Source organism: Musa acuminata, chromosome BXJ1-8 (genome assembly GCF_036884655.1).
Source record: "Musa acuminata AAA Group cultivar baxijiao chromosome BXJ1-8, Cavendish_Baxijiao_AAA, whole genome shotgun sequence".
Lineage (NCBI taxonomy): Eukaryota > Viridiplantae > Streptophyta > Magnoliopsida > Zingiberales > Musaceae > Musa > Musa acuminata.
Window position 1 is genome coordinate 45,808,630 of NC_088334.1, and position 132,369 is coordinate 45,940,998.

The window sequence follows — 132,369 nt, forward strand, 5'->3', positions numbered from 1 at the left end:
TCACTAAAATGGATTATAATCTGCTTATAAATCAAAGGATTTAGACACTACAAATCTAAGTTTCTATGAGGGTGTAGATAATACCCTTTAACAAGAAAGAAGAAAACAAAGAGACTAACATGAGATGAATCACTCTGCAACAAGCAAAGCAAAGGATAGATTCCCAACAAAACTAGACTAATTATAGTCAGATTAGATCAAGCTTTTCAAGATATTCATCATGAATGTTTCTTATTGAAATGAGCTTCTATTACAAAGACATTGTTTGCATAGAGAAGGTTTTGACAAGTTTTCCTTATCCAAGTGTGGCTTTTGTATAGAGAATGTAATAGAGAGGCACATTCTCTGTCTTGTTTTCCTAGAATTGAGGGTCTGTCCAGGTTTTGGAGTGGTGACTTGCCCAGTTATCATGATCTTACAAGCATTTTGTACTCTCCTATTTAGTTTTTAATACAGTGTCTCTTTCTTTCTTCCTCCAAAAAAAAAAAAAACTTTGTTTGCACAAATTGACATTTCAAAATAACCATTCTTAAGAATAGGCAAAGAAGACCACATAAGCAAGATGAGACTACAACCAAGCCATTATGACATCCACAAAACCAGTTAAACCTTGCATAAGCACAACTCTAGGAATTCCTAAACTCTAATATATGGCTATGGCATGAAACCAAAGGGCTGATATTTTTGAAAGCCACTATCATGATCTCCTTGTGAACATGTAAATTGGAAGTCATATACATGATCAAGCATCTGTTGTTTTAACTAAACCCTCAACAAAGATTTCAAATACCAAACAAATCAGTAGATATCACACAGTATTTGCAGGTCTAATCAAGGACTTGTATCCTTCATCTTTTTCATTATATAAGAGAGTCTTAATCGATATACTATCGGATATACAGTATGATCCTCTCTCTTGTTGTGGAAACCTTACCTACAACTAATATTCTTGATATGATATATATTCTTCATCCTTCAAAACCCATGACATTCATCCTAGTCAATTGAGTTTTTGTACCATTAGCACTTACCGGGTCAATACTAAATAAGAATATATTTTAAATCAAATATAATATATAGAATATTCTGATGGGGATATAAACAGGAATAACCTTTGTATATGAACAAATACTAGAAGACCATAATACGCAGCGGAATTAAATGGAATCACAATCAAATAGAACACCAAGATATACGTGGAAAACCCCTTCAATGTGAAGGGTAAAAACCATGGGGCAAATTAGAGATAATCCACTATGAGAATAATGAATATACAAATCTCAATCTCTTGCCCTAAACCCTAGCAACAATCACAAGAGAATAACTGGGATACAAGGATCACGTCACTGCCTACAATATCTAAAACTTCCTCAAGTAATCACAGCAAGAGTCTACTATAGATTTGATCTAACCTGAGATGAGAACACTGCTAGATGATTGAGAACAGCCTCTCTGCGTTGTCATTGTCTTCTTTCCTTTCTTTCTCTTCCTTTTCTGCCTTGTTTTCCTCCTTTTCTTTGGAATCCGATGGCTATTTTCTTCTCCCACGTTGCTGCCCTATTTATGCTTTTTTTTGCCTCCAAAACGCAGCCACCACACCCCCTAATGTTAATTAGGGTTAGGTTAAGAGGGGGTGAGTTGTGGGCTGCCCAAACCCACTATGGGCTGAATTTGTGGGCTACCAACCCAACAACCTCCCCCTTCAACCCATAAGAGAGACTGTCGCATGACTCCTCAATGTGAAGCCATGCCGACCAGCTGTCGGCATATCTCTTATCTTTCTTTTGGTAAAGTTTTTGTCAACATGTCTGCTCCGTTGTCATCTGTGTGAATTTTCTGAAGCTGCAACTGCTTTTCTTCAAATACATTTCGAATTTAGTGGTATCTGACATATATATGCTTTGACTTGGAATGAAACATTAGGTTCTTACACAAATGGATGACACTCTGGCTGTCACAATGCACCACATAATTTTCTTGTTTCAACCCCAATTCTTATAAGAATTCTTTCATCTATAACATTTCTTTGTATACCTATGTAGCAGCAATATATTCTGCTTCTGAGGTGGAGAGAGCAATATATCTTTGCAACCTCGATTACCATGACACGGCTCCCCCTGCAAAAGTAAGTACATAACCTGAAGTAGACTTTCTCGTATCTGTATCTCGTGTCATATCTGTGTAATCTGTCAACACATGTTGTCCACCTTCAAAGCTTAAACAAACCTTAGAGCTCCCTTTGAGATATCTAAAAATTCACTTCACTGCTGCCCAGTGCTCTTTGCCTGGATTTGCAAGAAATCTGCTAGTAACACCAACTGCATATGCGATGTCTGACCTTGTACACACCATTGCATACATTAAACTTCCAACTACTGAAGCATAAGGAACCTTTTGCATTTTCTCCTTCTCCACCCAAACTCCCTTCTTCACCCTGACTTCCTTCTTTGCTGCATCTGATGCAGCAATGTACTCCGCCTCTGTGGTCGAGTCAGCAGTAGTATCTTGCTTGGAACTCTTCCAGCACACTGCTCCTCCATTCAAGGTGTACACATACCCTGAATTCGCCTTGCTATCATCGACATCAGACTGAAAACTTGAGTCTATGTAGCCTTCAACCTTAAGGCTACTACCTCCATATACTAGTAAAAGATCCTTAGTCCTTCTCAAGTATTTAAGGATACACTTTATTGCTTTCCAGTACTCCAAGCCTGGATCCGCCTGATACCTGCTCGTGACACTCAGAGCATGCGCTATATCAGGCCTAGTACATAACATGACATACATGATAGGCCTTATTACTGAGGTAAAAGGTATCATATCCATGTTCACCATTTCTTCTGGAGTCTTTGGGGACATACTCGTAGAAAGCGATATCCCATGTCTCATCGGTATGAGACCTCTCTTGGAATTTTTCATGCCAAACCATTTGACAATAGTTTCTATGTACCTAGACTGAGACAAGCCAAACATCCTCTTGGATTTATCTCTATAGATTCTAATCCCCAAAATATAGGATGCTTCCCCTAAGTCCTTCATGGAGAAGTGTCTAGATAACCAAGCCTTTACTGTGGACAACATTCCTACGTCATTCACAATGATCAGGATGTCATCCACATATAACACCAAAAAGGTGATAGCGCTCCCACTTACCTTCCTGTTCACACAAGGCTCATCTTCGTTCTTAACGAAGTCATAAGATCTGATTGCCTCATCAAATCTTATGTTCCAACTTCCGGAAGCTTGCTTTAGTCCATAAATGGATCTAAGCAACCTACACACCTTATCTGGGCAGTTCTTGGACACGAATCCCTCAAGTTGCATCATATACATCTCCTCCTCGAGGTTCCCATTGAGGAATGCGGTTTTCACATCTATCTGCTAGATCTCATAATCATAGTGTGCTGCAATAGCCAATAGAATTCTGATAGAATTTAGCATTGCTACGGGTGAGAAGGTTTCGTCGTAGTCAACACCTTACCTTTGGTGATACCCTTTAGCCACTAGCCTTGTTTTATAGGTCTCTACCTTTCCATCTACTTGGATCTTTTTCTTAAAGATCCACTTGCAACCGATGGGTACAATAACTTCAGGCGTATCAACTAGGTTCCAAACCTTGTTGAAGTACATAGAATCCATCTCAGAATTCATGGCTTCTTGCCACTTCCCGGAGTTTATACTCATAATAGTCTCCTCGTAGGTCTGATGAACAATATCATCAACATCCTCTCCTCTAATATGTCCCATATATCTCTCAAGAGGATGGGATACTCTATCAGACCTACGTAAAGTTGAAACTTGTGTATTAGGTACCTGAACAGACTCCGGTTGTAAAGTGATGCTTGAGCTTGGTTCTCCAACCTCGCTCAACTCTATCATGCTCCCACTATCTCCTCCAAGAATGTGTTCCTTCTCAACGAACACTGCTCTCTTAGCTACAAAGACCTTTTGGTCCTTAAGATGATAGAAATAATACCCACAAGTTTCCTTGGGGTATCCCATAAATTTGCATTGCTCTGTCCTTGATTCTAACTTATCAGGGTTGTGTCTTTTAACGTGGTCAGGACAGCCTCAAATCTTAACAACCTTAAGATTAGGCTTCTTCCCTTTCCATATCTCATATGGTGTAGACACTATCGACTTAGTTGGTACTCTATTCAGAAGGTAAGCTACGGTTTCTAGGGCATATCCCTAGAATGAAATGGGTAGGTCAGCGAAACTCATCATGGACCGTACTATATCTAATAGCGTACGATTCCTCCTTCCAGAGACACCATTGAGCTGAGGTGTATAAGGAGGTGTCCATTGGGATAATATCTCATGGTCCTTGAGGAACTGAATAAACTCTGTACTTAAGTACTCACCTCCTCGATCTTATCGAAGAGTTTTGATACTCTTTCCAGTCTGGTCCTCCACATCATTCTTATACTCTTTGAATTTCTCAAAAGCCTTGGACTTGTACTTTATTAAGTACACATATCCATACCTTGAGAAATCATTAGTAAAGGTAATGAAGTAGGAGTAACCACCAATGACATGAGTTGACATAGGTCCATATACCTCACTATGTATGAGTTCCATAGCTCAGTGGCTCTCTCTCCAGTTCCACTAAATGGAGAGTTGGTCGGTTTTCCACAAAGGCAAGGCTCGTAAGTTGCATATGACACATAGTCGAATGGATCTAGATATCCATCATTTAGCAACTTTTGAATCCTTCTTTCATGGATGTGACCTAGCAACGTTGAGCAAGATGTGTCATAACCTCTTGCTCAACGTTGACAACCATACTTGATGGTGCTCAAGGCAAGCGAGGCACTTGGTAAAGGATGAGACCATGCAAGGTGGAATGAGTTGCTCAGCGATCGAAAGAGTTACGCAAAGCTCATAGAGCTGAGGGGAATTGCTAACTCAGAGAATTCGGTACTCATGCATGGGCTTGTATGCGGACGATGGAATGTTCGCAGCCATCCCAAGGTGACCGAAACTCGACGCTATGGAGCATTGAAACTTTCTCTTCGGCATGTGAAGGATACGTCCGTAGGAGGTTGAAGTGTGCAACGAGTTCAGCATGTTGCTAGGCCTTGAGTGGTGCAACAGGGGCTGTATTGACGTGGAGTCAGCAATCTAGCAAGTGCATTTGCAGGAGGCAGAACAATGCATAGTTTGTTCAGTATATCGGAGTAGTCTAAGGGGATGGTGGTCTCTGAAACGAAGAGAGATGTTGCTCCAATGGGACAGTTATCCAGGAGGCATAAGTCCCGGCTCTCCAAAGGGTGGAATATATGGGATGGACCTCACAAGTTGAGGAGGAGTACCTTAACAAACAACAATTCCACGAAGCTTAATGGACTGAGCAAGCGGCGAGGAGTTGTTGCATGATCTTGCTCGAGAGAATGCATTGGTGGATGCATTATGAGATCAAGTGGGGGAGCGACCCAAAGCAACACAAATGAAGGCACACTTGGAGTCGATATGGAGATCGGACTCAAGGGAGGGCTGACCCGTGGAATGTGCTAGTCATAGGTGCCCAGCAAGCCAATCACGTGAGTGATGGTACATGTGACTTGATACAGAATCTTTTTGCTTATTATATTTTGGCGTATATCACTTTATAACTATTGCATAAATGCATATATATATTGTGATATCCTTGGATTTGTGCAATGGGAATCGGATCGTGATGAGATCACGATAATGAGATCGATTCACCTTTAAACACATATCCTAAATAATCCCGGTCATAGGTTACTCGAGAGGGACATCGTGATAACCGGATAGACTGGTGTGCTGTATACCCGTCCATATGATGGATGCAGTTGGTCTCATAGCTGCTCGTGTAGGGACACTAGGGATATAGTACAGGTGCTCATTGGAGAATGAGTTCACTGATTGATCCGCTTACGGAATGCTGCATGGTTGATGATGCCTTATTGTCAGACAGCGATTCCGTAGTCCTAGTGGTGTATCTGGTCCTTAGACTTGAGACACCAAGGATGTCCTGTATGAGTGCTCCACTCTTTGATACCAGACTTATAGGTTTGGCTGTCCCTGATCTAGTACAGCTTGTCATTGGGAGTGGTAGTCGACCTTACGAGGGCTATTGAGTGTCGACAGAGGATCATCCACTCTCGGCGTCATGAGAGGAATATCCCATGTGTTCTTGCTCAGACAAATCCCTAGCCAGGGTCATTCGGGTTGAGAGAGAAAGAGTTCTCCGGGAGAATCCGATTAGAGTGAGACTTGAGTAGAAACCGTATGGGTCTGACAGCACCATGCTCGATATACGGTCTTTGGGATATTAGATGGATGAGGGACTATAGGTACATGGTAACTGAGGACAGACAGGTCCAATGGATTGGATTCCCCTGTATCGTTTGGGGACTACGGCGTAGTGGCCTAGTATGTCCGTAGTCGATGAGTCGAGTGAATTATTACAGAGATAATAATTCATTGAGTTAGAAGGAGTTCTGACAGGTATGACTCACGGCCAGCTCGATATTGGCCCTAGAGGGTCACACACATATGGTAGGCATTGCGATGAGTAGAGGTTCGGATATGAGATATCCGATGGAGCCCTTGTCTTATTGGATGCAGATTCAATACCCACTATGGAAGGACCCATTAGGGTTTGACACGGGATCTCTATAAATAGGAGGGATTCACAGCCTCATAGGCTAGAGTCTTTGCTTGCCTTTCTTATTCTCCTCTTCCTCTCCACCTCAGAGCAGGCCTGGAGTCTTGAGGAGCGTCGTCGCAACCCTGCTGTGTGGATCACCGCTAGAGAGGAGGACGCTTGACCTCCTTCACCCTCTCCTAAGGATCTGCAAGGAAACAAGGATATACGATCTCCCTAGGTAACACAATCTATACGCAGTTTCATGTTTCACGGATTTTTACGTACCAATCTTTGCACGACGACGAACATCTCTTTGGGAATCGAGGATTTTGTTTTCTTGTTCTTCCACTGCGCATGTGATGTCGCCCCCAATGATTTCCCAATAGTGGTATCAGAGCCAGGTTATTCGTGCGAATGATTGGTTTTGAACTGCGTGTGTTGTGTTTAGGAAGAATATTGACGTCAAAATCATTGACGCAAAAGCGAGGAAGGGCAGCAACAGTTGCTGCCCTCGATCTGCATGCCTGCAGCCACCTGCAGCGGTAGCCGCAGCCAGGCAGCACAGCGCCGGCGCATGCGCAAGCGCTGTGCCTGCAGCAGCCGGCCGGCGGTCTGTTTGTAGCAGGGTTGCTGCTGGCGGGGCTGGCAGCCCACGGGCAGAGGCGCCGCAGGGCAGCGGCGCCTGCCGCCGTTGCTCCCGCGGGCGAAACCCCCCCCATAAGGGCGGCCGCCCGGCGGTACAGCACCGTCTGCGGAGGCAGCGGCGCCCGAAGGGGGCACCCACCCGCAGCGGCATCGTCGCCAGCGGGCGTGCTGCCTGTAGGCGAGGGCAGTGCCCTCGCCCCGCCGCACAGGCCGCCGCCGGCAGGGTGGCGGCGGCGGCAGCAGCGAAAAGGGGAAAGGGTATTAGGGTTTTCTGGGCAAAAGACAGTTTTGCCCCTCGGAATTTGAGAAATTCCAGTTTCTGTCTTTTATCCAAATTACGAAAATACCCTTAGGAATTGAGAAATTCCCTATATGTCCCTGATTTCAGAAAAATATTAATTAATTAAAAGATTTAGTTGATTATTATTTTTTATTATTATCTAGTAGTCCTACATGATGATGATTATTTATACATGTGATGTATGATGTGTGGACGGATGATCATGGACCGTATGATGTGTGTACTTGTGATTATTATTATTGAGATCTGCGAACCTCCATTATATTTCTCGTTTATTGTCGGGCCTGCGTGCCTATGATTAAGTTGTAATCACATGAGGAGGCGTAGCGGGAGCGTGGATGCGATAGCGGGACCCACGAGACGGACGATCGTGATGCATGGAGATGCATCAAGATGTCGACGGAACCGACGAGGACGAGATGGACGATCACAGGGCATGGAGATGCACCGTTGCACACATAGATCTTGATGTGAGTGATTAGGCCTACTGGCTCGGGCCTAATCATATTAGGTTGTGGTCTATGATCATCTGATGTGATTGCTTATACACATACTAGATATGTATATATATTTGCATGCGATTTAGATATATATTAAATATGTATATGTGTGACATGTCATATTAGGAGACCAAATTATAGAAACATCTCTCGATAATATTAAGTCGGTAAACGTGAGGCAATTAGATTGACCCACGTGGCCTTCCATCGTTATGAGTAGGAACCGATTCCCGGTGTAGGTTGAGTTGGTCGAGTCCCTCGAGACTCACCTATATCGCGATTCGCTATCTTGCTTACGACATAGAGATGTCACCGGTGACCTGAGGGCATGGTATGCTTGGTCGAGTCCCTCGAGGGTATATCATCAAATCAGACTCATCTTGTAACGAAGGTGTTGACTTAACCGAGCATCATGGTTGGTCAAGTCCCTCGAGGCCATGGTGATTCGGAGGCCGAACAGGACGGGAATCACAAGGAGTTGTGATCGGCAAGAGTTGCCTACCTTTTAGGCTTAGTGTGATTGGTCGAGTCCCTCGAGGTTACACTAAGACGCTGATTGGATCCTGATCCCCACTAGAAGTCTGCCGAAGACTTTCGTTTCACGTGCTGAGGGTGTCGCGTGACTCGTTAGTAAAATAGTGGGAGCATATTAAGATAGAAGTCCATATCTTGATAGTTTATTTCTTGCAAAATCTGTATGTTATTCATTTCTGCTACATCTTTATTTTCAGAAAATGTCGCTTTCAAATCCCTTACGTGGCATACTTGATGTCAACCGCCTCACTGGTCCAAATTATACGGATTGGCTCCGTAACTTGAGAATTGTTCTCACAGCGGAGAAAATCGTGTACGTCCTTGATACAGTGATGCCTACGCCCGAAGAAGGGGCAAGCGAGGATGAGATCGCTCGCTACGTGAAGTACATTGATGACTCCACTCTTGCTCAGTGCTATATGTTGGGCTCTATGACTCCAGAGTTACAGAGACAACATGAAAAGATGGATGCCATATCCATTCTCCTACATGTCCGCAAATTGTTTGAGGAATAGGGAAGGACTCAACGATATGAGATATCCAAGAGCCTTTTCCGCGCTAGGATGACTGAGGGGACACCGGTTCAGAACCATGTCCTAAAGATGATTGAGTGGATAGAGAAACTCACAGGTCTAGGAATGGTCCTAGAGGATAACTTGTGTGTGGACATTATGCTTCAGTCCCTACCAGATTCCTTTTCACAGTTCATAATGAATTTTAATATGAACAAGCTTGAGGTGACTCTCCCAGAGCTCCTCAATATGTTGAGGGAGGCAGAGAGTACTATTAAGAAAGAGAAGCCAGTTCTCTACACTGGTGAGACCAGAAAGAAAAGGAAAGCAGAAAGGTCCCTTAAGAAGGGAAAGGGCAAGGGCAAACAAGGTAAAGCAAAGGTTGCTAAGAAAGACCCAGCAAAGGACAAAGGCCAGTGCTTCCACTGTGGTAAAGATGGGCATTGGAAGAGAAACTACAAAGAGTACCTTGCAGAAAGGGCGAAACAAAAGCTTGATGAAGCTTCAGGTACATTCATGATCAGTCTCCATTTGTCAGACTCTTATGATAACACATGGGTATTGGATACCGGTAGTACTTATCATATATGCAATTCGTTGCAGGTTCTGGCAAGGCCTAGGAGACTAGAGAGAGGCAAGATGGACCTCAAGATGAGTAATGGAGCAAAAGTTGCTGTATTAGCTGTTGGCGAGGTCGCCCTACATCTGCCTAGTGGAGCTTTTATTGCATTAGATGCATGTTATTTTGTTCATTCTATTATCAAAAACATTATCTCCATTTCATGTTTAACAGTTAGTGGATATAAATTTGTTTTTGAGAATAATGGTTGTTCGATATAATTAGATGATAAGATCATCACGAAAGGAACATTGCATAATGGTTTATTTATGTTAGACATCACTCCACATATCATGAATGTAAATGTGTCCAAAAGGAAACGAGATGAGTTGAACAGTGCATACCTGTGGCATTGTAGGCTAGGTCACATCCATGAAAGAAGGATTCAAAAGTTGTTAAATGATGGATATCTAGATCTATTCGACTATGTGTCATATGCAACTTGTGAGCCTTGCATTCGTGAAAAACTGACCAAATCTCCATTTAGTAGAACTGGAGAGAGAGCCAATGAGTTGTTGGAACTCATACATAGTGAAGTATGTGGACCCATGTCAACTCATGCCATTGGAGGTTACTCCTACTTCATTACATTTACTGATGAGTTCTCAAGATATGGATATGTGCACTTAATGAAGTACAAGTCTGAGGCCTTTGAGAAATTCAGAGAGTATAAGAATGAGGTGGAGAACCAGACTGGAAAGAGTATCAAAACTCTTCGATCAGATCGAGGAGGTGAATACTTAAGTACAGAGTTTACTCAGTTCCTCAAGGACCATGGGATATTATCCCAATGGACACCTCCTTATACACCTCAGCTCAATGGTGTCTCTGAAAGGAGAAATCGTACATTATTAGATATGGTACGGTCCATGATGAGTTTCACTGACCTACCCATCTCATTCTGGGGATATGCCCTAGAAACCGCAGCTTACCTTCTGAACAGTGTTCCAACTAAGTCGGTAGTGTCTACACCATATGAGATATGGAAAGGGAAGAAGCCTGATCTTAAGGTTGTTAAGATTTGGGGCTGCCCTGCCCATGTTAGAAGACAACCCCGATAAGTTAGAATCAAGGACAGAGCGATGCAAATTTGTGGGATACCCCAAGGAAACTTGTGGGTATTATTTCTATCATCTCGAGGACCAAAAGGTCTTTGTAGCTAAGAGAGTAGTGTTCCTTGAGAAGAAACACATTCTTAACAGAGACAGTGGGAGAATGATAGAATTGAGCGAGGTTGGAGAACCAAGCTCAAGCACCACTCTATAGCCCGAGTCTGTTCAGGTACCTAATACACAAGTATCAACTTTACGCAAGTCTGATAGAGTATCCCATCCTCCTGAGAGATATGTGGGACATATTAGAGCTGAGGATGTAGAGGATATTGATCCTCAGACCTACGAGGAGGCTATTATGAGTATAGACTCCGAGAAGTGGAAAGAAGCCATGAATTCTGAGATGGATTATATGTACTCCAATAAGGTTTGGAACCTAGTTGATGCGCCCGAAGGTATTGTACCCATCGGTTGCAAGTGGATCTTTAAGAAAAAGATCGGAGTAGATGGAAAGGTAGAGACCTATAAAGTAAGGCTAGTGGCTAAGGGGTATCGTCAAAGGCAAGGTGTTGACTACGATGAAACTTTCTCACCCGTAGCAATGCTAAAATCCATCAGAAATCTATTGGCTATTGCAGCACACTATGATTATGAGATCTGGCAGATGGATGTGAAAACCACATTCCTCAATGGGAACCTCGAGGAGGAGGTGTATATGATGCAACCTGAGGGATTCGTGTCCAAGAACTGCCCAGATAAGGTGTGTAGGTTGCTTAGATCCATTTATGGACTAAAGCAAGCTTCCCGAAGTTGGAACATAAGATTTGATGAGGCAATCAGATCTTATGACTTCGTTAAGAACGAAGATGAGCCTTGTGTATACAGAAAGGTAAGTGGGAGTGCTATCACCTTTTTGGTGTTATATGTGGATGACATCCTCATCATTGGGAATGATGTGGGAATGCTATCCATAGTAAAGGCTTGGTTATCTAGACACTTCTCCATGAAGGACTTAGGGGAAGCATCTTATATCTTGGGGATTAGAATCTATAGAGATAGATCCAAGAGGATGCTTGGCTTGTCCCAGTCCAGGTACATAGAAACTATTGTCAAAAGGTTTGGCATGGAAAATTCCAAGAGAGGTCTCATACCGATGAGACATGGGATATCGCTTTCTACGAGTATGTCCCCAAAGACTCCAGAAGAAAGGGCGAACATGGATATGATACCTTATGCCTCAGCAATAGGGTCTATCATGTATGCCATGCTATGTACTAGGCCTGATATAGCGCATGCTCTGAGTGTCACGAGCAGGTATCAGGTGGATCCAGGCTTGGAGCACTGGAAAGCAGTAAAGTGTATCCTTAAGTACTTGAGAAGGACTAAGGATCTTTTACTATTATATGGAGGTAATAGCCTTAAGGTTGAAGGCTACACTGACTCAAGTTTTCAGTCTGATGTCGATAATGGCAAGTCGAATTCAGGGTATGTGTACACCTTGAATGGAGGAGCAGTGTGCTGGAAGAGTTCCAAGTAAGATACCACTGCTGACTCGACCACAGAGGCGGAGTACATTGCTGCATCAGATGCAGCAAAAGAGGGAGTCTGGGTGAAGATGTTCATCACAGATTTGGGAGTTGTTCCGAATAGCGAGAAGTCGACTTCCTTATATTGCGACAACTATGAGGCGATTACTCAAATAAGGGAACCCGAGTCTCATCAGAAGTGTTCTGAGGAGGTTCCAGCTTATCAGAGAGATCGTAACCCGAGGAGATGTAGCAGTGGAAAGAGTTCCATCCGAAGATAACATTGCAGATCCACTGACAAAGCCGTTGTCTCATTTTGTCTTTGAGTGTCACAGGGGTCTGATGGGGATCAGACACATAGGTGATTGGCTTTAGGTCAAGTGGGAGATTGCTAGTCATAGGTGCCCAGCAAGCCAATCACGTGAGTGATGGTACATGTGACTTGATACAGAATCTTTTTGCTTATTATATTTTGGCGTATATCACTTTATAACTATTGCATAAATGCATATATATATTGTGATGTCTTTGGATTTGTGCAATGGGAATCGGATCGTGATGAGATCACGATAATGAGATCGATTCACCTTTAAACACATATCCTAAATAATCCCAGTCATAGGTTACTCGAGAGGGACATCGTGATTGCTAGTCATAAGTGCCCAGCAAGCCAATCACGTGAGTGATGGCACGTGTGACTTGATACAGAATCTTTTTGCTTATTATATTTTGGCGTATATCACTTTATAACTATTGCATAAATGCATATATATTGTGATGTCCTTGGATTTGTGCAATGGGAATCGGATCGTGATGAGATCACGATAATGAGATCGATTCACCTTTAAACACATATCCTAAATAATCCCGGTCATAGGTTACTCGAGAGGGACATCGTGATAACCGGATAGACTGGTGTGCTGTATACCCGTCCATATGATGGATGCAGCTGGTCTCATAGCTGCTCGTGTAGGGACACTAGGGATACAGTACAGGTGCTCATTGGAGAATGAGTTCACTGATTGATCCGCTTACGGAATGCTGGATGGTTGATGATGCCTTATTGTCAGACAACGATTCCGTAGTCCTAGTGGTGTATCTGGTTCTTAGACTTGAGACACCAAGGATGTCCTGTATGAGTGCTCCACTCTTTGATACCAGACTTATAGGTTTGGCTGTTCCCAGATCTAGTACAACTGGTCATTGGGAGTGGTAGTCGACCTTACGAGGGCTATTGAGTGTCGATAGAGGATCATCCACTCTCGGTATCATGAGAGGAATATCCCATGTGTTCTTGCTCAGACAAATCCCTGGCCAGGGTCATTCGGGTTGAGATAGAAAGAGTTCTCCGGGAGAATCCGATTAGAGCGAGACTCGAGTAGAAACCGTATGGGTCTGACAGCACCATGCTCGATATACGGTCTCTGGGATATTAGATGGATGAGGGACTATAGGTACATGGTAACTGAGGACAGACAGGTCCAATGGATTGGATTCCCCTGTATCGTCTGGGGACTACGGCGTAGTGGCCTAGTACTTCCGTAGTCGATGAGTCGAGTGAATTATTACAAAGATAATAATTCACTGAGTTAGAAGGAGTTCTGACAGGTATGACTCACGGCCAGCTCGATATTGGGCCTAGAGGGTCACACACATATGGTAGGCATTGCGATGAGTAGAGGTTCGGATATGAGATATCCGACGGAGCCCTTGTCTTATTGGATGCAGATCCAATACCCACTAGGGAAAGGACCCATTAGGGTTTTGACACGGGATCTCTATAAATAGGAGGGATTCACAGCCTCATAGGCTAGAGTCTTTGCTTGCCCTTCCTATTCTCCTCTCCCTCTCCACCTCAGAGTAGGCCTGGAGTTTTGAGGAGCGTCGTCGCAACCCTGCTGTGTGGATCACCGCTAGAGAGGAGGACGCTTGACCTCCTTCACCCTCTCCTAAGGATCTGCAAAGAAACAGGGATATGCGATCTCCCTAGGTAACACAATCTCTATACGCAGTTTTGTGTTTTTGCGGATTTTGTGCACCAATCTTCGCACGACGATGAACATCTTTTTGGGAATCGGGGATTTTTGTTTTCTTGTTCTTCCGCTGCGCATATGATGTCGCCCCCCCTTATGATTTCCCAACAGTGGTATCAGAGCCAGGTTGTTCGTGCGAATGATTGGTTTTTGAACTGCGTGTGTTGTGTTTAGGAAGAATATTGACGTCAAAATCGTTGACGCAAAAGCAAGGAAGGGCAGCAACAGTTGCTGCCCTCGATCTGCATGCCTGCAGCCAGCCGCAACCGCAGCCAGGCAGCACAGCGCCGGCGCATGCGCAAGCGCTGTGCCTGCAGCAGCCGGCCGGCGGTCTGCTTGCAGCAGGCTTGCGGCCGGCGGGGCTGACAGCCCGCTCGGTAGAAGCGCCTGCGGCCACTGAGCCCGCGGGCAGAGGCGCCGCGGGGCAGCAGCGCGGGCTGAGGCACCGCAGGGCAGCGGCGCCTGTGGCCGTTGCTCCCACGGGCAAAAACCCCGCAGGAGCGGCCGCCAGCGAGACAGCACCACCTGCGGGCGCTGACTCGCGGGCAGAACCGCCCGCGGAGGCGGCGGCGCCCGCGGGGGCGCCCACCTGCAGCGGCAGCGACCCCAGCGGGCGTGCCACCTGCAGGCGAGGGCAGTGCCCTCGCCCTCGCCGCACAGGCCGCCGCCAGCAGGGTGGCGGCGGCGGCGGCGCAGCAGCGAAAAGGGGAAAGGGTATTAGGGTTTTCTACGTAAAAGACAGTTTTGCCCCTCGGAATTTGAGAAATTCCAGTTTCTGTCTTTTGTCCAAATTACGAAAATACCCTTAGGAATTGAGAAATTCCCTATATATCCCTGATTTCAGAAAATATTAATTAATTAAAAGGTTTAGTTGATTATTATTTTTATTATTATCTAGTAGTCCTACATGATGATGATTATTTATACATGTGATGTATGATGAGTGGACGGATGATCATGGACCGTGTGATGTGTGTACTTGTGATTATTATTATTGAGGTCTGCGAACCTCCATTATATTTCTCGTTTATTGTCGGGCCTGCGTGCCTATGATTAAGTTGTAATCACATGAGGAGGCGCAGCGGGAGCGTGGAAGCCATAGCGGGACCCACGAGACGGACGATCGTGATGCATGGAGATGCATCAAGATGTCGACGGAACCAACGAGGACGAGATGGACGATCACAAGGCATGGAGATGCACCGTTGCACACATAGATCTTGATGTGAGTGATTAGGCCTACTGGCTCGGGCCTAATCATATTAGGTTGTGGTCCATAATCATCTGGTGTGATTGCTTATACACATACTAGATATGTATATATATTTGCATGCGATGTAGATATATATTAAATATGTATATGTGTGACATGTCATATTAGGAGACCAAATCATAGAAACATCTCTCGATAATATTAAGTCGGTAAACGTGAGGCAATTAGATTGACCCACGTGGCCTTCCATCGTTATGAGTAGGAACCGAATCCCGGTGTAGGTTGAGTTGGTCGAGTCCCTCGAGACTCACCTATATCGCGATTCGCTATCTTGCTTACGACATAGAGATGTCACCGGTGACCTGAGGGCATGATATGCTTGGTCGAGTCCCTCGAGGGTATATCATCAAATCAGACTCATCTTGTAACGAAGGTGTTGACTTAACCGAGCATCATGGTTGGTCGAGTCCCTCGAGGCCATGGTGATTCGGAGGCCGAACAGGACGGGAATCACAAGGAGTTGTGATCGGCAAGAGTTGTCTACCTTTTAGGCTTAGTGTGATTGGTCGAGTCCCTCGAGGTTACACTAAGACGCTGATTGGATCCTGATCCCCACTAGAAGTCTGCCGGAGACTTCCGTTTCACGTGCTGAGGGTGTCGCGTGACTCGTTAGTAAAATAGTGGGAGCATATTAAGATAGAAGTCCATATCTTGATAGTTTATTTCTTTCAAAATCTGCATGTTATTCATTTTTTGCTACATCTTTATTTTTAGAAAATGTCGCTTTCAAATCCCTTACGTGGCATACTTGATGTCAACCGCCTCACTGGTCCAAATTATACGGATTGGCTCCGTAACTTGAGAATTGTTCTCACAGCGGAGAAAATCGTGTACGTCCTTGATACAGTGATGCCTACGCCCGAAGAAGGGGCAAGCGAGGATGAGATCGCTCGCTACGTGAAGTACATTGATGACTCCACTCTTGCTCAGTGCTATATGTTGGGCTCTATGACTCCAGAGTTACAGAGACAACATGAAAAGATGGATGCCAGATCCATTCTCCTACATGTCCGCAAATTGTTTGAGGAACAGGGAAGGACTCAACGATATGAGATATCCAAGAGCCTTTTCCGCGCTAGGATGACTGAGGGGACACCGGTTCAGAACCATGTCCTAAAGATGATTGAGTGGATAGAGAAACTCACAGGTCTAGGAATGGTCCTAGAGGATAACTTGTGTGTGGACATTGTGCTTCAGTCCCTACCAGATTCCTTTTCACAGTTCATAATGAATTTTAATATGAACAAGCTTGAAGTGACTCTCCTAGAGCTCCTCAATATGTTGAGGGAGGCAGAGAGTACTATTAAGAAAGAGAAGCCAGTTCTCTACACTGGTGAGACCAGAAAGAAAAGGAAAGCAGAAAGGTCCCTTAAGAAGGGAAAGGGCAAGGGCAAACAAGGTAAAGCAAAGGTTGCTAAGAAAGACCCAACAAAGGACAAAGGCCAGTGCTTCCACTGTGGTAAAGATGGGCACTGGAAGAGAAACTGCAAAGAGTACCTTGCAGAAAGGGCGAAACAAAAGCTTGATGAAGCTTCAGGTACATTCATGATCAGTCTCCATTTGTCAGACTCTTATGATAACACATGGGTATTAGATACCGGTAGTGCTTATCATATATGTAATTCGTTGCAGGTTCTGGCAAGGCCTAGGAGACTAGAGAGAGGCGAGATGGACCTCAAGATGGGTAATGGAGCAAAAGTTGCTGTATTAGCTGTTGGCGAGGTCGCCCTACATCTGCCTAGTGGAGCTTTTATTGCATTAGATGCATGTTATTTTGTTCCTTCTATTATCAAAAACATTATCTCCATTTCATGTTTAACAGTTAGTGGATATAAATTTGTTTTTGAGAACAATGGTTGTTCGATATTATTAGATGATAAGATCATCACGAAAGGAACATTGCATAATGGTTTATTTATGTTAGACACCACTCCACATATCATGAATATAAATGTGTCCAAAAGGAAACGAGATGAGTTGAACAGTGCATACCTGTGGCATTGTAGGCTAGGTCACATCCATGAAAGAAGGATTCAAAAGTTGCTAAATGATGGATATCTAGATCCATTCGACCCTATGTCATATGCAACTTGTGAGCCTTGCATTCGTGGAAAACTGACCAACTCTCCATTTAGTGGAACTGGAGAGAGAGCCACTGAGTTGTTGGAACTCATACATAGTGATGTATGTGGACCCATGTCAACTCATGCCATTGGAGGTTACTCCTACTTCATTACATTTACTGATGATTTCTCAAGGTATGGATATGTGTACTTAATGAAGTACAAGTCCGAGGCCTTTGAGAAATTTGGAGAGTATAAGAATGAGGTGGAGAACCAGACTGGAAAGAGTATCAAAACTCTTCGATCAGATCGAGGAGGTGAGTACTTAAGTACAGAGTTTACTCAGTTCCTCAAGGACCATGGGATATTATCCCAATGGACACCTCCTTATACACCTCAGCTCAATGGTGTCTCTGAAAGGAGAAATCGTACATTATTAGATATGGTACGGTCCATGATGAGTTTCGCTGACCTACCCATCTCATTCTGGGGATATGCCCTAGAAACCGCAGCTTACCTTCTGAACAGAGTTCCAACTAAGTCGGTGGTGTCTACACCATATGAGATATGGAAAGGGAAGAAGCCTGATCTTAAAGTAGTTAAGATTTGGGGCTGCTCTGCCCATGTTAAAAGACACAACCCCGATAAGTTAGAATCAAGGACAGGGCGATGTAAATTTGTGGGATACCCCAAGGAAACTTGTGGGTATTACTTCTATCATCTCGAGGACCAAAAGGTCTTTGTAGCTAAGAGAGCAGTGTTCCTTGAGAAGGAACACATTCTTGACGGAGACAGTGGGAGAATGATAGAATTGAGCGAGGTTGGAGAACCAAGCTCAAGCACCACTCTACAGCCCGAGTCTGTTCAGGTATCTAATACACAAGTTTCAACTTTACGCAGGTCTGATAGAGTATCCCATCCTCCTGAGAGATATGTGGGACATATTAGAGCAGAGGATGTAGAGGATATTGATCCTCAGACCTACGAGGAGGCTATTATGAGTATAGACTCTGGGAAGTGGAAAGAAGCCATGAATTCTGAGATGGATTATATGTACTCCAATAAGGTTTGGAACCTAGTTGATGCACCCGAAGGTATTGTACCCATCGGTTGCAAGTGGATCTTTAAGAAAAAGATCGGAGTAGATGGAAAGGTAGAGACCTATAAAGCAAGGCTAGTGGCTAAGGGGTATCGTCAAAGGCAAGGTGTTGACTACGACGAAACTTTCTCACCCGTAGTAATGCTAAAATCCATCAGAATTCTATTGGCTATTGCAGCACACTATGATTATGAGATCTGGCAGATGGATGTGAAAACCGCATTCCTCAACGGGAACCTGGAGGAGGAGGTGTATATGATGCAACCTGAGGGATTCGTGTCCAAGAACTGCCCAGATAAGGTGTGTAGGTTGCTTAGATCCATTTATGGATTAAAGCAAGCTTCCCGAAGTTGGAACATAAGATTTGATGAGGCAATCAGATCTTATGACTTCGTTAAGAACGAAGATGAGCCTTGTGTATACAGAAAGGTAAGTGGGAGCGCTATTAGCTTTTTGGTGTTATAGGTGGATAACATCCTCATCATTGGGAATGACATAGGAATGCTATCCACAATAAAGGCTTGGTTATCTAGACACTTCTCCATGAAGGACTTAGGAGAAGCATCTTATATCTTGGGGATTAGAATCTATAGAGATAGATCCAAAAGGATGCTTGGCTTGTCCCAGTCCAGGTACATAGAAACTATTGTCAAAAGGTTTGGCATGGAAAATTCCAAAAGAGGTCTCATACCGATGAGACATGGGATATCGCTTTCTACGAGTATGTCCCCAAAGACTCCAGAAGAAAGGGCGAACATGGATATGATACCTTATGCCTCAGCAATAGGGTCTATCATGTATGTCATGCTATGTACTAGGCCTGATATAGCGCATGCTCTGAGTGTCACGAGCAGGTATCAGGCGGATCCAGGCTTGGAGCACTGGAAAGCAGTAAAGTGTATCCTTAAGTACTTGAGAAGGACTAAGGATCTTTTACTAGTATATGGAGGTAATAGCCTTAAGGTTGAAGGCTACACTGACTCAAGTTTTCAGTCTGATGTCGATGATAGCAAGTCGAATTCAGGGTATGTGTACACCTTGAATGGAGGAGCAGTGTGCTGGAAGAGTTCCAAGCAAGATACCACTGCTGACTCGACCACAGAGGCGGAGTACATTGCTGCATCAGATGCAGCAAAGGAGGGAGTCTGGTTGAAGAAGTTCATCACAGATTTGGGAGTCGTGCCGGATAGTGAGGAGCCGATTTCCCTATATTGCGACAACAACGGGGCAATTGCTCAAGCGAAGGAACCTAGGTCTCATCAGAAATCTAAGCATGTTCTGAGGAGGTTCCACCTTATCAGAGAGATCGTGACCCGAGGAGATGTAGCAGTGGAAAGAGTTCCATCCGAAGATAACATTGCAGATCCACTAACAAAGCCATTGTCTCAGATTGTCTTTGAGCGTCACAGGGGTCTGATGGGGATCAGACACATAGGTGATTGGCTTTAGGTCAAGTGGGAGATTGCTAGTCATAAGTGCCCAGCAAGCCAATCACGTGAGTGATGGCACGTGTGACTTGATACAGAATCTTTTTGCTTATTATATTTTGGCGTATATCACTTTATAACTATTGCATAAATGCATATATATTGTGATGTCCTTGGATTTGTGCAATGGGTATCGGATCGTGATGAGATCACGATAATGAGATCGATTCACCTTTAAACACATATCCTAAATAATCCCGGTCATAGGTTACTCGAGAGGGACATCGTGATAACCGGATAGACTGGTGTGCTGTATACCCGTCCATATGATGGATGCAGCTGGTCTCATAGCTGCTCGTGTAGGGACACTAGGGATACAGTACAGGTGCTCATTGGAGAATGAGTTCACTGATTGATCCGCTTACGGAATGCTGGATGGTTGATGATGCCTTATTGTCAGACAACGATTCCGTAGTCCTAGTGGTGTATCTGGTTCTTAGACTTGAGACACCAAGGATGTCCTGTATGAGTGCTCCACTCTTTGATACCAGACTTATAGGTTTGGCTGTTCCCAGATCTAGTACAGCTGGTCATTGGGAGTGGTAGTCGACCTTACGAGGGCTATTGAGTGTCGATAGAGGATCATCCACTCTCGGTATCATGAGAGGAATATCCCATGTGTTCTTGCTCAGACAAATCCCTGGCCAGGGTCATTCGGGTTGAGATAGAAAGAGTTCTCCGGGAGAATCCGATTAGAGCGAGACTCGAGTAGAAACCGTATGGGTCTGACAGCACCATGCTCGATATACGGTCTCTGGGATATTAGATGGATGAGGGACTATAGGTACATGGTAACTGAGGACAGACAGGTCCAATGGATTGGATTCCCTTGTATCGTCTGGGGACTACGGCGTAGTGGCCTAGTACTTTCGTAGTCGATGAGTCGAGTGAATTATTACAGAGATAATAATTCACTGAGTTAGAAGGAGTTCTGACAGGTATGACTCACAGCCAGCTCGATATTGGGCCTAGAGGGTCACACACATATGGTAGGCATTGCGATGAGTAGAGGTTCGGATATGAGATATCCGACGGAGCCCTTGTCTTATTGGATGCAGATCCAATACCCACTAGGGAAAGGACCCATTAGGGTTTTGACACGGGATCTCTATAAATAGGAGGGATTCACAGCCTCATAGGCTAGAGTCTTTGCTTGCCCTTCCTATTCTCCTCTCCCTCTCCACCTCAGAGTAGGCCTGGAGTTTTGAGGAGCGTCGTCGCAACTCTGCTGTGTGGATCACCGCTAGAGAGGAGGACGCTTGACCTCCTTCACCCTCTCCTAAGGATCTGCAAGGAAACAAGGATATACGATCTCCCTAGGTAACACAATCTCTATACGCAGTTTTGTGTTTTTGCGGATTTTGCGCACCAATCTTCGCACGACGATGAACATCTTTTTGGGAATCGGGGATTTTTGTTTTCTTGTTCTTCCGCTGCGCATATGATGTCGCCCCCCCCTTATGATTTCCCAACAGTGATAACCGGATAGACTGGTGTGCTGTATACCCGTCCATATGATAGATGCAGCTGGTCTCATAGCTGCTCGTGTAGGGACACTCGGGATACAGTACAGGTGCTCATTGGAGAATGAGTTCACTGATTGATCCGCTTACGGAATGCTGGATGGTTGATGATGCCTTATTGTCAGACAGTGATTCCGTAGTCCTAGTGGTGTATCTGGTCCTTAGACTTGAGACACCAAGGATGTCCTGTATGAGTGCTCCACTCTTTGATACCAGACTTATAGGTTTGGTTGTCCCAGATCTAGTACAGCTGGTCATTGGGAGTGGTAGTCGACCTTACGAGGGCTATTGAGTGTCGACAGAGGATCATCCACTCTCGGCGTCATGAGAGGAATATCCCATGTGTTCTTGCTCAGACAAATCCCTGGCCAGGGTCATTCGGGTTGAGAGAGAAAGAGTTCTCCGGGAAAATCCGATTAGAGCGAGACTTGAGTAGAAACCGTATGGGTCTGACAGCACCATGCTCGATATACAGTCTCTGGGATATTAGATGGATGAGGGACTATAGGTATATAGTAACTGAGGACAGACAGGTCCAATGGATTGGATTCCCCTGTATCGTCTGGGGACTACGGCGTAGTGGCTTAGTACGTCCGTAGTCGATGAGTTGAGTGAATTATTACAGAGATAATAATTCACTGAGTTAGAAGGAGTTCTGACAGGTATGACTCACGGCCAGCTCGATATTGGCCCTAGAGGGTCACACACATATGGTAGGCATTGCGATGAGTAGAGGTTCGGATATGAGATATCCGACGGAGCCCTTGTCTTATTGGATGCAGATCCAATACCCACTAGGGAAGGACCCATTAGGGTTTGACACGGGATCTCTATAAATAGGAGGGATTCACAGCCTCATAGGCTAGAGTCTTTGCTTGCCTTTCCTATTCTCCTCTTCCTCTCCACCTCAGAGCAGGCCTGGAGTCTTGAGGAGCGTCGTCGCAACCCTGCTGTGTGGATCACCGCTAGAGAGGAAGACGCTTGACCTCCTTCACCCTCTCCTAAGGATCTGCAAGGAAACAAGGATATACGATCTCCCTAGGTAACACAATCTATATGCAGTTTCATGTTTCGCGGATTTTTGCGTACCAATCTTTGCACGACGACGAACATCTCTTTGGGAATCGGGGATTTTGTTTTCTTGTTCTTCCGCTGCGCATGTGATGTCGCCCCCTATGATTTCCCAACAGAATGGTGGGCACAAGGGCCACCATCGACTCGATACAAAAATGAGGAGCGGAGTAACTTGGGTGTAACTTGGCGAAGTACCCAAGCCACATGAAGGGAGCCAGTAGAGAAGTTGGAACATGGAGCAGAGACACAGTACTTTCCTTAGACAGAGGTCAAGGACATGAACTCTTGCAAAGGCAAGAGTAGGATCATATTGTTCCATGAGTCATTCATTCTAACAAAGTGGACTCATCTTGCATGGTGCCAAAGACGAAGGGAGCTTCTGGGCACATGCACCTTATCTCGAAAAAGCATTTGATGGAGGAACTAAGGTGACTCAATTTGCGGAGGCGAAGTTGGGTTCAGAAGGCCTTAGCACGGGGCAAGAGGATGCAGAGGCAGGTGCTCTTGAAGAATATGCCATAGTATTACCATTCAAGTTGCCATGAAGGAAGCAGTGTGCAGCGGAGATTGTGCTGGTAGGGGCAGAGGCCCAGGATGGATCCAGACAATGGTGCACAAATTACAGTGAAGTCAGTGGACTTCGGGAGCTACTAGGCGACGGACTGTCCTAGAGCGGTACTTCATCTAGGTGTGACCCAAGAGTGGGTGGATGAAGGTCGATTGCTAAAGGAGCGAACAAAATCAAAAGTGGAAGAGACCCTGTGATGTATTGGTAGAGGCCACACATAGAGGGTTTACAATTTGAGTTCATCCCACAAGGATCAGAATGCAATAGAGATATCCCCAGGAGGCGACATGATACAACAGATCATGGTGGAACAGTTCGTGGTAATGCGATACACACGACATAGTCCTGTGATGGACTGGATCATACGAAGGTATGATCGGGAGCTACTGGAAGCTCCACTTCGGTGAACAACACGACGGCAAGAAGGGCTATGGATTCAAAGAGTGAAGGTCATGGTACCGTAGAGGCGGGTCTTCCGTACATGCATAGAATTTTGCATCGGATGAAAACCTTGGTCATCAGCATATGGGGGCTGGGTTCCACTAAGGGAAAAGTTCGAATGCAAGTATCGGTGAGTTCCATGGGAGGGACTTAATCATGTAAAGGTATGATCGAAGCAGCTGGAGAGTTGGACTGCTCCAGAGCTCATATTCGCTTAAGGGAGCCCGACAAGTCAGAGGACAAGGTCGAGTAAGCGAACATTGCTACCAAGGAAGCTAAGGAGAATAGAATCGGTGGAAACCCTATAATGCGATGGCAGAGGCCATGCATGGGAGTTGCAGTCTGTCTTTCCATCGACCAAAGGAGAGCTGCTTGGAGAACATAGAGGTGTTGAAACAGGGGGTCAAAAGGGGCGAGGAAGAGATGACGAGTCCAGAGGGACTTAGCTACCCAAAATCAAGCATCAGTTAGAATGTAGGTGGACTCAGGGGAGTAGGCAACAAGGTTGATGGAGAAGACGGTACAATCCCAGAGACGACCTCATCTATTAGAAAATTACTCTAAGTTGGGGTGAAAACTTCCCGCATTCCAGAAGTTCGATGGCATTGAGAAGGTGAATCACAGTAGCTAACTCAATGCAAGGAGTACAAACACTTCAAGTGCTTCAGAAGTGTGAGCAAAGAGCAGGTGAAGGCCAGTAACCAACTCAATGCATGAAGTACAACCTCGAGGAGGTGGGCGAAGTCAAGTAACCTTTGTCTTCTCAGCTCTTAAGAGAATGGGCGAAACTAAGTACCACAATTCTCTTATCTATCCAGTAGAGGAGCTCTGCAAGTTCAAAGACCCTTCGAAGATAATGAAATACAATAGTTGTCAAATCCTCACCAACGGTGATCAGTGCTACTGAGAGTAGATTGTCCGCTTTATTTCCCAATGAAATGCCAATCGAAAGCGGAAGTGATGCGAACCTACTTGGATGTGACAACTAAGTGAAAGAAGAGTCAATGAGCAAATTTTGTGGAGGAAGGACCCAAAACTTCAGAAGTTTGCGAGACAATGCTCATTAAAGCTCCAACAAACATCTACCCAGTTCAAGCAGCATGAGGAATTTTGAGAAACTGACGCAGTAAGGATGGTCTTTTCCTTCATTTGGGGGATTCGCAAGAATCAACAAGGATCAACACAACTCAGCCAACCCCACAACAACCTTCATTTGGCGGATCAAAGGTTCGACTACTCAAAAACAGCAGCGGAAAGCAGTTGGGAGCCAAGAGGCGCATTGTAGCTGGAGTAGAAGATTGAAGACTCAGCAAAGGCGAGGAGTTGTAGTGTCGACAAAGGCTTTAACGAGGACGTCGAAGGAATAAGTGGGGGAGAATATCACGGACAAACTTCTAAACAAGATGTTTGATATAATGTTTATATACGTCCGTGTCTTTTGGCATGTTTATGCCTTGTACAATAGGTAGAGGGATGGCCAAAGGCTTAATAATCCCATTTTAGTTAGGTTGGTGGCCTCTTTAGGCTTATAAATAAAGGTTGTGTCATGTAAACACGTGTGAGAGATTTTCGATCTATAATGAATTATTTTACCCTTTGTTGTGCAACTGTTCAGAGCTTGTAAAGTTTGTTAGTAATTTGTATTGTCTATGAAGTGTTTTTCGGAGATGTTTGCTTGTGGATCCCGATTGAGGCGTTCTCTCTAACCCGTTCTCTCTTTTGTTGGTCTTAAGGGACAATGGGAGGCTTCGAGGAGGTTGACCTTTGCGGACAGACACATAAGAGTGTCGCACGACTTAGGAAAAACCAGTTAAGTCCGTGATAATTTGGTGGTGGACAATAGTGTCGTTAGGGATCGTGAGTGATTGTTGTGGATAAGGAAATCATTAGTGAGAGATGAGGGGTATTTGACATTAGCATCAATGTGAATACAAATATAGAGCGGCATCGCTCGATAACAATTGCATTGGCATCGACGTAATTGCCGAGCGACGAAATGATCATTGATGTAGATGCAAAACGACCTTTACCTTTCACTGCTGCCCTCCTTATCCACAACAACCACACATGACCCTCAATGATGCCACCATCCGCTGCTATTACCCTCCTTATCCACAACAATCATACATGACCCTCAACGATGTCACCATTCGTTACTATTGATGTCATCCATCATTACCAATTGGAATGTTAAATTATTTTTTTATTATTTTATTTTTATATATTCATTGATAAAATCGATGATGGTAGGGTAAACGGATCTATACATTTTTCTTTCATAACTATAAGAATATTAATATAATTTTTTAAAATATAAAATTAAAATATTAAAGATAATTTATAATTAATCCGGAGGTTCAAAGAGAAAGTGACTAAGGGAGGGGGAGAAGGAGGGTCTGACTTAGAAACAGAAAAGGAATTTGAGGGTAATACTGATAAAATCGATGATGTTAAGGTAAATGGATCTATATATTTTTCTTTCATAACTATAAGAATATTAATATAATTTTTTAAAGTATAGAAATTGAAATATTAAGATAGTTTATAATTAATCCGGAGGTTCAAAGAGAAAGTGATGAAAGGAGGGGGAGAAGGAGAGGCTGACTTGAGAAACATAAAAGAATTTGAGGGTAAAACTGATAAAATTGATGATGTTAGGGTAAATGAATCAATATATTTTTCTTTCATAATTATAAGAATATTAATATAATTTTTTAAAATATAGAAATTAAAATATTAAAGATAGTTTATAATTAATCCGGAGGTTAAAAGATAAAGTGACGCGGGGAGAGGGAGAAGGAGGGGCTGAGATACAAAAAAGGAATTTGACGATAAAACTGATAAAATCGATGATGTTATGGTAAATGGATCTATATATTTTTCTTTCATAACTATAATAATATTAATATAATTTTTTAAAATATAAAAATTAAAATATTAAAGATAGTTTATAATTAATCCGGAGGTTCAAAGATAAAGTGACGAGAGGAGAGGGAGAAGGAGGGGCTGACTTGAGAAACAGAAAAGGAATTTAAGGGTAAAACTGATAAAATCGATGATGTTATGGTAACTGGATCTATATATTTTTCTTTCATAACTATAAGAATATTAATATAATTTTTTTAAAATATAAAAATTAAAATATTAAAAATAATTTATAATTAATTCGGAGGTTCAAATAGAAAGTGACGAAGGGAGGGGGAGGAGGGAGTGACTTGAGAAACAGAAAAGGAATTTGAGTGTAAAACTGATATTTACCAAAAAAAAAAAAAAAAAACGTAAATACATATGATAAAAATGATAAAAACTAATTAGTAAAGGTCTTTTTAGGCTGATTATCTAAATAAATAAATACAACTAAAATATAAATAAACCACTTCCTCGATTCTGCGACACCTCGCCGCTTCTCTCTCTCTCTCTCTCTCTCGCTCGTCTTGTTCTCTCGGTCGGTCGCTCTCGCGCTCTGTCGTCCTCGTCCTTCGTAGAGAACGTCGATGTGGCTTCTCCTTGTTTCGACCCTGCGTAGATCGGCGATCCGAAGCCGGAGCACCTACGCGCGGTTCGGCAGCTTCGCAGCGGCTGAGAAGGGGCGCGGACCGTCCGATCGTGATCTCGGGGCAATCGGGAGCGCAGTCGTGGGGGTATTGGCCGTCGGTGCATCGGGGCTTGGACTCTGGTTGGTTTCTTCATCCTCATATTTCCCCGGTTCTTCCCTTTACTTCGCCGACTCCGATTTGGCGCAGAAGGAGCCCGACCTTCGGATCGTGTCAAATGATGCGAAGATAGAAAAGAAGCCCAAGTTTCTGTTCCCAGGTCAGTCTTTGACTGTTTGTGTACGTTAAACGATCCCAATTACTCTGATCAGCTTGGATGATAGCGGTCCAGATCGGGTGCGTATCGTACCTGAATCGGATCCGCCAAGTATGCGAATGAACTCAGATGAGATGCATACTAAATCAGATGATTCGCTCTGCACTATTATTAGTATTGCTTGGATCACTAATGTGCTGCGATTGCAATATCGGAAATATAAACGAATTAGTATCACTCTTGCTTGCTGCCTCATCCACAAAAAGACTTCGGATATAGGAAACCTTTTATGCATAATTTTTGTTGATATTTATATTAGACTTAGTGTTTGTCTGTTTATTTTGTGCAGATTCATATCGTAGAAGGGTGTTCTTCAACTATGAGAAACGGATAAGATTGCGAAGTTCTCCTGAAAAGGTATTCTGTCGAGAAATATCCATATTTTGCTCAACTATTTTGCAAGATTTGTCCTTTTCCTTATTATAGATTCACGTCTTTGTTAAGTATAACTAATAGCCATTTCAATGTATCCTTCTTGACATGGTGAAATGATCTTTCTGGTTAGAAATTATTCTTCTCAAACTGCAGTGTCATCTGATGTTTATCAGACAGGCGTGTGTGGTTGAAACATCCAATTTAGGTTTCCATAGATAACACTCCGCTTGTTACTCTCTACTGGGATTCATGTAGTGTCAAATATACTTTATTTGTTGCAAGTAAAGGATCAGCATTCTTTTCTTCTTTTATATGGTCTGGTTAGGCCCATAATAGAACTTAGGTGGCCATTACATTATTTTTCAAGAACTGATCACCAGCTATCAAGGGCCTAAAAACATGGTAGTCCAGCTGGAACATAATGGTACATCTAAGTTGGGCCAAAGCTTGTAGATGCTAGCACTTCTAACCCCCATCCAAACTAGAGGAACCTGGAAAACCAGCAAACAAGCTGTTGCATCTGTTAACAGTGCAATTGAAATGCAAAAGTTTAGTGTTCTAAACAGGTAATGTACCTTTGAACCAGCAATCCAGTTGTTGCATCTGTTAACAGTGCAATAGAAATCCTAAAGTTGAGGTGTGTCAAAAAGATAATATTCTTATTGGTATGCAAAGTTAACTGTTGGGATTTGGAGTTGAGCTCCATTCCCCGGCAGATCATCATTAGCATCAAGTCAATTAGGCTTTTTCTGAAGGAAATGAAACAGAGAAGTGAGGGGTTTTGATCAGCTAATATCCCAATAGGGATGCAACTTGAAGTTTAGTGTTTATACTATTTCAGCTGCGGTTGGTGTAGATACCCATGTGATTGACTCGACTAAGATATGAAGAATTATCAAGTACTCGACATAACAGATTTTCTTAATACACCATCTAATGATTGCTATATTACCAATTACTCATCCATAACTAGTTCAAATCAGTTAAGCAACTGACCGAAACCCTCAATGTTCTCAGGTATGTAGTTTGCTCATATTTTTCCCATAAAAATCACTATTTCATCACAAATACCAGTAATCAATCATGTATATATTGTACAGTGTACACATAAAAGTTGAATTTTGTTATTTTTTCTGGAACAACTTCAGAGTATTGTAGTCCAAAATGGTAGGAGTGTTTTCGTTGTATGACTTTTAAGCAATCACTGGATGATTTTTTTCTCTGTAAAAACTCAAAATTAATGTTTTTCCAACACAAAGTCAGTGAAGATAAACTCCTTTATGGATTAAATGTCTTTTGTTGCATCATCTAGGCAAAAGGAAACAATTTTCAGTGGAGAAAATTTTGTTCCTGCTATGCAGTAGCTCCATAACACAATAGGTTTACTTCTTAGAAGTACACATGTATATTTGTTAGCATCTGATGTTACTCTTCATGTACATTCATTTCCAAACTTAGTGCTTGTTGGTACATAGATATGTACAAATTACCAGAATCCAAATTTCTCTATTTAGTCCTTATTTTCTTCTATTCTATATTTGGTTTTGCCTTACTGTTTTTATATGGTATTATAATGTAATACAATTCAGTAGTATGTTTTAAACTTGACTTGTTTTCCATGTTTTCTTTATAGATTTTTGAATATTTCGCAACATCTAAGAACACAAAAGGAGAAATATGTATGACACCTGCAGATTTTATGCGAGCAGTTGTTACTGTTTTTCCTCCATCAGAATCCAATATTGTTAGAGAAGGATATTTGAGAGGGGAGCGTGTTCCTGGGGAATTGCATTGCGCGCCATCTTCCTTTTTTATGCTTTTTGATACTGATAGTGATGGACTAATATCCTTCCCAGAGTAAGTCAAAGACGTCTGTGTTTTTTTTTTTTTTTCCTTTTTATCCATTTATTTCTTCAAGCTCGTTTTAAGCACAGGGCAGTTTTGTTGTTTCTCAACCTACATTTTGCCTTGTTACCAGGTACATATTCTTTGTGACCTTGCTTAGCATTCCTGAATCAAGCTTCAGTGTGGCTTTCAAAATGTTTGATCTTGACAATAATGGGTAGGTTTTGTTCCTCGTGCATGAAGTTTTGTTCCTTTCTTTTGCAGAAATTGTTCCCCCTGTCTTGTTAACCATTTTATCTGCATCATTAATGAAACTCTTTCCTGTGGTTCCTCAAGAAAAACAAAGACTTTGAAACAAGCATAGCCAAGCTGAAACATGTTGTGCTGAATATATACCTTGGGCCTTTATATTCATAACAATGTCATGCTTGCTTTTGGTACTGTAGAAAAAAAATCTTGATCAAACTTATATCCTATATTTGCCCAATGGATAGAATATGCTCATGGTAAGAATTCATATGGGTTTGATGTAATCTTATCTTCGACGAATGACCCTGCATTGAGCCAGCATTCAATGAGGTTATATATATATATATATATATATATATATATATATATATATATATATATATATATATATATATATATATATATATATATATATATATATATATATATATATATATATATATATGTCAAAATCCCCGATAAAGGATTTTAGTTTCGAATGAAACCGCCCGTACCGGGCAGTATCGTTGATCTATCCTTGTATCGAACGATATGGGGTTGTATCGGGTGGTAACGGTCGATATTTCCATCGTTACTGCCTGAAATAGGTCGATAACGATTGATTTCGACCGTTGCCATGCACTACCGAGCGGTATCTACCTAGTTGCGACAAGGGAAGAAGAAACCTTGAGGGAGAAGAAGAGGGAGAATCGGGAGAACCTCGACGCTTCCCGATCCGATGCCGCCCTCCCTCGACGATCCAGATCTAGGAGGTAACGGAGAGGCGACGACTCGGCTTCTTCATCGCATTCTTCGCCAAAGGTCGGAGATGTCTGCAGCCTTCGACATCTTCGCCGAATGCCGCATACGAGGAGAAGGTCATGTTCTTCTCCTCGTCTGATGCGACGAGAAGCAAAGGAGGTGACGTCGTCGAGGCAACATACGCCTCCTTTTTTTATTTTTTATTTTTTTTATTTTATATATTGATTTTTATTTATTTTTTATTATATATATACACGTACCAAGCTGTACAACCTAGCGTACTGCTCGATATGCTCATATCGTACTGTACCGAGCAAAGCTTGATATGTCGGTATGAAACGAAATAGTGAACCTTGAATATATATATATTTGCCTGACTATGATCTTTGTGTTTAGAGCTAAAAGTGTTGTGATGTGTCCTTGCCATCCTAGAGCGAGTCCGTTGTTGGCATGTGGCATAGAAACCAAAGTTCTGAATACCATACTATACCAATGTACCGATCAGCTGTCGGTACGATATGTACCGAGTTATACCGGTCAGGTAAATTGTTTTAGCTTGCAAACAGTCTTAACTTATGGAAACATTATCATCTTTTTATCTGGATTCATATTATTTTCTTATTCTGATACTGAGTCTTATTATTTAATCACATTTGATAGTACTCCATTTGCAATTCTTTTGCTGTATTATTTATCTATATATTTTTTATTACCATGTTTATATTTGGATCAATTGCATGTGTTTAAATTCATTTGCATCTAAATAACGCTGCTCTTTCTGAGCTGTGCAATTGCTGCTAATGATCTAGTTGTTGTTACAAGAAGGGTATGAACAATTTAATTAAGTTTCTTGGTGCTTGTACATGGATGCTAATGGATTTTTATATCTTTTTTTCCAGAGAGATAAAAAGAGAAGAGTTTATGAAAGTGATAGGATTAATGCATTCTTATAATAGACAAGGGGTTTCTCATAGTAATGGCCTTCGCTTTGGTCTAAAAGTTGGTGGCTTTATTGAGAATGGTGGTCTGCTGCAATCTTTCTTTGGCAAGGATGGGACAGGCTGCCTCCAACATGATACATTTGTTCAATTTCTTAGGGACTTACATGATGAGGTACTTCATGCCACTCATTGATCTGAAGTCATAATTATGACCTTTCTGTGGTTTTCTCTTCCATTTGAGTGTCTTATACATATAGCTACCTAAAATTGTAATACTAATCCTTATATTTTAGTAAATGGTTGTCCTATTATCTCAAGCTATCATTTGACCAGATGCTTTTAATGCATAAAATGTTTGTAGATAAGCTCATTAGCCGAATGAGTGTGGAGGTTAATGGGGTAGCAACAAAGAGAGAACCATCATAGTAGAACATTAATTTCAAACTCTGTCTTAGGTTATTTTTGTGGCTGTTGTTTCTTGTATGGCTATAAGTAGGAAGTGAAAGCAAGATTGATTGGATTAACTGCTTTCTTATGAAATTAATTCAACCATTTAATCTCACATTTAGAGTGGTAGTAGATCTAGTTTAGACAGCTGGCTGCATAATGTCATTACTAATCAGGATTTTGCATCAGTGTCCAAGTCAGGAGAAACTCACCTTGGACAATCTCACCCTTTGGCTGAGCCTTCTAGAACGGTCCAACCAGAACTTTTTGCACCAAAGGGTCATATTGAGAACTTAAGAATCTAAATCAGGAGACAGTTTCATAGAAGTTAAGACATTTCTCATAATGATCATTCTACGACAGATTCACAAGAATTTTTGCTTGAGCTTCTAACAGAAGGAACCGTCTTCTCTATTCAATATGGCTTCTTTCTACTTACTGCTTCTTGCAATGTGATCCAATGTCATGTAGTCTCCTATTCAACTCGGATGGTATAGTATGGACTATGGAGACTTCATTCAACTCAAGCCTTATGTTCGTGCCTTCAGGCATGCAAGTGCTTGTCATTGCAGATTGGCATGTGTGACAAGGCAATTCATAAAGAATTGGATCTTTTGGATACTTATTTTGAACATATTACTTCGATTAATTTGCAAAAGCCAACTCCTAAAAGTTACTGCTATCGATTACGATTCAAAACTTATCATGGGTTTAGGCTTGGAACCAGAATTTGGGATTGGAATTATGCTGGATGTCTGGATCAAGGCCTGAACAGATTCCTGTCTGATTACAATTGAAGTCGTTCACCCCGTTCCCCTGGCGTGTTCCACAGATTCTGCCTGATCTTTGATCTCTTGAGGGTTTCAGTATACCAGCACTTTTTGGAATTAATAAATCAAGATTTACATCTTTTATAAATCAATATTCATAATATTTTCTTAGCTTCTGTGTTTTGCTATCACTAGTTCTTGTTAAAGTATTCAATATATGTGCAACATAATAAATGATTAAACTGTTGGTTTCTGAGATATTCTAGGTCCTGAGCCTTGTTGTCTCATTTTAGTGATGGACTAGTCTTCCAAGATTTGCCTAGGATAGAAAGAGGTGTGGATGGGTTTGGAAGTTTGAAGGTCTAGTCTCATTCTCACTTTTCTTTTGTTACCAGGATTTTTAATGCTGAAAGTGTTTTGGCTATGTTTTATGAAGAGCCATAACCTGTTTAGGTCGTTATATTAGTTTAAAATTTTAGAATCTAAATCTTGAAGAGTATAAAATTATTTAAATTCAATATTGTTAATTCTAGAAATTTTGATGTCAGTTATTAAGATACGTGTCCAGGCGCGTTGTTACATCTGCTTGCATATTTATTATGTACTCACTGTTAGTTTTTTTAGTTTTTGGTCTAATATTTTAGTATTGTAGCTTGAAGTATCATCACAACCATTGGTACATAATGATTTTATCAATATTCTAGGTTTGGATTCATCTACATGGCTCATGAAGGGCTTTAATGATACTTCCATAAAAAGTTGCCTGTACATAGCATTTGGATACATATCACAAACATTTTACTTTCTTTTGTAAATGGTTAACTGGTTTCTGAACTTGAATATCATTTATCATTCACTTTACAAATTTATAAAGATTAATTATAATTGTCGGCTACTGCCTTTTGCTTCTAATAAAATTTACGCTGTTCAGATTGTGCATTTGGAATTTGCACATTATGACTTCAAGTCAAGGGGAACTATTTCAGCTAAGGATTTTGCACTATCAATGGTTGCTTCAGCAGACATGAACCATATAAACAAGTTACTAGATCAAGTGGATGAATTGGATAATAACCCTTCTGTGAGAGATATTCGTATTACCTTTGAGGTAAGACTATTCTTGTACTCCTTCAGATCTTAGCCTCTTGATCTTCTTGTTAACCTCAAAATTTCTCAATGTCCAGGAATTCAAGGCTTTTGCAGAACTACGTAAAAGATTGAAACCCTTGACTCTAGCTATCTTTAGTTACGGGAAAGTGAATGGCTTGTTGACAAAGCAGGACTTTATACGAGCAGCATCCCACGTAAGATCAACTCTTTTATCTTTGTGTACTTCTTTTAGTTTCTAATTGTTGAAGATTATTAGCTGGTTTTTCAGCCGGTAAGAAAAGTGTGAGCCTTGTGGTAAATGTGATGCCATTGTATATGAATTATGTTTCGGGTAAAAACAAAATACATTGGATCATTGTACAGGTAATGTATATGACACTGGTGGCTTTCAAAATGTTGGTGCCCTTCTATATGAATTTTGTTCATCTGATGTAACTTTTGTATTTCTTTCTTAGTCTAACCTTTAAATGTATTACCAGAACTATTACCATTTGCATTTTTATTGTGAATCATCTGTGTATTCACTATGCATATCTGATGATATGATTTATCTATATGTTATACAAAATAAGAATACATGGTTATTACTTGTAGATATGCTTGCTGTCTTTAAACAAAGTCTTGTGCAACTGAAACATGGCCTTTTGTTCAGAGCAAATCTTGCTGTTTGTAATATCAGGATTCCCTTTTGCGTCCACTTGTCGATAAAGTTGGGATATGGATATTAGTCTATTTAACTAATTCTTAGTCTATCGACAATCCATTCCTCCATTTATTTTTTAGACTTTTTGCCTGAACTGTCTATATCTTTTCTTGGACTCATTACGTATGACCAGCAATAAATTTTTGGTTATGATATATGCTTCTGGTTTTCCTGAGTGCTGATGAATGAGCTTGTTTGGTATCAATTGGATATTTTTTTCTTTATATTGGATGAGAGTTGTCGAATATGAAATTAAAAAAGCTACCTTCGTGATGATAGGTTTGTGGTGTCTCTTTGACTGAAAACGTGGTTGAGATCATCTTCCACATCTTCGACACAAATCGCGATGGGAGCTTAAGCTCAGAGGAGTTCTTAAGAGCCGTGCAACGACGAGAAACTGATATTCGCGAGCCTAGCTCAACAGGCATCATGGGGCTCTTGTCATGCTGGCTTGACTGCAGAAGGCACTGCTCCTCGTCGCAACTGTTTGGTTAAAAGCGGACCTGTGAACACAAAGGGGGATGCAGTGTTCAGAGCTGGCAGACTTTATTAATGGGGAAGAAATATTTGGATAGACACGATTCCTTCCTCTCGTGTGTGTTGCATATTGTGTCATGTCGATAATGTGTAAGGTTGTCGTCGGGATCGAGGAGACTAGATTTCTTGATCCCTTTTGATGTTCATTAGATTTCCTTAAATAGAATCTATGATTTGCACATAAACTTGTTATTTTTCTTAGTGTCTTAACTCGCATCGTCGGACTGCTGTCAATTATGTAATGAGTTGGACTCATTGCACATAAAATTGGCATGGATATTTTGCTGGCAATTTTATGTGCAAATTTCTGTTGATGACAGTAATTGTTGATAAGTCTTTTAGTCAATGAGATTGCTGTTGGAAATCATGCCTTCGGATGATTGCATCAACCAAAGTTCAGATGTCTGAGTGAGGTTTTGTGATCCAACCCAGCTTGTTCGCAAGCACTTTCTTGGAGCCTTCTTCGGCAAAGATGGAAGAGAAACGTAAAATCCATCTTCTTGTAATCCAATTGCCTGTGTGATGGGCACAGATGTTTCGATACAGGAAGATTAGTTTCTTGTTTGGCAATTTTCATAATTATTAACATTATCCTTAGTTTGATAAGGGAGGATTTAATACTGACCAAATGACACCAAGAAACACAATACAATGATAAATTAAATATTATTTGGCACTTGTCAATATGATCCTCTACTGGTATTTCGTTGTTGTAAATACTTTTTGAGTTTTTGAAATGCCATCAAACACAAGATACTATCAAAAAATTAATAGTTTGACCTTTACAGGATGAAGTTAATCCTGACCGCTGTGCTCTACAAAGACCAGCCGAAAGAAACTTAATTGTACATGTTATGTTGACAAATGTGAAGCTTAATCATGCATGTTATGTTGACAAATGTGCTCGACAAAAGTGTTGAGAAGCAAGCAACATTGAAAGGATCAAACTTCATTCAGGTCCACTCAGTCTACAAGTAATTTATACTTTTATTTCTATAAAGTGCACCAATCAAAACAAAAGAACGGCACAAGACTTCATATGTTTTTTCTTATCATTCAATAACAGAGTACCAAACAATGATATCACTGGAATCTCGACAGAAAAAATTAGGAATGCCTAATCATGTAAAGAAGCATATGTAATAGACCAGCAACCATCGCAAGCATTAGTTCGCTCGATCCTTAGCTTGCATCTGCTCCTGAAACTTTGGATAGATAGGCTTCTGTGAAAGGAAAAGTTTGTGATGGATGTCGTGGTACATTGTAAGATGGGAGAATTGGTCACTTTAATCGGGGCTTCTCGATGTCGAGTCTTTCTGAATTGGGAGAGCTTTAAGAAAGTCCATTGTCAAAATGATCTTCCTATAGTGTCACGACAAACAACCAGGAAAGTATAGAGTCACGAAGCTGGGTTGCAACACCTGAGATTCCATTGCTCCTCAAGCCATGGAACATACTTTTTCTGGTAAAGAGTTCAAGATGATGAACAAACAAGATTAAGAACATTAAGCATTTTGTAGACAATGGGTTGAAATGTGACTTAAGAGATTAGTTACCTTGTCTAGAACTGCTACAGCAAAGATGATCATCGTCCACATATGTTGCGTCGAGACCAATTATCCAGGAACCTACTGATGTATCATCATGAGCATATGTCTGGAGAGATGCACTGCAAGATGGTGAGATTAAAAGTCAACTTTACATTCAAATAAATGCTTTTATCCTACTTCAAGACAGGTTTATCCTTCTTTCCAATGTGGGATGTCTGCATGGATTATGAAACACTCGCAGAAATTAGCATTTGTCCTTCCACTATTGTGGACCTATAGTTCATTCTACTTGTGACTGCCTATATAAGATCCATACTTCAACAAATGTAAAGAACAAAAATGAAAAATGACGCAACCAATGCATAAGGCTCCTGCCAATGCAAGTCTAGGGAGGATCAATGTAAAGAACAAATCTGAGTAAGAATTAATGCAAAGAACAAACCAAGAATATCAAAGTCTGACTAACGTCAACATGGTGGTAGCTTCTGATTGTGATTGTGCAAGCAGAAAAGCAGAAGCCAGAAGGCAGCCTACCTTATCTCCATGTCTTATACAACTGACATAATTCATTGAATAATGAAACATTCTAAACCAGCTCACGACCGATAAATTGCAGATCAGCTTATGATGACACATGGATAAAATATGAAGCATGATGACTTCTAGTTTGCACAATCATAGCAACAATTTCAATAAAATACCAACAAAATTTAGGGATCCACACATGATCAGTTTTAGTGAACAAATTTACATACATTGTTAAATCTGCAGCTTCTCCACTTGCAACATGAATCTTGTGATCACTTAAATAAGCAGATATAGGCTTTCAACATACAGAAGAACATAATAAGACAACTTCCTGCAACTGAAGATATGCCAATACAAGTATAAAAAGTACAATTCTCTATTTTTCCCTTAATTAGAAATTTAAGTTCTTATAGATAAAAGGAATTGCTTCAAAGAAACTAGGATGTCCACCAAGTAATATCAAGTGAACAAAATAATAATATTTAAGCTAGTGAAAAAGAAAAGGTCACTGATTCCATGAACTCACCTGTTTATGTTGATGTAACGAGCTAAATTATTTGATAATATAATAAGAGAACCAGCAGCATGACGGAAATACCTGAGCAGCAAAAAGCATTCATATAGAAAGCTAATACCATAAAAGAAGCACTATGATAAGAAATTGTATCGCTGCATAAAATACAACTTAAATTTTTTGCCTAGTGAATCTAAAAGAAATAGCATGCAAAGGCCATAATTGTATATTTACGTTCTGTGGTTGACTTATCCACAATATTTGACTCAATGAATTAGTAGTTATTCACTATTTCAGGTAGAAATTTGGCATATATTAGCAATAGCATAAACAAAGAGTTAAAAGCAAAAAATGCAAACAGTATAAAGGTACTCAGCTATTAGGATAGGAAGTACTTGAAAGTTGAAATGAAGAAGAAAACAGACTGTGTTACTTTTTTGTTCCAAGATAAGGACAAAACTGATTCTTCGTCGAAGAGGAAATTGTACAACCAATTTATTTGAAGTTCATAGATTATCTAATTTGACTTGACTTCCTGTTGGATTTTTTACAGAAATTAGACTCTTGAACAATACTTTGATCTATATCAGTATCATCACTGACCAATCCGGTATTTGCCGAATTTCTGCGTCTTATAGACAGAAATCAGTGAGGATCAACTTAAAATCAATCAAACTCAACTGAACTTGGCTAATTTGGACCCATCTAACACCCACAAAAGTTCGAAAAGAAAAAAGGAAGAGTGTACGGGTAGAATGGAAAAAAGGAGAAGACAGCATAAAGACCAAGGAGTGCTTGCTGAGAAAAATACACACTTAATAATTATTATGTTGTTTAAGCACATGGCTTCATTAAAAATATTATTTTAATTGTTCCAATCCTCAACGAAAAGCTTTCAGGCCCGTATAGGACTTGAGGTAATCATATTAGATTAGCCACATTCTGAAGAGAGGGCCTTGAATGTCACTGCAAACAAATTCCACAATTTGCTAGTTTAACCAGATATTTTGCTAGCCTTAAACCACAAACACCAACCCCTCTCTCCCCTCCCACCACCACCCCCCCCCCCCCCTCTCCCCCCCTCTTTCTTCTTTCTCCAATTGGCAGGAACCTCATGCACTAGATATAGATATACCCTTTTACCTGATTGAAGCTTCAAATAATATTTGCAATTTGATGACAAGGTGTTGTTTATGACTAAAGTTTGTATTATGATGTCCATGGCAAGAGCATGTCCATGTTTTCTGCGAACCAACTACAATAATTCAATTTCTTTAGTTTGGTAACCAGACCTTTCTTTCATCTCCAACATAAATCCATTGATAAATTCAAATTTCATATATACAAATGGATAGGATGTACTATAAATTTTAGTACTTCAAAGCAAAAAATGAAATTTTGGATACCAAATGTGTATCAGTCGATTATCCGGACAGAACAGATAGGATGTGCTATAAATTTTAGTACTTCAAAGCAAATAATGAAATTTTGGATACCAAATGTGTATCGGTCGATTATCTGGACAGAACAGGTCCAAAACACGCAGGCATACCGAAACAATATTGGACCACAGTGCCATTCCGCTAGAGGAGGGAAAATGCAGGGGGAAGAAAGAAAGAAGAAGAATAAAGAGGAAGGAAGAAGAGAAGTAAAAGAGGAGAAGGATAATTACTGAAGATGAAGGTGTAGTGGGCTGCAGGTGATGCACGGACACGCATCAAGTTGAGCAGAGGTAGGGCGATGGCATGAAGACGACACAGGCTCATGGTGAGTCATGAGGACTAAGACAAAACACCTGCTGTCTTTAAAAAACACAACCCTGCTGTTTTAAGTAAAAGGAAACAAAATGCTGGAAATGGGTGGTCTAAGGTCTGGGTTCATGCTCGAACCAGTATATGAGTCGACAAGGACCAGTCAAAGTGAAATTGGATTCCCCGCTTCAAAGCAAGGCTTCAATATCAGTCACTCCTATTCGTATCAACCATGTTTACTGTTTCAATCAAGGGCTGATAAAAAACTACCAAATTGATATTTATTTTTAATTATTTTTTCCCAATGATACTGGGCAACATAAGCCAACATGCCATCCAGAATATTAATATCATACTAGTCTAGTATCAAAACAATAATTAAATCATTACTTTGAAACATTATTTTTTAGTACAAAGGCAATAACTTTGAATGTAACCAAGTTTTGCTGAAATAGCAATAGAATGATATAACAAATGCACTTACGACTTTGCTTCTCCAAATTTCCACCACTCAGGTTCATACCACTGTCTTCCCCTGAATATAGAAAGATGGACAAATGTTAAAAATATATTGAAATTTTACATGCTCAAGATGAGATTGATTTACCCTAATAAATGCAATTTAGTTCTATCGGACATACTCTAACAGAGGCCTGTGAGTAAAAAAAGATATACGTAGCCTAAATTTGTTGCATTAACAGAGTCTTTAGGAAGTGAGATTTGTAAAGAATGATCCACAAGTTGTCATGAGAATTGCACATGAAAACTAAACTAAGAAGAATGCAATGGCACAAAAGCCAATGTGCACAAGTTAATCAATATTGCAAATACTCAACTTCTAGCATGATTGAGTTGGAAAAATGTTCATATATAATGAATTCAATTAAACAACTGACATATTCGCTAGTGGTTATTCTGGAAGATAATGTCAAATGAGAGCAAGTGCACTGATAGCATTACAGTATTGGAGAATTTCAGAATTTATCACAAAATAAGTAACATATTGATAGATGCTTTCTTTTGTCATTTTCTTTTTAAAGATTTCCTCTTTCTGCCACTGAGCTTTATTAATTCTCTCTTTATCCTTTTCCCTCTCCTCCAGTCTAGTGTCCCTGAACACTTTCCAAAAATGCAATTCTATAGGTCAATCATGTTAACAGCATCAATTATTCCCATGTACCTCATGTCCTACAGATATAGTTACATTACAAAATACAAACATATTATAAGAGCTTTTACTCTTGAATTTTTGAATTTACATAATCCTTGTTATTATGAGGTCACCATGAGAAAATGCACTACTAATTACAACAACGAAATTATGAATGAGGATTTTTATCACACATCCTCAATTGTAAATCATGTCAATTTGCTAATTCAAATAATGTACCCTGTCCATAAGGTTTTGCAACTCTGAATTATGATTACAAGTGCTTGCCTTGCTAGGATTTTTATCTGAATGATGAACTATTATTTTGCAATTATGAACATAAAACTGAATTCTGATTTTGACTAGAACACAAGAAGTAGGCGATTTAGGTAGCCTTGCAGATCAACGGGTTTCTGATTTTGAATTGATCATGCTTCATATTTCAATTCCCTTTGAAATGAAGATTGTAGTAACCATTGAACACAAATTTTTAAGCATCAACTGAAAATAGTTAATATATTCTTAGGCAGAAACAAGACCAATTACAGCATGATCATACCCTTGCCAAGTTTTAACCACATGTACTTGACAAATTAGACAATTAAAGCTATAAAGCATGGATAAAAATAATTATACATTAATAATAGCACATACGGAATATGCTGATATGTATAACTTTTTTAAAATTATTTTCCTTGTTAAACACTCTGACTACATGTAATTTGCAACTCAAATGATTAAGGCTATGAAAAATGCATACAGATACTGGATATTGACATGACATATAGAGATTGAGACTTGAGTCAATATACACAACTTTATTTCTGTAGTTCTTTTCCTTGGTATACATTTTGACTACATGTACTTTACACATAAAACAATTAAAGTTATGAAGTACTTCAAGAATGTACAGAAGATAAAAATTAATAATAACAAATGAACTAAGATCATAACTCATGATCTGATGCTTAATACCAACAACACAAAACAATGTATAATTATAGATTCACCTCATTGTATCTAAAAAAATCAACATTCATGAAAAAAATAAACTGCTCCCAATCAGTGTCCATGAGTTGTCCTAAAAATATTTGATAGCTGGCATGAATCAAAGAAGTAGTGTAGGTACATAGTACCTGACACAAATTTCAAGGAATTTGAATTACATCTAATCTTTTATGTATATTCTCAGTCTGAGTTGTCATCACTGAAAAGGACATTGATTTGTTGAGTTTCACCACCTAATGAAATTAAACAAAATTTTAAACAAGCAGTCTGTGTAATACACTTGTTCTCGCATTAAAATAATTACTTAGGTTACAAACTAAAGAAAAAAAGTCAAATATAGGGAAATATTACAGATTGAAAAAACCGTGTCAATGGTGTTATAGATATTATTAATAATTAATTATCTGTCCTGGATGCACACAACGCCTTTCCAAAACCAATTTTCTAGTAATTAGAAGAAGCTATATAGCTACAGTCTTCTGGATTCTGGAATATCATAAAAGAAAATAAATATTGGATCACTAAAGTAAACCAATAAGGTTAACAATTTAACAATGCCATCAAAATATGTTATTGTCCATTAAAACTGAAGGGGAGCATAATTTTTGCAGTATATGAAGAGTTTACAGATATCATCAATAATATTGTTCAAAAGTTGAAGAATATACTCTTCACTTATGACACCACCAGACTTCATGCAGCCCATGTACAAGCCATGGCCTCCACGACGTTTTTCAAGAATCTCTATTAATCCATCTGATAGACACAAACAGGAGCAAACATTAAAATGTTCATTTAAACTAATTGCAAAAAAAATATGAATTTTTAATCATCAAATAAAATTGGAGTATAATATCTTACCTAGATCAAGATTAATATTATCATCAACCTTAACATAGAACTCGGCATCCCATGATTCAACTGCCGAGCTGAAGAAGAATTTAGCTTTTCTAGGCAACTCTTCTGCAGCTTCCTCATGACTTTCCTAAAAGACAAATGAAATATCCTTATGGATATAAGAGTAATGACAATTGTAAATTAAGAAAACTAAAATGAGAGTAATGCACTAAAATGTAGTCAGATTACTACCATATATAAATTATCAGAAGTTCACATAGTAGATTTTCTATATTCATCGGTAATTTAGTTGTGAATATAGTAGTCTATGAAGCAGAAAAGAAAGATCTGGTAGGATAATTCACAAACCAGATTCCTTTGAAAAAAAAAACGATTCCATTTATGCTACAAATGTTACTGATGCGTGTCAGACAACAACTATTGTGATAAGCATAAACCAGTTTATAAGAAACTCAAGTTTATGTTAACCAATCTGCAGATGAATTTATTTTTAGTAATAGTAACTACTCCAGTCTACAAATGATCTTAGCAAAACCATTTTGCAACATTAAGCATAAGAGCACATAGATATGTCATTGAAGTTGATATGATCAATGTTCACCACCCAATTGTTGGGTGAGAGTTGACGCATAGGCACCAAGCTGTCAGAAAATGATAAAACAATCCAGCCAATCTCGCCACATCACCAAAAATCAGAACAAAAAATATTCTATGAATCAAGGATGACTAAGATAATGTTTCCCAATCTATAAACAGGGGTTCCACCGGTACAGAGAGGTTCCACAGATAATATTCTTCTTCTTCTTCTTCTCCTACCCCTTAAGGTTCCACCTCAAACCATTTGCAGGAAAGGCGCAAGAACCTGACCCTCGAGATTCCTGCCACCAAATCGATTCTCAAAGTGCAGGATAATTCAAGGCGGTCCAGGTGAGATTGTTCCATAATTCGGATTGATAACTGACCACCAAACCAACAGAAGTTATTTTTGAATTTTTTGTTCTCAAACACAGATTATTATGCATGATTGAACCATGACAGACGCATGCCAAACTTAATAAAAAAGGAAAAGGTGATAATGACAGAATCTTTTCTAGTCAAGAGTTGTTAAGAATATAAGGTAGTATAACACAGAGGAATACATGGAAACTGAAGACAGGTTATTTGTTAAATTAGAGAAGATATTCAAATACTTCATTCATGAGCATTAGCGTTATCAAAAAGAAAGAACTTCAGTTTCCGACATCAACCTGCATAAGTATCCTTTACAAAATTATCCATTCATGACCATAACAAAAGATCATAACTTACAAGAATCAAGAAATCCTTTGTCTGGCAATTTTCGTCATCAATATTACGGTCTAAACTATCACCTCGATTAGCACTGCAAATAGAAAGTTTGTGTTGCGAAATAAGATATATAGCAAAATCTTCAGCACAACATGACTGCACACACACAGGAGCACCTCGAGTATCACTCACAGCCTAAGCATCTTGCCAGAGAAAATCATAAGGTTGTAAATCAGAATCAGAAGAACAATCAACATATCAAGGAAATCTATAACTTAAGAACTTTGGAAAAGACCTTCGACCAATTACAAATCGGATGACAACACCCTTTTCCTCAAGCTTCCTCAAGGCATCGCCTGCAAAGGCATGAAATAGTACTTCACTAAAATATACACCGGAAAACTAAATTGTAAAATTCATATTAGTCACTGCTGTGTGAGCATCAAGATCCATGTCCTTACAAGATAGTATGCATTGAAAAGTAAGCTTCAACCCTTAAAGATACTTTCACCAAAATACAATTGGAACTTTAACGCCCAAAACCATGATACGTGGAGCTCATTAAATAAATAGTGCATATGGATGTCAAGCCATGATGGAATGTATAGCTTTTTATCTTATTTATGCTAGTAGCAGTCACAAGCTTCGCGACGTTGTAAAAGACACTAAATAACCTGTCAGTTAGTGCATCCAATTGAAACCATCCATTAAAAAGGCTTTAAGGCACTAATGATTTAGTTGTCGATTACATCGAAGAAAAGCAAAACTATACTAATAGTTCATGGAAATACTCCAACAACAAACCTCTAGGCATCCAAGAACCCCGGAATATGTTCCTTTTGATGCGGCTCCCAAATCCTGTATAAACTCCAACAACTGCGAGAAGCTTCTTCTCGGAAGAAGTCACATTCCCCCTCAAATATCCCTGACTCTTCGCCAACGTCAAGTCCATCTCGGCCTCCACTGTCTTCCGCCCAATTTCTCTGTACATTGACAGAACATTTCGCCAAAAATTTAGCTTCACAACAATAGAGTCATTCAAAAGAAGAAGAAAACGAATAATACTGAAAGATCCAAATCGGTGAATCAATTACTTGCATCCAAGATTCAGCAGTTTATCTTCGACGGTAAGGACCTTCGGCAGCTGGAATATATTTAGATCAAGATGAAGATCAAATCTCTGTTCTATGTTCATAATTACTCAGATCTCAAGGACGGAAAACCAACCGACGCATACATGGCCGGAATTCTTCTGAAGCAGATCTGACAACAGCAACCGGTTCTCCGCGTCTTGCCACAATCTGAATTCAAACGAAGAAGAAGAAGAAGAAATCCGTCAAAACACGTCGGATCAACTGGATCGAAGAAAAAGGAAGCCGAATAGCTGCTGCGGAGAAGACAAGAACGGACCGGCCGGCGACGTAGAGCCAGGCGAGGCAAGACAAGAAGCCCATGACGAGGGGGGCTCTGCTCGATTGCGAAGCGGATGAAGACGAGGAGGATTTGGGGTGGTGCGATCTCCAACGCCGCTCCTGCTTCATGGCGCTCGCCAGCGTCTCTCCGCCACGGATCGGGAGGCGATCGCCAGTCTCCATCGTTCGCCTGCAGAGAACTGAGACGAGACCGCGAGTAGGTTGGGTTTGGCCGACCCGGGGAAACGGCAGCCGAGACGGGTGGTGGAGTTGGGTCAGCCTTCGTTGTCCGAGGCCTGCAACTTGTACTTGGTTTGAACTTGATCCCCCTTTGGATTTTAATCGGGCCGAATTGGGCTGGGTTCGTTTGGACCGGGTTGGCAAATCAAATACCAATTAACCAAATTTTGTAATCATGATTAACTGTTTTCTAATTCAATTTAAAACGTAATCAAGATATAAAATTACATTAAAGCATTCATGATTTACTTAGCCAGACAAAACAATATATATTTTTTATATTGTTTTATGTATATTATTTATTTATTTAGATTAAATATCAGTTTTATTGAATTTATGAGCAATCTATCTGATCCGAGCAAAACTATATATATCCCAAAGTTAACTATTTTTATTTATTTTTATTTTATTTAAATTAAAATTAATTTAAGTATTAGAGAGATCAAGTCGAGGATGTCATGACTTGAGTCAGATGGGTTAACTGGTCTATCAACTTCGTTTGATTTAAATTACTGATCAAAATACTTTAAGCTAAAATTGATAGTAATACACTCATCAAATCTTTATAAGTCAATCTTAATCATATCTATTTTCGATATGAAATTAATCATAGATGTTAAAAGTAAATCACCTTATCCGAGCTAGAGTGCCCACCCAAATTTATCTTAACCGATGAGGAGCATTCAAATCATCCCTTGGACCATCTCTTATACATATCGGCTTTAGTTTTATTTTTTAGAATAACAATCGATAATCATAGTCAGTATTAGTTGACTTTAGTTTATCTAACTATGAAAAATAATAATAATATTTGGACGGAAATGATCTCAAACTCAAACCTGAGATCTATTAAATATGAAACGTCATTAAGGAGAATGATATGTTGTCCTGTTGTAAATATCATATTACTATATTATTTCTAAGCTTTGAAATGACAAATAACACAAAGGTAAAGGGAAAACCCAAATAACGAGAACAGGAAAACATCATATAGAAATCTAATTTTTTATATGACGTACAACAAACTAAAACAAAAATAATAAAGGGATACTTAATCCCCTAAATCGCTTGACAGAACCCATAGTTTAAAAGTTAAGATGAACTGATGTGATTCATCTTATGTTAATTTGGATTTAAATATAGTTTAATTGAATAATTATATGTATAATTATATTATTCTTTTTGTTGAATTATAAAAATTGAGTTGAAATACAATCGAGATGAAATTAAGTCAAATTTGACCTATAAAAACTTATTTATAAAAAATAAAAAAGCCAATTGAGAAACCATTAAATCACGTTTTTTTTGCCTTCGATTACTTTGCCCTAGCGGACGGAGTTCGTCGCTTCTCCCACTCTTGCGTCTCGAGGTGGCACCTCGCTGCGGCGAAACTGGCGGTATGTCTTCTCCTCCTCTTCTCCTTCTCCACCTACCATAGCGGCTTACAGTGGCAGCTATCGTCCGTGACAGTCGTGATTGCTACTGACCTTGCCTACATCTCCTTCTCTGTCTCTTTTCTTTCGGGTTCTTGCCGTTCTACTTCTTGTTCATCCTCCTATTCTTCGTTACGGGGATGGATTTCTGAAAATTGGCTGGATACGGTGGATCCCGATCGGGATTGACCGATTTTTTGTAATGTAACCCAGAATTTGGCCCAAGTTGTGGTGTTTTGCGAGCCTTGGTTAGGGTTTTTCCATCCTTACCCAACTAGTGAGTCCAGAAGTGCAACGAAGATGTCTAAAACTGAACTAGAACAACTCTAGGTGCCTCTCGCTCTTTACTAGGTCGTATATTGCATCAACCGTTGCTTGTATGTTCAGATGTAGAATCTAGATTCAGAACACGTTTATAATAGACAAACGACTGATATATTTGTTCAAGAGGAAGAGGAACTTCATAGTGAACTGAATATGCTTTTCTAATTACCAGGTTATGCAGATCAAGATCTTGTAGGTTGAAAGACGAAGCATTGTGATGAAATCTCTCTATGTTTTCCATTTCTGTGATTCCAGAATGGCAGATGGTAACGATGTGAAATTCTGCATATAGCTGATAGTTATTTTAGGGAGGAAAGGAAGATATTAAGTGAAGGTTGATACCATGAGTCACATACAGATTAGAGATGTAGTTAAAGGATAGAACTGCCAATTGGCCTAAAAATGATTATGCCTTTTTTCTCTGATAAAATTCCATCTTAAATCCTTTACGGTGCTGTATACAACTTTGCATGTGATTCTGAATAACAGGTTCTATGCCTGAATAAAGGGTGAGGGTTGTGTTAGGCTACTGACAACTTTCGTAGAACTTTTTCTAATTTACCTCCGGGAAATTCCTGTCATTTAGTAGTCTAAAAAAAATCTCAAATTGGAAGCTGTAGTCAAAAGAGCTTGTTTGACTGTCATTAGCCCTTTCCAATTTACATTTGCAGTCTCTCTAATTTGTCAATTGAAGCAGCATAACAACATCTAGCCTTTTAGTACAATCATATGTTTTCATCTTTTTTCATTATTAACTTTATTTCATAGTGGACACTTGAGAAGTAGGTTTCTGTACAAACTTCGTTTCAAGTGTAACTATTTGTCGGTTGATTGATTCAACCATTGATAAAAATAATCAACGTTGGTTTTATTTATCATTTATTTAACAATTTTAGTAATAAACGTAACCACTATATTGTTCTAATGATAGAAGAACCTCTTGTTAGCAATGCCCAAAAAAGTCTGTGCCAGCTTTCCTAAGATTCAAAGAGTCAATTTTCTCCTTTACCCACTATGAAGGTGCTGCCAAGTTCTGTAAATCAAATAGACCTAACTCCTAAGTGCATCCGTTATACTTCAAATTTTTTGACTGAATTTAAGATGGAGGATATATTGCTACTTTTTACCCAGTTGAGATCCCATCATTTCCATATGATGGCATTAGTTTCTTTGGTTAATGAAACAAAGGCAGAGACCTCTTTTAATCTCTTTTTTAAAGGAAATGAGATCAAAACCAGTAGGGAGATTATAAACTTTGTAGTATTTTTAAGAATATAATGCTAGAACAAAGGTTATTGTGCTCATTATTGGGATTTCACTTCTTTAAGGAAGCTGATGCAACGCTCCTTTGACAGTGTCTTTGTCCTGTTAACAACATTTCCACCATTTCATTAACATTGTAGAGCTACATGAATATTAGTTTCTATTGTGGAGTTATTGTTACTAATTAATTTCTTGAAGTGACTTAATTTTGGTTTCTTTTAATTTTTGTGAATGCAGGAACAGTTGCAAGGTTTATTTTAGTTTGGTAGCACACAGTAGGATGGACTTCTTTGCTGGTGAATGATCCTGTATATAAGAGTTCACAAAACAGGATTTGATATTTTCTGGTTAAAAGCATGAACAACAATCGTCTTGGTCCTGATGTCCCTCTCAGGAAGTTGATACTATTGGCTTCCAGAAATGATTCAGAACTACAATTTATGTCTGAAGTATCTAGAAAAAGAAAAGATATGGATTCACTTCCTGATAATAAGATATGCAATATCGTGTTCCATTCAGGAAATCTGAGTCAGCACATAGAGCACCTGCCACCTACAGATTCAACATTGCCACTTCCTGGACTTACACCTTCATTAGGGGCTTCTCAGTCCAGAACTCAAGGATTTCCTTATGACAATGAGTTTATTTCTTCAAGACCTACCAATGCACAATCTCACTTTGGTGACCACCCAGTTTGTAGTATGACTAGTACATTAGGAAGCATATATATGAAAGGCGCAACTTTTATGGAATCTGCAAATAATAGTTCTGATTCCTTTGCACTCCAACAAAATGGACAATTTGTTATGGCAAATGTAACTGCTCCACAAGTTTCTGTTTCAACTGATGCAAGAAGTTCCACTGATGGTATTGGCAGGCAAGCAGAATTAAGTAATCTGCAGTCATACGTTGGGATGAATCTGGGCCATATTAATCAAAACATAAGTTGCACGGAGGCATATCTGACTGCTCAGGGATCATATACTGGCATGAACTTAGGATATGAGAACCGTGATTTTACAAGTAAACCACTTTCATGCTCTATGCCTTCTCCATGTTTACAATCTGTTGAACCATCCAAAATGAAGTTGTTTAATAAGTGTTCTGACTTGGATGGGGAAAGCCTTGTTAAGGATTTCAAAGAAAGTGACATAACTAGAACAAACGGCTGTTGTCACTATACAGATATTGCTGATGATAGTAGTACCACAAAAGACACTCCAAATTCTGCAGAATCATATTCAGTCAACAAGGGAAAAGAGGATCGTGGTTCTCACCAGAATCCTAGGACCTACATAACACAAAGTAATCATCTTAACCACCTAAATTTTAGCAATAAAGAGCAGACCCAGAAAGTCATGAATCACACATCTGTTCCTGTAGATTCTTCTAATCATGAAAAAAAAACATTTATAAGATGATTAAAAACATATTTCTGTGGCTTATGAATAGTTTTGAAATAATAGCTCTAATGGTTCAGTTTTGAAACAATTATTTCTAATGGTTTCTGAAACAATAGTTTTGAAAGATACTGATGATTCAAAACGCAAGAATAAAAATTATTCCCTAGAGAGCCAAATTTCAGTAGTTGAGTTTTCTGATGATCTGCCTTCTCATAATTCAGATGAACAGATCAAGTCTGTTGCTGAAAAGAATTCTTCAGTTCATACTGAAAAGCTGTGGGATGGGTCACTTCAACTAAACACTTCCACAACTGTGTCTACAGTTGCCTTCTTTAAGAGGTTCCTTAATTTACTTGAATCTTATCTTACTGTGGCATATGAGTATATTTACATATACGTTCAACGATTTGATTCTCTTCCATGGATTGTCATGTCTATTCAACTCATTTGTTTATGCTAGCATAGTCTTTCTCTAGAAACCGAAGTTTTTCGTAGAGTTTGTACTGAGTTTAACAACTAGTTTTGGTTGATGTGGTAAATTTTGGAGTGATATACTGACTTGAAATGCAAAGAGTCATCAGAGAGGGTATGCACTAGTTGTTATGATGTTAGTTTATAGGCTCTTGTGACTAGTGTTTTTAAAAGCGTCAGGCGCTAAGGTCCCGAAATGTTTGAGACGCTAGACACCCACCCGAGCAAAGCGAGACACACCGGAATATTAAATTTTAAATAATATATTATGATTGATAAATATGATCATAAAAATAAAAATGACATATCAAATTGAAATCATATAAACAATGACACATCTTTGTAATGCTTTCATATCAATGTGATATATATGGCTAAACAGAAATATGCTAAACAGGTTTCTAGCCAATGTTAATGGTTCTAATCGGTGCTAAACAATTCTAAAGAGTGGATCAATATGGTGCTTAACAGTTCTAACCAATGCTAAACTGTTCTAAAGAGGGAACCGAGAAGAGGAGCATCCGGTGGTTGTGGAGGAAGATGGGGGAAGGAGAGGGCAGCGGATGAAGTTGTGGATGAATGTAGCGACGCACCGATGACGGACATTTGGTTTCACTTCGGGTTTGTCTCACTAGGTCGGACGTGGGTTTTGTGTTGTGATACATTAGTTTGTTCAATTGAACTAACTTGTTCTTCCAATCAAATCAAGCTTGAACCCAGACTCAACGTCACTTGGGTGCTCGCTCGAGTCGCCCAATGCCTGGGCTTAAGTGAGTGCCCAAGAAACACCATTGAAATGCCTCGCCTGGAGGTTTTGCAAATTGCTTGGACCTTGCCTCGCCCGAGTGCCTTTTGAAAACACTACATGTGACCCATATCATCACCACTCAGGACTTTTCTTTGTCAGTTCGGAGTTGGCTGAGGGTTTTAGTTTCATCTTATGGAAGAGATGAAATATTTATGATTGGCATGGGTCCGCAAGAGTTGCATTTGAGCTGGTATGGACTATGAGCCATGCTGGCCCTATGTTAGTCTGAGTTCATTTTGGTACCATATCAGTAAGGAATGTGCTGGATAGCATGAATTGCAATGGCCAAACACATGCATTCCATGGGTTGGCTATGGAGCAATTCTGCTAATTCGTCAAAATACATTGATGGCTATCAGATGGCTACCTATGAAATTGGTCCTATAACACTAGGAAGAGAAGCCTAAGCTGGTGAGAGATCTGCATGGGAACCCAAAATACTAGTTGATGGCTTGAAGGATTTCATCATGTTGGTTACAATAAAATATAATGCAACAAAGGAAAAAATCATATAGAATTACCAGAATCCGGGAAGAGTGCAGTAGGAAATGACAATCTTATTTTAAGGAGACAAATTCATGTGAATACTAATTATCCAAGCACCACAAGAAGAAAAAAGTTTATATGTAGTCATCTACAAAGGATGTCATACATACCATGTAATTCTAGTATACAAGTAGTCAATAGAAAGTCTGCTCAAAATTCAACAAAAGATTAGTAAAAAAACCTTGTTGTGAATGATGAGGGGAGGTAAATTGGCTAATCTCTAGATTGCTGTAACCATGTAGCGGCAACCAATCTGATGTCTTGGATTGTACACAGCCTAAACAAATGAAAAAAATTGCCTATTATATTGCGCATGGAAGTTTGTTGCATTGATACCTTTAATAGGCAAAGAGAGGTTAACTAAGAAGGATATGAAGGTTTGCAGCCTCATATGTTCCATAACCACTAAACTTTCAAATATATGATAATGGTGTCTAATAAAGAATAAAAAAACAAAAACTTAAGTTATGCTTCTGACACCACATTAGGCCACAAAAACAGAACTAATGAATAACCAAGGAAGCAGCACAAGAATCTGCAGGTACATGAAGAGTAGCATTGTTAATGTTGACCTCACGATCATCTTAATATGCACAATGGTTGCTGGCAGTCTGCTGCCATAAAATTGATCCAGTTCTGCTAAAGGAAGAGGAACATAAAACTTTAGTGACCATTCATATCAGTAACTTGATGGTTAAGTAATAAAGTAGAAAATAAGTTTCGATTCACCATATTAAATAAAGACCTCTAACCTCAGAGATAAGCACTCCCATCTAACAGGAGTAAAACTATAATTCATCACGTACACTATCTTTCATTCTGCAATCAGATGTATACTGAATTCAGGTCTCAAGGGAGTGAAGGCTTGTGTTAGAAGAGGTCATATTATAGGTACTTTATGATAAAACTTAACATGGAATTTGTTTTTTATGTTGGTTTACTATCTAGACCTCAAATATTTTATTGATTTACTAACTTGTCTCACTAGAGTTTCTTTTATGCTCTTATTTGCACAAAGTTGATTGATGGAATCATGGAACTAAAAGATATACGTGGAGGCTTGTAGCTCTTAAGTGATTAGATTCCCTTAAGCCATATGCATGTCCAAGAACAATTAAGAAAGGTGAATGTGGGTGTGGCTCTCAAAGTATCATATAGGTTTAATTATAATCATTGCTGAAGGTAATCTTAGTTACTAAAACAAGCACAATTCAGGAAAGCAAACCGTTGAGTAACATGAATGCTATCAGTGAGATGAATTATGAAGGTTAATTGTTCTCAAATATTCAAATTGAATAACATAACTTCTTCCTCTGACTCTTTTTACTCTAGTTTGGAGAGTAGCCTTGCTTCATTTCAACTACGAATAAAACTAAGTTGCTTTGAAAACAAAGTCATTCAAACTTTGGTAAAGCCAGGACTCAAAGAATTCAGTTGTTTTACAGCATCATTGCCAATTTCAAAGATTAAATTATCATGTTTTGAAATCCTTGTTAAAATTTCTGTAGTACACTCTTCAATAATGAACTTAAGAAGGGAATGTGGCAGTTAACTGTGCAGGTTTACGACTTTGCGTATATGTTTCGCTACCAATGATTAATCTGAACCGACTTCAGAGACTTGGTTTTTCATGTATAAATCAGAGCCTACCAAAATTAGGAGAGTTTAAAGTAAAGGCACATCAAAACAAGAGTTAAATTAATAAGTGATTGTGGTCTTAGTAGTTTAAATATGCAGTGATTTTTAGATCATTGTGTATTATTTTTTATTTGTTTTACAAAATTTGCTCTTTGGTGGAGGTATATTTGGGACTGATAGAGTCTCTGACTATAGTTTCATAATTGCTGGTCGTGTTCAAATGTGTTTGGAGATTCAGTATCTTGTGGCCTATATTTTTGAAGGATTTAAACATATTTTATATAAGATTAAGGTTCAAGAACTCACCTTACAAATTAATTGGATTTGTATGTTAGACTTAAGATAACATAGGTTTGACTTCCAAATAACGAGTTCTGGTGAAGTCAGAGCATATGGCATGGTTCCACCATTAGAATAATTTGAAATGACTAAAATTTGAAGTAATAAGATGCTATTGTCTACTTTTATCAAATTACTTATCATGGAATGAACTGAAAGATTCTGCATTATCTTCAGGCTCTTGACTTACCCAACAGTTGGTAGGCCTAGGGAAATCTAGTATTCTACCAGCTTATTGAAATGATAGCTCTTTGTTCTTTTGGCAGTTCATCTAATCAGCACAACCTTATGATTCTAAATCTTTAATCAATTAACGTGCCAACTGACTAAGTTCAAAATTTTAGAAAACATTTTAATTTTTTAAGAGCTCTGAGTATACAAACATATGGGTGATTGTGTTGCCTCATATTCAAATTCAATCAATCAAATCAGTTTTAGAAGATCTAGAAAGGTCCAATGAAGATTAAATTCAATGTAAATTGAAACATTTTGAAATTTTTTTATGGGAATTCTGATGAGTCATTTGTATATTTAATCCAATTTGAATAACAAAATAAGGTTTATTTTTCAGGATATTTAGACATCTTTATTTGGAGCAGAATATTTAAAATAGTTTGGCTGAGTTATACAAACAATGTAGTTTTAGCTTTAATGACTGGTTACTTAACTGCACGTGTTATAAAGAACTAGTTGCTACCAGAGGCAAATTGTTTATAGATCATATTTTCAATAGAATTCAATGCTTTAAAACACTTTTTCTTCATTTTAAATTAGTTCCAGTTGCTTAAATCCACTCTGGAAATTGGATTGAATCTCTCCAAAGGTTCAAGAAACTGAAAAGTATAAGATCTGAAGACTAATTTGAGATCAATAGCCGTCAGCCATCAAATTAAAAATTTCAAGTTTAATAACAAACTTAATGCACTCAAAAGTTAATCAAATTTGTTCTGGAGGTTGTGTAAACATCATAGTTTTATACACAACATTTAATTGGATTATTGTGCCAAAGTTTAGGTGCTCAGGAATCGGTTTGAATTAAGGATTGCTATATAATGGCATGGGAGCGTGCTAATACTTCTTTGGCATGGTACGATTTCATATCTTCAATCAACACACCCTTGTACCGGTCAGCACAAGCTAAAAGTTAGCCTACCATTTGTTGGCATCCATGACCCAAATTGTCATGGTGCCTAATGACCATTTTAGATCATTACGTTTTGGCATGACACTCCTCTCAAGCAATATAGGAAGAAGTGGGTTTATTTATCAGCTGCTTTGGTCCAAGTTAATCTAGTTAGAAATTAGAACTTTACATTAGGTTCCACAAAATAACCAATATGATACTTTTAATTATGATACTTTTACAATTTATTTTGTTCCTTATGTTAGATCCCTTGTATTCTACACAGTCTGCTGGTTGGCCAGGGCAATTTGTTAACTTGCCACTTGGAAATTATTTAAAGGGCCATTGTAACACAGAATTGTGTTGGAATGATAAACTTGATATTTAGGCCCTCTCAATTATTAAAGGAATTAATTCAAGGATTCTCGTACATTTAATTTTTTAAATATGAAAGTTTACATATCTGCATCCCGGCATTCATACTTGAACGTTCCCAACCTTTAGCTAAAATTACTACTTAAGAAGTTGGCCAGAAACAAACTGATCAAAAAATTCTTTGAATCATCTGAGTTATTTGAGCATTGCTCCAAAGATCTGCCCAAGTTTTGCAAGTTTATCAAAAAAATCTGTCAATTTAAATGCTTCTTCAATTCTCTAGAGTCATTAAAATTCAACATCATGCAATTACCTTTGATTCCTTTCATAGGAACTGGAGATCTGATCAAATTGGTAAAAAACAACCATTACATTGTTTACCTGATTGATTACTTGTCTTTTAAAGGTTGCTGGATATTATGGGTCAAGTAACTCTGTCAATATTTGGTGAACATGTGCAACTTAAATTTTGAACTTCACTTTTGCCATATTGAAGGGTTAACAAATATTTAAATCAAAGATGATTAAGAAATAAAAATTGATAGGTTTTGCAGATTGATATCAATTTTTCAAAAATAATTTCACTCACGCCCAACATTTACGATGAGCTGTTATTCTGCAGTTGTAACTGCACTAAATTCAACTAGTCTCCCTCTTTGTGAAACCAAATGAGCTAACTTATGAGTAATGAAAATCTTATAGATCTTAATGCTTTATGCAGCCTTCAGGCTCCCTAAAAGGATCAGAAATACCACCATGAAAATCAATTTTTGCTTAACATTGAAACATGATATCAAGGGCCATGCCAATTAATTAGATAAGTCAGAAATCTGAGAACCATTTTATTTTTTTAAAAAAATCTATGAATATATACAAAGAGAAATTATCAACTTTAATGCCCCATGATAGTATATTTGCCTCAAAGAGACAGTTACAGGCATATTATAAACATCGAGAAGTATGTGCTCCTTTAAATGTATTGTTCATATGCATGTTCTAAAAAAAAAGGAGAAGAGCAACTCAGTGTGTTTTTCGAACTATAGTTATGTGGTATAAATCACCAATCATCTCCCTTCATTTAACCCCATAAAGGTACTGTCAAAAGTCAACAAATTCTATTGGAATCAAGTTGTTCTTGGTGCCTACTTCTCGATGGTCCATGCAGGTTACTTTTAAGCTTTTTGGGATCTATGTTATCTTTCGTCTAGTATATTACTTTTCTAAATCCATAAGAGTAAGCCGTGTGAATCTTAAAGTCACCAATGCAAGTAGTTTGAAGATGGAGTGGATCATAGTCATTGGCGGGCATTAAATTTTAACTTATTTCAGAGTTCTATGCAGCAACTAAAAGGAATTATGATCAGTGAATTGTAACCAAAATGTGTGTTCACACAGGATAGTGCAAGAGAGAGGCCTTTGTTATACCAGACAATTTTAGATGAAGAAAAAGATATCCACAAAACAGAACTTTTACATGGCGGCTGAAATCATGCCCTAATTGTCCCTAGAAGAATCTTAAGTTCCTTTTTGCTTTGAGTTTTTTTTTCAAATTAATGACCTTTTACATATAATCCCTATTTTTCTCTCTTTGATTATAAAAATCTCTTTCCTTTGCTTTATTTGCAATTTGAAACATTGATTTCTCATGAAATCTAGAAAAAGACTTTGCAATTGCAATTGCAATCTGCTACTGTTAATCCGCTACCTTCAACGAGAGACTGTCAAAATTTTGTGAATAGTTATTTGCTTCTGTTATATCTTTTTAAAATTTATGACAGTTAATTATAATATTCTAACCATCTTCATTTCTTCCATCTCCTCTTCCTCCATTGTTTCCATTGCTGCCTCATGTGACTTGCTTCATTATCAGTATCACTTCAACTTCATTTCCATTGCTTTCCCACCTCACATGCATGCACCATCTTCAGCAATGCTGTCCGTCCTCCTCGACCTCAACTATTACCACCTGGCTACCTCCTCTGTAGCCACTAGTTGCTGGTTCTCCTATGCTATCTTGCATGATTGAACCTTTGTGGTTGATTCAAAAAAAATTGTGCTGAAAGTTCTGTTCATTATTTGTCAAATATGCAATGCACAAAGCATCTGAAAGTCGTTATCTAGCAAATAAATAATATCAACCGAAAATGGTCATACAAGAACATGATAAGCTACTAATTTGATCAAAAGTGACTATTTATCGGACCTAGGAACGCATGTTGCATCAGTGTTACACCCAAAGAACCTTAAAAGCAAAATCCTTGCAACAGTTGTGATGATCATAATTGGTTGTAGATATTAGCTATTAGCTTCTCAGAAGTTTTATATGCTTCTTGGTACTAAACCATGCTATGTGCAATTTTTGTGATAGGTAAATACAAAATATGGTTGAGACCCAGAAGTCCTGCACATGTAATACAAACTTTGATCTAGACAATTAATACTAAGCATTAATCAAGTTGTCCGGCATGTCATTGGTCATGTTTTGATCTTTTGTCACTCACAAGCTTTTCAGGGTACTCTTAAGCTCGAAAACTAAAACTCAAAAAATTATTCAAGAACTTCCTTTACACACCGAACTAATCAGTATGAAGAACTTTCAAAGAAGTTATATCTCCATATAAATTAAATGTGAAAAGAGTATGTCAAGGTGGTTTACTCTATAAAACTAATGCCTCTGCAAGTGCATGGCATGGAGGCCGTGCGGAGTGTACATGTGCTGCATAACAGCATATGCCATGCTGGCCAAGGACCACTGACCGTTATTGGATTGATACAGCTGATCTTTGTTGTCCTCTTCATGCTCAGTATTACACAAATTCAGTGAAAATCTCAGTGGAGCATTCAGTCCACTTTTTTCACCCTGAATATTTTGTGAAGAAAAGTGTTCCATGTACTTTTCCATGCTATTTCTTCTCACTGCTCCTTTTTTGTAGTGGTGAGAAGGCTCAAGATATAAGATGGTGCGACCTTTTGGAAGTTAAAGGAAAAGTGAGACTGCAGGCATTTGAAAAATTTATTCAGGAGCTTCCTCGCTCTCGAACACGTGCTTTAATGGTGGGATTTTTTTTGAATAATCAGTAAATGACAAGAGCTGGCTTGCAAAATGATCTGTAGAATCTACCTAATTTGCTAAATTTAGTGTGCCTGTGATAAATTTTGCACAAGTTACTAATTTGGAAATAAGAAACATTTTGTTATAAGCTCCATAATGACTATATTCATGCATTGTATATACATGCATTTATGTAGGAGTTTCTTGGTTTTGTGATTAGTCTCATTTATAGATCATGTAGCTAATGCATGGGATTTAAAATGAGTATGCCTGGTAAAGAAATCTTTCATTTAAGTGATTGATCAAGAAAATCAAGTTCCTTAAACATAAAGTTCCTTAAACATACTATTGTATTTGCAAGTGCGTGTTGAAAATTTATAGATCAATTGTCTAATTTGCATATTTCTAAGACCTATTTGCTATTTGATTCTCAAGGTTATGATATTTCCACCATCAAGCCATGCTCGGAAAGAATAAGCCAGTGAAAACTTAAAAAGTCTTTTCTGCGATGATGATTTTGTGTCTAATCAAGAATTTTTAAATTGCTCTAATTAATTATTCTATCTGGTGAATGCTGATATCAGTCTGCATTCTTCAATATGTCATGTGCTTCAGGTGATTTCCCTATGTTGGAAAGCTGGGTCATCCATATCTGGCCTGACAGGTATGAAGGAGGTAATGCCAAAAACCTTTGTCAGGAATTTAGTTTTTCACTAGCAATTTTGACCATATTAAATTGTTGGTACTGCAAAATTTTATCTGATTACAGGTTGCTAAAGTTTACCAAGAGAGTGAGAGGGTAGGGTTTGCACAGATCTGTCCTGGCATTGATCTTTATGTCTGTCCTCGAAGTGAGACCATAATAACAATACTTGCAAAATTTGGTTTCTTCAAGGGCATGGCAGCAGTTGAAGAAGATCAGAATTCTCTAATTGGTTGCGTTGTATGGCGTAGAGGCTGTCAGTCTTTGGATTCTGCTTCAAAAGCATCAGATAGAAAAATAAATTCTTTAGTAGAGAAGGCACTTAGCTCATCCGAGGAGATTCTAGAAACAAATTCTCCAGTACTAAAAAAGCAGGATGAGCATAGTAAACAAACTCTCCTAGGCACAAGACAACATGATGGTATGCAGTGCCAACACTTACCTGAAACTAGGTCCAATAATGCTGACAATGCAAGTCATATGAGAACTGAAATCAAGTCAAGAGAAAGTTCATCTGTTGACTTGAGTTCAAAATCAGTTAGTGTCTTGCATATTGCCTCTTCACTACCTTATAACTCTCCTATTGCTCCAGTTCAAATTTCTCCTCCACAAAAGCAGGAATTGAGGTCGAAGGAATGCTTAAAGAATCCTCTATTGTGTGCTGTCGAAGGAAGACAAACTGTCCTTGGTTCAGAACCAGCAAGATCACTTCTCTTGCATTCATCTCAAATGCTCCCAGAAAGTCATCAGAGGAACATTACATGCAGCGAAAGTTCAACTTATCCTAGTAGTTATCCTGATACTCTTATGCAGTCAGCTCCTTCAATGCCGTCTGGTTCTATTCCTGTTCGACTACAAACAACACAAAAACCTTTCTCAAGTTCTCAAGAGGACCCTACATCAAGTGTTTCAAAGGATGAAAATTATATAATGCACTTCAAAAAATCAGAAGCTCCTGCAACAAGTTCTGAACCAAGCCAAACCACTCTTCCTGGACCACCTCCTTTGCCACCAGAAGTTCTCAAGCGAATCATTCAAGCTAGAGCAGCTGCTGTGGCTAAGGTTAGTACATCTAAAAGTACACACTTAAGCTTTTTCCTTAACTCTCTTTTATTCTTGGATTGCTGCCTCGCATCCAGCCTCTCTTTTATTCATGGATTGTGTACATCTAAAAGTACACACTTGAGCTTCTCCTTAGCTCTCCTTAACTCTCTTTTGCAGGAAACTAATGAAGGTGTTGTCATGGTTGAAATCCCTGTTGGGCATGTTTCTGAACCAAAGAAATTTTCCATGGTTATTGGGCCAAGTCCTGTTCTTCCTGGACCACCTTTGTCGCTGCCACAATCTTTGAGTGTCTGTCCAAGCCCTGTCGATGTGGATGATTTACCAGAATTCGACTTCAGTTCAACATCCAAATTTATAGAATCCCCAGGAAACACATATCCTTGGTCCAGTTATCGTATCTCAGAAGTTCATCCATTCAATAAGCAACTCCCAAGTGATATGGGCCATAATTTAACACCTCATGGATCAACTACTATGCAGCCTATAGAAGCTAGTCAAAGACATCAGTTTTCATATTTTCCGGGAGAGGCAACAAACTACTATCAAGAGAGTCCCAAACGAACAAAATTTCAGAAGCCCATTGTAGATAACAAGGTTGTAGTCAGGACTTCACTGTCATGTGATCAACCATCTTTAGATGCTGATCAGGGTTCAATTGACCCAAGATATAGTAGCAGTTCTCTAAGAAAGTATTGCTGGGATGATGATGATGATGATGATATGCCTGAGTGGTGTCCCCCAGATCTAGAACATGTTGACCGAACCCAAGCAACCACTGCTGTCAATCTGTCATCCCCTGTGCATAATTGGGACTTCGAATTTGCAAGGCGGCGTTCCTTCATCTCTCCGCTCTCAACATCTTCATGCCCCACAGGAATCCACAGTCTTCCTCGTGGTTACCTGCATGGAAGACAAGGTTCTTCTCCCCTCAACCACAATCCCACTGCACCAGTTCATACGAGATCAGCTGCTGGATTTTATCATTCCATTCAAAGGACACCTTTAGTGCAACATGTAACCAATTTGTCCGGCTATCAGACCAGCATGAGCAACAAGATACCTTCAGATATCGGCAATAGGTTTCGAAGGCCTTGACGATTGTCGACTCGGGTTCACATGGCTGAAAATCCACCTGTCAAGCTCTATTTTGCGTACATATTTAACTTGTAGAAATTAAGAGATATCTAAATTGTGCAGACATGTGAGGATGTGTTGTGCTGAAAGCCTTGTAGAGTTGGTAATGCTGTTAAAGTTGTTTTAGGATCCTTCTGAGCTTGGCTATAGTTATATATATCATTAGATGTTATCTCAAAGGCTCCTTTGAGATTGTTCCAAGTAGCAGCCTACATGTGCACATATGCATCTTTTATCTACGGTTGCAAAGAACATACCTTTTGCAATAATTTGCAAATGAAGTTCTCGCAAATAGAATCTCTGATGTGATTATCACTGCCATTTGTGTTTTTGTTTTGTTATAGCGAGAACATGACTTCTCTCGATGAAATTGAAGGGATTTGCTGATACAGACAGATTGGGAGAAGGAAAATGACTTCACTCTTGACTGCAATTCTAATTTTTTTTTTTGTTAGTGGCTTGAGAAATCTGTTTCCAAGTATTGCTAGTGTTGAAATGAATCAAGCTATTGGCATCCTGCATCTGATTTGTTCAGTCTATTGCTAGGGTTCCTCTGCATCTCAAGTTATAGGACTGCTCACCTATTACTGCTGCCTCAAGGCACCCCCAAAGGAAGCTAACACACATGGATATATGGCAATCCTCTACTTGTCCATTTTCCCTACTAGACATTGATATGATAAGAGAATCGTTTAACATGGTCAAAATATGTGCTTATGAGACCGTGAATGTGACAATTAGAAAAGGTCAATAGAAACTATTGAGACCTAAAAAGATCTGAATAGAAATCATAAACAAAGATATATATATATATATATATATATATATATATATATATATATATATATATATATATATATACATATATATATACATATATATACATATACATATACATATACATATATATATATGTATATATATACACAAACATATATATATATATATATATATATATATATATATATGTATATATATACACAAACACACACACACATATATATATATATATATATAGTCGTAGAGAGACTGGTACGGGTTTTTCTTCCGTTTCCTTTCCTCCCGCGATGTAGAAAGTGTCGATCACTGTTTTGGCCGAGTGTGATTTCTCGATCGATTGGGAGATGACGCCCAAGAGCGTGTTGCTGTTGCCGGTGTCTAATCCGCCTCTGTCTCCGCCGCTACGGGAGGGCTCCGCATGACCAGGCGAAGCGCCTTCGCCGCCTTCTCCTACGTGGCCTGCGCGCCGGTATGTCCCCTCATTTTGTCTTGTTCGATTTGGAATTCCTTTGCGTTGTGCTCGAATGGTTCGTTCCTTAATGCTCCTTTGCTATGGATCCTTAGAAAAGGGTTTGTGTTGTTTACAGTTGAACATAAATCTTTTTCTTGGTTCTGTTGTTGTCGTCAATCTGTTCCAAATGTAGAAACGCCGGACCTTCTCTTTGTTCGACACCTTTGTTCTCAGTTCCAAGACTTTTTCTTATCGTGGGTGTGCGCTCTTGCGTGGTACTACAGAGTTGACGCTCGTCCGCAATTTGATCTGGCTTCAGAAGAGATTTTTGGCAATGATTGTGTGGATTCAAGTCTCAAGTTAATGATCTTGTTCATGATTTTGCAAAGCCACCAACAAATTAACGGAGACTGAAACGGAATCTTTGTACTGTTTAGAACAATTGAATCGTTTCTGCTGATAGAAATTCAATAAATATAGGTTGATCTTTTCTCTTGTTGTTGTCAAAAGATACCGGTCTTGTCTAAACAGACATTACTGAGAAACCATTGCTTAGTTAAAGTTAATGGAAAGGTGTAAAAAGATACCGAAAGGTGGATGATAGAAAGAAGTTGATTTTTCACTCTATAAGCGAGCTGGCTTACCTTGTCTGCCTGGCACAAAATTTTGTTGCTCATGATAGGGTTAAAGATTAAGGACTCCCATGTTCTAATCTTTGAACAGATTTGGAGTCGGCACAGATACTGTATGATGTTGATGAATGCATTTGCATTATAAAAATGGGAACTAAAATGTGATTTGAAGCTTATTGGTTTAGCATTGTCGCATGTTATTCTCAACAAAAATGTATGTTAAAATCATAACATAACAATGTTTCTTATTGGTTTAGCATTGTCCATTCTCCTATGTTTATCATCTCATTTACAATTTGTTTCGTTGCACCTTTTGCAGTGCTTCTGGTTCCGTTCATCAAAGCTGCTCTATCCTCGTATGGTTTCCCCTGTGCTAATGTTATTACTCTTTTGAGGTATGCTATATCTTCTGTAATTTTTGCCGAGTAGTTACTTGAGCATCTTAAGCTTTGTAAAATGAATATTACAAGTCACTTAGTGCAAGTAACACAATAGGTTTATAATATCATTGCAGGTTGATCTGAAACCCTACTCAATAAAGATAGAAATGATAAGAAACTAATCGATAATAGGATGACATTGACTGGGTTTTACTAGTTAATGATGGCAAAACTGCATTAAATCTAGCTGAAAGGAATATATGAAGTAAAAGTGAGAAAGTTGATGAAACAGTGAAACAGGCAGAAATCATGGACGAGGCTAAGCCTTTGATGGGTGCTTAAAAGCATATTTGAAAAAGAAAATTCTTTATTATTTACCTTCTGAGAGACCTATGATCCCTCTATTTTACAAAGATTAACCATACACCTTTTTACTCATCCTAGGTCCACCAAACTTTCAACAAGTCCTTAAGTAATGTATTTTAATAACCTTGAACTGCTCATCAATTGAACTCCTATTCCAATTCAAATAATTTTAAAAGTGCAATGTGTTGGACCTTCACTAACACTAAGCAGTATTTATTAAAAAGGTTTCTTCAAAAAGGGTATAAAATACAGAAAATTGAACTTAAACCACATATGATTCAATTCTAACTTCTAAGCATGTATGGAACTCGAACCAACCCTTTCTAGAAATGGTTGCCTCATTTATCATTTAGACTGCCACATCTTAGTTGGACAGGTTCTTTTCAGGTTTTAGTTGTGGCCTGGTAAAAGTTCATCCTTGTCAAAATTGATATGATTTTTTTTTTTTTTGTGTTTTTTTATGTATTCTTATCATTTTAATTGTTGTTTCAGAATGTCTTTAGAGATTATTTGAGCATCTTCATGGTAAAGAGCCCGCTTGTGGATACAGCTTGGTCTAAGAAAGTTATTAAGCTATAAGGATATGATCTTGGACAGAGATGGGGCCCTTGACATGGGACTTAATGGGGGATTGTTAAGTTTCTGAAAAAGGTAAACTCTTGTCTCATTCCCTGTTATATACATCCATACATTATAGTTCATCCAAGATGGAATACTTACTCTTCATTAGATACTTCAGTCTCTGGAGTACTAGTTGTTTAAATTCTTGATTTTGATAAAAACCAAGTTAAACCAAGTCATTTGGAGGTCCAGGATTTCATAGCATAGCGATTAATGGCTCCCCTTGACATGCATGCTTTAAGGTTTAAGGTTCTCAATAAGCAGCTCGGGTGAAGATCTAACCAGGTTCTCAAAAAGCAGCGAGTGCAATTAAATTGTTATTGGTGTAGATCTAACGAGGTTCGCAGCAAAGCAGCTCGGATGCAATTAACTGTTCTTGGTGAAGATCCAACAAGGTTCTCAACGAAGCAGCTCGGATGCAATTAATTGTTATTGGTGAAGATCTAATTAGGTTCTCAACAAAGCAGCTCGGGTGCATTTCACTGTTCTTGGTGATGATCTAACGGGGTTCTCGACAAAGCAGCTCAGGTGCAATTAACTGTTCTTGGTGAAGATCTAATGAGGTTCTTGACAAAGCAGCTCGGGTGCAATTCAATTAACTACTGTTGGTGAAGATCTAACGAGGTTCTCCACAAAGCAGCTCCGGTGCAATTAACTGTTCTTGGTGAAGATCTAATGAGGTTCTCAACAAAGCAGCTCAGGTGCAATTCAATTAACTGTTCTTGGTGAAGATCTAAGGAGGTTCTCGACAAAGCAGCTCGGATGCAATTAATCGTTCTTGTTAAAGATCTAACAAGGCTCAGGTGCAATTACCTGTTCTTGGATAGGTGTAAATTCTTTGTTTATATGATCAGTGCCTTCTGAAACAATTGATATTTATGTATGACAAACAGTACATTAGCAAACTATTGGCCTTCTGCTGACCGTAAAACTAAATCGATGATATTGAGAATTCGACTATAATTAAATATGGTTTTTCGATCTTGGTTGATTCAACCGTAAAGCAAACTATGTTACCAAAGGCATGGGCAGATCACTTAAAATCATTATTGTTATGAAATTTAATTTACAACAATTTTTTCAATTATAAATTTGATTACAGAAAGATCTTAGCATTGCCATTTATGTTTGTTTATCCAACCTGCGTATTGAAAAAAATCTTAAATTCGATCGTCGACCGGTCTAATTTAATTATTGAATCAAATATGTTAAAATCGAAATGAATTGAGTGGCCTAAGTTTTGGATGACCTGCAGAACTAGATTGAACCGGATAGTCAAATCGTAAAAACGTATCATTAACCAATCCAATTCAATTATTAGATTGGATGTATTAAAAGCCAAAATGAATTGATTAACTAAATCGATTTTGCGATACATCCGATTTTATAATATAATAAAAAATTACTTAAATATATTAACATAAATCCTTTTTAGCATTTATTAGTTGATATTATCATTCTTATACTATTTTTTACTTTTAAAATTAGTTTTCATATTTTAAAATTTTATTATATCTACTTTTAAATTATTTAATATATTTTAAAAATATGTTTTAATCAAACAAACAATCCTACCTGCTGACCCATAGCCTAATGACCCAAGACTCGACTAGGGTTTCCCGATTCGGTTCAATGTACATCAATCTCGAGCGAAGATAACACCCAACATTGATGAATTTGGCATGTGGACAATATCTACCTAGTAATATGATATGACAAATCCAATAGATGAATCGAGTGTCATGCACCGAAGATGAAGCAGTCGAATCGACAACACATGACGAGATAAATCTTAGACACGTAGGCCATGCAAGAGATGGTAAGGACAACACTCGGGAAGAAAGCAACAGGAAAATGGAATGAACTATGAACTACTGATCCAGTATTCTACCAACGCAAACAAGTCAATCCACAAGCAAAGACTAGTCTAAAAACCCAAATCCCACGAAACATGTTCTTAGCAAAGAAAAAGCAAAACCGAGCTCCACTGTAAGCTACTACTAGTTCCTGCCTCGAGGAAAATCTAAAACTAAGTCCGTCAGCTCAATGAATGAGGCTATCGTTCAGTATGCCGACTAATCAGCCGGTGCGTTAACCTGCTGCTGCTGTGCGACACTCCTCAGAATTTCCATCGCTTCTGCAACTTTTGCTCTCAGAGCATCTGGAGATTCCAGCAGATGCAGGACTTCGGTTTGGTCCATCTCGAGCAGCATTCCTGTAACTTTGGCTGTATCAAAGGGTTCAAGTTGCTTAACAAGTGGGTACAGACTATCACCGAGCATCTGCACAGGAAGAACATGTGAACCATAATCGGTCAACCATAGATAGAGTTGATTCATTGCACTTGTAAATACGAGGACATGTTAACAGGAAAAGGACACATCGATGAGAAACATACCAGCCTTTGTTGCTTGGGAGGAGCATTTGCAAGGGCCGAAGGCAATGCAGCGATGGGAATAGGTTGTGGCATGGTAACATCTTGCATAGGCAAACCTCCCATCTCATTAGGATGGAGCATACCACCAACTGCACCTGGTGTGCCAGGAGGGTACCTGTGGACATGAAACTTTGGAACCATCTGTTATGCATTATAAGCAAAATAAATAAATAAATAAATAAATAAAAAGTTAGATCAATACTAATATTGCATCACATTGAACATTCTATAAAGCTATAATCTCAGATAAAACCAAGATGAGAACATATTATTTTGCCCTTCAAATTTAAACTTTAACCCTTCCGAATCTTTCACCCTAGTACTCTTTCTACTTTCAACCAATTGCAATTTGCTGTGGTTGTTAATAATAGTTAAACCCACCAAATGGTAACCATGATTGTAAGAAGGCACAGAAAGCTTTAGAACCAAGCGAGATGATCAAGGACCTGTTACAGAGTTAATGGTTGGTGTACCTTCCGTCTTTGTTGGACAAGGGCCGGTAAGAAATTTGGCATAGGTGCTTCTGCAGGTTGTACTCCAGGGATGATCTGTGGCTGAAATCTAAATCCTGGCTGTAGACGAAATTTTAGAAGTTATAGAATGATTTAAGCAATAAAAGAATTAATAAAGCATGCATAGTAACTTATAAAGCAGTAACATGCAGATTCAATAAACAAAATAACTAAATGCAGCGCACCACAGACAACACATTTCATAACAATGTACTTGAAATGCACAAAAAAGATCAGTGATGCATTTCAGTTATGACGTATCGTTCATGTGCTTTAGGTGCAGGCAATCATACAAGTATTTGACTTACTGTCATACTGTATGTATGCCACACCATTCATCATGTAAGTCGATGACAGATGGCATCAGCAACTAAGAGTTCAAAAAAGAGAAGGTAAATTCTATATTCCACATATAGATAATATAATAATGAAGATTGAATTAAAAATAAAATAATGCAAAAGTATCTATTACAATTACACCTGAATCTTACCAGTCATTATTCTAATCTTTATAAGGGAGCTCCAAAGCTAAGACTGAAATAATAGCTTCTGTACACTAGTTAGCTTACACATGCAATGCACATACTAAATTTGCAATTTCCCACTTCACATTTCCTTTTCACTAATGAGCAACAGCATGCTACAACTACCGAAACTTCTTCCACTATAATATTAAAGAAATATAATAATGAGCAAAAGGATAACAAGCATTATAAAAAGTTATTTCCCATTATGACAGTCGTGATAAAGTATGTATATCAACCAATATCCAGTTTGACCACTGGCCATCAAATATGATAATACCTTGACTGATATGCTACATGGCATGTTTGAATATTTTGGCCAAATATAAGGTTCAACAGTTCAAACAGAGATTGAAGGACATGGAGATAATTGTAAGAGTTTCCACCTTAATATTGAGCATCACAAAAGCCAGGATATTATATAACTAATATTGTCCTCGACAGTCAATTGACCAACTAGTATTGCAGTAAACGGTTATCCGAAAAACAGGATTTTTTATGATAAAAAAATTGAATCAAACATAAGAACCAAATAGATACCTGTGGTGGAATAAGGTTAGGAGGTGGTTGACCATAAAATATTTGTTGTCCAAGGCCAGGAGCACTCGGGGGGTACATGGGAACTCGGGGACCAACACTTGGGCCTAGGCCCATTGCTACAGGTCTCACTTGTGAAAAGTGTGCCTATATATTAGACAAAAAAGTTATTGAAAAAAAAAACAAAACATAAATGCCAGCAAAATTTCAGAATTTTGTTATGGAAAAATACATTGCTACAAAGAGACATGACTATAAAAGAGACAATTTCGTTATGACATAATCCATTTCAGACAATGGACCATCAGAAAGGTACTTTGCCAACACAAGTTACACAGTTCATCATTTCCAGGTTGGATTGAGTAAAAAAAGAGGACAAAAAAGCAAACGATTATAGGGTGTAACCTAAAGGCTAATTGTAAAGCACTTCCACTATTTTTGCAAAATTAACACCTAAGTAGACATGATATGTAACAAGTAGGATATGAAGCTTCTAGAAGCTTGTTCATATCCTTTCACTTCAAAGCTAGACATGAAACATCAGTTGAAGGTACCACACTAAAACCTAGCTGACCACATTACCATTGTAGCTGCTTAAAGTAACTTGATTATGACCTCAAAAATTGGTTGGGATAAAGTAGATACCTGAAAACTAGCTCTTCTATCTTCTTTCCGTTGCGCAGGTGCAACATAAAGTGGCTTCCCGCGAACCATCTTTCCCTTCATATCTTCAAGCTAAAAAAAAAGAAAAAAATTCCATTTATGAATGTTCCAAAAGATTTTTAGAAGAGAGTGTATGTGTGTGTGTGTGCGCGTGAGAGAGAATGAGATTACAGCTCGATTTGCTTCTTCAGGTGCAGAGAAAGCAACAAAACCAAAACCTTTACTTATACCATCAGGGTTCCGCATAATCTGTAACATATATATACATCACAAGAAAGCCATTATGACCAAATCAAGAAAATTAAGAGAATTAATTGTACCAAAACTGGACATCCAGCACCTTGCAAGAAGTAATTGTACCAAAATCAGAAAATAGTTCTTTCAGCTCATCATCCCCAACGCTATCATCTAAGTTCTTCAAATATAAGTTGAGTCCTTGATCCCTGTCCACTGTATTCCTCGCACTCTGATTATAACTTTTTCTCAGTGCTAATTCTCTTTCGGATTTCTTCAGTGCCTTTCCAACATACCACTCCTTATCGTCAAATTTCTGCTCATTGAGTTCTTGAACTGCTCGAGCGGCATCATCTGGATTCTCAAAATTGACAAACCCAAAACATTTAGATTTTCCATCCTCCTCCCTCATAACAATGGCACTTGTAATTTTCCCATACTCGCCAAAGATATTTTCTAGATCTTCATTTGTAGTCGACTCTGAGAGGTTTTTGACAAAGACATTAGAAAACTTTGTCTTGTCTAAGGAGTTCTGTCTTTCTTTTTTGCGAATAAAGGGTCCAACAAAAACTGGTTTATCATTTAAAAGCATTCCATTTATCTCATTGATTGCATTCTGAGCTGCCTCCTCTTGTTCAAATTGAACAAAACCATAGCCTTTTGACTGTCCAGATGCATCTTTTGCAATCGTGCAGGAAACAATTCTACCAAATGCCGAAAAGATATCAAACAGCTGTCCATTGCATATTGCTTTATCTAGATTCTGAAAAACACAAAAATAACAACTTATGTATGTACAATGCGAACTTGCAACTGTCAAAAGAAATGAGTAACATAAATTATCCATAATCTAATTGGAAACTGACATCTTCACCACAGCAAATTAAACAATTCATTACCTTAACAAATATATTTGCTGCCCCATTTCTATGCATGCTAGGGTCCCGGTTTGAATCCAGAATGCGAATAGGCTTATTGTTAAGAGGCATAAAGTTCAGCACCTCCAATGCCGTTGTAGCTGTCAATCATAAAAAAAAAATCAGATAAAAAAAAAGACATTCTTACACTTATCATTTGGCAACTGCTCCAAAAGAAACATTTTGATTCTCATGGTATTATGATGTAGAATTTTCATTCCATCAATAATACAGCCAACGCAATATTTGCTTCCAGAGAGTTACCATTTATTAAAAGTCCTTGATGTCCAAGAAGAGAATTCCAATACTAATAGCAATGAAATAGTAAATTGTTCAAAATCAGAGAAGGTTTCAGTAAATGACTTTTATGAAAACATGTGTTGATTTATTATAAGAAATCACTTTCGTTATTTTAAATATTCCACAACAAATACTGGGCCATTGAATATAATACTGCTTCATAGACTTGATGCAAGAATGGATTTGCTATCTTGCAGAAAAGATAGAAATAAATACAAAAAAAGTAATTTGGGAACATTAAACAAATAATTTAAAAACATCCCAACATTTGAATCCTGGATAAATTATGAGATTTCAAGAGATTTCTTTTTTTCCAATTAGTTTCTCTTTCTTGGTTCATTATCTCTTGACACAGTGGATATCCACCAAAGAGAAATAAGTGTTAGGTTTGGTAGAAGGGGTGTCACCACAGTTTGTCTTAATCAAGTTAATATCCAAATAATTCCCCACAGCTGTTGAATAGAGGTACATTAGGAAGATCATCTCTTGCACAGGTATGGTCTTCTATAAAAGCCAACACAATAACCATTTGTGCTTCTATACCAGCAACTAAACCAGGAAAATCAAGGGGCTAACATCAGCACCCACTGCCTGGAGCTCACCACCACCAAAGGTCCAACAAAACCTATGGTAAGCATAAGGGGAATCAGACAAGGGGAGATGTTACAGGGCAATACTTGGCACTGGCGCACTCTGCATGACGAATTTCCTGCCCATACTTATCAGGCGACATGTTCCATGCTAATTGTAATTACCAAATATTTTCATTTATTTCCTAAACTAGAAATTCCTCAAATAGTATCTTTCCCTTGATAGAATAATTTATTTCCTAAATTCGAAATAAATTACCACCATTAAAATGGTTAGTTAATTTGATAAGTTAGTTTAGACTGATATTATTAATTATTTACATATTAATTACCAACAGTTAAAAATTAGAGTTATGTCATACATGGTTCCCCCTCCTCATCAAACCCTCTCCCATTCACTCTAACTTGAAGGTAAGATGGGAAGAATCTAATGATGAGGAGCAAACCGTTCAATCCAGGTTGATTCGGCCAGAATCGACATGATCCAATCTAGAATCACCTAAGACCAGCTCAATTTAACCTAAACCAGTCCATAAATAGCCTGAACCAGTTAAAACCATTCAAAACCATTCCATTATCACCAAGAACTTGCCTGAATTGAGCGAACCAATTTGATTTGGTTCGGCCCAAAGGGGCTGAGTGTTGGGCCTCAACAGTCCATAGGCATCGAGTGGAGTCGAGCCACGTGTGTTGGACCTCATGGTGCAAAGGGATGGGTCATGCTGGGCTTGACCCAATTGGGTCTAGTCCACCTGAGCAGACTCAAGTTGAGTCTAGTCCAGGCCAAACCTTAGTAGACCAAGCCCGGGCTAGCCACACTAGACCCAAGAGTGGTCCAATAGTTAGATTTTTATTTTTTATATAAAAATGAGTAACTAATATCCAAATTAAACAAATCTACATTGCATAATTGATCAATTAATTAAAATCTCATTAACAAGAACTTCAACTGAAATAAATGACATGATACAAATTAAATATAACCTATGAATAAAATGTTGTAAAATCTTATAAAATAATGTGAATGCTAACATAAATTTTCAAAGAACTAAAATTAATTAATTTCGAAATATAAAGATTCTATCAACACAAACTAAATGCTTAAAAAACAAAAGAAAAGTAGGAGAACTTACGGTTCTCCTTAGGGATGATCACCAGCCCTTTCTCCTTGCTCCTTGTTGGTAGACTTTTTTTGTCTCCATAAAATAAATGAGCGAGAAGGGTTTGAGCAACTTAAATAGGGAAAAAGGGTAAAGCCATATATGGAATAACTATATTTTTTATTTTTAAAATAATTTATATTTAAATAATTAATAACATCATTCCAATTTTATTTATTCAAATTAAGAAACAATCATAATGGCTACAAGTTATTTCCAACCTAGGATATACTTATTTAGGAACTAAATTATTCAAATAAGAAAAAATACTATTAGAAAAATTTTTTACTTAGGAAATAATTAAAAATATCCAATGGTTATGGTCACTGCTGGGTTTCATAGTACTCAACAGTTGATAGAAACCAAACAAGGGATTCCAAGGCTTCCTAATTTGCCCAACCCTCTAAACCCATTGGAGATCATATAAAATAATATAGGAGCTTTGATCGATAGAGACACTAGGACAATATTATTATTCATGAGGATAATATCTTTTTTACTCTTTTTATTCGAAAATTAAAAAATAATACAAATCAAAGTCCTTGCATCTCTTCTATAGTTTTTTTTTAATATTTTTCAACAACATTGGTTTATATTAAAATACTATTAGAAAAATTTTTGATTTAGGAAATAATTGAAAATATCCAATGGTTATGGTCACTCTTGGGTTTTATAGTACTTGCATAATCGATAGAAACCAAAAAACGGAGTCCCAAGATTTCCTAATTTGCTCAATCCTCTGAACCCATTAGAAATCATATAAACTAGAATAGGAGCTTTAATCGACAAAGACACTAGGACAATATTATTATTTATGAGGATAATATCTTTTCGGCTCTTCTTCTTCAAAAATTAAAAATAAGTACAAATCAAAGTCATTGCATCTCTCCTATATTTTTTTTCATATTTTTTAACAACAATATTGGTTTAATTTAAAAGCTTTAATCCCTACTCAAAAGTTGTAATGCCATAATCGCATCGTGCATACAATTCTTCGCAAAATTCATCATCCAGAGCTGACTGTTTATATGTTACATGTTTCTCATTAATACATAATGCTCATTAATACATGTTCCTCATCCACAAAATTCATAATGCTCTGACGATTTATATGACATGTTCCTCATTAATACATAAAACACAAATACCAACTAACTAAACAAGCAGTCAATGAGACCTTTCATCCAACTACCTAAATAAACATCACCTCAGCTCAATATGAAAAGAATCCTCCTATTGTACTATGATCTAAAAAAGATAATAAACACAAATGCCCAGTAGAGGAATTCAAAGGACAATGAATAACAATATACGAAATAAATACATAACATTTGTGAAAATATGTTCATAATAAATGTTCATTCATACAAGACGAATAACCAAAGTACCAACAATAGGGAATTTGAAAGTAACAACTCAGAAAGATGCATATAATAAAATATCATTTAATAATGCATCATAATCATCCAATGATACACCATCATCAATAATAGTGTCGAACAAATGGACATCCAAACTCTCAGAATCGATAGCTCTCCCAACAATATATATAAACAATTGATATAAAAAAAAGACATCAACATCTGCAATAGTGTTTTAAAAAACGGTTGGTGCTAGAAGGTAACAAAGTTGCAAAATGCCCAAAGTGTCGATCAATATGGTGTTAACCAATTCTAACCAATGCTAAATAAAGAATTGAGAAGAGGTGTATCCAACGGGTGTGGAAGAAGGTAGGGGGAAAGAGAGGGTGACAAATGAAGCTGTAGATAAGGCGACAACAATGGACAAATCTGCAAACGAAAGCGATGACGACGAATGAAACTACGGATAAAGGTGGTGAATTCACTTCGAAGACAAACTTTTAGAGGGGGGTGGGGGAGGGTTGTGTTAGGATACATTAGTTGGTTCAATCGACTCAAGCAGAAACCCAAACCCAACTTCACTTGGGTGCTGGCTCGAGGTGCCCAACGCTTGGGCCCAGGTGTGCACCTAAGCAACGCTTCATTGAAACACCACACCTGGAGGCTTTGCGAGGCACGGAGGCCTCGTCTCGTCTCGCCTCTCTAGAGTGCCTTTTGAAAACATTGATCTACAGATGTTGGGGTTCCATATTGCCCTTTAAACTAGAGTGGTCTCACACTAGTCATGATGGAGACATCTAATCATGATGGAGTCATGATGGTAATACACATGTTGCTCACCAAACACAAGACCATCTAGTTGCCCCATTTGATGATCCGCTAATTCAAAAGAAAATCGGTCTATCGGTACTAGTTTATTTGCCCATCATCGATAGGGATAATGACCATAATCAACATGATACAATTCATGGTATCATATAACGTGCAAAATATAATATCATATAAGAATGCAAACCAACATAATACCATCACCAGTAGAGTATCATCCAATAACAAGCAAGAACGTGAATGTAAAATAGAATAATATCTTAACCAACTTAAGAGGTTCATCATTCATATTATAAGGCTAACAACAATAAACAACACAAGGTCAAATAGAAGTTGACTTGAGTATATCCAAGACCCACTTAAGAATGCCTATGTTATTAGATTAGATAAATTCAGCATAATTTAACTATTGAACCCATCTTGACTTTTCTAGACTAATAAATCCAGATGAGCAAATTATGCTAGTTCAAACTAGCTTCACTAAGTATGCATCTCATTAACACTTACTATGACCGTTAAATAACTCTAGCTTAAAATGATACATTCAAATTAAATTGGGTCATTAATCATTTGTTTGTGTTACTAATCATTTTGATTCCCTTTGCATTGTTTGTTAGTGCAATATAATATACATAATGACTACAAGTTATCCTGAAAACAATTTCCTCTTAAATTCTCATTAAAGATCTCACCTACATGTGTAATTACTAATAGTGATATATGCACATCACCTATGACCACATAGATGAATATGTGCATACATGCATGACAAATGAATACTGTTATTGGAAATTACACTTAGGTACATACCATGTACTACCAGGCCAAGTGTAGGAAATGTAAGTTGTGCTGAAAATGGAGATTGGATGATTCACGTGGTTAAGGGCCAGCATTTATTTGGCCAACTCTTTCGTGTACAATAAGTCCATTCAGATAGAACATGGGAAAAGGTCTTGCATTAAATAAGGATTAACAAGTGCATGATGTTATTGCTAATAAGGCACAAAATGAGTCATTCACATTAGGGTCATTAAATATCACTTAAATTCCACTTGACTGTCAGAGGGCCACTATATAACCATCACATATTTTGATAGGTTAGTCACAAAACAATAGATTGACTAGCAATCTAGTAATACATGCCATGGAATAAATGTGGTTACAGTCTAAACATTATGCTTCTTCCCAAACTATCTAGTTTTGAGTAAGAAATTAGCAATGAAGCCATGACCTAAAGGTAATGGTTGGGTTGAGGCTAGGCCATGGTAGAATGGTTCATGCAAGCTATGGCCTCAAATATGCGGAGGGGCCCATGGCTTGCGTTAGAATATTACTACCATATCCTATAGCCCTATGGCCAGAAGACTTATGCCATGTGGTCCTTGACTTATGGTGAATTACAACAAGATTTCCTCTTTCTGATCACTAATTGGCCTACGATTGGAGGAAAGCTCCAAAATTGTAACAGTGGATTCAAGTTTGTCAGTGTAACAGAACTGAAGCATGGACATAGATTTACTCCAAGTGTCGAGTCATTATCACAAGCTATCTCCCACAGTCCCACTCTAGGATATTGGCTTGGAAGTCAGTACACTTATGAATGTGTAGAGCAGTCATCATTTGAGACATCTGAAATTACTCATAGGATGTTAAGCATAGTGCATGCATATGTTACAAGAACGCAAAAGATGTAGTGATTTTGATTGTGCTATCACTTGTTTTGTCTGTTCATTGGATTATGCAGATGACAACACCAAAAGGTATTGCAACCTCAACTAAGATATGCCTCTGAGTTGTTTGTCCACACTAGACCTATGCAAATGTGGATTAACTTCCAACTGGTTCATATCCAAGTTCATTTCAAGGATTGGTTAGTGGATCAGTTAGAGCATGAGATATTAAGTGCATCGGGGTGACAATGAAATTCCAATAGTGATGCCTTATGACCATGATTCTACCAGTAACCTAGTTAACCATTGCACATGAAGTGCAAGGAACATATACCACAATTGAAACATGTTAATCAGATTAGAAGTATTAACTACCATTTTCTTATACATAGATATTATCGCTCATTGTTATTTCCTTTTCCTTCTTAGGGAATTTGGTAAATAACAAATGACATGCATTTTCTACTACACTCACATGGATACAAGTAAAAAGATTCGAATCATCTACTGGAAAATTGAGCCACAATCATAATAGAAAATTTGCCATAGATATCATTACGCTTCATATGATAATTTAAGCATCGAAAATAGCATTTTTGGATGACAAGGAACGCTTTTTATTTCAATACAATCATCTACATCATAGAAAACAATGAGATAGAAGGAAGGAAATCTCTAGAAAAGATCACTACCAGGTTTCTGACATGGAAAAGAAAAAAAATAGAATCCTACCACAATCCTCAAGGCAATGCATGGTCCCCCATCACATTCCTTCCTCTCAAATATATTTCCTCCTAAATTTGTTAGATGAGTGAGGACAGACAAATAAAAAGATGAGTTCTGTATTATTCTCAAAGAACAGTACTCTCTCCTCATTCCACACCCCAAAAGCCATCAGTATTCAGTAACTGAACCCATCACACATCCCACCCTTTCCTAAGTTCCAATTTAAAACTACTATATTACCCTTAAACCATGGGGTTATAACAAATGCTCTTCAGGCTTTTACTTCCCCATTAATCAATATATCACTTGTTCAAAGCATGAACTAAGAAAGAAGCTAAGATTCCATTTTTGTAAATTTTGTTGCTTGGTCATTGATTCTGTCTAATTGAAATGCATATTGGTCGAACAGCATAAATGTATAGATAAGTGCAACAAGTACTTCATAGGTGTGACTCGGCCGCCATTTTATATGTTTTAGAAAATGAACTGAGACATGGTCACTCAGGTTTATAGTTTGAATTATGCTTCCTTGCGAAAATCATTGAATAAGGAGCCAGATTTTGATGGCATAAATAAACCAAATAGTATTTATGGTTTTGATTAGCAATTAGCAGCCAGCATGAAGCCCATGCTTGTGAAAGAAGCTTGTTCTGCTAAACAAGTTTATGCCTCCTTGAACACAAAAGATTTTGCTAAAAAGCATATGTAGCATAGTTCCCAGAGTATTTTGTAGGAATGCATTATTTCACTTTATTCAGAAATCCTTGTTTCATATGAACAGTAGAAGAATATTATTCACTTTGATTTTTTTTTTCATACAGATCAAGATAGTTTAAGGGCCACTAGCATACAAAAAACCTTTTTTAAACTCTATTGATGTACCAAATGCACCACTCCTTCAATTGGATTAGTAGGAAAAATATGCTTGCTTCTTGACAGGAGACCAACGTTAAATGGCGTTTTTCAATCAGTTTAATCAAACAAGGATAAGAATCCTCCTTAAAATTGGGCATAGCTAATGAACAAGAAGGGAAAAGAACGAAAATAGTATGATACTAAGTTTCCAAAACTAACATAAATCGGCAGTTCAAATACATCAAATTAATTGTTTCCAAAACTGACATAATTGGGCAGTCCAAACACATCAAATTGGACTCCTAAAACCAATTACGGGAAAAGGCACACAAAGAACTTAAAGAAGAAGAACAACAACGAACCGACTCACCGTTGACTGGGTTGCTGTAGTTGACGAAAGCGTGGCCAAGCGATCGTCATGTTCCGAGGTCACGGCAAACCCGGGCGGTCACCACCGGGCCGATTTGGCTGAACAGATCGTACACCTGCGTTTCTGTCACGCTCGCCTGAAAGTCCCCCACGTACAGCGACGTGGACGGGAACTGGTTTCCCCCGGAGCCGGCCACGCCGCCTCCGTCGTTGCTAACGTCCCGATCGGCGCCTGCTGGTGCGTCAGAGCCTGCGCCATCTCGCGAACCCGATATAACCTTCTTTTTTTTTTCTCTCTCTCTTTCCTCCCCAACGACGACAACAAACCTTCTCTGGTTTTTAGGGTTTTGACTGACAGACACGGGAACAAGAATATTGGATCGGGGAGACATCTCTGCTCTTTTTAGGGGTTTTCCGGGGTTTTTTGGGTTTTTTTTTTGATCGGAGGAGGTGAAAAATTTAAATGACTTGACTCTCCACTATTATATCTTCTTCATTCACCTTCTTGGCCAACCCAACACACACTCACTCGCTGGCTCGCGTTTAGACGGTCTTTGGTTCCACTTCGCTTGTGAATATTACCGCTCACCCCAACCGTCGCCTAGTTGCCGGATCAGATCTCCACTCCCTCTCGCTCTCGCTCTCGCTCTCGGTCACGGAGCAGCGAGCGAATCCGATGGGGAAGATGAGGGCGTGGTGGACCGTTCTGGTGGTGATCGTGGCGGCCGGCTCGGCGGTGGAGGCGTCCAAGTCGAAGACCAAGGCGTGCGACAAGGGTGGGAGTGCAGGGCCAGCGTCTACTGCTGCAACGAGACCGTCAGCGAGTACTTGCACGTGTAGCGGTTCGAGAACCTCTTCAGCAAGCGCAACGCCCCCGTTGCCCACGCCGTCGGCTTCTGGGACTACCAGTCCTTCATCACCGCCGCCGCCCTCTACGAGCCCCTTGGCTTCGGCACCACCGGCGATAAGCAGACCAAGATGAAGGAGGTCGCCGCCTTCCTCGGCCACGTCGGCAGCAAGACCTCCTGTAAGCCAAAAAAGAAATCCCATCCCTTACTCCCTCCAATCCCTCCCTCCCTTCCGTTCGTTCATGCATCTAATCTAATTGCTGCCAATTGTCTCTTATTCCCTTCTTATTGACGATGGAAATTGCAACACATAGAGAAGGGAAATCAAAAAATTGGATCAATGATACTCAATGCTTATGCTAACAATTCGATCAAGTTCAGATCCTTGCCTGCACAATCATATATCGAAGATGGGTAGCGACTGACTGTCATGGACTCGTCATATAAAAACCTATTAAGACTACTGTGTATCTGCCGAACATCTGTGTTGCAGGTGGGTATGGTGTTGCCACCGGTGGTCCGCTTGCATGGGGATTATGCATTTATGCTACAACCATGAAATGAGCCCAAGCCAAGATTATGCATTTATGCTACATTTATGCCCTGCCTGTGAACTGGTATGTGAATGGTGTTTCAAGTTTGCATTGGTGTGAGGATGGTTGAAGTAAATCGAGTGCTTATGAACTTAACCGATGACTACCAGGAACTACAACTATGGACTTATTGGTGATGCTCTAAAGGTAGATCTGTTGAACCATCCAGAATATCTAGAGCAGAATGCTACCCTAGCTTTCCAACCCGCCATCTGGAGGTGGATGACACCGATGAAGAAGAAGCAGCCTTCAGCCCATGATGTTTTCGTCGGAAACTGGAAGCCCTCAAAGAATGACACTTAATCAAAAAGGTTGCCTGGCTTTGGGCTCACCATGAACATTTTGTATGGTGAGATGGTTTGCGGCCAGGGCTACATCGATTACATGAACAATATAATATCTCACCACCAGTATTACTTGGACTTGTGGGAGTAGGGCGCCAGTTCTCTGGAGACAATCTGGATTGTGCTGAACAGGTACCTTTCAATCCATCTCACAAAGCTGCCACATCCTAAGCCACCCCTGCATCTGTGAAGTATCAGGTGAATGACTGCCCCAGAAGATGGTTGTGTAAAATTAGTACTGAATTGTTTGTTCAAAGATGTGCTGCTGCAGTTCAGATGGCTCCACTATTCTTTTATGTGGTGTAAATGTGATTGCGTGTTGGGATCTATGGTAAAAGAACTTGTAAAGGATACCTATTTTTGGCTATGGAAACTATGATGTACTTGTGTTTTCAGAGTGATGGGTGATTTGGTGATTGCATACTGCAGTGCAATTGATTCAGTTCCTATTCTGCCCATAAACCTTCCAATAAGCCAAGCAACCCTGCAGAGGATGTCCTTTGTTTATTTCATTCTCCTTGATCTGCAACAGCACAAGTTCACATAAAAATACTTGCTGCAAGGTTAATTCAATGGAAGTTATCTCTGAAGAAGAATCCCATTGTAAGTGCTGCAATAGTATCTAGCCTTTACAATTGTGCATACTCGAAAACATACAAAGATTGATATCAACAAAATTAGGATACTTGAAACCAGAATAATGAACAAGGAACTCTTGTTCATGTCAATTTTACATATTCAGGAGGAATTGAACCTGGCCAAAAAAGCACTGAATACTTTCACCACAGCTCCAGCAGTCAAAACCCAGAACACGGCACCCAGTCCCACCAGGAATGAGATGAAAAGGATCCCGCCATTGCGGCCTCCCCTTCTTCCCGATGTGGCATGGTGCCCATCTGCGGTGGCGTTTGGACCATGAACTCCAACCTGCCCTGCTCTAAAACTCGATACTCGTTCAAACGCCCTGCTAATGAAGGTATTCTCTGATGCCAGCGCAGGACGGCTTGGTACTGAATCCAACAAGGTTGAGAGTGCAGAACTGAACCACGATTCTGAGGTGCTGTTTTGCCGTTGGACCATCTCCATATTGGATGATGTAGAAGCATATGCAGCACCTATGTATGAAGTAGCGAAAAATGAGAACTAGCACAAGCAAAATCTGTGTGGCTGAATGATTTGTAAGGTATGTATACTGGATCATGCAAAAGCAAGATTTTTAAGCACCTGAAGCTGGGGATGTCATGAAGACCTGGTTTGGGTCCGCATTTGAGGCACCGAAACCCTGATTATGTCCCCAAAGTTCAGTTGATACGTGGTATGACTCATCTAGTGCTTCATCACCACCAAAACCATCAAGGTATGAAATCGGTGCTGCAAGGCCCAGAGAGTCAAAATCATCAGAGAAAGCCACGGGGGCATCAAAATAGTCATAAGAATCATATAATTCGTAAGGGCCATCGATCTGGTCCCTGTTATTCAAATCGTTCCAACTCCACATGATGGATTCTGGGTCATTGAAATCTTTGATTTCTAAAAACTCCTCATCTGCCTGCTCTAGAACCTGTTGGGTGTTAGAGGTTAATGAAGTCATCTCAGGATCTTCAACAGGCTGAACACAAGCAGAATCTGGTTGTGAGACTTGAAACTTTGTGTCTGAAGTGCTCAGCTCATAACAAATGCCACTGTTCTCAAAAGAAGTAGCTTTCGTTAAGGATGGGCAAAAATTGTGCTTTCCAATTTCTGTTTCAACGTTAACCTGCACCAAAGAGACAAGCCAATAAAGGTCAGCCAACTTTCGTTGCATTCTTTGCTTGAGGATAGAGGATCTAAGGAAAGATGGATCAGGAATGTGCTCTTATATTTCATTTATTTACAGTTCCAAATGAGTTCAGGAATGACACTCTATGCAACTGTGCGTGTGTTGCATGTCTACATGCTTGCAGTATGTGTGGAGCATGAGACGTGTGAGTGAATAATGTGTATGCTTGTCAACTCTTGTGTTGGGTTCATGTGTATTGATGTTGCTACATTTGTTTTCATATTTGGACATCAGTAATCTAAAATTGTTACTGCAAACAAGATTGTGGAATTAGAATGAAATGAGCAAAAAAGCATGGAATACAGCAATACCTCTGAAACATATGCAGAATGTTCTGAATACTGGCCAACCATGTTCTGCTCATTAGACAATTCTAGCAAAAGATCCTCTAACTCATCCACTAGTTGATTGCTCCCAGCATCACATGATGTGCCAGCAGAGACAAGATCATGGAGAGGCTCGATTGTTGGTACTTCAGTGTTCCATGGATTCGTTGGTAATTCACTGTTATCCTGGCTCCTGAAGATCTCATCCACTACATCATCATCCCACTCCTCTTCCCTGAAGGGTGCTCCATACTGCTCCCCATTCTTAGGACCAGGACCACTCTTCCTGAACACCTTGTAGAGAGCATAGCAATCCTGCAAAGGATGACAGATAATGATGAAAAATTGATAACAAAAGATGGAGAACCATCAAAACTATGAAACAAAGAGAAGATATAGATGTGTTGGATGCTATAATCAGAGTTGATCCTTTCCAGCGATGACTTGCCTGCACATTGTTGCAGCTTAAAAACACCTGCTCATCCAAGGTGTACTCATGCATCACCCAGTTGGTGCGTTCTCCCTTGGGCGCGCGTCCATGGTAGTAGACAAGTGTTTTCTTGTTCCCCATAGCCTTGGAGTTCTGAGAGATGGACCGGTCCTTTCCGGTAGTCTTCCAGTAGCCAAATTTGGTGGCCCGATTCGATCTCGACCCATTTGGATACTTCCTATCCCTCGGGCTGAAGAAATACCATTGCTTATCGCCACTCTTCAACTCTGATTTGTCTGCAGATACCACGAGAAGCCACAGTTGTAAATTTGAGTCAGCAAAGAAAGAGGGAATAAAACGCTAAAAGGCGACAACTTTAGAGTGTTCTAACGTAGCAATTCTTGTTTGATTTGGAGGTGAAGTTGAAGCAATGTATATTGTTTTGACTTCAGATGTTTAGGCAATCAATCAACCAAGGAGAGAACCTAAGCTGCACAAAATTGAGCACCTTAACATAATCGCAGAGATAACAAGATTAGAATCCAATGAACTGTCTAAACGAATTAGATCACTTGACATGGGTGAATATTTGCGTTCAGGATTCCATGTTAATCCGGCAAGAACATGTTAATCTAGTGATCAACCACAAGATTCAAATGCAAAGGAAGAGGACAAGGAGGAGCTGCGGCTCAACAACCAAGGGAGATGCCGAATCATACCAGGGAGTTCCCATGGCTCCCACTTGTAGACGTCGACGTCGCCGATCATGGCGAGCCTGAAGCGGCGTCCGCAGATCTTGCGCTTGAGATAGTAGAGGACAATCTCCTCGTCGGTGGGGTGGAACCGGAACCCCGGCGGCCACCAGTTGGAGTTCCCCGGCCATGCCCCTGCCGCCGACCCCGGAGAGCAGCGATCGCCGACGGCCGCTTCAACTCCGCCACTGCGACCAACGCAGTCCTTCGCCATACCCATACCTACAGCCTATTCGGCCGGTCAACGGCAGCGGCAGCAGCAGCAGATAGAGAAGAGAAGAGGGGGAACATAGACGAATCGCTTACGGCAGTCTACCCACTCGACGTGTTCCGCTTTAAGGAGGAAGAAGTCGACAAAAGGAGGATCCTCTCCAACAATATATTTAAATAAAACCATTCGGTCTAATAATCTTAACCGTTCATTCACGAGCCGACGACTGTCTCCGACAATGAACGGTTCTGATCGAAGTCAGACACAAGGTAAGAATTGGAGGGGATCCGCGCCCAACTTATTGACCGGTCCTCTCCATGACTCTTTTAATGTCCCCTCCGTTCCCACCACCCACAAACTTTACTCTCTCGACCTCGATCCTAAATGTGGGGCCCATGCCACAGTGAGATGGATCTCCGGTACATGTCGGGTGTGCTCAAAGATATGGTGTTAGAAGGGAGAACACAGCTCTAGTGACTCAGAATTATATCACGGATCTCATTATATACATATATATATATATATATATATATATATATATATATATATATATATATATATATATATATATAGGATTTTGTTGCGTAGATGAATTGAAATCATATTAGGATCGACAATTATTTCCTCGTGACGCGTCACGTGGGTGAGACGGGTGAGGGGGCAGTGGGCATAAAAAAACAGCGGCACTCATGTGAAGAGCGAAGCTGGTTTCACACTTGTTCGCACCAATCTGTAACTGACACGTGGACAGACTCTCCCGGGAACAACGAGGAAGCCCCCTCGAGGTAATTCCGTGATTCCCACCACCCTTATGTCACGGAGTGACGCTTCCTTTTCCTTCGTCTCCAATGAAGCGTGTGATTGTTCGATGAGGACGGTGTTGATGGGAGAAACTTCGCCGCAGCTGCCTTCCCTTTGAATGTGTGTTGATTGTTCTTCCGTATGAACATTATTATACATTTGTCCTGCAGCACAGATCAGATTAGTATACGTAGAATAATATTCAAAACAGAGTTACTTATGTGTGAAGTTAAAATTTAATTATTCGAGTTAGACACTTATTCAAAGTCAATCGAGGTTCTTCATCTTTTATCTTGAAATAATGATGATCATTTTATTTATGTTCACTTTTAAACTACTTCAAGACCTATAAAATTACATTAGAGTATTTTGGATAAGATCTTTATGTAACTTAAGTGGGATTCAAAGGATTCGGTTAGGCATTTTAGTAGAAAAAGATATTTTCTCCTAGAACGCATTTGAAGAGCTCTTTTATAATAAGCTTTGAAATGTCTTTGCTCAGTAAATGTTTGTTGGTTATAAAGAATGTGGTGTGTTTCTTCTGGATTTAATTGAGATTGTGGTGTGTCAAACTTAGGACACGGTAACATCGGGTCTACTTAACTGTCTTAATCAGTAGAAAGGGGGAGGTTAGCGTTCACTCCCTCCATTATGGTCAGTGCCCGACTTACCAGTAGAAAGGGGGTTGGCTCTCGAGTCTTTCACCTAGGTTGGAAAGGGTGTTGGCACTTAACCCCTCCACTGTAGTCAGCACTTAGATCTCTCCATCTTAGACTAGCCTCGAGGGAGTCAAGTTTTCCTGACTTTCATATCTAGGGTAAGCCTCATTTTAGGTGGGTTGAGCTTTTCTTACCTGGTCTAACATGTGCCTTAGGACTCTCTTTAGGTAGAATGAGTTTTTTTCTAACTCACACACATCAGATATATTTTGTCTTATGTCTCATGTCGTAACGGATTTCTTTTTACACGAGTTAAGTTTTTCAACTCATATGCCTCAGACACATTTTATCTTTGCCTCTATCATAGTAGATTTTTTTCAATGTAGGTTAGGTTTTGTTGACTCACATGCCTTAAACACTTTTTGCCTTGTGCCTCATACTGTGACAAGTTTCTTCATATATGGGTTGGAATTTTTTGACTCACGCACCTTAGGTATATTTTGTTATATGCCTCCCACTACAACAGATTTCTTCCTACACGGGTCAGGATTTGCCAACTCATATGTCTTGAGCACATTTTGCCTTATGTCTCTAGCCATGGTGAATTTCTTCCTACATGGGTCAAGTTTTGTCAACTCATACGCCTTGAACATATTTTGCCTTATGCCTTTTACCTTGACGAGTTTCTTCCTATGTGGGTCAAGTTTCATCGGCTTATGTGACTCAAACACATTTTGTCTTATGACTCTTATCATGATGGGTTTCTTCTAAAGTGGTCGTCAAACATCGATCACCTTTATACTTTTCAATATGCCCCTTCATCAATTAGCATCTATTTATATTCAATACAAAGGGATACTTATCTTCAATATGGAAAAAGAGAGATTGATCCTATCCCTATAAATTCTCCTTAGCCATGGGAGTGAGGCTCATTCTCTCATTTGAGCTGCTGTGGTCGTCCTTAAGAGCTTTTTCTTCTTAGCCTTGGCTCATTTTTTCAAGGCGAGTTGGTTCTTGATCATCTTTTTAAGGCGGATCGGTTCCCAGGTGTCTCATCCTTTATGCACGTCGACTCTCCAGTACCTTGGCCATCCAGCATCTCGATCCTGAAGAATTTTTTTCACCTTTACAGGCTGGGATGTCTTTCCATTATCACATAAACTCCTTATAATCTTACAACCACTGAATGGTTAAAGAGATTGTTACTCAGTCCTTAGACAACCCAAGAGTTGAGGAAGTTTGATCTCTTCTTCGTTAAGAGAGTCGATCCCAGTGAACCCAATGATTATTTGGGATTTAGAATCCATAAAAGGTACATATGATAGGGACTCAGTGATAAGCACATAACTCCTAGACTACATTTATACTAGGTATTATATTTCAATTGAGTTTGAGCTACCAATCCCTCGGCCAAATCACCATTCATATGATCCAATATTTAGATTTTTTTATTTGTCTTCTAACACTCTAGAGATAGGACTTTGCTTTCCCATTCATCTAGTGATTGTGTCTTATCTCCAACAGTCGAGGATATCGTCTGATAAGGGTAAAAATGGTGATGTGACACACCATGACGTCAGCCGACGCCTCATGCCTTGATTGGCACAACTGCACTCGGTTAATCGAGCCGGAACACTGGTCGAGGTGCATTAACACCTAACTCAGGCTTGGTTCTTCACGCCATGCCAACCCCATGTCAGACGCTATCAGCCTGCCTCCTGTAGGCAGCCACATCAGGTAACATCAAACTCATCTATAAATACCTCAGAGTTCTAAACGAAGGGGGAGGAGGACAAACTCACACACAACACTTGTATAGAGGCATCTCTTCCTCCAAAACCCTCTCCACATCGCTAACTTGATCGTCGGAGGGGTCGGGCCGAGCTCCCGGCCCGACCTATGTGCAGGTGCAAGACGGTGTCGCCTCTTCCCGGCGCTGCGGCGGAGCTTCCTCCCGACCCGACCTACTGACCCGACCTACCGACCCGAGCTCCCAGCCCGACCTGTGTGCAGGTGCGAGGCGGTGTCGCCTCTTCCCGGCGCTGCGACGGAGCTTCCTCCTGACCCGACCTACCGACCCCGAGGGACGCCGCCCGAGATCCCCGACATCCAGACCCCCGAACCAAGCCGCGTCGGCCTCAAGGCCACGGCTTAAAAAGTTGTTTCCCACAACAGATTGGCGCTAGAAGGAGGGCTCGAATGTTGAGGGATCCTCAAACTGATCCCGACGAACTCCCTACCGAGGGATCGTTCTTAGTAGGGGCGCAGACCGTGCGTGACAGGCCGCGGGCTGACGACCTCCCCGCAACATCGGAATGCTACTAGCGTTCATTCGACAACCCGGATCTGCTTCCGCCCGAGGGCGCTCCGAGCGTCCCCTCGTCGGTGTCATCCGAGGCCTTTCACGACCTCGCTCTTCAAGTCCGAGCTCTCATGGATATGGTGCAAACCATTATCCCGCTCGTCCCTCAACCGGCACCCCCGCATATGACTCAGCCGCTACGGCAACAAGAGCCGCCCGCTCGGGCCCACATGACGCTTCTGGAGCCTTCCACTACTCCTCGGGTCAGACCGACCCCACTCGGGGATCCAGTAAGGACAAACCCGAGCGGCCGCCCGAAGCCCGAGGTATTATCTTCGGATTCAACGGACCCCCTGCGAGCCCAACTACGCTTTCTTTGGCAGCGGCTCGACGAACTAGAGAAGGAGTTTCGTAACTCGAAGGGAGAGCTCGGGGTAGACACATACCGAGGATCTCCGTTCGCACCAGAGATACGAGATCACGCGGTTCCCCCGAACTTCCAGCTCCCTTCTCTGGACGCATACGACAGCTCCACTGACCCAGCGGATCATGTCGCCGCTTTCCGTGCCCAACTGGCATTGTATGGAACGTCTGACGCTTTAATGTGCAGGGCGTTTCCCACGACCCTGAGGGGTCCAGCCCGCACATGGTACTGCGGCCTGAAGACTGGAACGATCAGTTCCTTCGGCCAGCTCGCCAAGGACTTCAAGCTCCACTTCGTAGCCCATGCCCGACCAAAGCCCTCCGCGGCACAGCTCCTCGGACTCAAACAAAGAGAGGACGAACCCCTCCACATTTCGTGGATCGCTTTGCCACGCAAATCCGATGCTTACCGGACACTCACCCCTCTATGTTAGTGCAGGCGTTCATGGTAGGCTTGCGACCTTCCAAATTCTGCTGGTCCCTCGTAGAGCGACCCCCTGCCACAGTACCAGATATGCTCCAGCGAGCTAACCGGTACATCGCGGCGGAAGCTTGGGTGACCGTAAGGAAGAGGAGTGACTCTGGGCAACGGGCCCCGTAGCAGCGGTCAAGCATCCGCGGTTGCTATCTGGTATAATCCTCGTGCAAGGAATCTAGCCCCTGCCTCAGTCTCTTCCAAGCGAAGGCTCCATGTTTACCTGACCGCCTCTTGGCTCATGGTTAGCTTCGGCCTAACCCCCCCCCCCCCTCTTTTTTGCATTCGCACGGCTCGGTCTTAGACGGCCCGAGTCCACCTCAGCGCGACCTGCGCGCCTGAGCGGTGCCCCTCGATCGCAGCCTGCCTGTGCCGAGCACCTCGGCCACACACTGCCGAGATCCACCTCGACGCGGCCTATCCGCCTGTGTCGTGCTACTCGGCCGCATGGTACCCGAGACCACGTCCGCGCGTCCTGCCCGCCAGCGTCGTGCTACTCGGCCGCATGGCCCTCGCGACCACGCCTGCGCGGTCTGCTCGCTTGCGTCGTGCTCCTTGGCAGCATGATGCCCGAGACCACACCTGCGCGGCCTGCTCGCCTGCGTCGTGCTCCTCGCTCCCATCATCCCCGAGACACACCTGCGCGACCAGCCTGCCTGCGTCGTGCTCCTTGGCTCCGTGTTCCCGAGACACACCAGCACGGCCAGCCCGCCTGCTACGTGCCCCTCGGCTCCATACTCCCCGAGGCACGCCTGCGCGGCCAGCCTGCCTGCGCCGAGCTCCTCGGCCATATTCACTGTCGAGTCCATCTCAGGGCGGCTTGCCCACCTGGGTCACGTCCCTCGGCCATACGCTGCCGAGTTCACCTCAGCGCGGTCTGCCCGCCTGAGCGGTGTCCCTTGGCCACACCGCCGAGATGCACCTCAGCGCGGTCCGCCCGCTTGAATCGAGTCCCCCGACTTTTTGCCATATCCCTCGGCCATGTTGCCCGAGACCACGCCTGCGCGACCTGTCCGCCTGCGTCATGCTCCTCGGTCGCGTGATGCCCGAGACCACACCTGCGCGGCCTGCCCACCTGAGTCGTGTCCCTCGGTCATAGACTATCGAGTCCACCTCAGGGCGGCCTGCCCGCCTGAGTCGTGTCCCTCGACCTTCGCCATATCCCTCGGTCATAGACTACCGAGCCCCCCTTAGGGCGACCTGCCGCCCAAGCCACACACCTCAGCCATGTTGCCCGAGACCACGCCTGCGCGACCTGTCTGCCTACGTCGTGCTCCTCGGTCGCGTGATGCCCGAGACCACACCTGCGCGGCCTGCCCGCTTGCGTCGTGCTCTTCAGTCGCATGATGCCCGAGACCACACCTGCGCGGCTTGCCCGCCTGCGTCGTGCTTCTCGGCCGCATGATGCCCGAGACCACACCTACGCGGCCTGCCCGCCTGCGTCGTGCTCCTCGGCCCCATGCTTCCCGAGACACACCTGCGTGGTCAGCCCACCTGCGTCGTGCTCCTCGGCTCCATGCTTCCCGAGATACTCCTGCACGGCCAGCCCGCCTGCGTTGTTCTCCTCGGCTCCATACTCCCGAGACACACCTGCGCGGCCAGCCCTCCTGCGTCGTGCTCCTCGGCTCCTCAGCTCCTCGGCTCCATGTTCCCCGAGACCGCGTCCGCGCGGCCCACCCGCCTGAAGACAGAAGCCATGCATCGGTCTCCCCTCGTACAACAGCCGACACATAGCTCCTTTCGGGGGGGGAATATGATAAGGGTAAAAATGGCGATGTGACACACCATGACGTCAGCCGACGCCTCATGCCTCGATTGGCGCAACTGCACTCGATTAATCGAGCCGGAACACTGGTCGAGGTGCATTAACACCTAACTCAGGCTTGGTTCTTCACGCCACGCCAACCCCATGTCAGACGCTATCAGCCTGCCTCCTGCAAGCAGCCACATCAGGTAACATCAAACTCATCTATAAATACCCCAGAGTTCTAAACGAAGGGGGAGGAGGACGAACTCACACACAACACTTGTATGGAGGCATCTCTTCCTCCAAAACCCTCTCCACATCGCTAACTTGATCGTTGGAGGGGTCGGGCCGAGCTCCCGGCCCGACCTGTGTGCAGGTGCAAGACGGTGTCGCCTCTTCCCGGCGCTGCGGCGGAGCTTCCTCCCGACCCGACCTACCGACCCGACCTACCGACCTGAGCTCCCGGCCCGACCTGTGTGCAGGTGCGAGGCGGTGTCGCCTCTTCCCGGTGTTGCGATGGAGCTTCCTCCCGACCCGACCTACCGACCCCGAGGGACGTCGCCCGAGATCCCCGACATCCGGACCCCTGAACCGAGCCGTGTCGGCCTCGAGGCCACGGCTTAAAAAGTTGTTTCCCACAACATCGTCCATCATAGATGGTGCCCAACTCATTATGTTATTTGGTAGTGTTCACTAGAAAGTGTTGTCATGCTAGTATTACCCTGACCTACAAATTTTTTGTTGCTTGCTTTTGACTATGCAAGAAAAAAAAATAACTATTACATAGTTGCTCGAAAGTGCTTTAAGGTTAATGGTATCCCTTCCAACAATAAAGGTTAGAAGGAGAATTTATACCTCATAGATAAAGGTAGGGATTGAGGGTTCAGTCTTGCCTGGTCTGCATGCTCTATAAATAATATACTTTCCTTCCTATCTAATAAGAAGATGGATCAAGTGCTTCCATTGAGAGAGATACTCTATTCTTCCGAGACTATTAGGAAGATAGATGAGGACTGATCGATCAACGTGGGTCTCGACTTGGCTCCTTAGGGTATAGATCTTTTTGCATACCCTCCCCCCACTCACTTCTTTTTGAACTTTAAGAAATTAATATGTATAGTCTCATAACTTTAATCTTTTGTAGGTATGTATCTTTGAGCCTTGAGGAGAATAGGAGCTGGTTCCTCTTCGGATATAATAATGGCTTCTTTGACTCCTCTCTCGTCCATTCATGAGTCATAACCCAACGCGTTGGCCCTAACCTGGTTTGACTATCTTCCATTATCGGTTAGCCAAGGGAGAAAAAGACCATGAAGGTGTGTTATCTTTGACAGGTTATGGAACTCGAATAGAGCAAATTCCCGAAGAGGAATCAAATGAAATGCCTCCTGATTTAGAGTAGTCAACATTTTCAAAGGGCCCCCGAAGCTTAAGATTCTCCTCGGGAGGGAGAGGAGAGAGGTAAAGGTCAGTTTTTGACCTACACAAGGGCAAGCTCTTGCCCTTCACAATGCTGAATATAATTAATTTATCTAACCCAATTCTAGATATGACACTACAGCTAAGATGAGAGGACCTACAAAAAGGCAAAAAAATATGGAGCAATGTTATAGCTATAAAGCAATACTACCGAGGGTCCCTACCGAGGGTCCCTATACTTCGGGAGAACAAAGTAGATTTACTATTCCCCCTCAAAGGTTTTGCTTGAGCAAGCTACCATAATTAAGAAATAGTAAGTCATGTCATTGCTAGCCCCTTTAGCATCTTCTTGTTGTATCATTATTAGCTTCTTTGTCTTTAACTTATAGCATCATTATTACATCACAACCCTTCTTAACTATATATAGGACATCAATTCTGTGATTAAACAGCAGTCCCTTATGATTGATATTTTTTAGGAGGAGATAAAGGGGCTGAAGAGGAAGAAGAGAGACCCAGTAATTATCAATTAAGCAGAAGCTCGGGGAGCTGAGCTAGTGATGCAGTTGGAAGAGGTCGAGCAGCTGCTCGTTGATTAGCTAAATAATTGAAGATGGTTCGAAGCAACAATCGCAACATGGAGGATGAACTACTATAACTTACTCGAGAGTTGGACTCAATGAGAAACTACAACTCTGAGCTTGTCAAGTAGATTGCTACGACCAAGGAGCGACTCATGAGTGTGACCAAGCAATTGGCCACCTAAAATAAGTATATTGAGAATCTAAGCAATGAGCTGGGGGCTTTGAGGGAGATATTGGATGCTAAGAGGACCATGATACTAAGATATTGTGAGGAGGTAGTTATTGACCATAAAGCCTTCGTTAGATTTAGGAAAGGTCTAGAGAGGTCGGGGGTCATCGTATCGATAAAGATACTGTATCGCCTTAATCTATTTCAAGATGAGGTATCCCGAGATAGAGATTGAGGAATATCCATTCATCAAATACCTCGAGTACTAGAATGTTCCAATAGCTACCCATGTCTCATCTAATGACGACCCCAACTCACCACCTCACCCTTGATGCTTAGTTCATTGTCTTGTCACATTATGTTGACTTTTATTAAGTCATTGGATCTAACTACCTGATTTAATCCTTATTTCTTTACTTTGTCATATTATTGGGTTTATCCACTGGCCAGTCTTCTATTACGGTAGGTCGAAGTCTCATTTTGGATATAGAAGCTCGATCGAGTTAGTATAGTCTATTTAAAGTAATAAAACTTTTTTTTCTTAGTTTGCAACATCTATACCTTTGTAATACTATTTTATTGCAACTAAAGCCAAAGACATAGAAGATCATGGCTTGATGCTTAAAGGATAGGCATCTTGACTAATCCCGAGAGATATCTTAGGGGTAGAATTTCTTTAAGTTAGTAATGTGTCAAGTCCTCGGTAACACTATACCCTTTGTTATTTGAAGGTAATAAGTCTCATCTTGGATGACCTCGATAACTGGATAGGGACCTTCCCAATTTAGTGCTAGCTTATCCCGGGATCCAGTTGAGTCATTGACTTTAGCTCTTCGAAGCACCAAGTATTTCAATTTAACTCCCTATGGGCAAACACCTTGGTTGTAAAGCTTGGCTACCACTTTCTTGCGTCTCAGTGCCCTTATGTGTGCTTCTAATTTAATCTCGCTAATCAGGTCGAGCCCAACCCAAAGTCTCTTGAAGACTTTCTCATCAAAATTTTTAATTTAAGGTGTTAGAAAGATCATCTTAGGTGGTAAGACAACTTCAATATCGAAGTTTAAGTTAAATGACAACTCTCCCAACCCAATCTTTGGTGTTGTTTAGGAGGCCTACAAGATACTTGGTAGTTCATCCACCTAAGTGTCTTTTGCTCCAATGATTCACTTTTTTAACCCTTCAAGAATGGCTTAGTTGAGAACCATAGTGAGAACCGTTAATATGAGGATGAACTACTGACCTGAACTTTAGCTGAACTCCATAAGATTGACAAAACTCCTTAGATGTTAAATTAAGTTCTATTATTGCTGATTATGACTCTTGGGATTCTGAACCAAGTGATAGTGCTATTCCATATGAATCTCTTGACTTGCTTCTCAACGATTAATGCTAGTGGCTTAGCCTTCACCCACTTCATAAACTAATCTACTCGAATGATGAGAAACCTTCGCTAGCCCAAAGGCTAATAATAGAAAGGGTCCAAGGATATCCAAACCCCACTACATGAAGGGCCATTCATAATCAATTAAATTTAAAGGGATTATTGGCTGATGTTGTATCCACATGACCTCTAACACTTGTTATATTTTTGGGCATACATTATCGTATCGTTGTGCAACATCGACTAATAGAATTTTTGCCTAAGTACCTTGAAGGCAAGGGTTCATCCACCAATGTGCTCCTCGTATATACCCTCGTGTATCTCGGCCAACGCCCTCTTAACTTCTCGAAATGTTAAATATGAGGAATGATTAACAAAAAGACCTACGATATAAATGATTGTTAAGTCTGCAATACCATGCTTGATGATGCTTGACTCTCTAGGCCGATGCGAAGATTCATCAGGAGTGGCTTATTTTTTATATAGCATAGGATCTTATTCATTCAGCTCGGCTCTTCCCCGATCATAGTTATATCGTGCATGTCTATGGTTCGGGTTGATAGTATCTCAATTAGTAATTGACCATCATTCGTAGCCCGAGCTGATGCTAATTTAGCAAGCGCATCAGCCTGAGCATTCTCTTCATGGGGAACCTACGACATGTTAAATTGGGAGAAGTTGTGGGTTAAATTTTGCACCTCGGCATGATACTTTACCATGATTGTATCTTAGGCCTCGTAGTTCCTGTTCACTTTATTCATGATTAGATGTGAATCATTGAACATTATCATATCCTAGACTTAAAGCTTTTGAGCAAGTTAAAGCCCTAAGAGAAGTGTTTCATACTCGGCTTCATTGTTGGAGGTTTTGAACCCAAACCAAAGAGCTTGGTTATACACTTTATCTATTCGAGCCTTTCAAGATGAGTCTAGTGTTGCCTCCATCCGAGGTAGTGGAACCGTCCACGAATAGTGTCTAGGCAAGTAGAGTGTCTTGATTGATCTCGAACGAAGGAGTTAGTTTTAAGATAAGGTTTATCATTGTTTGGGCCTTTATGATAGTCATCAAGATCTATTGGATGTTAAACTCTCCCAACTTTACTGACCACTTCAGCAACTGACTGGATATCAAATCGAGATAGATCCTACTTAAGAGGTTGGTCGGTGATCACCTATAAAGCATGTGCTTAAAAATATGGGTAGAGCTTCCTTATTGCTAAGATTAACGCAAATGCGAACTTCTTAATAAGGTGGTACCACTCCTTGGGTCCGTTTAGAATATGATTGACATAGTAGATTGGTCTTTAAACTCCTACATTATGTTGTACCAATATTGAATTGACAATTAGGTTAGTGGCATCGAGGTAGAGACTTATAGTTTCATCGAAGATAGAATAAGTGAGCTACAACAACTTGACGAGATGATCCCTCATGCATCTTAGCACTCCTTGATCTATTGAAAACCTTTCGGGTTCTTTAATAACTGAAAGAAAGGTAAACACCTATCATAGAATTAAGATAAGAATTGACTAAGTACTACTAGCTGACCTATTATCTATTTAATCTCTCTTACTAATCAAGATGGGTGCATCTCTAATATAGATCGTACATTCATATGATTTGCATGTATTCCTCTTCAATTCATGATGAACCTAAGAAACTTTCCCAAATTGGCTTCGACTATGCATTTGGTTGAATTGAGGTACATGTTAAACTTTTTTAGAACTTAAAAAGTCTCATCCAAATCCGTCAAATATTAGTTGGTCGTCTTGCTCTTCCCTATCATGTCATCCACATAAACCTTCACATTTCTCTCGATTTGATACTTGAACATTTTGTTTACTATCATTTGGTATGTTGTTCTCAAATTTTTTTAACTTGAAGGGAATGATCTGGTAGCAATATGTGACTTGATCCATGATAAAGGAGGCATTTTTTTATCTTCTAGCACTATTTTTTATTTGGTTTTACCTTGAGAATGCATCCATAAATGTAAGGATCTTGTGACTTGAGAAAACATTAACCAACTAGTCAATATGAGAAAGAAGGTAATTATCTTTTGGACATGCTTTATTTAGAAAGATATAGTCAACACACATTATTCAGTTTCCACTAGATTTTTTAACGAGTGTAACATTGGCAAGTTATTAGGCCTACTACACCTCAATAATGAACCCTACTCCTAACAACTTATCTATCTCCTCACTAATTATTTATTTTGCGGTCAAGAACAAACTTACGAGACCTTTACTTAACCAGTTGCACTTTGGGAGAAGTGTTTAAGTGACGTTGAGCTACGTTAGAGTCGATTCTTGGTATGTCTCTTAGCGACCACATGAACACCTCGGTATTCTCTCGGAGAAAGTTGATAAGCTACACCTCTTCTTGAGAAGGGTCACCTAAACCTTGACAATTCAGTTGGGTCATACTTTATCTAGGGATACTTTAATTAACAACTTCATTGACTTAAGATGTGGGATAGACTTAGCAAAGTCTCTAAGGTCTATAGGTGGTGACTCGGGTCGAGCTGTATTCGGTATAGAGACCGTTATTATGTAGCACTAATGCGACTCCCTTGAGTTGCTTCTTAACTCTCTGATGTAAGTCCTTATTGGGAACTTTATCACTATGTGATAAGTCAACATCACTATCCTCAATATAATCAATGTGAATCGGCTCTATGATCACGTTGTACATCGAGGGAATATCTATTATCATGAACTTAGTCATTATTCTTTTGGAGTATGGCTCGTCTCCGAATATGATGTGTAGGTTTATAGTCCTGGGAAGAGAGATAGAATCATTAGTAAACCTTGTCATCAAAAAAGGTCATTGAGGTAAGGTCATTAGTTGATAACCCAAGTTTTTGAAAAGCATCAAAATAAGTGATATTGGCAGAACTGCCTATGTCAATCATGATCCACTTCACTTGGGCATTAATAATCTTTATAAAGACTACCAAGGCATTTTCATAATTCTCTATCTCTTTCTCATTGAAAGTTATTGTTGGGTCACTCTTCATCCTTGGGCACTTTTTAATAGTAGTTCGTGTATAAGTCTTACAACTCGAGGAGCTCTCTCGGCTTCTGAGGTTGAGGTGAGGGTTCCCGATGCTTTTAAACAAACTACAAAAGGCGTCCTTACATATGAGCTCTTCAATATACTTTTTCAAGTTATAATATTTTCTAGTGTTGTGGCTATAATCTTGATGGAACCGATAGTACTTAAACTTATCTTTTTTCGATAACAATGTCTTTATTGGGTGAGAGTCTCTTAAAAGCTCATTTTCGTTTATCTATAGAAAAACTTTAGTTCTAGTCATAAATAGAGAGGTTAGCTTGGGCCTTGGGCAAGGTAACTCAAGTCGTTCATTTCTTCTCTACTATAATAACCTCGGGGTTGGGGCAGATTGTGGTTATTTCTACTTTGACCTATTGCATGACTCCTCATGTTTGCTCAAGACCATTACCTCGATGATAATGTATTGATTAGCCCTTTGAAGTGTCTTAAATACAATTATCATGACCTCTTTATCAATGATCAAAAGAGGCAAAAGGGCTTGAGCCTTATCATGAAGGTCTGAATTATGAGTGATGGATGAGCACATACTATAACTTGGATCTCATTTGTGAACCGAGGATAAAGTATGTAAGAATTTCTTCCTCCTATTTCTTAAGTCTAAAGAGTATTGTTATTGGAGATTGAGGGCATACATTCCTAAGGAAGTAAAATTTGAACTCTCTTGCCAATTAAGCAAAAGAGCATATGGGAAGCGATTTCAAGCAAGTATATCATTCTCATGTCAAGCCTTTTAACATGGTTGGGAAGGCGTGACATATTAGGGTATCTAAGATGTCATATAATGATATCTAGATGTGAAATGCTATAATGTACTTTATCGAGTCAATGCTACTATTGAATGCTTCCAAAGATAGGAGTCGAAGTTCGCTGGAATTGGTTCATCCTGTATTTTTTAAGTGAATGGCGACCGACCTAAAGTGGGGTCGGCTAGCGCCTTCTCATTTGATTGTTGAAACTCTCATCATATCTCCTCCAAATGTCAATCCATCCACCATAGTTCGATCTATAGAGGATCTTTCATTGAGTCTATTGATTGGATCTCATATTCAGGTGGGGTAAAGTGAGAGTGGTATGGTTCACTAAATTCTATGGTCAGGGACTAAAGTGTCCCCTCGATCGATGGTTCGACAAGCCTCAAGCATTCTAAGATGCTGACATTGCGGGGTTAGAGAATCTTTATGGGTACCGATGTCGGTCGAGCTAGGGAGTGTAATTGAATTGGTGGTATCACTTATTGAACTAGTTGAGGCAAAAATAGAGCAATAAATTGTATCATGCCTATTAACATCTATACTTGCTGAATAAGATTTAAAAACATCTCAACAAGAACAAGGAGGTGGCCCGAGGCCATCTTTAGAGGTGAGAGACTTAGGTCATTAAATAGGCACCAGTATTGACATTGGAGTTTGCATCGAGGTGGATGAACTAATGTGCGGAAAGGGTGGCTATTGCTTCTCTTGAATGAAAGTACTATGGGTTGGGAGCAAAGTCATTTTAGTATCAAAATGAAAGTACTCTTGAATGAAAGAGTGTTCATTGAGAGAATTGATGAATGAGTATTCTTGTGATATTGGGTCCTTCTTTTAGTATCAAAAATATTACGGGAAGATATCATTGATGTATGGGTCAACCTAACGTGGTTTAGACCAGTGTGCAAAGAATTGTCTAAGGTGCCTCCGAGATAGAAACGTCGAGTTTCTAAGGAGGTTGTTCGAGATACTTTTGAGGTACAATTCTAAGCACTTAAGAAGGTCATCTAAGGTGTCATCTAAGGTGTCACCTACATGAAAACCTACGTCAGGAGAGATTTCTCGATTCAATATATCTAATGCCTAAGTTAGTAACCTAACTATGTTAAAAATGAACTTTTATACCTAGTAATGAAAAGATAATATATTTTATGAAATATTTTTCGAGAGATAACTTTTAATCATATTTAACAACATCAATTTGATCTCTTTTTCACGTAAGCGATAAGGGTGGAGACCAACTATAATTATTTGTCTTGGATCGATGTCCATATGGGCAGATCGTTGAGAGGCAGCTTTGTCTCATTATTATAGACTAGATGCCACATGAAGAGTACATGTTGAATATTGATTGATCGATAATATCCTTCCTAAAATTAAAAGAAATATTATTAGTTGCTTAACGACATCCTTTAATATTCAAGCCAATGAGCGTTCTATCATTAGAGAGTTAATTTCAAGAGCTTGAAAATAAATCGATACATGGTGAATAAGCCAATATAAAGATATGTCGATGTGATAGGGAATATTCTCATACCAATCATAGTTCGCCAACGAGCAGCTACCAAAGAACTGACGTGGAAAACAATAAGGCATCTTCTTAAAGTAGAAGATGATCGGGGTGGCAACTGGCACCCCCTCAATCATAGTGTGGCGCCACAAGAGGGCATATGACTCGGTATCGCACCACGAAAGATCGTACCAGTTGACTCGCACTGCAGGAGGCTGTATTGAGCAGTTGTCCACATGAAGGGGTCAAGTTGAGAACCCTCACCTGACGTTGGCCTATTGTGCGGGGTGCCAGAGAGGTTGAGCTCACTCAAGCCCTCATCTTAGGACAAACTCGAAAATTCAAAGACCACCTTAGAGCAATCCTCGTCCTCTATTCAACTCTCATCTCTCATCTTGCCCTCGGGAGAACCTTCCAGGATGATTTTACGCCTTCAAGATAGGTCCAAACTGTATCGACTCTTAATCCACGACATCAAATTATTAACACGATACTAGAGAATTGATATACATACTAAAATATATATTCCTACGGATCGAATATTCTTCCTCATCAATGAAAGAACAAGTAAATTACTTGAATATATTTATATATGGATTAATATTAATCTCATACTTCTTAATACCCAACCGAACCCCACGACTGCACTCAAGAAGCAAATAACATATATTTCAAAACAGAAAATTCCTCTGCCTATTTACTTCAAAACTGATCTCATCCCACGAATTAACCCCTCACAATATTTGCTACATTATAGGTCGAACACGTGGCAGGTATGATTAAATCCCAGCTATTAAATCCACCCACGGCAACACATGAAGTCTAAGACACGACTTCCGTCGATCACCTTCCTTGCATCCCTGCGACCTGCGCAAACAGCTCGTTGGCCATTGCCGTGCTCAAGTTCTCCAAAAATCGGCCCGCCACCGGAGTCGTCGCCTCCTCCTCTGGAGCTGCCTCGTTGCAATCCCTCTGTGAACTCTCCGCCACCACACTGCTATTCTTTGACTCGGTGACGTTCGCTGCCTGCTGAGGTGGAGGCTCGGGAGGACTCGCCTCCTGCAGCTGGAGAGCGTACTCGAGATTCCACAGCGCGTCGCCCATGGACGGCCGGTCAACCCCGTGCTCCGCCAGGCACTTCTCCGCGGCCTCCACGAACTTGCTGAGGGAGTCGCTGTCTATGGTGCCGGCGATGTTGGGGTCGATGATCTTCTCGATCAGGCATTTCCGCTTCCACTGCATCACCCACTCCGCCAGGTTGACTTGCTCCCGCGGCAGCGCCAGGTTGATGGCTGGCCGCGGCAGAGGGCCTCAAGCAGCACCACCCGAAGGAGTACACGTCCGACTTGTCCGTCAGTTGCTGGCACCGGAAGTACTCGGGGTCGAGGTAGCCGAAGCTGCCCTTCAAGGCGGTGCTGACGTGCGTCTGGTTCATCCCCGGCGCGTTGTTGGAGAGGCCGAAGTCGGACACCTTGGCGATGAAGTTATCGTCGAGGAGGATGTTGGTGGTCTTGACGTCACGGTGGATGATCCCCTGCGCGGTGCCAGTGTGGAGGTAGTGCAACCCGCGTGCGGCCCCGATGCATATCTCCAGCTGCTGCTTCCACGACAGCGGCGGCAGGTCGTGCCCGTAGATGTGATACCTGAACGGTCCGTTCGCCATGTACTCGTACACCAGGATCATCTCCGAGTTCTCGTCGCAGTACCCGATCAGCGACACCAGGTGACGGTGGCGCAGCTTGGACAGCATCTGGATCTCGGTCTGGAACTCGTTGATACCCTGCTCCGACTGCGGGTTCCCCCGCTTGACCGCCACCTTGGTGCCGTCCTCCAGCTCACCGAGGTACACATTCCCCAACCCACCCACGCCTACCACCGTGTTCTGGTCGAAGTTCTTCGTCGCTGCCTGCAGCTCCGAAAGGGAGAGGTACCGGCCAAGCTCCATCGTCGAGGAGGTGTAGCCGCTCGTGTGCGAGCCATGGCCAGACTTGCTGGTCATGAAGCTGCTGTTGGTCGTGTGCACGGGGAGGAGCCACGACGAGAAGCTATTTCGCCTCTCGCAGTCTTTGGGTCTCTTGTGCCACTTCATCACCATGGCGCCAAGGCCCGCGAAGGCGCCAAACATCATGGCGAACCCAACGGCAGCGACCACGCGCTTCGAGCTGCTGCCATCGCCGGCCCTTGAGCCATCGACCCCGAACTCGCCGTCCAGGCTCCCCACCAAGTTGCTCATCTTTAGATCTCCACGTCGTTGAGCAACGCGTCGATTCTATCGGTGTTCTCCTTCATGGGACCGATCTGGACGGTGATTCGGCCCGTGGCCACCGAGGCGTTGAGCACCAAGTCTTTGTAGCAAGGCAAGGCGAGGCCGGAGGTGACGATGGAGAGGTCGAGACCTGAGATGGCCATCAGCCCGTTGATATACATGTTGAAGTAGAGGTCGTTGAGCGACTAGCTGATGATGTCGCTGAAGTGCAACCGGATGAAGTAGCCGAACGAGCCGTCGACGTCGAAGGACCACGTCACGTTGAAGTTGGGGCTCTCCACGCCGGCGTCGGCCATTTTCACGGCGGTGGCGTAAACGGAGTTGGGCGCGGCCAGGGGCGAGGTTCCTTCCGGGTATTTGATGATTCTGGGGGACACGAAGGCGTTCTTGGCCGCGGACCTCGACTGCAGGAAGGGTCCATCCTGCTCCCACCCGCGCCCGAGAGCGTCGTTCGCGAGGGTGATGACCGGCCCGCCCACGTTGATCCGGTAGGCCACCTGGTAGGCGTAGAGCGAGAGGCCGGCGGCCTCCCCGACAGGCGAGATCGTGGAGGCCGTGTCAGGCATGAAAACATCGGGGGCGGAGACGACCTCGACGCCGTTGACGAAGGCGACGGAGTTGCGGAGCGGGTAGAAGTGGATGGTGAGGCGCGGGAAGGTAGTGTTGATGAGGTACTCCTTGAGCACCCTCTTGGAGGGGTCGTCGACGGAAGATGTGGAGACGAGGTCGTCGGTGTTAACGGAGAAGACGACGCTGGTGAGGTCGAAGTCGGTTTCGACGAGATAGAAGTGGCGCCTGACCTCCAGTGCCAGCCGGGACGGGTGAGGGTGAAGCTGTAGGCAGCGTCCTTGTGGAAGACCTTGGCGGAGAGGTAGAGCGGGGGGAGGGGATGTCGGGTGCGTCGGAAACGGAGGCACGGACATCATCGGCAGCGGAGAGGAAATGGGCAGACTGGGCGTCGATCTTGAACGAGCGGCCGTCGGGCATGGTGACCGTGGAGGTGGCGCCGCAGTCGATCAGGAAGTTGTCAGCCGGGCTGAAGGATGTTGGGCAGAGGTGGACAAGGCCAAACAAAGGAGGAGGAGCCGATTCATTCTTATCGGAATGATGGCCATCTCAAGCTCTTTTTCTCTATCTACTCCTCCCGGTCGAGCATGTAGGTTGCCTTTCCGATCCCAAAAGGGGGCTCGGGAAGGTGGAAGAAAGAGAGGCGTAGGAGGGAGCAATGGACATAATATACTTGTAATGCGGCCTCTGCATCTGCTCCATGGTCAGCGAGATTTAGAGCTTCAGGGTAAATATGGAGGGTCGAAGACCGGGTCAAGCTGCAGAGAACAACCTGATGCAGTAGTCTCTTCCCCTCTCAATTCCTCTTCTTCCTCCTCCCTCTTAGCAGTTCCTCCTCCCTTGTTGCAGTCAAAATCTTAAATCAACAAAATTAATTGATACTTTCAACAAATCTGGATACCATTCATTTGCATGAAAGGTAGTTCATTCATGGTAATGGAATCTGAATTCAAAGGCAATAAATACTAGTTTGATGACTGCATCTCAATATTGACACTTAAGCTATGAGACCTAGAAATGAAGAGGATACTTGATTTGCAACCTTGTTGGGTGATGGAATCTTTGGAAGAGTTTTCCTGAACAGTATAATGATTCTAGAATTAGCATTGTTAAATTTCAAGTACAGGACATGCTGAGCACTAATAATTGTCAACTTTGATTTGCTTCTCCTTGCTAAAATAAATATGAAGATCACAAGAAAGTATCAAGGTTTCCTGACCTGATTATTAGGCTTGGATTTAATTCTGATAAAGATGTGCAGAACAATGTTAGCATGCATAATGTTGCTTGATGTAACCATCATCATAATGATGAAAATATCAAATAATTGGGATGGATGTTTCTTTTAGGTAAAGAAGTATGCAAACTTCCTGTCAAGTCATGGCAATGTTTTGCAGTACATCTCTGCATGTAAAATTCTGAAGGTTTTGGATTACAAAAGAAGTAAAATTCATATCACAACTTCATTATCATGGGCTACTAATTAATGATGAACAAGAAAATGTTTTGCAGTTCTGTAAATTCTAAAGAAACATATCATGACTAATTCGGTCATAGCTTGTCTATGGTATTTTTAGATCACAAGGGAGATGTAAAGAATAATTCAAGATAAGATTCAACAAAGAAGCTATGAATATTTTCACAAGTTTGTTTGAGGACCTCAATTTAGCTATGTTTTTGACATAATTGATCCTATTATGTTTATAACTACAGCTTCATCAAAATTGTTGTTGCTAATATGATCATAAACATGCATCACTTCACTAGCACCAACAGAAATTTTCCTTGCAAACCTACTAAATTATCAGCGAACAAATTCAAGATGCTCAAAATCAACAGTGGGAAGGAGTTGCAAATACCAATTATCTGAGGAAGAGATTGCAGAAGGTCCTCACAAATCCTTTTTCCCGGAGATGGCTTCGAAAACCATTGGCGAAAAAGGTCCTTTCTTGTCCAAATGCTCGCTAACAGTTTTTAGATCAAGAACAAAACCTCTCTCCCGCAACCTTTTGACAACATCTGCAGCTTCCTCCACCCCTTTCTCTCTGCAGAAACCATCCACCACATCAACTAAAGTCGTCACACTGGGTGAATGCCCAGCATCCAACATCTCCATGCAGAACTCAACCGAATCATCCAATTTCTTCCCTTTGCACAAGCCCTGAATGAGAACCTTGTAGCTAAATGCATTTGGCGCAGTTCCGTTCTTCTGCATTTTCCTGAAGATCCTCTTTGCATCGTCAAATCTTGCAGCCTTGCAGAACCCTTCCACGGCAGCAGTGTAGATAACAACCTCAGGCATCGTGCCCTTCTCACGCATTGAACCGAACAGCTTCATGGCTTCTTGAATTAACCCATCTTTGCAAAGCCCATCAAGCATGGCAACAGCATTGGGTATAAGCCCAGTCTCTTTCATCTTCTTGAAGATCTCATCGGCATCTTCTGGCGGTGCCTCCTCTGCTGCAGACTTGGCTACCGTCGGAGGTGTTTGATCCACTACATCCGATTTGTCTACCCTGTGTCCATCTGCTGATGGTGGCCGCGCTTTTTGTTGTGGCGACCCAGAACCTTCGAAATAGTCCCCACCGAAATCCTTGAACTGCGACTGCGGCGACGGACCAAAACCTTCTCTCGGCGGGTCTCTCCTCACACTGTTGCGTGTATGCCCGGGAGGAACTCTACCCGTCCTATCGGCCAAGTCGAAGTCGACCAAAAGATCATCCGCAGCGCCATCGCTGCCGTCCTCCTCTCGCAAAGGCGGCTCCTTTTTCCTTTGCTGGGCACCGCGCAACGATGGTCCATCGTAAGGTCGATCTGGAAAGGCTTCCCGGTGCGCCCTTTGCGGCCCGTTGACGCCGTCGTCGTCTCCGAAGTTAAGGCCGCGAAGGAAGATGTCTTCGGAGCGGTCGTCCCTGCGTCTGTCGCCTCTCATTGGTCTTCTAGGGTTGTTTCTCGTGCTGAAATCGTTCGACGGCACACATCTCTCCAATATATAAGCTTTATGTTGGTAGCAGATCCGCCTCCACGGATTGGAAAGGAGAAGCTTGGAGAGCGCAGTTCGCATCGGTCTTCAGCTCGAGATGGAGATGGAGATGCAGACGATTTCCGGTACGTTCCCAAGGCTTAGGGTTTTATCGGAGACAAAAGAAACAAAAGCAATGTCACTTTCTACCCGCCTCCCACGTACCCATTCTATACCCGTGTGGTAGTAGGAAAGCTAGAGCGGGGTCCACTCACTATCGTGAGATGACCATCCATATAAAATGACGAAAATGCCCAGTGGAGAAGACACGACAGAGAAGGGCGCTTTGGTCACCAGCAAGATTTATGTCATCAGGAATAGTGTGGACACCAATTTGATATACTTAATATCTAAGAAAATTCAAATCACATTTTTCATGAAACAAAATTATACTTGTCGCATCCAACAACATCATCGAATGATTTGAGATTGACACTTCTATTTAACAGTCATTCAATCAATAATAACAGGAATAATATTTTATTGTCTGCCAACATCTGTCATAAACATTACTTGAATGATGAATCATTTTATTCTCCAGAATTTGATCAATTATAATCTTCAAATTTTGTTCATAGTATAGAATGAACTGTCTTTCACACATGCACAGCTAACCTTTTCTTCTCCCTCCTTGCCTTGCTTAACATAAATTCCTCACCATGAGCGTGTGAAGATTAGAAGATTCTTTATACATACCTTTAATCCATTGATGAAGTAGGCACTGTAAGGCCATTCAGAACAAGGAGTTGGCATCTTTTGTTTGGCACTTGGCTAGAAAGAGATTCAGCAAAGAAGATGGAGATGAGAGTCATGCATCAATTGCCAAGATTAAGGCCTGGAGAGACTCACCATGTACTGTGCGCTGATGTTGCTTGAACAAGAGAGTATATCCATCTGTTGATCCAACTATCCATCTCTTACCGACTCCAAGTTCCTGATGCCAGTAACAATGCTCCAAAGTTATTTCAGACAACTCATGAACATTTATCTTGTACTTCCCGTAGACATATACACCACCAATGTAAGCCAGAACCACAATATATAAGCAGCAGTGATACTTGAGGAATTTCTCTACAACCAATGGTTTAGATCCACAATCTTTCTGTTCTTTGTCCCCTGTCATGTATTTTGTAAGTGCTTATAGCTTGCCAAAGATCCTACTTCTACAATTGGTAGGTCACCGGGTTATTCAAATAAGTTGTGTTTTCCGTGGTTTTCCCATGTTACAACTTCTTTACCAATTCGATCGATCCGGAATGGATCGGTTAAACATTCTATTAGGGAGCCCGGTATTGACTCTTCTGTGTGGTATTCATTCTTGTTCGGCTCTTAGAATAAGTATGGGGGATCCACTCTTCCACTGAACAATTTTCTACTGCAAGATCGATCCACAATCCGATAGTTCATGCTGCCGAATCAACACAAAGTTCTTCCTTGACAAAATACACCCCCAAGACGTTGCCGGTTACCACCTCTCCCAACAGAGCCGCCATCTCAAGTAAAAAGAGGTAGATAACATGATCAGTATCTTCATATCTAGGCTAGGCACTTCATTTGCACCATTACTATTCCTTTAAAGCTATCTCTGGCCGAAGTCCACATTCTCCCACTTGAATGGCTCAACAGAACCAGTATGTGGTGAACCTTGACAAATATGCAGACGCAAACACCAGTCTGTTACAGTAAAGATTGTTCCTCGACACAGCATACATATAAGGGGACTGATCATTCTCATCCACTAATGAATTCCAGCACTTCAATCCAATCTAACAAATAAGAGACAAATAAACTAGTGATGTTACCTTGTAAAGGTTAAGAATATAATTTGTGCAGCAACATCTATGACAGTTTGAAAACCACATCATTCTGAGGATAGAGTATGGAGATGCAGTTATTTAGTTTATACACTACGTACTACATATTATTGGGCTAGGAATATAAGAGGAGCAGGATTTATCTGGCTACAGAAAAGAAGTTATAGAACTAGAGAACTAGATTTACCTGTTGTGGATCATTAGTGAGTGCATCAACAATGTCCTCTGAATCCTGCATAGATGCTGCCAAATGCAATGGGGTCACCCCACCTAGGGCTGCCACATTTGGAGAAAAAAGATACACCTTTGTCACATCTTTTCCATGAGACACACAATAATGGAAAAGAAGATCTACCATCTTCCTGCACCTTCTCTTAACCGCTCTGTTCAGGAGGTGAATATCTGAAAGCATTTCGAATGACTTTTGTACGAAGGCATCATTCCTTAAGCTTCTCTCCACCAGAATATCCAGAAGGGTTTTGATAAGACTGCGCCAATCTCGTTCAACCGAAAATGTAAGCAGGTACTTAAACTGTGCACTAGAGAAATCAGGCAAAGACAGGAGGCTGCATGGCCTATGTGTCCTCTGAAACAGCCAACCAAGTTCATTTTAGAAAGTGTCAAACAACCTCCCTCGACATAGGCCCTGCACTATTAACATGCTCCTCGGCAATGACATTTGTTGTCTGAACATCTTCCTCAAATTCTGATTCAAGGGCTCTCAATTCCTGACAGATGCTAGTATCGGCAATAATAATTGGAAAACTGTTCCCTTTGAAACCATTTTCCACCTGAGCATGGAATTCAAAAGTTAGTTGAGAGCAAGGCCCATCCTACCACACCTATCTGGAAAACAATGAAGTCATGCTTTTGAATTATTTACTGCCACGTCAACTGGAATGAAATGAAGGTGATCACCTCAATGAAACAGCGACCAGAGGCCTTCGGAGATCCTCCTGGAAAGGAAAACCTCTCCACACAGGAATCATCACATATGGTGCCTGGATATGTTGAGAAAAGAACTTCCTTTAACATATATTTACCAATATAAATGCAATGGGTCCTGCAAGAATTAAATTAAAATTTATGAGTAACATAAGTTGGTAGTATAAGAATTTCTTTGGATAAACAAGGCACTGCAATGCTCAACTCACTTGGTGCCAGGAACAATCAAATTGCGATCCTTTTAGGACAAGGGAAGTTTCCTGCTCATCAACAACAGCAATAGGTGATACAGTCAACTCTGGAGAACTCCATGCCCTCCAAGTCTTAGACAAACGGATCTTCCTGTAATGGATAGCTATTATATAATCCATGATAATTGCGATATAAATATTTCAAAGCTTCAAAAACGATAATTGGGATGAGCATCCAAATATCTAAAACTAAAAAGTGGAAAAAGATCAGTATGTAAAGGTGATATGGAAAAGCAAACCATCCTTTATGTGATACCAGCTGCCTATTTGTATGAACTAAAAACCTCCCATTTAGCCAGAACTCATTTTCGGAGGATTGAACTAGTGAGGTGGCATGCTGAAGAAGATCATTTTCAAGCTGCAAACCAACATATATTTTCAGAATACTATAATCCAAACTAAAGCATAGAAACAATTGAAAATGTGAAAAAATAAGTCACTGACTGCATTCTTAAATAAATTGATAGGACCACACAACCAGGTCGAATGTAGCTCTCCATCTCCGAAGGGCTGTTTGAAAGCCAATTTAATATCTGAATAACAGGAAATATGAGCACTTAGCTGATTATTCAGTGAAGCAAATACAAGGGAGCATATATATAACAGTATTTCTACAATACCTGTGAACGGAGATTATCAGGGAAGCAGCTCGGATCCTTGCCAAAAAGCTTAAAAATTATCCGCACAGTCCGATCCTGTTTCATCATGTTGGTGTAATAGCAAATAAAACACAAAATGTTAAGACAGAGGTGCATGACCATATCGTACATTACCTGAGCATCAGAACTCAAACTGGAAGTGGAGTGATCTGAGGCTGAAGATTTGTAACCAGCTTGATATGGTAAACTTTGAACTACCCTGCTTTCAGCTTGTGTTTCTGACCCCTTAAAGAGCTCAATCGGTGCACTCCCACCATGACTAGTGCTTAATTCGACAGTAGCATTTTCTTCCCTGCTCGTGCATATTTCACACTCTCCAACGTTGAATGTAGAGGGAATAGCTTCTTTGTAACTGGGGGAGGAGATGAACGAGACCTCTCTTCCACATGGTTGCTAATTTCAGAGGAGAGATATTTCATTGCAGAACCTAGCTCTGGAGGACTGCCATCATCAGCAGGACCAAAAATCTGCAAAGGTAAACTTGGGCATACTTGCTGAACTATCTACTGAGGTACATCTGCCGGAGATTGTCAGATGTAGTTGTCTCTCGATATTCCAACTGAAGGATAGATATGAGATGATTTATTATGTAAATAAACATTAACTTGGGGGCTCAACGCTTTGGACCTTGGTTCTATCGTTGCCACTACTTTCAGTGCCTCCTTGTGAAAGAGATGCAGGGGCATCAGGAGCAGATGCAGCTAGCGCTGCCAAGAGAACTGTCAGCAGGTTTGCTGTGGCGGATGTTGCATTTTCGTTCCCAGTTGCCTTTGTTGACTGTTCAAGTGAACCTAGTGGTGGAAGTTGTGATACCTTAAACTGCTAATAAATTGGACAAGATGATCTCTATCAGTCAAAGGAGGGATGCTGGTCTGTTTGTCTTTAGTGCCACCTGCAGTTGCAGTGCTAAAAGATGAAGCAAAAGATCACACCATATGTCACAGATTGATTATCCAGTAAGCAACATGCATACCTTGCAAGCGTGCTAACATAGGTAACAAATTGACAATATCCAAATTCCGACTCCTTTTTTCTTGGTTTCTAGGAAACAATAGTTCAGAAGAGGCATCCTCTAGTTGTGTCTTCCTTCTGCATCGATTATGTCCAGCAAGACGCCTCTACAGCTTCTCTTCCCCTGTCAAACTTGGAAAGGGGATGAAATCTGAATTAAATTATATTGCAGGTCGAAAGACTACATGATTGTTATAAGATCTGAGATAGTAGAACAACTTAGAAGACATCCAGATTTCTTTGTAGGGAAACCAATTGATGCAAACTCCAAAGATCTTAGCAAAAGCTATCTACCTCAGAGAGATTAATTTACACCTACTCGTGCCAGTCTTAGTTACAATGACTAAATACCGAGCCTTGACTGTGATCAGCCTATTTTGCATTCGACAAAATTAATTGAATTAAAACATCATATAGAAAAAGATCAAGCATTTCCATCATGAATAGGCAAGGGTTCCAATTGTAAGCTGAAAGGACAGAGGCTTGAGATCCATATTACCTGCTGCACTGGTGGCAAAACTTCTGCATCCGCTTTCCCACAAGTGCCTTGGCGGTCTTACTGTGCACCTTGCGCACCATATTTCGCCTGTGATAATCCTTGGCGCTCGACATATCCGCCCGGCAATCATCCACCTGACACATTGGGAAGCTGCTGCCACTCCTTGGAAGCCAGACCTGACCCTCTTATAAGGCCTAGCCGTCGGCTCCTCAACCACCGAGTACGCACCGCCTCCTAGCTTCAAAGCTCGGTTCTTATTATCCACTTCCAAATTCCTGCGCAAGACCGAACCTTTCGTGCCCTCATCCCCTTTCTTCATCTGATCCACCATGGGAGTGGCTGCAGAAGACGGTTGGAACCCCAGAAAGAGGACCTCCGATGCATCAGACGAGGGCTTTGCCATTAACCGCACGCTAACCTAATCCCACATCTTGGGGTTCCAATTATCCCTGGTATTCGGAAAGGAAGCGCCCATCAGCCGCTGCTGGCTCTGTAGCTGCTGGTTGAGGTCGGGAAGTCTCGCTTCTTAACGAGCAGCGGGGCCTGGTGGAAGGGTCCGGGGACGGCCCGTTGATGGTGAAAGAAGGTGGGAGTGACAACCTGCGCACCGACCTCTCCCTCCATCTCTCCAGTCTAAATCAGACCCTCGATTCCGAGACCGCCAAAAGCAGAACGACCGTTTTCCTCAGAACGTCGTTCTCCTCCTCTGATCCATCTCTCCACCAAATTCCAATCCAAGAACACCCGGGAATTCAAGAATCCATCAACAGATCATCATGGTGATAGCTTTCTACATGAAGTCAGTCAAACCATACCCAGCCAATCTCAAAAAAAAAAAAAAACATCTGCTCATCTTCTCCACAATCTCCAAATCTCAATCTTGGACAACGAGCGGCAAAACAACATAGATCGAGACAAAAACCACAAGAGAGACTCGAAACCGCAACGTCTGACCACGAAACAAACCAGATGCGAAAATGAATTCAAGAAAGAACAGATCTGGTGGAAGAACAGTTCGACAGGAGAAGACGCCGAGAAGAGAAGTTTGCTCTCTCTTGCGATATATTTTAATAGATCGACTGATAAAGAAATTAAAAGAGACAAAACCTTAAGAGGATAAATATGAAGATTATTTGCTTGCAGATTATAATCGTAATAATCTCTTTCTTTTTGTCACCCCACGGTGGCGATTCGCCGTACGTGGCATACTCCTCGTCACGTTATGCCCGGTGAATACAAACACCACCCTTGACGTGCCGTAGTCGCTTTCGTACCTTGACGGCCAGCGGACAAGACCTTGAAGCGATGTGGGGTCCTTCGCCTTGTGGCTCACCACGTCGGATTTCTCACGGACGAATCGTGTCGGTTCAATTCCGGTACGGGATGACGTAGTTGAAATGACTCAAAAGGCCATCGTTATTTTCCGTAACTACGGTCGCGCCATATCAAGTGCTTGGGGTCGGACGGGGGCACGATAACCGCGGGGGAAAGCGTACCCGTTCATTTGGTCGTTGACGGACGTGATCGCCTCATCAGACTCGTACACGAACATTATTGCACGTCTTCTTAAGGTCCTATTCATGCTGACGACCGTTAGTCGTCTTTCGGATATATATGAAAAAATAAAAAATCTTAAATAAAATTTAGAATCAAAATTAATGACAATATATTTTTTAAAGACATATTTACACTTGTTTGATTGATTTATATTGAATTAGAATGCTTGTTGGTCAGATTTGAGATGAGTTTATAAATATGTCATATATTAATTATTTATGATAATTGAATCATCAACATGCCCACTTAAAAATTTATTTAAAATTAATATTTTAAAAAATATTGTACTATAAATATGCCAATGGTGTTTGTATATGTTAATTAAATCATCAACATAAATACCTTAAAATTTTATTTAATATTAATATTTTAAAAATATTATACTTAGTTAAACCGATCATATAGTCGATTTTAAATAGTTAAGATTTTTATTATAATATTATTTAAGCCGATAAAATATATTTTAAATATTTGATATTTAATATAATAATAGTTAATATTTTAAAAATATTTATGAGGTGCTTATATGCTATTCCAAAATTTGAAGGGGACAAATGTGCTATTTCTAAACATTTGAAGGATAAGGTTGTAAAAGCGCTTTGAGATTTATCCTTGTAATAGTTGGCAATAATATAAATAATATTCTTCCTCGAAAGCGATCGATTCGTTTCGAGGCTGGAGCTTGATCCCATCCTTCCTCTCTGATTCTTCGATCTCTTTCTTGGATTCCCTCAAATCTCTGAGAAAGATCTCTTCTTGGTCGTCCCTGTTGCCCGGTCTCCGCTGCAAACCCTTAAAGCTAGGGTTTTTCCATGCCCTAGCTAGGGTTTCGGCGGTTGATCCGGTTCCTCCTTCCAAGTTGCCTCTTTTTGGCTGGAATTCTGGTTCTTGAGGGTGATCGTCCGATGGCCTTTCACCACGCGGGGCCTGGTTCGGCATCCGGATCAGCGTCGAGCTCCAGCTCCGGGTTCCACTTCCCGAATTCCCTTTTCGGGGACACCACGTACACGAAAGTCTTCGTTGGGGGCCTTGCGTGGGAGACCAAGAGCGAGACGTTGCGCCGCCACTTCGAGCAGTTCGGTGAGACCCTTGAGGCCGTCGTGATCACCGACAAGAACACCGGCAGGTCGAAGGGTTATGGTTTCGTGAGTATCGCTTGTCCTATCATCTTGTGGAGGAAACTCACTTTTCTTTGCAAATAGAGGTTTTGAGGGAAGATTTGATTTTTCTGTGTTATTTTGTATGAATCGTTTGGTGTTGATTTCTGTGGAGGGGTTAGGTGACTTTTCGAGACCCTGAATCTGCAAGAAGAGCATGTGCAGACCCTAGCCCAGTTATCGATGGCAGACGTGCGAACTGTAACTTGGCTTCACTTGGGCGATCTCGCCCTTTTCTTCCATTTGGCGGTACGCCCTTAGAATCTCCGCTTCTGTTAGCGTTGCCAAAAGTTGCATTACAATCTTAGTATCAGAAAACAATGTTGCATCTCCAACCTGTTGAATGGCTTTTTGTTGTCAATTCCATTTGATTGTTTCTCATCCGTACTTGTGCAGGCTTCACTTTGAGGCAGTAGTAATACTTTTAAACATCTTTTATCATGTTATAAGTAGTGTACTTGATTATCTTGTATCTGGTTGTTTTACCCAAGAATCTCATGAATTTGGAGATGACATATATATTTAGTATCATATTGAGTTGGTTAATGCACATATTTGTGCTATTTAAGTAATCATAAAGCATTGGCTATGGACTCCAAATGTTTTAGATTAAGTCAAAGGCATTCAATATGATTTTTGGGTGCCAAAATTTTGTTTTTTGTTTTTCAAATTACATTCAAGAATTCTGTCTGTCCATGTTCGCTCCTTTGTTTTTTGTTTTTTTGACCTTTATGTTTTTGCACTTCAAGGGTTCATGGAGTCATAAACTTTAAATACCTACTACTTTATGTTCTGGAAAATGCTGAATCATGTTTCTGAGCATGAGGAAGCATATTTAAATGGATTAATGTAACAATGATTAAGGATCAAATAGATAAATTCCACTACATATTAATAATTATAGGCAAATCAAGGGTTGCCATGCCAATCTGTACGTCTTGGCATGGTCCAAAAGTTGTGCTTGAAAAGAATTGGTATACATCATGTTGATCCGTGCTTGAGATGCCAACATGTGGCTAGTTCAATTTTTGGCTTGGGTTAGACAATGCAGAAGGTGTACTAACCGACACAGCGTGGAACACATCATTCCAGAATTCTTGTGCTGTGAAACAACTAGCTATCGAGCAAACTAATCTGACATTTTTTTCAGCTTCATTGAACCCTTTTTGCCCACATTATCTAAACAGCCCTTTTTTACTACTTGTCCTTATGGAACCCTGTAAATTTTTTTGTCTGCTTCACTAAGGTTATTGCAATTTTTCACATTTGACTGACATATCTCAATCCATGTGCACCTGCTTCTTTAAGGTCTAAAACAGCAAAATTTCCTTGACAAGAAAGCTCTTATCTTCCATACTAATTTTTCCTTCTTTTTAACCATACTAACTGAATGGACCTCTGTTTATGAGGCATATGATACACTTTCTAACTTCTGATATTAAGTCGGTGTTTTGTTGTTCCTTTACACCAATAAGCTCCCTGCAAGATAAAGCCAATAAGAAGAAAAAAGAAATTGAAGTTTAAGAATATGAAGTATAATGGTTTACATCATTCTTTATGTTTTTCACTGTTCTTACCTAGCCATATTATGCATGGCATGTTAGACACATGTGACATGAACGGCCGTCTGTTTGGATTTTTCTGTTCTAGTGCGCCCGAGGTCAGGCCTTTACCTTGGAGGTATGTCAGTCCAGCGAGGGCCATATGTTGGAAGCCCCGCTCATCAACAACCTGTTCCATTCAGCTACCAAGAAGGGTTACCATATGCTGCATATAGGTTAGTTCATCTCCTGGATCTTTTCAAAACAGTCGTTGGTTTTGGTTTAAGAAACAGAGAAATGAACCTTGGATTTGATGCCTATGTTTTAATCTTATGCTTAAGTTTATTCCCAAATAATATGATTGGTTTGAGAACTAAGTAATCGGATGAATGAGTAAGAAGCACTGAAGCTAAGAATCCTGTGGAGCAGAAAGATGTTTTGTTGATATTCAGTCTCTGTTTGCACTTTTGAATCAGAACTGATATGATATTAAAGCTGTAAATTTTTAAAAGTGATCCATTACTGAGAGCTCTTTATCTGGTTTACCTTTCTGACTTAGTATTTTATTACTAGAAATGAAAAATATAAAGTAATGTATGTTTTAGTTTATTTATTGTTTGTATGATCAGGTAGGTCGTGGAAGTTTGGCTGAAATCAAGCTAGATGTAGCCTGAAATGATAGTACTATTACTAAATTTATGGTTGCTTTAATTTGATGGGCATGAAAGAAGGCATCAATATTGATCAAAATGTTATGCCCATATAGCTAAAAGCTATGAGACTAATAAGTAAATGGAATAAGTTAAAAGTTAAAACATTTTTTTGAAATGTGATCCATATTCAGATATATGTTATCTGAATCAGGATTTCATTAAGACATTGCTTTTTCTATTTAATGGCTTATACTTTAGAAATAGCCTTTCCACAGTTGATGTATGGATGCATATCTGAAACCCTTCTCAGATTAAGACTGGTTTGGTTCGTAGTTTCTTACCTTAAAATGACCTCGAGGAACCCTACCGCTGCTTCTGCCTCCGCTGCTGACGCTTTCTGCCATTGCCTTCGCTACAGACGCAGCGGACCGAGCCTTCCTCTGTTGTCGACGGACGAGTCCAACAGCCCTCATAGTTTCCTTCCGTTGTCGCTTCCTTCCATTGTCGAGGGAGAGGACTACAGGTTCCTCTGCCACTGACGGACGGCCTTTGGAGCTTTCGTCGCTACCGCTGCTGCTGTCCGCAGCTTTCGTCGTTGTCGCCGTTGTTGTTCGCAGCTTCCGTCATTGCCACCGCTGTTGTTTGCAGCTTTTGCCACTGTCACTGCTACTGTCTGCAGCTTCCCTCGCTGCCTACTATCCACAGCTTTCGTTGTTGTCGATGCTGTTGTTCGCAATGCTGTTACAACTATCTTAAACTAATCCTTCGCTACTATTGCTATCTCCTTTTGTTATTGTTAACATTTTTTTCTTCTCCCTCTAACTTTAAGTAATATACTGTTAACAATATATTTTTAATTTAATATCATATTTTAATTTAAATAATTATATATATTTTTAATTATATAATATATATCTTTTTTATTTTTAATATTTTAGAGAATTTTTTTTCTCCCCCTCTAAATTAAGTAATATACTGTTAACAGTATATTTTTAATTTAATATCATATTTTTTATTTAAATAATTATATTTATAATTATATTATATATTTTTTATATTTTAATATTTCAGAGTGACTTACGTTTTGGGACCTTGGCGCCTTTTGGCGCTTAGCACTTTTTAAATCACTGACTTGTACATATCCTACACGTTCTACTCAAAGAAATTTATGCAGTTGGGCAATAATTATCATATAATTGCTAGTACTATCAATTGATTAGCCACTTATGAACAAGGATGAAGGCATATTAATTAATGTTCCATCTGATTAAATGAAAGTTAATATTTTAAATGTATGGTTTACTTGAGACAGCGGTGGTGATACTGTTTGCACCATGAACATAAATGTTGTTCTCATACTAGTATCAGCAACTGGGTGGTATACAGACTGGTGCATTCCTGTAAATTTGGAAAATAAATTAAACATTTAATACTGACTGTTACTGACCTATATGATCTTGTATCACTCCTTGTTCAGACTGGTAAAAATCTGTTGGTATGTACAGATATTTGAACTCTTGGTTTGCACGTCTAACAATATGGTGATTGGATTAAAAAAAAGGGTTATCTTGATCTCTGATATTCATGAACTCAGCTTGAAAATTTATGTATATTGCATCTATGCTTCTGGTACATATAAGGTTTATGTTTCATGATGGTGAGAATACACTTGTTCATTGAATCAAGTGCCATAGGTTTGGTTAATCATTCAATGCTTTGGTTTCCTTTTGCAGTTACAATCTCTATGGGCCGGAGTATGTCTATCCACAGGTTCAAGACCCAAAATCATGTCAATCCTTTCTGAATTAGAATTTGTTTTGAAAATATGCAACCAACATGCTAATTTTGATGTCTAGTCTCTTTTGCAGAATGCATACAATCCTTATACAGGGCAGCCTTATGTTCAAGTTTATGGTTTTCCTGGAGCTATAAACACATCTATTTACCCATTTGATCAATTTGGCCAGCCTATTCCGCCTGGTTATACGGCAATGCATGGCTACACACTGCCAACTCAACCAATTGTGCAATTGGGTGGACCAAATGTCAATGGAATGGCAAGTGCACCTCGACCTGTTATTCAGGCACCCTATCCAGCTGGTACATTTTCATCTAGAGATTTCTTTTCTATTTAATACTCTTACACACATTATATTTATCAGGTACCGTGATAGGTATGTGCTGGATAGGCTTTTCCCATGTTGTCTGGGACATTGCTAATCTAGCACAGATAGTGTAGTATTAATGAGGTCTATGGTGAAAGAAATTGAGTAAATGTTATGAGGTGATACAAGTCTAGTTTGATGCTTAAAGATTGGTTATCGAATGACGTTACCGAAGCTCAATTTGGTGCCTATTTTTCTCACTGTAGAACTTGCCTGCAAACATCTGTGATTTATGTATAGTTTGTTGCGTTTTGCTTAACATCATAACAGATTGGCTATTATCTTATTTAGGTTGATCAATTTAGATTACGATTTGTGCCCTTTACGTTTGTCTTTGTTCTCAATAGATGTATCATTTCTATCTCAAGGGAGGGCAGAAGCCTCTAATGTGTTTTTCTTTCTGAAATTTGTTCTTGTGGATGTGGTTCTTTTAATATTCTACCTTATGTGCACAGCAGCCAGTAAAATATTAATCATATTGGATTTCACAGGATTAGCAGCCCCAATTCCAGCACAACCACATGTCATAGTTCCTGCTCAGTCACCACAGTTTATGCAGGGCAGCAGTTCAGATCAAACGACAGTTTAAATGTGCATCATGATATCATCTTGAGGTACACTACCAGTCCCACTCCAATTTTTCTTGATGGTTTTTTTATTGACAGAGATATGTTTTCTCTATCTTTAATAGATACCCTTAGATTGCAGCAGGACCAAGAACCGCAGTACTGCCATGTTAATGGCTTGCATTCTTGCCTTGCATTCTATCATCTTTGCATTCTAGAGGTTAGTTCTATTTGATATCCACTTATACATGTGGTGATTATAGAAATTTCTTATTTTGGAGGTTATGATCTTGGCGAGTAATATATGACAATATGTCACTGCAGCTTATCTCAATATAGTACTTTTGCTTTTAATTTTATACACATGTGGACTCAAGTATCTGGTATGATGTACCATCCGTTTGCCAAGCAGGTGCTATGAACAATACATATTGCATCCTAATGTATCAGTCTAAATACATGCTAGTGTGATGCTGGAATGTTTGCAGACATCATACTTTGGCATGCATGGATGTGTCTGGTTTTAGCTGTATACTTGTTTCTTGCTAGCACACTATCTTCTTGACAATGATTAGTTCTTTTATGGCATCCAAGTTTTAATTTTCCATATCTACTAGGAATTTATTGTTCAAAATCTTATGACCATTTTTTCTCGTGCAAAACCGTTCTTTGATCATCCAATTTGCAAATTGGTCATCTTGTTCATGGCTACATATATAAAAAAATCCTTCTGACTAATATTTTCTTGTTTGCCAGTCCTAAAATAATCACCCTAGTCATGGTTTGTTCATCTTTGGCATGACAGTTATTTTTTGCATCAAGTTGAAATACTTGGATGCCTTCAAAAAGGACAATTAATTATTTTGTTTGGAGATTCCACCTGGATATTGCAGAATTAACTATTTGTAATAAACAAACTTCCAGGAAGGAGGGTCATCATTGATTGTGCATCATTTGACTATTTAGAGAAGGTTCCTCTGTTTCCCTGCTTTTGTTGTAACTCTTTTCAAGTTAATTATCAAGTCTATGTAGCAAAAGTGAAAATTTCTGCTTGATAATCCCTTCACACATTTTTCTTTGTCCTTTTTGTGGTTCATGCATATAAAAATCATATCTTAAGCTTCAAGAGAGTACCTGATGTATTTCCTGATTAACACAAAGGAGCATGTCAGTTCCTCGTTTTACTTTTTGTTCTTTCTTTTCAGCATCAGCGATTCTTCTTATATTAGCTATGCTGCAGCCTTACTCTGAAGAGAATCCATTATATATATATATGTATATGTATATATACATATACATATACATATATATATACATATATACATATATATATCGCTTCGATAGAGGATGAGAAAAAATCATTTAAAATGGTATGGGCATGTGCATGTGCATGTGCTGAGAAAACCTCCGGATGTTAGTGATACGAGAAAAGATAGTAGACGACCTAAAAAGATTTTAATAGAAAACTATAAATAAGGATTTATATGATTTTTTTACAGAACTCAATGATGGCAAAAGTTCCATGTAGCCGACTCCAAATAGTTGGGATATATGGTTTTATTATTGTTGTTGTTATATATATATATATATATATAATTTCTTGATGTGTTATTCTTGATGTCAGAAAATCTAGAATAACAGATTGATATTATTTTGCTGTTTTTCTAATATGGTCAGTTGCATATTTACTATGAACAGGGGATTCTATATGTTACTATCAAGCTAACATTTCCTTGTGCTGTTTTCGATAGGAAATCTAGAATAACAGATGAATCTTGTTTTGCAGGTTGTCCTAGTTATGATCAGTTGCAAAAAGCCATTAAGTTGCTCCGATGGAGGGAGCTGAAAGCACAAGAGCATGGGTTGCTCTTTGTTGCACAGTGTCTGTAAAGTCTCTTGCCCTGCTGGAAGTTGTGAAGTCTGGTGGAGCAAGAATACCTGGATGTCAAAATTGCATCCTACAACCTGTATGATAGATTCTGGATGTCAGAGTTGGAGTCTGACAACCGAGAGGGAAGCTAAATTGTATCATGGGATCCAAGTGTTACTGCCACATATATAGACAGATGAAGACATGTTGCTCATGCAAAGTTCAACTTCAGTGTAATGAGTAACGGATTTGTATGATTCGCAACATTAGTTTCCTACAGTGTCCGTCATTAAGCAGAAGAACCCTAATGGTACTAAACAGTACATGATCAAATAAAAGGTCTCAAAGGCATGGAAACAAACCAGAAGGTTCAGTTCAATTTCCAACACATTTCTTATCAGCAATATCATGTCATGCATCCACTCAATTTAAACCAAGCTTTTCAAGGCATATATAAATGTAGTCCCTGAAACAATATTGCAGTGCCATTGTTTCGAGTACATTTCATTTCTGGTGTTTGATGTCGGTGATCGTCTTGGCGTAGACGGCGGATTTCATGACTGACCTGCAAATCAGGTTTAGTATGTTTAGATCATTGCTAAATGAACTTCTATGTAGATTTTTACTGCTACATTGAATCATGGGGCATATAAACTCTGTTGCACTTCTGCATTTGTTGTGATTATGTAACATTTGAACAGCGTTGCATATGATAACACCAAGTTCGACTGTGAAGAGTACTAGTTCAGATGATTGCCAAATCTTTGTAAGAAAATGAAGTGTTCTATTGTCAATACATTGACTTTTTTACCTGAGAGATCACTAAATGAACAGGTCTCAACCAAACCTCTATTTACACAGCTTTTTTGACTTCATCTGGATGCACTTTTCATGCTCAAACATAGTATCACACTTCTACTTGGTCAATCAGACAGCCTTTTGATTCACTAAGCCTGTGTTGGAGATAACTCATCGAACTACAGTAGTCTGTGGTCGGAGGATAACTTCAATGGCTACATCACAAGCCACCAGCAAAGTCATCGCAGTCGACTTATACAATATGGAAATGGATGACCGCAAAAGTGGCAGAGGGGTGATCTCGTGCAGTTTGCTTTCCTGCTCCACTCGGATTCATAGACCAATAGATACGTGACCTACAAACCCGGAAGTATGTCGAATCATGCAAGGCCAAGTGGGTTCTTCTTTACTGGCACTGTCTTCTTTTTCTCATGAAGTGTGAATAAGGAACAAAGACGCTTCAATGCGCATGTCATGGACGCATTTACTTACCCCCTGTTGTTGATGATGAACACAGTTTCTGAGATCGACATCAACCCACATGCGTTCATACCAAGAAAGGACATTGAAAGATGATCCTTTTCCTAAACGAGACTTAAAAGTCAGATAATACATGAAGAAGACGAAGTCAGTTCGATGTTAGCCTCATCTTGATGGTCAGATGGGAGCAAGGGAACACGCTGTTTCCTTTCTCATGTCTTGACTGCTTCCTGCTACTTTATGGTACCTGCCAACACATGCATACTGCTTCCTTCTCACCCTCAGCTCCTCCTATATAAACCCCTCCAATCCTCCCTCGACTGCAGCCATGGAGTTCGAGGGGTGCGTTGCAGTGGCTGCAGGGCGGCCGACGACGGTCAAGAAGCCGAAGCCGAAGACAAGGATCTTACACGTGTTCCCGCCGGAGATCATAAAGACGGATGCTGCAAACTTCCGCGAGCTCGTGCAGAGGCTCACCGGAAAGCCGGTGACGCGAGCTAGCAGCAACAGGAGGAAGAAGAAGAAAGAGGACGAGGCTGGTTGCGTGGGGCTCGAGGGAGAGGTGGCTCCGAGCTGCGAGCAAGTGGGACTGTGGAGGGGGACGCAGGAGCCCGGAAGTGGGGGAGGAGCGAAGGTTGAGTTGGAGGAGAAGGATTCCGGTGGCTTCTCTTGGGAGTTTGGAGAGATCGAGAGCTTCCTCCATGAACTCAGTGATGTCTCGTGGCTTCCTTCGTGTACTTCCCCAGCTAATAACAGTTAGATCCTTTTTCTTTTTGCTGTGTTTTTGGTGGCTTTGATGTTATCCCCTGGGACACCACGTTTGCTATTGGGTTCGGGTCGTAGATGGATCCGATACTAATTCGATCCGATAACAACCCTGTGAAAGCCATTCGAAATGGCATCGTCAACCCTAGCCGGTGGTAGGATCGAGACGATGAAGGTATCGGTCAGGTTCCCAGAGGACCGGCCGGCCCTGGTGCGGGCCAAGATCCCCGTCTGCGTACTCGGCCTGCCTTTCATCTCTGGCGCCGCCGCCGCCGTCGGCGACGCCCGCGAGCTCCGGCTCGACCTCTCCACCGCCTTTGGCGCCGGCCCCTCCTTCCGCCTCTCCTACCGCCCCAACGACCCCCACAAACCCTTCTCCCTCGTCCTCAAGACCGGCGCTGGCCCCCTCGGCTCCCCCGCCGGGGGTTCCCCTCTCGCCATGTCCGCCGAGTTTGGCCTCTTCGGCGCCCGACCAACTTTCTCCCTCCTCCTCAAGCCTCGCTTCGGCGACTTCACATTCAAGAAATCCGTTGCTGCCGCCCCCGCGGCCGCCTCCCCGGCCGTGGAGGTCAAGGTCGCACCCGTTGGTGACGGCTGCGGGATCGAGGCGCCGGTTGTGGAGTTCCGGCCGGGTGGTGGGATCCACGCCGGGAGGAAGTTGAATGGCTTCCCCATCGACGTCTCCGCCTTTTCCGCCGGCAGCAGAGGCGGGATTGATGGGCTGCTCTCCGGGTTTGAGGTCAGCGCCAGGAGCGTCCTTCCGCTCCCGAATCGCACCGCTATCCACTTCAAATGGGGTCTGAGAGTGCCGCCGGAGCTCCGCACTGCCTTCGATGATCCGATGGCTCGGATCTCGCTGAGCAAGCTCCCACTCCTCGCCATGAGAAAGATCTCGATCGAACGTTTGACGGATGACCAGAATGTGCAGAAGAAGAATCCCGCTGCTGCCACTGAGGCAATGGATGCGTGCGCCTTGGTGAGGCAGGAGATCGAGGCTCTGCAATCTGAGAGCAAGCTGCTGAGGGGGGCCGTGGAGGACCTCAGGGCAGAGGTTGGAGGCTGGAAGTTCACTGCGGCAGGGACCAATGGGCGTTCACCAAGTAACACTGGGAAGCACAAGGGCATCAATGAGGAGCTAATGAAGCCTGCATTCATGAGTTCCTCCACCACGGCAGTCTGAGAAAATGGGGCTGGAGGTTTGCAACTCTTTACATTTTGGTGAATGCAAGCTAGAAAAATAACTAGTAACCAATAATCCCTATATCCTATTTTCCTTGGCATAATTGTGGTAGTATCTTTTGTTAGGATATGTAAATGCTGCCTATGTTTGTACTTGCCGTGGAATGCTATTGCATTTGATAATTAAGTTATTTCCAGGGGTTGCTTTTCTGTTTATTGGATTAATGATAGCTGGTAATCAGTAAATAGCTGCCTGATTTTATTGAATTAATGATCTTTTTGGTGTATTTCTTTGGGAAATCGGCTTGGACATGGTGAAGGAAGAGCAATGTGTATCTAAATAGGGAGCGTAAAACAAACAGAAATGAAATTTTGCTTGATGGTGACAGAATTTGTTTCAAAATGGTGCTTGATCTCATTGCTTTCATTGTAATGTTAGAACACGGAGTGCTTCTTGCGCATCTCTATGATTGTCGCTACTTGCATGTGATGCTAGACATAATGGTCATCTTTTAAAGTTGCAAGTTAGGACATTTAAAATTTCGATCCTACTGAGAATATGGTACTTCATTAAGTCTTGGCTTCAAAACTTATCTCTTTTGTTGGTCTCAATCACTCTATGTAGAGAAGCTAATAATGTTCAATATCCTAACCTTCCCCAATACTAACAAAGCTGGTGTGTGGCTCATTGATGTTTTTGTTGATAGTTGGAGTTACAGAAAAAAGTATGGGATGTCTTTCTTCATTTGTGTCATCATACATGGGATGAATTTAGATATTTCAACATTTTCTTTTTTTGCCTAGAGTTAAATTATAGATGCTCTTATATTTATGAATGCTGACTGTGCTCATTTGTTGTCTTTTTTAACCTCTATACTTTGGTTGAGAGCTAGGGTTTGGGTGAAAATTAGGGATGGTCAATGGAAAATGCTACTGTCTTTGACTCAAATGTATGGCAATACATGAGTAATGGATGTGGCATGAAGAGATAAGGCGAGAAGTTGTGTAAGGCACGTGAGTACCTTGCACATAAATCTGGGAGTCAAGATCAGTTGCAGGTTACCCTGGGTGGTAAATTTAGTGACTGCACTACTTTCTCATTTCTACGATGTGATGCATAATAAGGAACTTTGAAAAAAAAAGTCTGCATGTTAGGGCAATTGAAGATTGTAATCTATTGAAAACATGGTAGTTGATTATGATTCAGCTTTGAAGCATCTTTTACATGGATCAAAATAAATATTTCATAATAATCCAACTATTGGGGTTGGTTACACATGTCTATTCCCAATGATTCAGCTCTTGGAAATATGGTACCTCTAGTTAAATCCAGGGCATTCAGTCTCTTTTTTATTCAGTGTGAGCTGTATAATATAGTGCGAAATGTAAATAGGTCATTTTAACCTTACCCAGTACTGGGACAAGTAAATAGGTCATTTGGTCCCTGTACTCTCAAGGGATTACCGGTACCATCCTTACACTTGTCTTTCTATCTTTAAAGTTGCCAAACGAATTTTCTGTTCACCAATATTATCTTCAGTGACAAGAATTCGTTCCAACATCTTGATGTCACCAGTTTTTGCTGATATGGAAGAAGGTAAATTACATTCCAACTTGGTAGATTGCCTTAGCACTTGGCACTTGAACTACTATTGGTAATTCCATGCATTCATTTGTGGCAGGTACCTTATTTTCAAGGGGGTCAACTGGAAAGGGTGATCATCTTTTGTCATCAGTAGTTGATTGTTTGTTTCTGAGGAGGGTTAGCACACCGGTAGCGAGCCATGGACCGGCAGAACAATAGAGATGGCAGATGGTGGCTGAAAGTGATGCTAGCAAATGAAACAGTACCGACGATGGAGGCAAGAGTTTCTCTGGAGCGAGTCATGGTAACCTCCACAAACAAAGTTCCACATGAAGCATGGTTCTGTCAATGGTTAAGTATAGGAATGCTTTTACCGTTAGATCAGCTGCCAAGTTAGAATCAAATCAGTGGTTTACCCATGTCAGCAGATCCCATCAATCCTAAGCCGTTGGAATGGTTTTGTTTGGCCGGAGAGGATGGAATCGGTGAGGACATTACAGCTTCTTGTTGCTGCTGCTGCAGTAATTGTTCTCCTTATTGCTACTTTTCTTACATACGGTAAATGGATGGAGCAAATCCAGACAACCAGCAGAGCTAATTTCTTGCCTGTTCTCTTCATTTGTTCTTTATGGATTAGCACAAATGAGCTGTGAACATGCCAACCCATTATGGCTTTTATGTTCTCCCTCGATCTCATCAGGAAAATCAATATATTGTGTCATATTTGCATTTCTTTCCTCTATTTAGAGAAGAGGAGACGAGACTGGAGATGATAATTATGATGTTTGGAATCACTGCTTGGCTATACTGTCCACAGACTTTTCTCCCATATTAGACCGATGTAACCTATTTCATCCTCTCCTCTCATGCCAATTACCTTCCTGATTTGATCAGATCAATTCAGAGTAGGGAGGTGCTCTTTTATGATCTTGCAATAACTATGTCTTCCACGGGTAGAAGATTGAGATTTAAAGGGAAGGTGGAAGGATTTGAGAGGGCCTTTGATAGCTTTCCTGTGATACGTATCTTCTCTCTCTACAAAGGGAATGCTGCACACATCTCGTCCATCCATCTGCATGCTATCTCAGCCTCCGAGAGATGTCTCCCCCCACCACCATCCTCTGCGGTGCGCTCCTCTTCTTCCTCCTCGTCTCCTCGACCCTCCCGGCCGCGTCCTTTGACTGTGACGCGGGTGACCGCGCCGCCCTCCTCAAGATCAAGAAGGGCCTCGGCAACCCTCGCCAGCTCAACAGTTGGATCCCCGCCACCAACTGCTGCAACTGGTACCACGTCGGATGCGACTCGCAGAGCGGCCGGGTCGTGTCCCTCCAACTCAGAGACACCTACGGCGTGGTCGCTGACAAGGTGCCGGCGGCCATCGGGGACCTCCCCTTGCTTCAGGTGCTGGCCCTAAAGAACATGCCCGGCCTCTCCGGCCCCATCCCCCGTTCCTTCGCCAAACTCAGGTACCTCGCCGGCATCTTTATCAAGAACAACTCCATCAACGGCACAATCCCCCGCTTCTTCAGCAACCTCCCCGAACTCAGGGTGATCGACCTCAGCGACAACAAGTTCACCGGCCCCATCCCGCCAGGCCTGTCGCACGGGGAGACCCCGTTCCTCGTCCTCCGCAACAACTTGCTGACGGGGGAGATCCCCGCGTCCTATGGCGACGTGGAGTACACCACCTTCGACGTCTCGCACAACCGGCTCACTGGGAGCGCATCGTTCTTGTTCAAGAACAGGTCAAGGTCGACGTTTGACATCAGCCTGTCGTGGAACCAGCTGGAGTTCGACATTACGGAGGCAGCGCTTCCGGTGAAGCTGCGGACGCTGGATGTGAGCCACAACCGGATCCGGGGCGGCGTCCCCAAGGCGCTGGAGGACAACTACTACATGTACCGCCTCAACCTTTCGTACAACCAGTTGTGCGGCGAGATCCCGACGGCCGGCGCCATGGAGGCGTTTGGTGCCGACAGCTTCCTCCACAACAAGTGCCTCTGCGGACCGCCGCTGCCACCATGTCGCCACTGAGTGACGCACCGTGTTCGATGAAGCGCGCCAATGGCAATGTTTGTGTCTGAGGTGTTGTGGAAGGAATAATTTGGTGCATCCATGCATGCATGTGTGCTGTTTGATGGTCTGCTCATAGTTCATGATAACTATGTAGATCGATAATTTTAAGTTGATTTAGTTAATAAAGGTAATGAAAGGTAAGATAAGAATGAAAATAATCATTTGATTGTTCCAATCACAAGGAAAGTGACACGAAAAGAAATAATCATAGACCCATGCCCCTCATCCTCGTATAAGCATTCATATTCAAGTTGAGACTCTGTTGATTCTTCTAGTCCCTGATGGAAAGGTAACTGATCTTGTTATTCGAGATGCTTGAACGTATCAACAAATATATCATGAGAATTACACAAAGATCTAAAATAGGAGTGACCAACATCAACCTCATGATCACCTTGACGAAGAGGCCTCGATCAAGCGAGATTCTCTAAAGCACAGACGGATCTAACTTTTGTCAACATGTTTTGGATGGAGATCTTTCTTCGTATCAGAAAGACGAGGTTGTTACGAGATCCTAATCTCATAAAGTCCCCATTATGAATGTGTGACAAGATGAAATATTATAGGTTTTATCGAGACTATAGCCATAACATCAAAGATTATATCCAACTTAAAGAGCTCATTCGCTTAGGTTACCTTGGCGCTTGGCGCTTTGTGCGTAAATGCTAATCACCATCTCCGCACCTCGAGGGACCAGTACTAATTATAATTAAACAAATGGTAAATATCATAAAAAAATATTGTACTAATCGTGAATGGACAGATACACGTGAAAGAGAATTGGATTTGTGCGAATTCGAGAGGATCCGAGGCCAAAATAAATATAAAATGACATTGAATATGAAACAGAAGGTAGGTGATACTGGTGACAATATATATAATGATACAATACATATAATATATCTTTGTTGGTAAATAAACTAAAGTACATTATAGATTTCATAGGATGAGTTGGCAATGATCACTTTCGCTCTGGCTTTGACTGTCTGTCTCTTGCAACTTTGATATATGGTTTTGGTAAAGCATATGATGAAAAGTGGGTGTATGAAGGAAAATAATATATCATGTTCTCTTTTAGCTAAGATAGTGTGTGTATGGAGTCCTATTTAATGACCTGACATCGCATGTGACATGTTAAGTGGTTGACATAAGAGACAAATCATTCCTTGTAATGATATAATTGTTCTGAAACACACTGTAATGGGTATGGCAAAGTATTCATGTGGAAGCTGCTCTCTTTCGACTGTCTGCATCCATAGATAGGGGAAGATCTCCGGCTTCCATCTCTCTCTCTCTCTCTCTCTCTCTCTCTCTCTCTCTCTCTAAGACAAATGGCATCTGCTTGCGTAGTTGCCGTCCTCCCCTTTGTGGCGGCACTGATGGGATCACTATGGGGAGGAGCTTCGGCGCACGGCGTCGCTGCCTCGTCTTTCAACAGTAGCTCCTTCCCTGCTGGCTTTGTCTTCGGCGCGGCCTCTGCAGCTTACCAAGTAAGTAAGAGTAAGAGGGTGTCTGTGTGTGTTTGTGTTTTGGTGAAGTGGTTCTGATGTTGGGTACGTATGTAGTACGAAGGTGCATTCCGAGAAGGTGGCAAGGGGCCGAGCATTTGGGACACCTTCACTCATCACCACCCAGGTCTGCCAATTTATTTGATGCTGTCGTATAATTACTAATTCTTTCATTCTAAAAGTCAAAGCACTTTCCAAAATCGAAATATTTTACGAACCGACGTTTTTCTCCGTTATGTTAATTCACCTCCTTTTAGTGTGGTTCCTGATCCAAACACTTTTTTAAACCTGTAAAAAAAGAATAGAGTTGTAAGAAAGAGATTGATCTTCGTCGTTAATGAATATCGATAACCTCAACGAAAGAGGAATGCTTTTAACTGAATGCGTGAATGAATCAAATCAATTAAACGAGTGAAAGAAAGAAAGAAAGAAGAATTCAGACTTCAAGATTTAGCTTTCTAAAGATTTCATTTTTGATGAAAAAGATGATATCACTGAATCCACCTGACTGTTCGAAGAGCCTTTCCCAATCTATTCTTCCCACCCACCTTCTTTCCTTTAGTGTTGGGATTTTATTTGACAGATCACCATTTGATTTCTCTTCTTATATTCGTCATTGCCACATGCCATTCATTCTTTGTTAGGTGAATCCGATACATAGAAACAATCAATCTATTGATCGTTCATATTTTATCTGTATGTCTGATATCTACTCATCAACCAAAGAGCATAAAGATATTCTATAAATATAGTGTGAATATTTATTTTGATGGATTTCGTACAATCTCTATATATAATTTAGTGTTTGTAGGAGACAGTTTTCCACGCAAAGCAGTGAAATGGTTGTCCGAATGAAATCATATGATAAGATAGTGATGAGATCCTCACTGCTTTTTGCGACCAGTGCGAGTAATGTCAAATTATTGGATTTGGGATTCGTGTGCTCATCTTATTTTATACCTCAGTTGGTATAAATAATTTTAAACCGTGGTCTCGGGACCGACGCAGCTTGGTTTGAATCCAGATGATAGGGATCTCCCTGAGACGTTCCTCCCGATTGCTGAGGTGATCGATCACGGTGTTCCGATTGGGACAGGGTCGCTATTCCCTCCGGGCAAGAATTCCTCGCCTGCGCGTTCAATGGGGATCTTCGGCTTCGCACCTATACAAAGGTCGGGTTTGGGACCTCGGCCTAACCCCTCCGACGATCAAGTCAGTGGATGGTCGTGGGGGGTTCCTCTTTTTAGCCAAGTTGTGACTGTTTCTCTTGTGTCTCTCTTTTCACTCCTCGGTGCGCGAGGATTTTTATAATATGAATTACCGTTGTATGATGTGCCTGCTCGCAGGGAGCAGGATCGTACTTCTGGTAGCGTCTGAAATTGTCGTTAGCGTGGCGTGGGGGATCAAGCCTGAGTAGGGTGTTAATGTGTCTTGATAGACGTTCCAGTCCACTTTAACCGTGTGCCTCATCAGGTCAACAGAGGTGTGAGGCATCTTCTGGGACAGCTGATGTCATGCGAGTCTTATCGCAATTATTACCCTCATCAATACTTTTCAGCAACACTCTAATTGATATATATATATATATATATATATATATATATATATATATTAGCAGACTTGGAGTTTATTGCAATGCCTTTTGTTTTATGACGTCATGGGCAGAGAAAATAATGGATAGGAGCAATGGAGATGTGGCAGTAGACTCTTACCATCGTTACAAGGTTGGTTACTTCATCTCTGTCATCCAACGTTTTCCCTCTCAGCTACTGTGGTTGCCTTGGAATCTATCAGTTTGAACTTGAGTTGCAGGAAGATGTGGCGCTCATGAAAGAGATGGGAGTGGATGCCCACAGGTTTTCCATCTCTTGGTCGAGGATCTTACCAAGTGAGATTCACATTCCATCAACGAAACTATTCCGAATGTAATTTTTAGTTGGGTAGAATGATGCGCCTGCGATCTCACATCTCAGATGGAAAGCTCAGTGGAGGAGTCAACAAGGAAGGCGTCAAACATTACAACGATCTCATCGATGAGCTCCTGTCGAATGGTATTCATCTCAGTACACTTGTGTTTCTACTGCTTGTCGTCGTTGCTCTCCTTTCTCTCATCATCGTCTGCTCCTAACTCTTGTAGGTTTGCAGCCCTTCGTGACCCTCTTTCACTGGGACCTGCCTCAGGCACTGGAGGATCAGTACGGTGGTTTCTTGAGCCCATTCGTCGTGTTAGTTCCACATACTCGTCATTCTAAGTGAATGTGTAGCATCACAGTGTTTCATCTCTAGGAGGAACTCGATATGATAACTGCTCTGTGATGAATCTGTTCTTGCAGCAAAGACTTCCGCGACTTCGTGGAAGTGTGCTTCGGGGAGTTCGGCGATCGGGTGAAGCACTGGATCACCTTCAACGAACCCTTGATCTTCTCCACCATGGGTTACGCTACAGGACAGACGGCACCGGGCCGATGCACCCCCATACTCGTCGGCAATTGCACTGCAGGGAACTCGGGCAGAGAGCCCTACGTGGTGGCTCACCACCAGTTGCTCGCCCACGCCGCCGCCGTGAAGCTCTACAGGGACACGTACCAGGTAATTAAGCAGAGCGAGCTTGGCCAACACTTGGGTGTCATCACCCACCTCCTCACGAAGAAGATGCATGCAGGGATCTCAGAAGGGAAGAATAGGAATCACACTGACGACCACATGGTTTATTCCACTCTCCGATTCCAAGTCCGACGTCGATGCTGCTCAAAGAATCCTAGACTTCAATTACGGATGGTGAGCCATGGACAAGTTGAAGCTGGTTCGAAGCAGAAACCCTGACTGCTGTTTCTTCTTCTTCTTCTTCTTCTTCTCTCGACTGATAGGTTCATGGATCCTCTAACCGGAGGGGACTACCCATTCATCATGCGGGCGCTTCTCGGGGATCGCCTACCGAGGTTTACCGACGAGGAATCCAGGCTGATTAAAGGATCGTTCGACTTCATCGGCCTCAATTACTACACTGCAAGCTATGCTTACGGTCTTCCTCTCTCCAAAACCGGCGTTCAGAACTACATGACAGATTCTTTTGTCAGCAGCACCGGTAATCTACTACGATATGTATCAGCTACTTCATCAAGGAAGAGATGTTTAACCTAATCTTCTTCCTGCAAGTGCAGCGGTTCGTAACGGAGTTCCGATCGGTCCTCAGGTAACTCAAATCACCTCAGTTCTTTGTAAGCTTGCCGTCGGCTGACCAGGTGAGAGTGTGCAGGCTGCTTCCAGTTGGCTCTACGTCTACCCGAAAGGGATAAGAGATCTCTTGTTGTACACGAAATCCAAATACAACAATCCGGTGATCTACATCACGGAGAATGGTAGGATCCATCTGCTCTGTCTTTTGATACGGGACAGGTTGGACTATTCTCATGGAGAGGATGGTTTGGCAAGCAGGTATCGATGAGGTCAACGATGAAACAGTGCCTCTCGAGGAAGCACTCGAGGATAAGATGAGGGTCGAGTACTACAGGGGGCATCTGCTCTACCTGCAGAGAGCTATCAGGTCTGCGAACACGAGGTAGGATTCCTGAGTTGCCGGTGTTGAAACATGACAGCTATTTTGTGCAGGAGAGGAGCAGACGTGAGGGGATTCTTCATGTGGACGCTGTTGGATGACTTCGAATGGAACTCAGGCTACACTGTAAGATTTGGACTCCATTATGTGGATTTCAAGGATGGGCTGAAGAGGTACCCCAAGAGATCTGCACTCTGGTTCCGTGAGTTCCTCAGGAGATCGTAGATGATGCATCTGCCACTGGAAGAATCATGATTTGACGCTTGCTTCTGCTTTCTTTGACTGCAAAGAAACTGGCTGTTCTTGTGGTGCATGTCGGAGCCTTGAGACAATGCTGTAGTGCTTGCAATAAACTGCTACTTGTTTTCTCTTTGATATCTTGATTCTCCCTCGTCCTACATTGATAGGAACAGCTTTCTCGTTCCAATGGCTACCCCCACCTTGTTTTGCGTGTGACCCTCGTAATACCAATTGCTTTCCTGACCTCTCATGAACAACCCTCTATCTGTTCTCTTCTTAGATGTTTCACATGATCATACCATGCAAGGAATCAAATTTCGATGACGGATATCAAATCATATAAATTAATATCGACCGCCCCAACTTATGATATACCAACACTGCAAAACAAAGAACAAAGTGAGAGTTAAACCATTGATGATAATGAGGGGATAACCCTCTAAAGCATAAAACTCCCACTCTGAAGCCAAATTCTCATGATGTAAAAAAAAATGTCCCTCGTAATCAACAAATTTTTTGTAGAGTTTTTTCTATAAAAGAACATGTCCGTGATATGCAGCAGAAAAGAAATAATTCCAAATGAGCTTTTGGATTCATATTATACAAGATATGCTGCTCAACACAAAATAATGTCATAATGTGATGTTTGATCAGGTCTTAATACTATGTTGGATT

At 40.9% G+C, this 132,369-nt stretch overlaps 10 protein-coding genes, 1 long non-coding RNA gene and 3 pseudogenes across 15 annotated transcripts; 9 read left to right on the plus strand and 5 right to left on the minus strand.

Moving 5' to 3' along the window:
- The first annotated feature begins 27,261 nt into the window (after positions 1–27,261).
- Positions 27,262–35,821, plus strand: LOC135588194 (calcium uptake protein, mitochondrial-like). The gene is made up of 8 exons (XM_065080183.1): positions 27,262–27,679; positions 28,026–28,093; positions 29,745–29,968; positions 30,090–30,173; positions 31,846–32,059; positions 34,036–34,212; positions 34,289–34,408; positions 35,197–35,821. Exons 1-8 carry the CDS (start codon positions 27,361–27,363, stop codon positions 35,410–35,412), a joined length of 1,422 nt encoding a protein of 473 aa, XP_064936255.1. The 5' UTR covers positions 27,262–27,360; the 3' UTR covers positions 35,413–35,821.
- A 602-nt stretch (positions 35,822–36,423) lies between these two features.
- LOC103996382 (hydroxyproline O-galactosyltransferase HPGT2) lies at positions 36,424–45,798 on the minus strand. Of its 2 annotated transcripts, none has more exons than XM_009417305.3 (12): positions 45,511–45,798; positions 45,338–45,401; positions 45,195–45,244; positions 44,905–45,083; positions 44,396–44,456; positions 44,122–44,194; positions 42,817–42,940; positions 42,624–42,711; positions 40,282–40,332; positions 38,059–38,130; positions 37,011–37,123; positions 36,424–36,916 (listed from the first exon to the last, which is right to left on the minus strand). In XM_009417305.3, the coding sequence occupies exons 1-12, from the start codon at positions 45,693–45,695 to the stop codon at positions 36,894–36,896; spliced, it is 1,083 nt and encodes a 360-aa protein (XP_009415580.2). In that variant the 5' UTR covers positions 45,696–45,798; the 3' UTR covers positions 36,424–36,893. The 2 variants fall into 2 exon arrangements, with proteins under 2 accessions (XP_009415580.2, XP_009415581.2); XM_009417306.3 differs by having other exon boundaries at positions 45,328–45,401; positions 45,511–45,571.
- A 1,252-nt stretch (positions 45,799–47,050) lies between these two features.
- Positions 47,051–61,630, plus strand: LOC135585250 (uncharacterized). 2 transcript variants are annotated; one of them, XM_065080185.1, is made up of 8 exons: positions 47,057–47,149; positions 47,682–47,775; positions 49,010–50,077; positions 50,397–50,514; positions 58,409–58,529; positions 59,143–59,202; positions 59,297–60,292; positions 60,452–61,630. In XM_065080185.1, exons 3-8 carry the CDS (start codon positions 49,129–49,131, stop codon positions 61,388–61,390), a joined length of 3,183 nt encoding a protein of 1,060 aa, XP_064936257.1. In that variant the 5' UTR covers positions 47,057–47,149; positions 47,682–47,775; positions 49,010–49,128; the 3' UTR covers positions 61,391–61,630. The 2 variants fall into 2 exon arrangements, with proteins under 2 accessions (XP_064936256.1, XP_064936257.1); XM_065080184.1 differs by lacking the exon at positions 47,682–47,775 and having other exon boundaries at positions 47,051–47,149.
- Positions 61,631–62,479: 849 nt separating this feature from the next.
- Positions 62,480–65,585, plus strand: LOC103996380 (uncharacterized). Its single transcript, XR_672593.3, has 4 exons — positions 62,480–62,678; positions 63,612–63,687; positions 64,531–64,689; positions 64,902–65,585. It is a non-coding gene; the product is annotated as an uncharacterized LOC103996380 (long non-coding RNA).
- Positions 65,586–66,498: 913 nt separating this feature from the next.
- On the minus strand, positions 66,499–78,601 carry LOC135680406 (polyadenylate-binding protein 2-like). Its single transcript, XM_065194288.1, has 10 exons — positions 78,499–78,601; positions 72,507–72,605; positions 70,466–70,584; positions 69,673–70,329; positions 69,504–69,581; positions 69,315–69,404; positions 68,673–68,816; positions 67,570–67,668; positions 67,058–67,225; positions 66,499–66,941 (listed from the first exon to the last, which is right to left on the minus strand). The coding sequence occupies exons 1-10, from the start codon at positions 78,599–78,601 to the stop codon at positions 66,735–66,737; spliced, it is 1,764 nt and encodes a 587-aa protein (XP_065050360.1). The 3' UTR covers positions 66,499–66,734.
- Positions 78,602–78,680: 79 nt separating this feature from the next.
- Positions 78,681–80,522, plus strand: LOC135588196 (chitinase-like protein 2; annotated as a pseudogene).
- Positions 80,523–80,695: 173 nt separating this feature from the next.
- Positions 80,696–83,774, minus strand: LOC103996378 (NAC domain-containing protein 17). Its single transcript, XM_009417302.3, has 5 exons — positions 83,422–83,774; positions 82,721–82,998; positions 82,258–82,587; positions 81,352–81,883; positions 80,696–81,242 (listed from the first exon to the last, which is right to left on the minus strand). Exons 1-5 carry the CDS (start codon positions 83,672–83,674, stop codon positions 80,866–80,868), a joined length of 1,770 nt encoding a protein of 589 aa, XP_009415577.2. The 5' UTR covers positions 83,675–83,774; the 3' UTR covers positions 80,696–80,865.
- A 15,827-nt stretch (positions 83,775–99,601) lies between these two features.
- On the minus strand, positions 99,602–104,861 carry LOC135680407 (probable receptor-like protein kinase At2g21480; annotated as a pseudogene).
- Positions 104,862–105,230: 369 nt separating this feature from the next.
- On the minus strand, positions 105,231–111,085 carry LOC135588197 (squamosa promoter-binding-like protein 15; annotated as a pseudogene).
- A 1,126-nt stretch (positions 111,086–112,211) lies between these two features.
- LOC135588201 (uncharacterized) lies at positions 112,212–119,886 on the plus strand. 3 transcript variants are annotated; one of them, XM_065080189.1, is made up of 8 exons: positions 112,212–112,700; positions 112,835–112,961; positions 114,363–114,489; positions 116,640–116,676; positions 116,763–117,006; positions 117,563–117,685; positions 117,763–117,857; positions 119,424–119,886. In XM_065080189.1, the coding sequence occupies exons 1-6, from the start codon at positions 112,461–112,463 to the stop codon at positions 117,658–117,660; spliced, it is 873 nt and encodes a 290-aa protein (XP_064936261.1). In that variant the 5' UTR covers positions 112,212–112,460; the 3' UTR covers positions 117,661–117,685; positions 117,763–117,857; positions 119,424–119,886. The 3 variants fall into 3 exon arrangements, with proteins under 3 accessions (XP_064936261.1, XP_064936263.1, XP_064936262.1); XM_065080191.1 differs by having other exon boundaries at positions 116,775–117,006; XM_065080190.1 differs by lacking the exon at positions 117,763–117,857.
- Positions 119,887–121,113: 1,227 nt separating this feature from the next.
- Positions 121,114–121,545, plus strand: LOC135680408 (VQ motif-containing protein 25-like). Its single transcript, XM_065194289.1, has one exon. The coding sequence runs from the start codon at positions 121,114–121,116 to the stop codon at positions 121,543–121,545; it is 432 nt and encodes a 143-aa protein (XP_065050361.1).
- Positions 121,546–121,665: 120 nt separating this feature from the next.
- On the plus strand, positions 121,666–122,939 carry LOC103996375 (uncharacterized). The gene has a single exon (XM_018830471.2). It carries the CDS (start codon positions 121,681–121,683, stop codon positions 122,728–122,730), a length of 1,050 nt encoding a protein of 349 aa, XP_018686016.2. The 5' UTR covers positions 121,666–121,680; the 3' UTR covers positions 122,731–122,939.
- A 144-nt stretch (positions 122,940–123,083) lies between these two features.
- Positions 123,084–126,530, plus strand: LOC103996374 (polygalacturonase inhibitor-like). The gene is made up of 2 exons (XM_065080188.1): positions 123,084–124,326; positions 124,412–126,530. Exon 2 carries the CDS (start codon positions 125,413–125,415, stop codon positions 126,346–126,348), a length of 936 nt encoding a protein of 311 aa, XP_064936260.1. The 5' UTR covers positions 123,084–124,326; positions 124,412–125,412; the 3' UTR covers positions 126,349–126,530.
- A 1,052-nt stretch (positions 126,531–127,582) lies between these two features.
- On the plus strand, positions 127,583–131,829 carry LOC135588200 (beta-glucosidase 12-like). The gene is made up of 13 exons (XM_065080187.1): positions 127,583–127,880; positions 127,956–128,025; positions 129,564–129,622; positions 129,711–129,786; positions 129,872–129,949; positions 130,036–130,123; positions 130,232–130,487; positions 130,561–130,676; positions 130,766–130,983; positions 131,060–131,091; positions 131,155–131,257; positions 131,334–131,442; positions 131,508–131,829. The coding sequence occupies exons 1-13, from the start codon at positions 127,722–127,724 to the stop codon at positions 131,677–131,679; spliced, it is 1,536 nt and encodes a 511-aa protein (XP_064936259.1). The 5' UTR covers positions 127,583–127,721; the 3' UTR covers positions 131,680–131,829.
- The last annotated feature ends 540 nt before the right edge of the window (positions 131,830–132,369 follow it).

Bases quoted from the DNA above. Each gene is read 5' to 3' on its own strand.
- LOC135588194 (XM_065080183.1), top strand. From the start codon at position 27,361: ATGTGGCTTCTCCTTGTTTCGACCCTGCGTAGATCGGCGATCCGAAGC. The intron at 30,174-31,845 runs GTAGGTTTTGTT...CTTTTTTTCCAG, and splicing joins TTTGATCTTGACAATAATGG to AGAGATAAAAAGAGAAGAGT. The intron at 32,060-34,035 runs GTACTTCATGCC...TACGCTGTTCAG, and splicing joins TTAGGGACTTACATGATGAG to ATTGTGCATTTGGAATTTGC.
- LOC103996382 (XM_009417305.3), bottom strand. From the start codon at position 45,695: ATGGAGACTGGCGATCGCCTCCCGATCCGTGGCGGAGAGACGCTGGCG. The intron at 40,333-42,623 runs GTATATTCTTCA...TTCTATATTCAG, and splicing joins GGTGGTGTCATAAGTGAAGA to GGGAAGACAGTGGTATGAAC. The intron at 37,124-38,058 runs GTGAGTTCATGG...ACCATCTTGCAG, and splicing joins CGTTACATCAACATAAACAG to TGCATCTCTCCAGACATATG.
- LOC135585250 (XM_065080184.1), top strand. From the start codon at position 49,129: ATGAACAACAATCGTCTTGGTCCTGATGTCCCTCTCAGGAAGTTGATA. The intron at 50,078-50,396 runs GTAATCATCTTA...CTCATAATTCAG, and splicing joins TAGGACCTACATAACACAAA to ATGAACAGATCAAGTCTGTT. The intron at 50,515-58,408 runs GTTCCTTAATTT...CCTTTTTTGTAG, and splicing joins ACAGTTGCCTTCTTTAAGAG to TGGTGAGAAGGCTCAAGATA.
- LOC135680406 (XM_065194288.1), bottom strand. From the start codon at position 78,601: ATGGCGCAGGCTCTGACGCACCAGCAGGCGCCGATCGGGACGTTAGCA. The intron at 70,330-70,465 runs GTAATGAATTGT...TGTGTTTTTCAG, and splicing joins CAGCAAATATATTTGTTAAG to AATCTAGATAAAGCAATATG. The intron at 69,582-69,672 runs GTGCTGGATGTC...TATATGTTACAG, and splicing joins GTACAATTACTTCTTGCAAG to ATTATGCGGAACCCTGATGG.
- LOC103996378 (XM_009417302.3), bottom strand. From the start codon at position 83,674: ATGGGTATGGCGAAGGACTGCGTTGGTCGCAGTGGCGGAGTTGAAGCG. The intron at 82,999-83,421 runs GTATGATTCGGC...TGGTATCTGCAG, and splicing joins GGAGCCATGGGAACTCCCTG to ACAAATCAGAGTTGAAGAGT. The intron at 81,243-81,351 runs GTGCTTAAAAAT...CTTCATACATAG, and splicing joins CATGACATCCCCAGCTTCAG to GTGCTGCATATGCTTCTACA.
- LOC135588201 (XM_065080189.1), top strand. From the start codon at position 112,461: ATGGCCTTTCACCACGCGGGGCCTGGTTCGGCATCCGGATCAGCGTCG. The intron at 112,962-114,362 runs GTACGCCCTTAG...TTTCTGTTCTAG, and splicing joins CCCTTTTCTTCCATTTGGCG to TGCGCCCGAGGTCAGGCCTT. The intron at 116,677-116,762 runs GTTCAAGACCCA...TTTGATGTCTAG, and splicing joins CGGAGTATGTCTATCCACAG to TCTCTTTTGCAGAATGCATA.
- LOC135680408 (XM_065194289.1), top strand. From the start codon at position 121,114: ATGGAGTTCGAGGGGTGCGTTGCAGTGGCTGCAGGGCGGCCGACGACG.
- LOC103996375 (XM_018830471.2), top strand. From the start codon at position 121,681: ATGGCATCGTCAACCCTAGCCGGTGGTAGGATCGAGACGATGAAGGTA.
- LOC103996374 (XM_065080188.1), top strand. From the start codon at position 125,413: ATGTCTCCCCCCACCACCATCCTCTGCGGTGCGCTCCTCTTCTTCCTC.
- LOC135588200 (XM_065080187.1), top strand. From the start codon at position 127,722: ATGGCATCTGCTTGCGTAGTTGCCGTCCTCCCCTTTGTGGCGGCACTG. The intron at 128,026-129,563 runs GTCTGCCAATTT...CGTCATGGGCAG, and splicing joins CTTCACTCATCACCACCCAG to AGAAAATAATGGATAGGAGC. The intron at 130,677-130,765 runs GTGAGCCATGGA...CTCGACTGATAG, and splicing joins CTAGACTTCAATTACGGATG to GTTCATGGATCCTCTAACCG.